Source organism: Primulina huaijiensis, chromosome 17 (genome assembly GCF_012295235.1).
Source record: "Primulina huaijiensis isolate GDHJ02 chromosome 17, ASM1229523v2, whole genome shotgun sequence".
Classification (NCBI taxonomy): domain Eukaryota; kingdom Viridiplantae; phylum Streptophyta; class Magnoliopsida; order Lamiales; family Gesneriaceae; genus Primulina; species Primulina huaijiensis.
This window is the reverse complement of record NC_133322.1, coordinates 1,177,169-1,299,267: the sequence shown is the minus strand read 5'-3', so window position 1 is coordinate 1,299,267 and position 122,099 is coordinate 1,177,169. Positions and strand designations below refer to the sequence as shown.

General features: G+C 36.0%; 23 protein-coding genes and 2 pseudogenes across 40 annotated transcripts in view; 9 read left to right on the top strand and 16 right to left on the bottom strand.

Moving 5' to 3' along the window:
* Positions 1–1,464: 1,464 nt before the first annotated feature.
* Positions 1,465–4,318, bottom strand: LOC140962264 (UV-stimulated scaffold protein A homolog). Its single transcript, XM_073421113.1, has 2 exons — positions 4,027–4,318; positions 1,465–3,496 (listed from the first exon to the last, which is right to left on the bottom strand). Exons 1-2 carry the CDS (start codon positions 4,210–4,212, stop codon positions 1,715–1,717), a joined length of 1,968 nt encoding a protein of 655 aa, XP_073277214.1. The 5' UTR covers positions 4,213–4,318; the 3' UTR covers positions 1,465–1,714.
* A 1,791-nt stretch (positions 4,319–6,109) lies between these two features.
* Positions 6,110–10,895, top strand: LOC140962781 (exportin-2-like). The gene is made up of 2 exons (XM_073421784.1): positions 6,110–9,480; positions 10,375–10,895. The coding sequence occupies exon 1, from the start codon at positions 6,363–6,365 to the stop codon at positions 8,952–8,954; it is 2,592 nt and encodes an 863-aa protein (XP_073277885.1). The 5' UTR covers positions 6,110–6,362; the 3' UTR covers positions 8,955–9,480; positions 10,375–10,895.
* Positions 10,896–11,308: 413 nt separating this feature from the next.
* On the bottom strand, positions 11,309–27,249 carry LOC140962895 (uncharacterized). 4 transcript variants are annotated; one of them, XM_073421971.1, is made up of 17 exons: positions 26,750–27,247; positions 23,393–26,056; positions 22,369–22,804; positions 20,277–20,505; positions 19,342–19,506; positions 18,531–18,803; positions 18,177–18,422; positions 17,018–17,410; positions 15,551–16,930; positions 15,409–15,465; positions 14,268–14,696; positions 13,498–13,721; positions 12,923–13,056; positions 12,251–12,508; positions 11,987–12,165; positions 11,750–11,880; positions 11,309–11,661 (listed from the first exon to the last, which is right to left on the bottom strand). In XM_073421971.1, exons 1-16 carry the CDS (start codon positions 27,207–27,209, stop codon positions 11,782–11,784), a joined length of 7,626 nt encoding a protein of 2,541 aa, XP_073278072.1. In that variant the 5' UTR covers positions 27,210–27,247; the 3' UTR covers positions 11,309–11,661; positions 11,750–11,781. The 4 variants fall into 4 exon arrangements, 3 of the variants coding, with proteins under 3 accessions (XP_073278072.1, XP_073278071.1, XP_073278073.1); XR_012172631.1 differs by having other exon boundaries at positions 11,309–11,880; positions 12,274–12,508; positions 26,750–27,249; XM_073421970.1 differs by having other exon boundaries at positions 11,309–11,880.
* Positions 27,250–29,177: 1,928 nt separating this feature from the next.
* On the bottom strand, positions 29,178–31,260 carry LOC140963372 (pyridoxine/pyridoxamine 5'-phosphate oxidase 2-like). Of its 4 annotated transcripts, none has more exons than XM_073422667.1 (7): positions 31,067–31,260; positions 30,906–30,955; positions 30,753–30,810; positions 30,007–30,039; positions 29,778–29,873; positions 29,515–29,709; positions 29,178–29,450 (listed from the first exon to the last, which is right to left on the bottom strand). In XM_073422667.1, the coding sequence occupies exons 1-7, from the start codon at positions 31,160–31,162 to the stop codon at positions 29,340–29,342; spliced, it is 639 nt and encodes a 212-aa protein (XP_073278768.1). In that variant the 5' UTR covers positions 31,163–31,260; the 3' UTR covers positions 29,178–29,339. The 4 variants fall into 4 exon arrangements, with proteins under 4 accessions (XP_073278768.1, XP_073278770.1, XP_073278769.1 ...); XM_073422669.1 differs by having other exon boundaries at positions 29,186–29,450; positions 29,515–29,685; XM_073422668.1 differs by having other exon boundaries at positions 29,188–29,441.
* A 712-nt stretch (positions 31,261–31,972) lies between these two features.
* Positions 31,973–33,748, bottom strand: LOC140962389 (uncharacterized). Its single transcript, XM_073421257.1, has 3 exons — positions 33,488–33,748; positions 32,491–32,639; positions 31,973–32,390 (listed from the first exon to the last, which is right to left on the bottom strand). Exons 1-3 carry the CDS (start codon positions 33,671–33,673, stop codon positions 32,252–32,254), a joined length of 474 nt encoding a protein of 157 aa, XP_073277358.1. The 5' UTR covers positions 33,674–33,748; the 3' UTR covers positions 31,973–32,251.
* Positions 33,749–35,092: 1,344 nt separating this feature from the next.
* Positions 35,093–37,812, bottom strand: LOC140962475 (probable phytol kinase 3, chloroplastic; annotated as a pseudogene).
* Positions 37,813–41,195: 3,383 nt separating this feature from the next.
* Positions 41,196–42,209, bottom strand: LOC140963237 (uncharacterized). The gene is made up of 4 exons (XM_073422525.1): positions 42,094–42,209; positions 41,913–41,970; positions 41,766–41,825; positions 41,196–41,669 (listed from the first exon to the last, which is right to left on the bottom strand). The coding sequence occupies exons 1-4, from the start codon at positions 42,207–42,209 to the stop codon at positions 41,196–41,198; spliced, it is 708 nt and encodes a 235-aa protein (XP_073278626.1).
* A 2,372-nt stretch (positions 42,210–44,581) lies between these two features.
* Positions 44,582–46,323, bottom strand: LOC140962705 (ribonucleoside-diphosphate reductase small chain-like). The gene has a single exon (XM_073421664.1). It carries the CDS (start codon positions 45,777–45,779, stop codon positions 44,790–44,792), a length of 990 nt encoding a protein of 329 aa, XP_073277765.1. The 5' UTR covers positions 45,780–46,323; the 3' UTR covers positions 44,582–44,789.
* A 392-nt stretch (positions 46,324–46,715) lies between these two features.
* LOC140962703 (SWI/SNF complex component SNF12 homolog) lies at positions 46,716–49,649 on the bottom strand. Of its 3 annotated transcripts, none has more exons than XM_073421663.1 (4): positions 49,536–49,602; positions 49,375–49,437; positions 47,458–48,998; positions 46,716–47,195 (listed from the first exon to the last, which is right to left on the bottom strand). In XM_073421663.1, the coding sequence occupies exons 3-4, from the start codon at positions 48,984–48,986 to the stop codon at positions 47,129–47,131; spliced, it is 1,596 nt and encodes a 531-aa protein (XP_073277764.1). In that variant the 5' UTR covers positions 48,987–48,998; positions 49,375–49,437; positions 49,536–49,602; the 3' UTR covers positions 46,716–47,128. The 3 variants fall into 3 exon arrangements, with proteins under 3 accessions (XP_073277764.1, XP_073277762.1, XP_073277763.1); XM_073421661.1 differs by lacking the exon at positions 49,375–49,437 and adding an exon at positions 49,096–49,173 and having other exon boundaries at positions 49,536–49,558; XM_073421662.1 differs by lacking the exon at positions 49,375–49,437 and having other exon boundaries at positions 49,536–49,649.
* A 3,638-nt stretch (positions 49,650–53,287) lies between these two features.
* LOC140963060 (triacylglycerol lipase 2) lies at positions 53,288–55,957 on the bottom strand. Of its 2 annotated transcripts, none has more exons than XM_073422279.1 (9): positions 55,582–55,957; positions 55,378–55,494; positions 54,681–54,821; positions 54,491–54,601; positions 54,282–54,425; positions 54,146–54,186; positions 53,966–54,045; positions 53,782–53,844; positions 53,288–53,701 (listed from the first exon to the last, which is right to left on the bottom strand). In XM_073422279.1, the coding sequence occupies exons 1-9, from the start codon at positions 55,765–55,767 to the stop codon at positions 53,388–53,390; spliced, it is 1,197 nt and encodes a 398-aa protein (XP_073278380.1). In that variant the 5' UTR covers positions 55,768–55,957; the 3' UTR covers positions 53,288–53,387. The 2 variants fall into 2 exon arrangements, with proteins under 2 accessions (XP_073278380.1, XP_073278379.1); XM_073422278.1 differs by having other exon boundaries at positions 53,293–53,701; positions 53,782–53,877; positions 55,582–55,952.
* A 310-nt stretch (positions 55,958–56,267) lies between these two features.
* Positions 56,268–58,837, top strand: LOC140963059 (transcription termination factor MTERF5, chloroplastic-like). The gene is made up of 4 exons (XM_073422277.1): positions 56,268–56,542; positions 57,126–57,175; positions 57,277–57,492; positions 57,579–58,837. The coding sequence occupies exons 1-4, from the start codon at positions 56,472–56,474 to the stop codon at positions 58,691–58,693; spliced, it is 1,452 nt and encodes a 483-aa protein (XP_073278378.1). The 5' UTR covers positions 56,268–56,471; the 3' UTR covers positions 58,694–58,837.
* Positions 58,838–59,758: 921 nt separating this feature from the next.
* LOC140963063 (glyceraldehyde-3-phosphate dehydrogenase, cytosolic-like) lies at positions 59,759–62,835 on the bottom strand. The gene is made up of 11 exons (XM_073422282.1): positions 62,675–62,835; positions 62,461–62,561; positions 62,043–62,173; positions 61,884–61,983; positions 61,562–61,708; positions 61,414–61,474; positions 61,065–61,162; positions 60,652–60,794; positions 60,459–60,542; positions 60,079–60,168; positions 59,759–59,987 (listed from the first exon to the last, which is right to left on the bottom strand). Exons 1-11 carry the CDS (start codon positions 62,700–62,702, stop codon positions 59,942–59,944), a joined length of 1,029 nt encoding a protein of 342 aa, XP_073278383.1. The 5' UTR covers positions 62,703–62,835; the 3' UTR covers positions 59,759–59,941.
* Positions 62,836–64,356: 1,521 nt separating this feature from the next.
* LOC140963236 (uncharacterized) lies at positions 64,357–72,700 on the top strand. The gene is made up of 7 exons (XM_073422524.1): positions 64,357–66,595; positions 68,375–68,731; positions 69,438–70,169; positions 71,035–71,256; positions 71,351–71,545; positions 71,674–71,867; positions 72,310–72,700. Exons 1-7 carry the CDS (start codon positions 65,381–65,383, stop codon positions 72,473–72,475), a joined length of 3,081 nt encoding a protein of 1,026 aa, XP_073278625.1. The 5' UTR covers positions 64,357–65,380; the 3' UTR covers positions 72,476–72,700.
* Positions 72,701–73,322: 622 nt separating this feature from the next.
* On the top strand, positions 73,323–75,292 carry LOC140963156 (uncharacterized). 2 transcript variants are annotated; one of them, XM_073422415.1, is made up of 4 exons: positions 73,323–73,555; positions 74,225–74,332; positions 74,581–74,640; positions 74,736–75,292. In XM_073422415.1, the coding sequence occupies exons 1-4, from the start codon at positions 73,460–73,462 to the stop codon at positions 74,745–74,747; spliced, it is 276 nt and encodes a 91-aa protein (XP_073278516.1). In that variant the 5' UTR covers positions 73,323–73,459; the 3' UTR covers positions 74,748–75,292. The 2 variants fall into 2 exon arrangements, with proteins under 2 accessions (XP_073278516.1, XP_073278515.1); XM_073422414.1 differs by having other exon boundaries at positions 73,327–73,555; positions 74,581–74,645.
* A 306-nt stretch (positions 75,293–75,598) lies between these two features.
* Positions 75,599–77,816, top strand: LOC140963061 (uncharacterized). Its single transcript, XM_073422280.1, has 3 exons — positions 75,599–76,182; positions 76,657–76,831; positions 77,056–77,816. Exons 1-3 carry the CDS (start codon positions 75,754–75,756, stop codon positions 77,439–77,441), a joined length of 990 nt encoding a protein of 329 aa, XP_073278381.1. The 5' UTR covers positions 75,599–75,753; the 3' UTR covers positions 77,442–77,816.
* A 1,141-nt stretch (positions 77,817–78,957) lies between these two features.
* LOC140962562 (very-long-chain 3-oxoacyl-CoA reductase 1-like) lies at positions 78,958–81,188 on the top strand (annotated as a pseudogene).
* Positions 81,189–83,182: 1,994 nt separating this feature from the next.
* LOC140962849 (28 kDa ribonucleoprotein, chloroplastic-like) lies at positions 83,183–86,103 on the bottom strand. The gene is made up of 4 exons (XM_073421886.1): positions 85,656–86,103; positions 84,608–84,709; positions 83,587–83,871; positions 83,183–83,348 (listed from the first exon to the last, which is right to left on the bottom strand). Exons 1-4 carry the CDS (start codon positions 86,025–86,027, stop codon positions 83,286–83,288), a joined length of 822 nt encoding a protein of 273 aa, XP_073277987.1. The 5' UTR covers positions 86,028–86,103; the 3' UTR covers positions 83,183–83,285.
* Positions 86,104–87,683: 1,580 nt separating this feature from the next.
* On the top strand, positions 87,684–90,117 carry LOC140962850 (ras-related protein RABB1b-like). 2 transcript variants are annotated; one of them, XM_073421887.1, is made up of 6 exons: positions 87,684–87,861; positions 88,013–88,152; positions 88,802–88,884; positions 89,061–89,265; positions 89,382–89,450; positions 89,850–90,117. In XM_073421887.1, the coding sequence occupies exons 1-6, from the start codon at positions 87,816–87,818 to the stop codon at positions 89,940–89,942; spliced, it is 636 nt and encodes a 211-aa protein (XP_073277988.1). In that variant the 5' UTR covers positions 87,684–87,815; the 3' UTR covers positions 89,943–90,117. The 2 variants fall into 2 exon arrangements, with proteins under 2 accessions (XP_073277988.1, XP_073277989.1); XM_073421888.1 differs by having other exon boundaries at positions 87,716–87,838.
* Positions 90,118–91,347: 1,230 nt separating this feature from the next.
* Positions 91,348–95,405, top strand: LOC140963497 (uridine kinase-like protein 5). 3 transcript variants are annotated; one of them, XM_073422846.1, is made up of 14 exons: positions 91,348–91,535; positions 91,688–91,779; positions 92,011–92,080; positions 92,194–92,309; positions 92,768–92,864; positions 93,043–93,122; positions 93,586–93,780; positions 93,925–94,008; positions 94,092–94,152; positions 94,326–94,386; positions 94,644–94,737; positions 94,822–94,894; positions 95,078–95,160; positions 95,248–95,405. In XM_073422846.1, the coding sequence occupies exons 1-14, from the start codon at positions 91,448–91,450 to the stop codon at positions 95,389–95,391; spliced, it is 1,338 nt and encodes a 445-aa protein (XP_073278947.1). In that variant the 5' UTR covers positions 91,348–91,447; the 3' UTR covers positions 95,392–95,405. The 3 variants fall into 3 exon arrangements, with proteins under 3 accessions (XP_073278947.1, XP_073278946.1, XP_073278945.1); XM_073422845.1 differs by having other exon boundaries at positions 92,179–92,309; XM_073422844.1 differs by having other exon boundaries at positions 94,644–94,894.
* A 197-nt stretch (positions 95,406–95,602) lies between these two features.
* On the bottom strand, positions 95,603–97,603 carry LOC140963498 (uncharacterized). Its single transcript, XM_073422847.1, has 5 exons — positions 97,314–97,603; positions 96,867–96,964; positions 96,435–96,746; positions 96,065–96,113; positions 95,603–95,966 (listed from the first exon to the last, which is right to left on the bottom strand). Exons 1-5 carry the CDS (start codon positions 97,565–97,567, stop codon positions 95,888–95,890), a joined length of 792 nt encoding a protein of 263 aa, XP_073278948.1. The 5' UTR covers positions 97,568–97,603; the 3' UTR covers positions 95,603–95,887.
* Positions 97,604–99,875: 2,272 nt separating this feature from the next.
* On the bottom strand, positions 99,876–102,733 carry LOC140963185 (SUPPRESSOR OF GAMMA RESPONSE 1-like). The gene is made up of 5 exons (XM_073422471.1): positions 102,356–102,733; positions 101,527–101,659; positions 101,178–101,364; positions 100,229–100,974; positions 99,876–100,127 (listed from the first exon to the last, which is right to left on the bottom strand). The coding sequence occupies exons 1-5, from the start codon at positions 102,361–102,363 to the stop codon at positions 100,080–100,082; spliced, it is 1,122 nt and encodes a 373-aa protein (XP_073278572.1). The 5' UTR covers positions 102,364–102,733; the 3' UTR covers positions 99,876–100,079.
* Positions 102,734–103,877: 1,144 nt separating this feature from the next.
* LOC140963435 (putative glucose-6-phosphate 1-epimerase) lies at positions 103,878–106,680 on the bottom strand. 4 transcript variants are annotated; one of them, XM_073422765.1, is made up of 9 exons: positions 106,549–106,680; positions 105,994–106,140; positions 105,741–105,815; positions 105,573–105,632; positions 105,335–105,492; positions 104,971–105,102; positions 104,663–104,765; positions 104,420–104,519; positions 103,878–104,315 (listed from the first exon to the last, which is right to left on the bottom strand). In XM_073422765.1, exons 2-9 carry the CDS (start codon positions 106,069–106,071, stop codon positions 104,101–104,103), a joined length of 921 nt encoding a protein of 306 aa, XP_073278866.1. In that variant the 5' UTR covers positions 106,072–106,140; positions 106,549–106,680; the 3' UTR covers positions 103,878–104,100. The 4 variants fall into 4 exon arrangements, with proteins under 4 accessions (XP_073278866.1, XP_073278864.1, XP_073278867.1 ...); XM_073422763.1 differs by having other exon boundaries at positions 106,496–106,670; XM_073422766.1 differs by having other exon boundaries at positions 105,573–105,629; positions 106,496–106,664.
* A 1,231-nt stretch (positions 106,681–107,911) lies between these two features.
* Positions 107,912–113,142, top strand: LOC140962912 (GPI transamidase component gaa1). 2 transcript variants are annotated; one of them, XM_073421998.1, is made up of 7 exons: positions 107,912–108,019; positions 108,103–108,331; positions 108,426–108,517; positions 109,312–109,411; positions 110,652–111,507; positions 111,763–111,887; positions 112,084–113,142. In XM_073421998.1, exons 2-7 carry the CDS (start codon positions 108,243–108,245, stop codon positions 112,946–112,948), a joined length of 2,127 nt encoding a protein of 708 aa, XP_073278099.1. In that variant the 5' UTR covers positions 107,912–108,019; positions 108,103–108,242; the 3' UTR covers positions 112,949–113,142. The 2 variants fall into 2 exon arrangements, with proteins under 2 accessions (XP_073278099.1, XP_073278100.1); XM_073421999.1 differs by having other exon boundaries at positions 107,956–108,331.
* A 5,465-nt stretch (positions 113,143–118,607) lies between these two features.
* Positions 118,608–119,864, bottom strand: LOC140962296 (peroxidase 31-like). The gene has a single exon (XM_073421152.1). It carries the CDS (start codon positions 119,786–119,788, stop codon positions 118,802–118,804), a length of 987 nt encoding a protein of 328 aa, XP_073277253.1. The 5' UTR covers positions 119,789–119,864; the 3' UTR covers positions 118,608–118,801.
* A 1,647-nt stretch (positions 119,865–121,511) lies between these two features.
* Positions 121,512–122,099, bottom strand: part of LOC140963049 (uncharacterized) — a 2,035-nt gene continuing 1,447 nt past the window's right edge. Inside the window, exon 4 of the mRNA XM_073422262.1 lies at positions 121,512–121,785. Within this exon, the coding sequence (XP_073278363.1) occupies positions 121,660–121,785 (126 nt within the window). The 3' untranslated portion in view covers positions 121,512–121,659. The remainder of the gene's footprint in view (positions 121,786–122,099) is intronic.

The window sequence follows — 122,099 nt, the reverse complement described above, 5'->3', positions numbered from 1 at the left end:
TTCGATTGGGAAATGGTTGTCTGTGGGTTACAGAATGATCCAAAGATGAGCGATGCACTTCTTGCCATTTTAACCGAAGATCCGAAGCTGAGTGGTGAATCACGATTGCTGGTTTTTGGTTCGCGTTACGTCATTTTGATTCTGCCATAAGCTCCATAACACCATCGCAACAGTCTCCAATTCCACTTGTGAAATAGAGGGTACCAGAAAGCCCCCTCCAAGCCGATACGATTGGCAATGGATGTTAAACACCAAACACTACGAGCCACTAGGCAGGACACTAGAGCGTGAAGTGCGTCCTCTGGATCGTTATAACAAAGCGGACACCACTCAGGTACCTCAACGCTACGGCGTTGCAGAGCTGACAATGTAAGTAAACAGACCGAAAGATTAGGCTGTAGGCTACAAGAAATTACGACACTTGGTATTGTGAGGATTTTGAGATGAACCATGAAACAGTTGTAGAGCTCTGTAACCATTTTTAACAGAATATATGTCCTTCTCTTCTTCACTCCACATCCAAGAATCTTCGCAAATCCTCCGACTCAACGGGATAGAAAAAATGAGGTGTTGGTACCTCTCATTAAACAGTTATTAGATTAGAGAGACATTCCAAGGGCCACCCTCAGCTGATCGCAGATAGGAGACAGTAGCAAACTGAAGATCCGGGGCACCCACACTTTCTCCACAAACAGATTAATAGGATTAGGAAGCCAAAGGATCTTCCCATATCTTGGTCCGAATCCCTATTCCAACGCGCCTCCGGAGTCCTCGACGAATAAGGTCTTGGTAGGACAAAATACTTCTCCACACAAAGATTGGGTTGGATCCAATCCGAGCATCTAAAAACGTACCACGAGGGATGTATCGAGCTTGCAGAACTCGAGAGACTAAAGAATGAGGAGAAGTACGAATTTTGAATTTTAAAAGTTATTTATTATTATTATTTTTTTATATTTGGGTAAATAAAATGTATTTTTATAGTTTTTTTTTATAAATCTTGGTTAAATAAATTTTGTGTTTTAATTTTTATAATACAATTTATTTTAATAGAATTCATATGTATTGCATTTGGAGAAACTGTAACTAATTTTCTTGGAATTATATTTGACAGTATTTAATTGTATGGAAATCGCTTCTTTTTTTCTTTTTAGGAATGGGAAATCGCTTCAGATTGTAATAAAAAAAATGGAATAGATATTTGACAGTATTTAATTAAGTTATGAACACATTGGTTGAGTTAATTTTTATATAATACTTTTATTAATTTGGTACAAAAAATTCGTGTGTTACTAATTACAAATGCGATGCAGTTTGTTTGCTTCATTTAATTAACAAAGAAGTTCAATCATTGCACACTGCTGCACAACAGAGTTCAAGGTAGCACATGCACTTTCAAAGAATGTTGAACATTCAATAACGTCAAATAAAATTACAGCAATAAAACAAAGAAAAAGCGTGAAATAAGACCAACCTCAACCAAGTGTATGAATGTACAATATGTAGCAATTAAAAGTTGATGTACAAATTTTGAAGTAAGTTTGTTGAACTGAAGAAGTTACTGACTTCTGCACCGTTTCTAACTATTCCAAGTGGTAAAAACGCACCTCAAACTTCTCAAGGCGACAAAATAGTTGAGGCACGCCGTTAAAAAACTTTTTGATCATATACATTAGCAAATAGAAAGAATAAAAAAACACGACTGAACCTTGATCTACCACTGATTTGGAAAAGCCTCCCGACGGTTGGCGTCCTCTGATTCGGTCAACTGTCTTATCGTGCTTTCTCTTGCTCGAGTGTTTAATAGCCTCTGACCTAATCTATCTTTAGCAGTATCTTTGTTTTTCAGCATTGATGCAAGTGTTTGTTTCTTGATTCTAGCTGAAGATTTAGCAACATTCCGAATTTCCGTGTCTTCTCCAACATGAGAGGATCTGGAAGTTGAAGCAATTGCTGCATCTCGAAGAACAGCTTCATTGTGTGCCCGGACTTCTGCAAGCTTTGCTCTCTTCAAAGCCTGCTTATCTGATTGTCTCTTCTTCGCTTCTTCTCTCTCTCTTTCCTTAACATTCTGCACAGCTTGCTTTAGTAGCTGCTCCGCTTTATCACTGTCCACATGCGGCCTCATTTCTACCGAATGATTCTGGCAATCTGTCCCTTCTACTATGGAGCTTTCACTAATCGGATTTCCTTCATCATCCCTAAGGATGATGAGTCCATGAAATGGACAAGCTCTCAAGTCTCTTCTTTGACAAAGTTGGCCATTTCGTAATGGTGCCCTACATGGTTGGATTTCAACAGGCTCTTCTTTATAAACAGATGCTCGCACATTAAGTTCAGCTATTTTATCTGCTGGTATAACTGCATCATAGTCTACCTTACCCCAGTGACCTTCAAGATCCAATCCCCTATGATTAGCCAAAACATCCCGGTTTGATCCCCAGTTATCCAGGAAAGAACCCCAGGTAATGACTGGGGCTTCAGCCAAGAGTTTACCTCGGGCAGTGTTTGACTCGCTTTGACTGTTGTCACGACTATCTATGATGTTTTTGTTAGACACTATATTATGGCGTTCTATGCCTTTTACATTATCAGCGGTTGATGCAACAGGGAAATAGTTGCCTTCGGAACTATTAGAAACAGAGTACCCTTTCTCAAATGTTTTCAAAGTACCATCTTCCCGCATATCTTCTTCTTCCGTATTTGCCATATTAGGAAGTGCACAACCTGATTCTTCACATTTATCCTTAGTCGATCGAATGAGATTTCTAATATCTATAAATTCCTTTATAGTAGAATCCCTGAACCTATTATCTGCCACGTCCACCCTTATAAGGACAGAGAGCCATTCTTGTATTTCAGCTAGATGCTTAGTCACCAAAACCTTATAAAGTTCTCTCAGGGCATCAAAAACGATTTTATTTTCACTATTCTGCTGAATCTTTTCCCCCTCTCTCATAGAATCATGACGTATCTGCCGTAATTCTGAGTTATGGAACTCTTCGATTTCTTCACCATCTACGATAGCAAATGGAAGATCATCATCCTCCGTTTTAAGAATATCTAAGCATTCACCAATCTCATCGACTGTTGATTGTATTTCCTCTTTAATCGAAGACATACTAGTCTTCAAGGATTCAAATTTTTTCAGCAATATCTCTTTTGTTCTCATCTCCCTTTCTTTCCTCTCTAGCTGAATCCGAGCTGCATTGGCTCGCAGATTAGGAAATTGAAATCCAAGGGTGTTCTTGAGATAGTCGAACCCCAACCTGAGCTGTCTGTAATGGATGCCAAATGTGACATTCCAATTTTCTAAAAACTCGATAGCCTTTGAGCGCAGAACAGACGCAACAGAAGAAGGTGCAGGTAGAGGTAAATTCCTTCGAAATCCAATACTCAAGCTGAGTAACTGATCTAGATTCTCGACCATAAGAGTTCTAAAAAGTTTGGACCGCATGAAAAGCTCGTCTATTATGAGAAGTGCGAGATATCTTACCTATACAACATAAAAATAATCCAATTTTCATCAAAATATCTTCATAAAGGAGCATCGATGATTTTCTGAGCGTCAACAAAAATTGGGTAAAATACTTTCAAATAAATAATTCCCGGGATCAGCATCTCATCGCTTATATATATATATATATATATAGTTTTGATATCTTGCACACCTACCGTGCACACCTATGTGAGCACCGATGAGGTGTCACTCACCTATTGGATGTGATGAAATATAGAAAAATTGGGCATCGAATGGGTGAATGACTGTGATCACATGGGTGTAGGTGTGCAGGATATCGAATCTATATATATGACAAGTTATATCATATGTTAACATACGATAGTTTCATTTACTTCAACACCATTCAGTAGAAAATAAAAAACGAGAATAAAACGGTGGAATTACCAGTTAAAGCTATGCTATTTGCTAATAATATTGAGCTTTTCGTTAAGAAATTTTGAAGAATTGGAACGTCATAGTTTCCATGCTCCTGCTCGTTGACGAGACTATATTAGACGAGGTACCTGAGAATGGTCACGTTTCATGAGCGATAATAGGGTTTGGGCGGCATATCGGAGCTCAGAATCGGATGACCGGACCGAGGATTTGATGGCCTTGAGAAGTCGGGGATCAACATCTGCCGCCGTGGAGTTGGTGGCCCTCTCAATTAACCGAACCACCGCCGCCCTTTCCGTTTCTTCTTCCTCCATGATCTCTTGTCGTTTATCTGGGTTGTTTTGCGGTTATCTGCTTGTATTGCAGAAATGGGCTCAGAGTCAACGAACGGATCCTTGGTCTCCACTCTATTGATTGACCTTGCAAGAAGGCGGTTACAGGGAGTTGGGCCAATGGAGAAGATTATAGGAGATGGGCTACACCTTCAAGCCCATACCGAGGCCCAAGGAAAGTATTATCTAAGCTACGTCATGAAATAATAATTATAAAGTTATTATTACTGCGAGAGAGAAATTTGTACATTTTTTCTTAAGTGGAAATCCATAAACGTCATTTTTTTTATGTATATTGATTGAATTTCTGAATTAGTGCAATAACCTACAAATTACTATAGTCTAATAAATCACACTGAACAATGTAATATTTGTTATTGCTAGCTTGTCAACATAAGAATACGGATAGACATGTTCTTAAAAAAAAAAAAAAAACTCAAAACTCCATGAAATAGGTTACTCATCAACTCAAATGAGGATTACAATAGTCCATAATTATGTCACTAATATAATTAAAAATTATATTAGAAATATCAAAACAAGCATGATGAAAAGTAATCTTAACCAGCCCAAATGCAAATTGATTTTATCGAATCGAGGCTTATAATCGGGAGATTTTACAAGATTTTATTTTTAAATACTCGTATAATATCATGGTCTTTTTGTTACAAGATATTTATGAGGATTTCTCCAATTTTGTTGTCTCAACACTCACTTACTATGGAAAAAGCTATTGTGATGTAGTAGTTTATGTTATGAACATGTATATCCACCATGATAATATGACTTGAGGAACTCTGATAATGCTGCAATAGACATGGGGTTGGAAAAGATGCTTTGAGGACAATTAGGATTTGATTCATTCTCAGACCCAACCTTCTCTAATGCAACATCAGGTAAGAAATCCGTAGGCAAGAAACTCAAACAAATCACTGAAATTGAAGATTGTATCGTTTACGTCATGAACAACTTAAGTGACATGACAAAGATTAGCACATAATATCTCTAAAAATTTGGATATGATCGTCGTGCAACTAAAGACGTGTTTGATGCTCTGAGTATAATATTCAATGATAACAGTATATGAGAGTCTTTTGTAGCTCACAAGTTAGTGGAGAATCCAAAAAAATTTAATTTTTTTTAATCCAAAAAAGTTTTAAGTTTTGAAATTTGGAGTATATAAAATCACCAAAATAAAAGTTTATCATGGTAGAGTATTTTGTCATAATTGCATGATTAGAAACATCTGACATCTTTCTGAACTAAAATTGCAAGGTTATATTAAACAATTCCTCATTTACAACAGAAAAAAAACCATTATAATATTGAATTATTGATTATGTTATATATAACTGAGTAAATAATTTTTTATATAAAAAAATGATAACATAATTCAACGAGTTAAAATAGTGTAAATTAATTATGCATAATATTTCCCACCAATGTATTATATTTTATCTTTTGGTATATTAAGTATTTAAATTTTGAATTTTATTAAGTAACTTTTAATTTTCGATTATTTTGATCTGATTTTTTGATTTTCGCATCGAACACATGTACAAACCAAATATTATTGATATGATATAAAAAATCGCATATATGTTTGACACATCATCAGTATTTTCATATATCAAATCAAAACTATGACAAAATAGAATTAAAAGTTTAAAAAATAAAATTTACAGCACCTAAACCAAACTTCAAATTCTTAGATGACTGAAAATGGTCAAAATAAACAAGTGAACGAGAGTTAATAATAAAAATAAAAATAAAAAAATAGTTTAGTATGAAGATGGGCTATAGGCCCAATAAAGTGAAGTAATATTTTGCTATAAATTTATTTGACATATTGATCGCCTTCCCCCGCATAAGGCTCTCCCCTACCTGTATGCTGTAGCTAGCTCTCTTTGTTCAAATTCTCTCTGCGTCTGCGAATCGATTTTCAGCTCTCAATTTCAGGTATTTTGTCTGCGAATATATATACGCTCGATTCGTATCCACTTAGCTATCATTTATTTCTTCTTAGACATCGATTTCGTTCGAGAATTCGTAATTTTTTTTGGCTTACCCATTCAAAATATTGTATCAACTCTAGACCATTTTAGCTAGGAGCCGAGAGCGTGAGGTTGAAAATGGACTGGAACCCAGAAACAATGCAATTTCTCTCACAGTGTTTCCTCAACACCCTGTCCCCGATGCCTGAACCTCGTCGCCTGGCGGAGAAGGCTTTGGCGGAGGCTGTTGATAGGCCTGACTATGGCCTTGCCGTGCTTCGTCTCGTCGCCACGCCATCTGTCGATGAGCAGATCCGGCAAGCTGCTGCTGTGAACTTCAAGAACCACCTTAAAGCTTGTTGGACCTCGCAAGCTGTTGATCCATCCGGGGACCAAACCCCAGTCGTACCTGACCAGGAAAAGGATCAGATTAAATCCTTGATAGTCAGTTTGATGGTTAATGCCTCCCCGAAAATTCAGGCGCAGTTAAGTGAAGCCCTTACTATTATTGGGAAACACGATTTTCCTAAAGCGTGGCCGACTTTATTACCTGAGCTCGTGGCGACTTTGGATAAGTTGAGCCAGGGGAAGGACTATGCTTCGGTTAATGGGGTTTTGACCTCTATTAACTCATTGTTTAAGAAATTCAGGTACCAGTTTAAGACCAACGAGTTGTTGCTTGATTTAAAGTACTGTCTTGATAATTTTGCGAAACCGTTGTTGGAAGTGTTTAAAAGGACTGCAAGTTTTATAGAAGAAGCCATTTCTTCTGGGGCTGCAAATGCAAGTTCGCTGAAGCCATACATAGAATCTCAGAGGTTGTGCTGTAGGATTTTCTTTTCGATGAATTTTATGGAGTTGCCAGAGTTTTTCGAGGACCATATGGATGAGTGGATGACTGAGTTCTTGAAGTATTTGACCACAAAATACAACGTGTTAGAAGATAGTGGTCCAGATGGGCTCGCGTTGGTTGATGACTTGCGAGCTGCTGTGTGCGAGAATATTAGTTTGTATATGGAGAAAGAGGAAGACTTATTTCAGAAATATTTGAGTGGGTTTGCGGAGGCAGTATGGGGACTTTTGGTAGCCACGTCAAATTCTTCTAGTAGGGAAAGGCTGACTGTGACCGCTATTAAGTTTTTGACCACGGTTAGCACTAGTGTTCATCATACTCTATTCGGAAGGGACGATATTTTGCAACAGATTTGTCAGAGTATTGTGATTCCGAATGTGATGTTGAGGGATGAGGATGAAGAACTGTTTGAAATGAATTATGTGGAATACATAAGGAGGGATATGGAAGGGAGTGACCGTGGCACAAGGAGGAGGATTGCCTGTGAACTGCTGAAGGGGATTGCCTTGAATTACAAGGAGAAGGTCACTGAAAAGGTTTCCGAGCAGGTGCAATCTCTTTTGGCTTCATTTGCGCAAAACCCAGCGTCAAATTGGAAACACAAAGATTGTGCAATATATTTGGTTGTCTCCCTTGCCACGAAGAAAGCTGGTGGTACTTCTGTCTCCACTGATCTTGTGGATGTCCAGAGTTTTTTTGGATCTGTAATTGTACCAGAGCTGCAAAGTCAGGAAGTGGATGGGTTTCCCATGTTAAAGGCTGGTGCATTGAAATTCTTCACCATGTTTAGATTTCAGATTTCCAAACATGTTGCCCTTGCATTGCTACCTGATGTTGTTCGATTTCTTGGCTCGGAATCAAATGTGGTCCACTCATATGCTTCCTGCTGCATTGAGAAGCTTTTGCTGGTCGAAGATGAGGGAGGAAAGGCAAGATATTCAGGTGAAGATATCAGTCCATTTCTGCTTGCATTGATGACAAATCTTTTCAGTGACTTGCAGAAGCCAGAATCTGAAGAGAATCAGTATGTGATGAAGTGTATCATGAGGGTTCTTGGAGTCGCTATTGTTTCTCGTGAGGTTGCTTTACCATGCATCAATGGTTTGACAATAATACTGAACAGGGTCTGTGAGAACCCTAAAAATCCAGTCTTCAACCACTATCTGTTTGAATCAGTGGCTCTTCTTATTAGACGTGCCTGTGAGCGGGACCCATCACTCATTTCTATTTTAGAAACAAGTCTACTTCCTACCCTGCAAATGATATTATCCAGAGATGTCAGCGAGTTCTTCCCTTATGCATTCCAGCTCCTTGCTCAGCTTGTTGACTTGAATCTAGCCCCATTGCCAGGTAATTATATGGAGATTTTTGCAATCCTCCTTTTACCTGAATCGTGGAAAAAATCTGCAAATGTTCCAGCAGTGGTTCGTTTGCTCCAAGCTTTCCTTAGAAAGGCACCCAATGAACTAAACCAACAGGGAAGCTTATCTAGTGTCCTTGGGATTTTTAACACATTAGTTTCAACTCCTAGTACTGATGAACAAGGATTTTATGTGCTCAACACTGTGGTAGAGAACCTTGGATTTGATGTCATCTCGCCATACATAAGCCACATATGGGTTGCTTTGTTTAAACGTCTGCAGTATAATAGAACAGTGAAGTTTGTGAAGTCTCTTGTTATATTTATGTCACTTTTCCTAGTGAAGCATGGTTCACAGAACCTTGCCGTCTCAATGAATGCTGTTCAACCGGATGTATTTCGTACAATTTTAGAGCAGTTTTGGATACCAAATCTCAAGCTTATCACGGGTTCCTCGGAGCTTAAATTAACTTCAGTGGTTTCAGTTAGACTTCTGAGTGAATCTTTGGCAGCATAAGATTTTAAGCTTTGGGGAAAAATGCTTGACAGCATAGTTACTCTTCTTTCAAGACCAGAGCAGGAGAGAGTGGAAGAGGACCCTGAAGTTCCAGACTTCGGTGATAGTGTTGGTTATAATACCACATTCGTTCAACTTCATAATTCTGGGAGGAAAGAAGATGACCCTCTTCCAGAAATCAAGGATCCGAAACAATTTTTGGTGGCCACCCTGGCAAATCTTTCAGCTCGCTCCCCTGGAACATACCCCCAAATCATTAACGAAAATCTAGAACCTGCAAATCAAGCTGCACTTTTTCAACTTTGCAGCTCCTATAGTGTGACAATAGTCTGAGACAGGAGTCTTCTTTTGGTGAGTTGTAAGCATTTTACTTGCACTTATCAGGTTACATTTGTCATTTATTCAAAACTGTAATACTTGGCATTGGTGAAGATCGTTTACATTTGATCAGCTCATATAAATAATAACATTGTAAGCTCTGGGATTCAGCAGACTTGGAGAAGGCATTTTTTACTTCTTTACTCTGGTAACTTTAACTATCTTTATTTCCAAGATGCTTGCCAGGCTTTTTTTGTATTATATGTTCCAAACATCTCTGTGATTCATACTGTTTCCCCTGTATTTCTTTTTGATTGGACTTCCCTGCTTGATCATTCGAAGCATATATTTTTATAGATGATATGAAGCATGTAAAGAATATTAAAACTGAGTGTATTTTGCCGTTTCTATAAATTTTGAGTGACATACTGTTTAAAGTGGGGTTCATATGAAATATTTATTGAAAGTAACAGTTTATAATAGTTTGTCAAATAGATTATAAATGTTTATTATAGTGTTTTTTCTCCATCTCCAGGGTGCATTTTAAGCAAGGTATATGATATCAAAATTTTTTACGAAAGAAAAGGAATAATGTTTTCTCCTGTACCATAATTGTTGGTTTCTGAGACATATTTGTCGGTGCTAATAATTTGATACCGTTGGCAGGATATGCAACATTTTTACTTCATTTGTTGTAAACTATGTGTAATCTTAGAAATTGGTAAATGTCTTGGACTATTGGCTGCTGCAGTGGGTCCTACTCATAATATCTAATTAAATTTAACATTTAAGAATCAGATCTATTGATAATGATATAAGCTGTAAATAATTTGTTGCTGCTGCTGTTATACATAGTTTTAACCTGTTTTGTTCTTGTTTTAATTGCATCTTATATTTTTATGTTTTTTATGTTGTGCTAAATATGTATTAAATGCCCCCTGAATCTGCTTGCTTTGGGGTGCTCACATGTTTGGTGGAGAAAATTGGTGCTTACATCAATTTTATCTTGTTTGAACTCTTTCTAACCACATTCGGCTTGTTTTCCTGATGTTAGCTACGTTTGCAGTTTTTGTGTCTGAATTAATCAGTTTTCCTTTTTCAGGAGTTGTGTTTTACTGATGGCAACACCGTGGTTTCTGGCCATAGTCCACTGTTTATGCAGACTTTCACTGCGCTTGCTTGAGATGAAATGGGCAGATAAATATATACCATTTAAGCTTGCTACTTATCAGTCGTGCTCACATTTTCCCACAATGCTGTTTTATGTGGTCATATTGAGTGGACAGTATGACTGAATGTCTAATCTGGTGGCACTTCATATGAATTTGGTCGGGAAACTGCCTGTCTTTTGAGCTTAAACATGCTTCTGCGGCTTTTTCTTTCATTCATTTTTTTTTTGGCTCTTCTTCTTCGCGCATTGTATGTTTTTCAGTCAAATTTGTTCGTTGTTAAGCAACTTGAGTCTTTAAGAATGTGTTTTCGGACTCAAGTTTTGAACTTTTTTTTCTTGCCGAAGATGTAAGCCAAAGTTATATTTTTCAGCATCAATCATGTAGTTGTGAAGGTTTGAAGGCGGATAAAAACCCAACTTTCATAATTGCCAAAGTAGAATTAATCTACGAATGTGTTTATTGTGCTCAACCAGTTTCATATATGATACTATGTTAAGCTAACAATCAATAAGTTTAACTAATTATTTGGTTAATTAATCATTTTGAGATTGTTATCCCAAATTTGACGACAATTAATTGCTTTGCCACCAGTACGTACGAGATGCGGAGATGGGCATCACGAGTTTCACCGATAAAATCACTCTGTTACACTTGTCAATTCGGCTGAGGGGCATCAGACGTCCCTCCAACTGACAGAAGAAGACGGATTCGATCCTGCTTCAATACATTCGGTCCTGAGATAATTTAACAGATACTACTGCTACGAGCCACTAAATACTTTCTAAATTTTAAAGAATATATATTGGCTATGTTTACGGATGGGGGTTTGCATGCACAAATAGAGATGAATTTCACTTGACGGGATTAAGAAAAGTATGCCAACGTATTGTATTATTCACAAAGAGCTAACATCTTCACCAACAAAAGCTTTAAACTTGTTATCAACATCACTTGAATAAAATAATTACAATTCTGCAAGCGTAATACATTAAAACTTCATAAACATTAAATTTCAAAATATTCAGAGTCACTACTACTAAGCAGTAAGGAGGCATCTAAACGCTGTACATAATTTCTAAGCTGCTGTCTTGACAAACTTTTGAAGATCTAAGGCGGCATCTAAACGCTGTGCATAATTTCTAAGCTACTGTCTTGACAAACTTTTGAAGATCTTTTCAGTTCCAGACTGAAGATGCCGAGTTTCTCCATTCAAGGCTCTACGCAAAGGATGTTTTTAAGAATATTGAAAAATCAGGGTACGATAAATAACAAGAGAAACAGAATTTGCAGCTCACGGGTTCTCACCAATGTAAGATTACCATAAACGGAATTTGATCTCATGTGCGGAAATTATGAAACCTGATAAATTTTACTAAACCATCTCCACCACATGAAAGAAAACCTTGTGGAACAACCTGAATATCTGTAACAGCAGCCTGTACAATGGATTTGTTGGGGAGGGGGGGGGGGGGGGGGGGGGGGGTTGTCAAATGTACAAAGAAAATGGCTTTTTTATTGAAATTAACTGCTTCAAGAAATTACCCTAACAACTTCGCCGAAACCACGGGAGCTTGGTTGCAGAAAGGTGTGCCTTTCATGCAATCTCGGCCAATGAAACACCAACTTGGCCATCTTGGCATCCCAAAGTTTTACATCCCCGTCCTTGCTTCCAGTTAAGAAAAAACTGGTATTTGGAATCGTGGTGATTTTAGTTACACTCCCTTCAAGACATATAAAAGGAACATCAGTATACAGAGCATTTTTTTGTTGTCAACTATTTGTTCAACAGTACACATTATACAGTACCGGAGTGGGCCTTTGGTATATACCAGAGCATTCCATTCCTATTCTGATCCCCGGTTTTGTTCTGCATATAGCCTGAGGATGAAGCATTTATGTTGTGTTCACCAGTGTCGAAGTGCTTGTGCCTCTTTGTCTTTCCAGTAGCTATGTACCGGAAGTCATGAAGGCCCACATCACCTTCTTTTCCGCCCGTCAAAATGAGAGGTGAAATAGACCCACTACCAATGTCATTGTCAAACACTGAAAGAGAGCGAGCACCACCTAGAACATGGGAGATGACTACAGATTTTTAACCAAAAATCATGAAAAGAACTTGCAGGGTTGCAGTGGAATATGAACCCATACATATCCATATGTATGTGATTTTGTACGGAATAGAACAAATTTTTTTTTAAAAAAAAAATTTACTTCAAAAACATAGAATCACGTATCAGAAAAAGATTCTATATTACTTAACATCTTCACTTGTAAATTGCCTCAAACTGAGATTATTGTTATTACCCAAGATGTCATTAGCACCATATCAATTTCCTTATCAACAATGAGGACCAATTATGCAATTTTCCAACCGGCACTTTCGGACATTCTTCCACCTCTATATCTAATGAAGGCGAGCAATTTTAAAATTTAACAGATCACAAAAATGATTCTCTCAAAATCTTCTTGGAAACAAACCTTCATGACACATAATGGAAGCTTGAGAAGTGGCAGGAGGAGCGAGTGTGTCCCAAACTACCACATTAACACCATTGGAGCTATATCCAGAAGCTGCAATAATTGATCCACTAGCAGTAACATAAGTAACATCCCTGCATATTCATTGACCAACATTAAACAAATCTACAGGATACAAAATTCAGACTGGCAAGCTGTTGAAAGGCACAAGAAATATCGGCTCCAACTCTCTAGAAAGAAAAACATCGAAAAAGTACGAAATTGAACGAAGGGCAAGAACTATTTCTCTATCAACCTAAAATTCACACCTCCAGCAACTAGAAAGCAAGCAATGAGTTTAACTTTGTGAATATTCAATATTGTTGATGGTGGGGCAAAGCAGAGAGGGACATGGGAAAACTGCTCTAAGGACTTCAGAAGTTCACAGTAAAAGGTATAAAAATATAGAACAAACTAAAATTCTCGATTACTGGTTCAACTCAATACTGAAAGAGGGATAAAGAATCAATAATTGACAGGCTACTAACTAAACTCAAATTGGTCTGAAGCTTAATTCCATGAAATCGATCACATACGAGGTATGATTGCTAAAGCAGGCAGACGATTCTGTTGGCCGGATATTGCTCTGCCCTCCAACTTCAAGCTGCCATGTGCATACAGTGCCGTCTAATGCAGCAGTTGCAAATCGATGCCCACAGTTGTCAAACCGCACGGCTGAAACTGAGGCGAGAGCATACGGAGGAGGGACATTTGCAGCTGGAAGAACTCCATATGTAGCGATAGCTCTTTCCTCACCAAACTGCAGTTAAGAGATTCTTGTGTCAACTTCTGTTTATGGAAGCAAACTAATAGCAACTTTAGCCAATGGAAACCAGATTGTCCAACTGAAAAATTACTTTGGTAAGTGGTAAATCGACATATGACACAATGGTAAATCGACATATGACACAATGAACCCTATCAACCAGTTGAAGCTTAGATCAACTATATCTTTCCGGCACACTAGCTTTTAAAATAAAAAGGATTCTTTTAATTGCTTAAGGACCAAAGGTTCATCTCGGATACAAGAGGAGAACAAATGGAGCAAAAGCCTGATAAATTTAGAAAAGAGAGAACGGATTCTCGTAATAAACGCATCAACTAAACTATAAAAAAACTTAATACCAAAAAAACAATCAACTTAATATGTCAAGGCAGGGGTATACACATCACATTTTTCCAGAAATCAAACAAATATTCTTGCTTAACCAAGACCAAAAAATATCCTTGAAACAACTATTATAATAACAACACTGAAAGTGCTGAAAGTAGACAAAGCCGAGGTCTACTGTATAAATTTTCATACCTCCCACAGGTATATGTGAGTATTGCTAGAGCCAACCATGAAGAAGGGCCTAGAAGGATGAGATGCCAACGCCCTGGACCTGACATTGTCAACAGTTGCAGGAGGATCCACAAACTCATCAAAACCATCTTGGACCCCCCAGCCAAGGCCAGATGCTCCTACACCAGCATAACCAGGAATTCCAAACGCTCCACCACCAGTTAAATCCCAGCCTGCTCTAGGCACAGCAGCTGCACCAATGGTAGCTCCACCTAACCCTAGATGTGTGTCCTTCGTACTCCCCAGACCCACGCCAGGAGAAACACATGTCGGAACCGGGGTAGACTCAGATCCGGCCCACCCATTATGTGGCCAATCAGCTTCCTCCCAGAGAGAGTCTGATTTATCCATATGAAGCAATCCATCTTCCCAGTTGAAAAACATGATTCCCTAAAAATATGAGCCTGTCATCAATAAACTATCGAAATTGCTTCATCTTAACAAGAAAAAGGGATTGGACGCATTTCTATAATACTAAACTAGATATGCTGTTTTCTCGATTCATGAATATCTCAAATTCTATAAAAAAAGAATTCCTATTAGAACATACAAATATCACCAAATAAGATAACTGACACAAAACACAAACACAAACACCTCCATCCATATTCAGAAGAAATGCTTAGTTAGCGTTGAACCAACAAGTGATTATATTATCAACGAATTAAGTTGGTCAAGTTTCACAGGTCAAAAGTCAAAAACCTAACATGGAATGCAGACTGATAAATGATTCGTAGCATGCTCTCTAGTCTCTTCTTGAAAAGATAAGAACTTTTGGGTCAGATAAGACAAAGATTTTCTCATAATTAAATCATAGGACTTGTAAATACAAAAGTAACAAAATAGTCAAATGCTGCATGGTCCTTCTGCTTGATGCTAAAACTTCAGCTCTTAAAACCACCAATCTGGACTACCTTTTGCTCCAAGTCTCTATTAATCAATAGAATATAACAAATATATTGATTTTTAAAATATAAGAAAAGGTAAAATCAAACGGGGCCAACTTTATATCTGTGTGCATTAACAAATAAATCTTTCATGAGATTGTCATGACATTTTACCACTACAGCAACACAAATAGAATGAAGGGAAGAAATCCCACCTTTCTATTGCTGGCAACTGCACCTTGGCAATTATCAACAGAGTTAATGCACAAAGCCTGGTCAGATACTGTAATGGATCAGAATACCTTGATGCTAAATCAGAAATTTTATTTATGGAAGATAATAGTAATTAATAAGTACCTCTAAAAGTTCCCCGTTTCTCTTGTATATTTCTTTAGGATTGTGGAAAGGCATAGTTTTCTTCATGTCAAACATATCATTTCCCCCAAAACTTTTGAAAGGGTGATCATCTGGGGACAGACAAGCAAGAGGTGATCCAACAGCATGAGTAGGGCTGTCAAGTCTATCTTTTTTGAAAGAAGTTTCCTCAGATTCATACTCTCTTGAGATGTTTATATAAGTTTCGCCCCATCCACCAAAAGATTTTTGTTTAACATACGGTAGCCAATTGCAATATTCTTGCTCAAAAGCTCCATGAGTTATTCTTCGATCAGCACAAATAAGCCATAATTTCTTCAAAGCTGATAGCTCACTACCACTGTCCAGAAATTCTGTATTTTCTAGACTTTTATTGTTGTATTTATCTCCGAGTTCTGGCAGAGGGAAACCATTTTCTAAATATGAGAGGATGAGTTTGTTTGGTAAGTCGACTTCCTGAAGAAGGTTTACCACAAATTGCCTCGAACAATAAAAAGAAACACCTGCTTTCGTGAGCTTTAGAAATTCAACTAAAGTACTCGACACTAATCCCATTTCCAGTGGTAAATTTTTGCAATCGGGTATGGACAAAGACGGGGTGGGGGAAGGGCATACACCATCGAGAATTACGGGCAATGTGTTAAGCTGATGTTCCAAAAACTTAACCATGTGTACCCACAGAGAACCACTCATAAGCTCCCAGCTCTTGGCTTCTGGAGCTGATGGCACACTTCCTACATTCTGTTCTTGCTTACGTCCATCTATCTCAACATAGGTTGGTAATTGAACATAAGTTGACTCATGAGTAAGTTTCTCCACAATCTCACTAAGAAGTGCATTGAGGTCCTCTACTGTAAGCTCATTAGACACATTCCCTCTCATTAATGGGGTTAAAATAGGTCTAACAATAACAAGAAGAGCATTGAGATTCCTGTGAAGCCAAGCTGATGAAAAAAATACATGGTACTTGACCAAAGCTAGAATATGAAAAAGCATCATCTCAAATTCTTTGGTGTAGGGTCTAAGAATCAACCTAAGCATGGCTGTTAAACACCCAAATGACCATGTAATCCCTTGGTTGGAAAAACCCCAAGCAGCAAGCCAACAAAACCTGGCTTCACAAGCAATGCTGTCGTTATCCAAATATGAAGAGTGATGGCAGTTTACACAAGAGAAAAGAACATATTTTGCAAAAATGCAGGAAAATTCCTCAGCGGCTTTCAATAGAAGATCAGACGGAATAGGATGCGAGAACAATTTGTTAGCATGGCACTTGTCATCAGATTGAACTTTCAGCATATATTCATGCAATATATTGTTTCCAATAAACTCTAGGCCTTTATGGTGAAAAAACAACGTAGCCTGCGAGATACAGAACATAAGAAAATATTGGATAATTGAACACAAAAGTTAGTAACACAACAAACTACTATCATCAACAACAATTACCATGAAAATTAAATGAAGAGGAATCAAAAAGAACTTCTGCTGAAAACACGCAATAGCTGCAGTCAAATTGCTGTGAAATTCGTTCAATGACTTTTCAAATTCTTGATCCACAGGGTTGTAGTTCGTGAACATCCCAAAAGATGCAGTCTCAATATCTGCAGAACTTGGATGTTCTGTCAACAAGTTTGACAGGTACTGCATGGCCAAATTTAGCTTAGAATGAGACATAATCTGGTGTGACGTCTCTTTGGATATCCAGTTCAAGAAATGTTTATCTGCGGGTGGTTTCAGCATTTCAACAAGAACATTGTGACCCGGACTCTGCATTGTACTCCCTTGCCCTAGACTGCCAAAGAAGCTAATAGAAGACGAATGGCATTCCAAAGCTTCAAGCTAATCAGAAAGCGAAACAAGTAATCATTAGATATTGAACATAAGCCATCCATATCATAGAGGTATACAAGAACTTGGTAGAGTTGAGGATTAGGGTGTCATAATTCCTGTCATTTGCCGAGCATTACTTAGCACCCATTAAATTATCTCAGATGGTTCCAAGTGAGCGTTAAACTACAAAAGTTTGAATGACAAAAGGGGAACTATGATAGAAGGTAGCATAATCACTCCATTTTTCAAATAAATAGCATTAACGAGACAATTTTCAAAAGATTGTATTCATAAATAACAAACTATTAGTAACTTTTGAAGTGAAACATACTAATTCAATCAGTGCATCAACTATAAAATAAAGTCATTCATAAGGGAAAGATGAGCAAAAAGAAAGACTGATCAAATAGTTTCAGATACAATTTCAGTATATAATACACTGGTGTTACATGAATCTAGCTTATTTACCACCATAGAGATTCCAGTAAATGAGAAATGATTATTAAAATTCTCTGATCTTCCAAAAACAAGGAAAGTTTCAAATAAAGAAATGAATGAACTTGACACTCACTGGAGCAGAGACCACTAGATAATACAATTTAGCATCTTACACATGCCTCTACAAGTACATGCACAAGTCACAAGGCAAGTATTGCACAAATAAAAAGCCTAAACTTAATTTAAAAAACTACCAACAAATTTGTACCATCAAGTGAAATATAAAGTGTTTAGTCAAGTAATTATAATTCAGAAAACGACGACAAGACTCACTTACAGGTAGCCCACATCTACTCAAGGACGTCACATTCATCAGTACAGCCCACTGACTTAACACAGCAGCTCGGTACTCCCCAATAGCATTTTTCATGACAGTCTTGGTAGCCAACATCATGCAATACTGACTGATACTTGGATCCAGAAATGGTGCATGCAAAGACGAAAGAATGGAGCTATTTGACTCTGAACTCATTTCAACACCAAGTATTCTCAAGAAGGACTGGGAATGATTCCCCAACACCCACTGTTCATCAAAAATGAATGAAATGAGTGGCATGCTAATAATAATGGAGATGAATCTACCAAGGGGGACATCAGTTTTTACGGAGTTAAGAATATCATAACTCACTACCTCTAGAAAACTTGCCATCCAATTGTTGTCTTTGCTTAGTGCAGATGGAAGGAGAAACTTTGAAATAAGATTGTGCTCTGAAGGCCCACCATAACCCTCAATAAGGCGACAAATTACAAGAGCAAGCTGCTCATCCCCTAGGTTTTTAGCACAGACAGTAACAGCTGAAGAATGATCCCCTCCAAGCAGAAAGAAAGCTACAGCAAGCTCTAGCTGATGCTTTCCCATTAGTACATATGCATTTTTTAGAGCAGCAGCCTTATTATTATCCTCCTGAAAATTAAGAGTTCAGCAAAACAAAATTAATGAAAAAATCAAATTAGCAACAATCAAAAGAATTGTGATTATAGCAGCAGAATTAAACAAGTGACTAGAAAATGTCAATTCTAGGAAATACCAAAAAACACAGTTCGAGGTCAGATTCCATAAGAGAAGGAAATTCCGTACGACATCCAAGGAATGCATAAACATATAAGCTATTCCTTAGGTTGTTCAGGGAAGTGGGATCTAAGTGACTGCTTGGCTGATAAACCATATGTAAATTAAAAATTTTTGATTCAGTGTTACGACAAGAGACAATGTTATGTCACTTATAGGCTAACTAAAGCGAAATATGTAAATTCCTATATGCTTGAGAGATGAGCATTTAACATTCATCTCTCCTACATACTCTTTTATTGACTTTTTACAACAATAATTTAACAATTGCATAGGGTTGTGTTTAGCAATTCCACTAATAGAGAATACTATTTCAATTTATTTATTCAAAGCCAGTCATCAAAATGGACAAATACAAATGACTTATGAGCACCTGAAAATTTCTCAACAGAAATGTGGCCAATGGCTTGTCTTTATCGTCTTTGCTTATTCTGAACAGGCCAGCCAAAACTTGAATCCTGTTTAAAGCTATGTACAGGAGTGAACATGCCTTGGGATCTTTGTTTCTCATGTACTGCTGTCTAGCCAGTCGTTCCATCTGCAATCAGACATAAAGTTACTTAAAATAGGGATTAGATATCTTATACTCATATCCAACTATATCTTAACTTAAACACATAAAAACCAGGATATAGACATAATACATTATGATGAAAAATGAATATCGGTAGGGACATCCACAGGTGTATAACCTGTGTGTGTGCTATGAAGACAGCTGATTAACAGTGTACCACTCCAATTATCAAGTTGACGTAAACGGAGGACAAAAGACCATAAAATCTACATGTAAACTCTAGCCTATGTACCACAAAACATACAAATTCTCTTCAAAGTTTTCCTTCTCCAGCAATTCAACTCCTTTTCTATACATATTAGGTTTGTTTGCAAATTCTTGGACAGTATTCAACAAAACAAAAAACCAGCAGGGAAAATAGTTCCTTCTAAGGGGAAAAAAGGTAGAAAACTCTGTGTTTGATCTGGGATTTGAAGTGTGGAAGAAAAGGCTCAGCATTGATATCTCATAATACAGAAGCCAAAATATAGCTCACAAAACTCATAAAACTTATCATAGGATGGAGAAAGTAGCAAAGGAAAAGCTGAAGACGGTTAGGCAAAAGTCAAAATGAAGTGGAACTAGAAAGGAAAAGGATCTTTATTGTCTTAATTTCACCATTTTCATCCCAGAAACAACAAACAAATGAAATCAACTTGTACTACAGCAAAAAACAGAGTGATCATTCAAGAGTTTAAGAGCTTAGGAAAGAAAATACAAATTTCGTGTATTTGCACGTTTGGTCTCTTGAGTACCTTCAAACGCAATTGTGCCACATTCGAGTACCAAAACCCAACACCTATACTGCGCATTTCTTCCCAAGATGGCTCAGCCGATAAAAGAGAGTTGAACAAATTTTCATGACAATCTGAATGGAAAGCCCATCCAATCAGTTCAGAAGAAATATCTAGTTCTTCCACCAAAGGCAACCTATTGAATCTTCGCGAAAAAAATAATCGTTGAAACCTAACTGCAACCCAAAACCTTCAAAGTAGAATGTTGGAAAATCAATAAAATTCACTGCGAAGAATTTATAGTCTATAACAAAGTAAAAGAATAAAAAGTGCAAAATAAGAAGCACCACAAGGTCCACAACACAAAAATTATGGTAATCAGCTGCTCAGCCTTAAGGTAATAAGCTAATTTCGGAGTGTGAAACTATCACGAACCAACAAGCGGATCCAGGTCACACCCAGAGCCAAATGGATTGAGTTTATCAAAGGTTTACCCATGCGTGTTTCAGTCAGAAAGACTGAAGTCTGGCGTTTATTTATTTTTTATCTTGTTTTGGTTTCAAATTTTAAATAAAGGCATGTGGATATGCACATGATAGGATTAGGTTGGTTTGTTTCAAATTTTGTTTTATCCTTTTAGCAGTTTTGAATCTGTCTTTGCTTTCGGGCATTCAACTTTTGTTTGGATCTCTATCCCTTCTTCCACTTTAACCAGGACCAATTTAGTCATGTTGTCATGTTCCAATTGAACACTTTTTCAGAGAATGATTGGTCCGTCAGAAAAGAAATAGGAGGGGATGGATCAAAGATTAGACCGTGCAAAGTAGAAATACTTTTTCTACAATAAAGGAACAAATTACTCAAAAGGATCTTCTGATCAACACAGAGATCATCTCTTAGTTGTAAGTTAATGGCATTCTCCTCAATCAAGCGGTTCTCCAAGGTTTAGGAGATGAGACGTTTGGTGTATTTATTTTGGCTTCAATGAATAAAGAACCATCTAAATAATTTCTAAACAAAGTGTTACAAGATAGTGAGGTTCTGTCAAACGAGCCTCGATCACATTCATTACACAATAGGTCGAAGCGGATGGAAGTTGAACAAGAAGAAGCACCAACTGGAAGAATACAATTTTGTAGTGGTCAGACTCATTACTCGATCCTTCGCAAAAGCACATGACAGAAACCTACAAAGGAATCAAACAAAAGTTTCTGTTTTACAACATTAGTTTATAGTGAAAGGACTGGATCAGAAAGTTTCTGGTTTTCAATACATGCACCTGGACGAATCCTTAAAATCCTAGCAAGCCAACATCAGAACAATAATCTGATAATTTAAATAAGTTAAATTCATATGCATAACCAAAATAGAAGAACCAAGAGGATAGAAAATTTCACATTTTGTATTTAATCAGATAATTGCAATTTTGGTATGGTGTTGATGGTTACACTTCATTTATTTAGATAATCACATGGCTTTAAAAAGTTTAAGCACTTCAGGTGTTGTGTCCGTGAACATCATGTCAGATGCAATGACTACGGCTTAAACACAAACATAACAAAATAACGAAGTACACCAGCTCCGAAGAAGAAAACCATGGTTAAGTCAGTGATTTAGATTTTCTAAAACGAGTCACACCAACATGTAATTATAAAAACTTTACTAAACAGATGTACATTGCCACTTGATGCAGGGAAACACCAGTAAACATAGAGTTGACTATGACAGCAGACAGCTTTATTAGGAGGTGTTCATCCAGTTAGCAAGGGTACTAAAAAAGGACGACGAGTGAGGGGTCCATGGTTGATCAAATTTAAATATTGACTAAGAGCTCAAATCCCAGAACTTAGCAGAACAGCATCAGAGCACGAGATTGAATCGTGTCCAAATTCATCTTTTCCAGATTTGGTCTGGTCCATGATAATTTTAATTTATTCACCAGATTAACAAACCCAATGCTATCATCTCATAGCTTTTATGGGCCAAATCTAACGTACCCACCCCTTAAACAAATTGACAGCCATCAAGCAAGGCAAAAACCTTTTTACAAGACATCATCCCCCAAATTGGAAAGAATCCAAAACCCTAGGTGGTAGACAAAAATCAAAAGTACCTTCTACCAGGTTCATCTAGACTTCCATAAGCCGAAGTGGAGTGTGGATCACTAACTTCTTGAAGGAGATCGACTAACGAAATAGCCTGCATCATTTCAATATTTGTCATGCATCCAGCACGGTGCAACCAATTAAGAGCTTCAATGAAGCCTACAAATTCAGATCTTTGAGAAGATGAAGTCAATCCAATATGGGGATCATTATGACCCCAACCAGAGGTAAACTGAGATAATCCTATCCGTGGTTGTGAACTACTCCACTGAAATAGATTATCATTTGAACTTGAAGTGGGGAGCCCTTCCAGATAATTTGACAATGGGAGTGGTGAAATCACATTGCGTGGCACTTTAGTGCCATATCTTGTTTTAGATGATCCATTGGAAGCAATGTCTTTGACCAGATGACGCAAAGCTACAGATGCACGTTTGAAGTTACCTGGAGGCAAATTATAGAACTATTAAATTAAACCTTATAATCCATAACAATACAGAAGATTTTGTCAGCTTTAATAAAAATTTGGGGGTATTTCAGGTTTCATTTCTAGCCGACCTTCTCCATTTCCAAACACTGAAACTAAGCATTAACATTTTCTTCTCCCAAAATAATTTTACCCATCGATATAGTCATTATTTTCAATTTAACTTGTCATATTTCCTAAGCATACTCTACAATTTTATTTTATTCCCATCCAACAAACTATAATTTTCAATTATAAAACTACTCATGTAGCATTCGACGATTTATATATCTATGATGAGGCATTAACAGCTCAACATATTTTTACTTGACATACATCTACAATAAAAAAAAAACTAAAATATACATCACAGTCTCCAATACTTTTTCTTGAAATATTTCCAAAAATCTTCCAGAAACATAGAAAACAAAACATAACCCTAGTGTTCTGCAAAACGCTCCTTGTTCTTATTTGATCAAGCATTCAAATCTATCGAGTCACAAAATTATTAAACCAAAGTTCATGAAAATATAGCCAATATTCCATAGTCCAAAACCCAAAATTACCTGAAGCGATATTGATCAAAAGTGTCTCAGGATGATATAAAGGCAGGGATCCTCCCATATTTTCTGCTATTTCTGACATGCTCCAGAACCAAATCTTAGTTAAAATGTCATGCATTTGTTCACAGTTTTGAACATATGACTTTGGATCATCTCTCATATTCACCTCAGAAGAGAACTGATACTGTCCATTGATCTTCATTGATGGTTCTTTCGAATCAGTAAAGGTTGTTGAAAGCATTAGTTTACGGATGCCGCCATTGCAACAAAAAGGACCATCCTGGCAGAACTTTGGGCAACACTTGGACAGAAAATCCTCATCAGCTAACAATAAAAACTGACTAAAAATGCTAAAATACTTGTCGTGAACAACAATGATTGTCCCTCTAGGACCCCAGAGGAAGTTGTGAATAGCAGGGCTAGCACTATGCACTGCGATACAATGCCAAATGTTTTTCTCCATGGGTTTCCCAGATTTCAAAAAATTCTGATGTCCGCAGCGTCTAAGCGCATATACTCGCACTTCAGATTGCAAGCATACCCCTAGTAATAACTGGCCGTTTCCCATCATCAACCAACTTAATGCAACGACCTCTCCATCGAGACATAATTTATCTTCTAGCAGGAAGATACCTGCATTATGCACATGCATGCATTCCCATATACAAAGTATACTAGAGCAATTTTGTTGATCACTTGGAGAAGCTGTTGCTATCTTTTGACAACAAGGGCTAGGAGTAAGGGCTGTGATTGAACCTTGGCCTGAAGAAAGAACACCTACAAGATCCCAGTTTGCACCAGAGCTCGAGGATCGAGTTGGCAAGCTCCTCCACAGCTTTAAACTGCCATTCAAGCAACCAGTTATCATGTGATAAGCATAGCAGCGGCCGCCCCTTCCACTATCAGAACTTAGCTTCTGTTCCAAAGATACAATTAAGTCATTGGGGCAGGCCACGGAATAGCTTGTAACTTGGTCATCATCATGAGGAGCAGGAATGACTGAGGAGCATGGTTCAACTGAGACAATGTATTTTTTACCAGCAAAATCAGATTCAAATATCTGCAAACGGTCATCACAAAAGCAACATGAACCATTATAGTGTATGGTTATTTCCCACGATAGAGCCTGAAATCTATCCATCCATAGTGCAACAAGCAGAAACTTACAAGAGCTAACAGTTTCATCGCAATTAGGAGGTAAAGGAATCGAGCATATTCTACTCACCCTTTGTTGGTGACCACAAGCCCCAAATGGAATAGAACATAGCTTATGAAAAGAAAGATTATGTTCATCACCTTTTGAAGTCTGAAGGATAAAGCAGTCGATACCATCAGAATGCCCCAGTAGAAGAGCTCGGTCCTCACTCAGAATAGTCGGGGCCCAACACAAGCAAGTGTAATTAGGAGAATGAGAGCATCCAGAAAACAAAATTTTTCCGTAGAGTTTCCATGAGGGAGTTGATGTTGGCAAACCAATGTGACTACTGAAAAAGGTTGAAAATGACCAAAAAAGAAGCATCCCATGTCTATCTAAAGAAGCGGCTAGTTCAACACCTGAAATGGACGGGTGAACTGCAATTTGCAAAATTTTTCCAGTGTGGCCATCAGCTTTCATAATTCCTTTACTTTGAGACGGCATATGATTCTCAGTATTGTATCCATTGGCAGATTTACCTTCTCTAGTTGGTCTTTGAAAGTATAATTGTATCCAGGTAAAAGAATTGCAAGGTGATAACTGGACCAAAGAGCAAGTAACTGGTGGACCACAAACCAGATTTCTCATCATAAAGACCTTGCGAACTAATACTTGACTTGTTTCCATTTCAGAACTGACTAACTCTTGTTTCTTCCATAAAGTAATCCTTGGGAATCTCACTGGAGCAAAATGATCAAGACAATGTACCGCCCATAGAGTTGTTGCTCGATCAGGACCCAAGCCAATTAACCACTCACACCTACTGGCATCGTCATACTGTGAATCATTTAAACATGAATAGCAAGCTTCATCATAAAGGAGTTTTATGCTTTCAACTTCCGTTGCCCAAAATACAAATATATCGGAGCCCAAAGAACCATTAAGAGTTTGATAAACCTCAATCACACCAATGACACAAAAAGACAACCTCGGTGATCTATGGTCATTACTATCCTTTCCAGCTCTTCTAATCCTCCCAGCATCAATTTCACTCCATAACCTAACAGCGCCATCTAAACTGCAAGTTAGAAGCACTGACCTCGGTGCATGTACAACATGTCTACTCAATGGTTTTCCTGTTGATGGCCTCCATTGTATCATCCCAACAGGCATTGGATGATGCAACTCAGCTTGCATATATTTGGAACGTCCATCACCTTGACAAATTAAAACCGAATTGTTTGCCAGAGAACCATAATTTCTTGCTTCATTGGTCAGAGATGATGCAACTCCACTGTTCAGTCCGCATGGTGCTGTTGCTGATAATCCTTGAAGCGACCAAGTGGTAGATATCAGCGTTTGAGGCACTTTGGGTCTAAATTTCCAAGCTATTTCCCAGGATTTCACATTCCTTCTCCAGAACATCACTTCAATACCTACTGAAATGATTCCATCCCCAGACCCCGTCCATTGGATGGCCTCCACCTTCGTTGTTTGAGAAAGAACTGCAGTCTGACTCCAACAAAAAGAACCTGAATATCAGTCAAGAGATTCATATTTGATTGAGAGAAAGAGGAGTTAGCAGGAATTTCATGTGCACAAAGTTTTACAAAACACTATGATATTTGTCCTTGCATTTGGTTATGGTGTTGGGTAAACGGTGTGTTTAATGAAATCCATAATAGTGTCCTGTGTCCGTCGATATCAAGAAAGTTATAAAATCCCCACCAATCACACTCACATTGGTGCATTAACCAAACTTTGTAGATCCTCACATTTGAAACACTGTATTCCACAATCTAGGTTATCAAAGTTATGCACGTTAGTTTCTTCGATTCTCCAGATTCATTAACATTTAAATCATTGTTTACAGCTAACTTCCATTCCAACTTTGAAATCATATTTGGCAGCCTGAAATTGATATCCTAAAAGTAAGCAGGTATGTACAATCAGTTAGAAACTTGAAGCAAGCACCTGCCTCAAATAGATACTTCTACGCGATGCATCGCTTTTTACCTTCGCCCGTATCTTGTAATTTCGTTATTTTGGTTCAGCAAAGCTTGGTCCACAATCAACTCACCAAATCCTATATCTTGTGTTAAACATTATAAATCGCCAGCAAGCATCCATAAAATTTAAATTTCGCAACAAGTTTCAGCCGATACTCCAACATACAGATCCAGCGAGAAAAAAAAAAGACAATTACTGAACGAGTTGAAACTTACTGCTCGAAGTGTCATCTGAATTATATGAGAACAACTGGATACATTCATCTATAGCCGCCCCAAGTTCACCAACACAAGGCTCTGCAGGCGACCACGAGACGGCCGAGACGCAAACGTCGCTACCACGGCTTCGCGATAGCTCGAGAACTTGCCGGAAAACAGGACCAATCTTCGCTTCGGCCTGAGACGAAGGATTTGGGAAGTGAGAAATTACAAGAAGAGATGAAGCCCCATAGACAATCCATGAGTATCCAGCGAAGTCCAACAGCCAGTCGATCACATGTTCAGATCCGTGTTTGGGACGGGACGGGGCAGGAGGAACGATCTCCGATTTGATCAATTTGAGAGGAAGATACGAGGCGATGTCCGCCGCAGCGGGAGATTTGGAAGTAACCTCCGGCATTTTCCCGGCGGACGAGATTTGACTGGAGCTTGGATGGAAGGACTGGTGATGCTCCATTTCTAGAGCGATTAACTAAATTTCAGCAAAATTTGTAGCGCTTTATGCCTCTTTTTTTTTTTTTTTTTTTTTTTTTTTTTCCGGTTCTTTGTGTTATTATTATTGCAAAAAAAATTAATAAATACCTATGAACCGATTTTATATTTAATTAATTAATATACTTGATGTGAAATGTCAATAAGTTGCAAAAATTATGTTGAATATGAAATAAAATTGGCAACCAGATGAAAATTAAAAACACTAAAACAATTAAATAAATGAATCAGAAATTCGATCCAAGAACATCATTAAATAATTATGAATACATAAATATGTTAAAATTAAATAAGACAAATATGAAATAGTAAGATAAAAATAAGTACCCCACGATGATGTAAGAAGACCAAATAGTTATTGTTGAGATTACTTAAAAATAATGATTTATCAGTATTAAGATAACAAAATATATCTTAAATTTGAAATTATTTAATGGTGGAAAAGGTTTAACTTATTTGAAAATATAAACTTCAATTATTATATGTGTTGATTATAACAATTCTTGTATTACTTCAATTTTGAATTTAATTTTTTATATATAAATTCAAATGTAATTTATGGATTTTATTTTTCGATTTTTTTTATTTAAATTGAAACTGAACTCCATTGAAAATATAAATTACTTTTAAATTTTTGATTGATTATATCAATTCATTTAATTTTAGTTAAATTTTGTCATATTATGACATATTTAGTTGTTAATATAAACTATATAAATAGTTCGGTCTGATATGCATCACATTCATACGATCAGTTTTCTATCAAAATAAAAAGACTCTAATGTTCGATGTAATCTAGTGGCAAATCGTTCAAACAACATAAATTTCAGTTTAAAATGTATCTTCCATGATTAAGATATTATTAATGTTTTTCCATACATTTTATTTTTCTGATTAAAGAGTAATATTTTTTTTAAAAAAAATATTTTATAATGCATCAAGTATCCAAATGACTCAATTGTTGCGTTATGCTCCGATTTGGTGCAGGGAATTGAATATATGGCTATCCCAATTGAAATTCAGGCCATCTTCTTTTTCGCTTGAAGGTGTGCAAGGCAGATGATTAAACCAGAGCATGACGGCAAGGAACTGATTGAGCTGCTGTAAACAAATTCAATGTCATTCCTGAATCTATTCCAGATTGGGTATTCGAATTTATGCCATTGAGAGGAGGTTATTTAATTGGCAATGCAAGTCCAGCTCGCATGGACTTCAGGTGGCTCTTAGTAGGAAACTACATTGCTATTTTGAGCTCTTTAGCAACACCTGAACATGCTACTGCAATAATGGAATTGATTGAGGAACTCTGGAAGGACATGGATGGAGGATCGTAACCGGATAACCAAAGAACACAAGATGGAGTTACCACAATGGTGGATCTTGGCCAGGTACTAGTATGATATATTTGCATCAGTTGTCACTAGTTACCCTTTTACAAACCTGGTGTTTGGTTGGTATCATGGCCATGGACGATTTAATGAAATATTCAGCGTCGCAATTGCTTCACAAAGGCAAATTTCACAAGAGTTACTTGCTTCCATGCAACTTATTATCATATTCGGAGAATTCTGCATTTAGACTATTTTTTCATGGCATTGTGATTAAAAGAGTGAAAAAGAAGTGGTAGGCTGCGAGCTAATGAAGAGTTGGTGATTGGGTTTTGTTTTTTGTAGTTCTTCTGTGGTTACTGACAGCAGCAAACAGTAAAACTGGAAGACCTCAAATTGCAAAGAGAGCAATAGAGTTGGTATGCGACAGCTAACTGCTGCTTATGCATCCCAAATATTTCTTAGTTTTGAATTTTTTTTGTTGTGTTTACTGCTGCTTTCTAGTTGTCCTGAAAATATGTTGTCTTGAAACACTTATAAAAACATAAGAAATGAGAGGAGTCTGTCAACAGAAAATTCTGAATATCTTTTTTAGGCCAACCCTAATTTGTTTATGTATTTATTTATTTGAAAGATTATAGAGTCAATTAATCAAGGGCAAGATCCGAGGAATTGATTATTAATAAAGGTCACATGTTATATTTTATTCTTGGAACAAATTAGTTTTCATTGGAAGTCGACATATTACTATTGCAAACACCAATGCCTCAAGGATCGACTTTTTCCACACTCCAATGCGTCTCTCCACTACCATCCTGCCCTGCTGTAAATATCAACCTCTCGTTGCTCTTCAAATTTAAATAGTCAACCTGTAAAAACTTCAAATGATATGTTCAGGTTAACCAATTCAGATTGAAGTGTAATGACACGTAGGAATCTTACCTGGCCGGGGTTCAGAACGAGTAGGCAAAATACACCAACAGGACTCATAGAAGAATCCAGTGTAGGCGTTTCTGTTGGCTGTTGTTCACTCGCAAAAAGAATACGTGGTGCGGGCGCCAAATACTGCATTCTCGATTTAAGAGAGCAGGCAAACCAAGACCTCTCTCTTTGCTTCGCGTACAAATTAAAGGGAAACTATACTCATTATTGGTTATTGTTATGAGTAACAAGGGGGCACAACAAAAAAAAGGCCACGGAGTCACCTGAAGTTTAACTGGATCAGAATTTGTTCCGTCTATGACATCTACTTGCCCACCAATCCGGAATTGCTCCCAAGTGTTCGTGAAATACCAACAAATCTGAACTATCACAAAGTACGAACAAGGACAAGTGAATCAAAAGAACTATTTGAAATGCAAAAGCATTGAAGCTCTCTGGTCCATTTAACACCGACTGCAAATTTGTCGCTAAAAAAATAAAATATTTTTATACCTCAGCAAATGGACAGTGCTTGAGATCATCAATCTGCAATGTGCATGTAAATTCCAGAAATTTAACAGAAAATTACTTGCAGGTAAAATATAGTCAACACGAAGAAAATATTAATTTGCATGCAAACATTTAAATGTAAGAAGTTAAAACCTAGTTCTTCTGTCTTTTAACAAAACTGTTACCAAAGATCAGGAAACATAGGCTCAAAATTAAACATGCATTTGCCAGTTGGCCACTGGCTTACTGCATAACAAATTCTCAGAAAATAAGCACACGTGCGAAGACTGAGTTAATGATTTCAAACTATGGGTGTTCGTTATGCCACGGTATTTGACAAAAGCAAATTTTGATATGAGGAGTCGAAAAATAGTTTTATATCCTTCAAAAAAGGGCATGAAAACTGGTGGAAAACTACGTTCACATGGCAGCATTTCCATTCATTGATTTGGATTTGAAAAAGAATTCAAAGTGAAATGATTCCAAAACAATTTGAAATAGCATCCTTGGTAAGGAATTTCAAACGCTTCAAACATTTAGGCTTTCAAATATTCAATTTCGTTCTTGTTGCCACGCTCGATCAATTGAGGTAATAAATTTCAAATTCACGAACCTCAAATCCTCACATAAACTAAGCAACCCCAAAAAGGATTAAGCAAAACAAAGATCAAACGTTGCATTGCAAACAAAACCAAATGAACAGTTAGTGCCAATAAAAGGGGGATGGAAACTAAAAAAACGAAAAAGACCTTGCGAGTGCGAGAATCGGTGTTGATTTGAATCTTATGGCCGTCATCTTGGAATCCCCTGAATATCATTAAAAACCCAGAATTCACAAAGACAACTAAAGAATATATGATCAAATCAAAGAAAATACATATCATTGAGCTGCAGAAACCAACCTGAATACAACAGTGCGATTGGAGGGTCTGCCGTTAGATGCTACAGTAGCCTGCATTCGAAATGGTCCAAAAGATTAAAAATACGGAGACAATTTTGGAAGAAACGATGAGCAATAAACGTGATATTCAAACACGAGAGATAATTGTATATGTGGGTTTACAATCTGCAAGTAAGAAGAGTGGTTGAGGTGGGAATTGGATTGAATTGAGTTGAGAAGGAGCTGCTTCCATGACGCCGCCACCGATGGACTCCCCATTTGCTGTCACGGCTTGCAGCAGCTCACTATCTTCCCGACGAGTTCATCAATGCCATTGGTTAGGTACTCGGTCGTAAGCCTTTACAACACTGGTTGTACGGATAAAACTCATTGCAGTTAATTCATTTTAATAAATCTAACAATAATTAATTTAGTGAATAATTTGGTTCTATTAAATCAAATATTAGTTTTTGTCTTGAAAATCTAACGTAGTTTGATTTTGTTAATTTTCAAAAACAAACTCGTATAACTAAATATACAAACAAGTTCAATTTTCTTCTTGAAAACCCAAAAAAAAAAATGAAAAAAAAAGAAAAAAAGAGTTCAATTTTGCTCGTTTAATTATCAATTAGTTGAGTAAGTCTTTTGTAAGACGTTCTCACGAATCTTTATCTATGAAATGGGTCTAACTCTACCGATATTCACAATAAAAAGTAATACTCTTACCATAAAAAGTAATATTTTTTCATGAATAACCAAAATAAGATATTCTTCTCACAAAATACAACTCGTGATACATTCACGTACAAGTTTTTGCCCAATTAGTTATACACGCATCACGCATGTAGTTTGTTAATTTACTTTGAAATACTATTTAATACGACTAGTTATATTTTTTTACCCAAAACTTCGCATGTCAATTATTCGGAAAAAAAGAATTTAATGCTCACTTTTTAATATTATTTTTAAAAATTGGATCGAAACGCACATCATTAGGTTAAAATCAAGCAAGAATTAATTAAAAAAACAAAATATTAATTCAAACCACCAAGCTCAATGATATTAATTTATATATACTTTACACGTATGTGAATAATAATATAACATCCTTCAATCAACCCTTTATGATACAATGTCCAACCACCTTCAGCACTGAGATTATGTGCTAAAAACTATAAAGTAAGCACAAGAATGCAAAGATATACTTTAAACAAAATTTACTGTATAACATTAGTCATGCTATATACGAATGGTACCACAAGTACACCTCTTGATGTCCAACTTCTATACAGAGGGATATGACCAACCATATCTGCAAATACCATATAGACCGAGGCAGAGGGTTGAATTTGACGAAGAATATCAAACTCAATAATCTCCATTAATTCCAAAGATTCGAACTTTGTGCATATTCGGAAACTTGGCAATAACCATAACAAGTACTGCAAGTGTGTTCAATGATAGCATAGGGTGCCGGTAGTCAGTTGTATGCGAAGCAATCAAGTAGCTGCAAGTAAAACAAAAGGGGAAGTAATCTATGAATGCATACTAGTTAACTAATTTCAGGTGATGAGTTATATCGGTAAAGGAATAGATGGAGGGCTTACAGAACGAGAGGGACAACCGTGAGGAACTTTCTATTGCGAGTGAGCTGCTTCCCATTATCAATCTGCTCCCACCAAGTTAAACCATTGTAAATTCCCTGGTCCTCAGCAAAAGGAGTCCCCTTTTTCCAATGGAAGAAGTGGTAAGTCACCTGCAATTAAAAGCATATATGCACTGCTAAGTTAATCTGATTAGATTAATGTAAGCTTTACCCAAGTTTCACATTGACAATACTGTTTATAACAAACTTTTTAAATATCACCCCATAAAACAACTATCTGATGAAACTATAACACAATTAACACACCAACAGTTTGTGTTAACAGCATGACACCGTGATATGAATTATCTGGAACGAGTTTCCCTTTAATGTGATATTGAACAGGTTGAAAGACAGATTTTCCCAGATTATAGTTGTTTAACAAAATAAAATGGAACAAGCCCGAACTTCTGAATTCAAAAGTCAAAATGAAGGAGAGAATCAACGGATGAAGGATAAAAAGAAAGCATATTTCAAGGAGCCATTTAACAGCTGCAAAAACATATAATACTTTTCAATCCTAGGCAGCATCAAATTAGGAGCATAAACAAGCTGAGTTAGCAACAAACATATTTCAGAGCTCAAGCACAAATCAAACGCATATAATGTCATGTAAACCCCGACTCAAAACGAAACACACCAAATCAAAGCTTGTGGTCGAACCTTTCTTGGTTTCCGACAACAGGTTCGTCAAGTCTACACTCGCAAGCTTTAGATGATTGATCTTATTTTTTAAAAATATCAAAACTCATAATCATACACAAATAGCTGGGAAGGATCTAATTATCGATCGAACCCAATATTCAACATAAGAGAACAGAAACATCAATAATCCCCCAATAGGCAAGCACACATCAAATCAGGATTAAATATACTCGCGACATCATCAGAATACTCAAAATCTAAAAGCTCCTAATACCGGATTAACTGAATAAATTGCAATAAATACATAGACTTACAATGAAATGACCGAGATTAACAATCGTCCAGGCGATTCCGGGGGTACAATTGAAGATCGAGAAAAATAGGAACCAGAAGAAGAAGAGTATGAGAATATAAGAGGTCCAGACACCGGGGTACGTGAACCACTCGGTGTTCCGATTCATATCCGGCGGCGGCACCCACTTCACGTAGAGATTCTTCATCTTCCCCTAACCTCTCTGGTTGAGGTCGTGAATGTCTCTGTTTTTGTCGCTACTCCGTATATATAAATAAACTCGACTCAGTTTCGCACAGAAATTAAAATAAACAAATATAAATAAGTGATTAATTTCAGTTTATCCATTTCAAACATGTTTAATTAATAACTGCAGAATAAATAATTAGATCATTTTACACATAAAATAAAATAAACAAACGGATAGTCATTCACATTTTATCAATAAATGTAGAAGGAAGCAGTTTTTTGTTTTTAAATTTTTAAAAATAAATAATTAGATCATTTTACACATAAAATAAAATAAACAAACGGATAGTCATTCACATTATCAATAAACGTAGAAGGAAGCAGTTTTTTGTTTTTAAATTTTTTTAAAAAAAAGTTATTAAAATTTTAAATTGAAATAATAGGAACAAATTACGGGAAAAAAAAAACATTACTTACGAAAATTTATTTACTATACGAGATTCTAACATTATGTTTTTTGCCAAAGGGTATTATGGATAAAATGAAAAATAATACTTTTAGGCTGCGTTTGGTTCAAGGATAAAATAAACTAATGATTATTATGTAAATGATAGAGAAAATGATTGTCGTATAAATGTAATATATGGTGTAAAATAATATTATGTTTGGTAAGATTTTTAAGTGTAGAATAATTTTGAATTTTTTGTTGAAAGGACAAAATTGCTCCTTTCTTCTTTTTTTCTTCTTCCACTCCGGCGGCGGCGGTCCGACGACCGATCCGACAGCCGAGGTGGCGGCGGCGACGGCTGCGGTCCGACGGTCCGGCGGCCGAGGTGGTTCAACAGCGGTGAAGATGGAAAGGTAAAATTGGAAAAAGAGTAGGAATAGAGGAACGATTAATAATCCTACGGAAAAGGAGGTATTATTTAATCACACCTAATACAACCTAATCATTTATAGGAGGGATTGAGTTGGTTAAATAAAATTCATACCAAACGCAGGATAAAGTATGATAAAATAATCTATCCTACTTAATCACACAAACCAAACGCAGCCTTAGTATAAATTTAATATTTTTTCATGAATCAGATCATGTTAAAAATCCGTCTCATAAAATTGACCACCTCATGAGAATTTTTGTGTTTTATAAATAAACACACTTTAAAAATGAGCAATTCAATATAAAATGGTAAGATTAAGCATTTGACCACTCCTTCGATAGTATCATATTCGTAGAACACTTGCCTGCAAATGTTTCGTACTTCAGAGTCGAATAAGTTTAATTAAAAATCAATCAAGATAACATTTAACAAAATAACTTTTGTTCGACGATGATTATGAAATATTATGATCAAATATACTTCTGTGAAATGACATAAGATGAAAGGGAGATTGCTCGGAAAACTTAATCTAACATAGTTTATAGAGTTTCCGAATATGAACTGGTTAAACTCAATGATGCATTGAAGAATAGGACACAGTATCCATGATCAATGAGTCAATTTTACTGCTAGAGCCAAACAAGTTAATAACCACCACCAACTTAAATTACAAGATAATACAAATCTGCAAACAACACAGAAAAATACTCATTAATTTGAGCAGCAGTATGAATGTATGATGCCTGAACTCAGAATGGTCCATCCAATGGTCAATCAGCTATATTCGATCCATATCTTACGTTACATAACATTTAACCTTATAGAACAAAAGGTCCGACCAAGAAGGATGCGAGGGGAACAGTCAGATTGTCATCAACCTTGGTGCTCAGTGGATGGGATTCGACGAGCAGAAACAAGGGACACGATCAAGAACCCGAGAATCATCTCCGTGCTTTCTTGAACGTATCCAAAGGAGGAGAAATAGAACATGAATCTGTTTTGAAGTTTCCATCAGCAAAAATTCCAACAAGTTTTGACTAATATTACGGGCACCAGAGGCAATGTGTGTTACCCGATGGAGGCCAAGAAACCAGCAGTTGCCATAACGACAGTACCAAGATTGTTTTGTTGCTGTTGTAAGGAAGTTTCTGACATCCAAAATGCCTCCCCACAATATCTGCCATACCTAAAAGGAGATGTGAAGGAGTTCAAGACTTTGATATGTATAGAGTTCAATACCTTGGGGTGGGGTGGGGGGAGGGTGTGCCTGCGGAAACCAGGCAACATAGAGAATCCCAAATATGACTAAGCAGAAAAAATACATATACAGATATGGTACGAAAAACTATACCATCTCCAGCACAGAGGTTACAGATTGATGCAATTGCTATAGGAGAAGTTCTCCAGGACATAAAACATGCCCATGTAATCGTGGAAGCATAGTACAACGGTCCCTTAATGAGTTCCCTAAAATAGCAAACAAGCCATTTTTAGTAAAGAATCCCCCAAACAGGATTCTATTATCACAGAAAGGAAGAAAAGAAATTTGGCCAGGGCAAGTGCTTCCTCCTAAACCAACAAAACATATTGGTACAATAACAGTTCACTTTTCGCTTGTTCAAGTTAGGGGAAAGTTGCATTAAAAAAAAAGTAAGGGGAAGGTTGAAGAGAACTCTAGCTTCCATAATTAACTGTGCAAGCATGCCTCTCAGATACAGAAAGATCTTACTAAATTAAGTCTGGATGGAGAAGCTTTTTCAGAAAAACATTTTTCTAAAAGAAACGAAAATAGTTTTTTGCTAAAAATGAAAAGAAATGGGAAGTGTTATTTGCTAAAAATAAAAATATAATTTTCACTACGAGATCCAAACATAAAACTGCTTCTGTTTCGCTTAAAGAAAATTTGCCAGATAATATCTTTGTTAACTCAATGACTTCAGCATCCAAACTCACCCTCAATCCACAGAACCATCATTGCTGAAATTCATGCAATGAACTTGCAAAAATTTCATGATTAATTTATTTTCAGCCCAAACACACACACGCACGCACGCACCATCGCAGCCGAAAAAGTCTTACGAAATCAACCCGAAGTATTACAATGGGAAGTATAAAATGAATCCAATCCAAGACAGGCCTAATAAGCGAGGGCAAGGTGGCAATCCCTTGAAGGAAAAAAATAAAACAAAAAAGATCAAATTTTATGCATATTTTCCTAAAACACAAGCCTAAATTACCTCTTAGCCCTGCTCGTCCTTCATGATCCATTTTTCGGTCCGCCTTGAATTCTATTTCCATAGTACATACCTGTGGTCCCCAAATCTGCTCATTGACTTGACAGTTTTATCATCTTTCCATATTCCAGTCCCAAAAGAAGCATCTTAATGATATTGACTCCAGGAATAAGAGCTGCTAAAACTGCTCCCTTAGCATCATAACTGTCAAAAATTACTACAACCTCATAAATATAACATCACCATACCAGGATCAACAAAGAAATTTTCTTTCTTTATAAACTCAAAATTCACCTGAACATGGGCCAGCAAAGCATGAAAACTAATCCAACAGTTACGTGTACAATCTTCCTATTTAAATTCTAAAAAAAATATGAATCAATAATAAATCAGAGTTGAGTAAAAGGGAATAAAGTTATAAAGAGATGCTCCACATCAGAATCAAGGTTTTGCAGTATTATCGATTCCGACATGTTTTCTTGGCACGATATAAATCTATTGCTAGTTTTTTTCCCCCTTTGCGGTATCCCCGGTGCTTGCTTAATGTGTTGAGTATCAAATCATTATTTGGGACCTATGAATTTTAGTTTTCAGGTAAATGAGTTTAGAAACATCTCTAAAGCAGAAGATAAACAAATATAGATACTCTTCAATGAAATCTTAGAACAAGAAACTGGAACAACGCGACACCATCTCAGACAGAAAACCCATATCCCCAGATCATTTCACTAAAAAAAAATTTGTTTCCCTCCAATATTATACGAAGAAAAAAATTGAAAAAAATGGACCAAGGAGAGCACAAGAGTGGAGTCGACCTGGTCAAAGATCCCTCTTTTCGCTGTTTCATCCCATAGTCTAAGTAAAGACAAAGCTACCCCGCCGGCCAACACGGTGGCGATGACGTCGTTGCAGAGCGTATTATCGGAAAACATGGCGGAATGCGAAGAAATCGGACATAATGAGCTATATATATATCAGAGAAGAGGAAGGAAGATAATGTTAAGAATTCACGCAAAAAAAAAAATTTCTGCAAATGGCCACGATTTTTTTATAAATGAAAATCCGTATAAAACAATAAAATTATGATATGTGATTGAGTAGTGATTGTTTTAAATCATAAAATTTTGATTATAAAATCAGTATAATTTTATTAACATCAATATTTGTTACATTGGATATTCAAAATCTGAAATAGTTGATATTATATACAATATATTAATATTATGTTTAAATTATAAAATTTTGATTACAAAATTAGTATAATTTTATTAACATCAATATTTGTTATATTGGATATTCAAAATCTTAAATAGTTGATATTATACAATATATTAATATTATGTTTTCAATATTATGTTTAAAAATCATAAAATTTTGATTATAAAATCAGTATAATATTATTAACATCAATATTTGTTATATCGGATTTTCAAAATCTCAAATAGTTGATATTATATACAATATATTAATATTATGTTTAAATCATAAATTTTTTATTATAAAATTAGTATAATTTTATTAACATCAATATTTGTTATATTGGATATTCAAAATCTTAAATAGTTGATATTATACAATATATTAATATTATGTTTTCAATATTATGTTTAAATCATAAAATTTTGATTATAAAATTAATATAATTTTATTAACATCAATATTTGTTATATTGGATATTCAAAATCTTAAATAGTTGATATTATACAATATATTAATATTATGTTTTCAATATTATGTTTAAATCATTAAATATTGATTAAAAAATCAATATAATTTTATTAACATCAATATTTGTTATATTGGATATTCAAAATCTCAAATAGTTGATATTATATACAATATATTAATATTATGTTTAAATCATAAAATTTTGATTATAAAATTAGTATAGTTTTATTAACATAAATATTTGTTATATTGGATATTCAAAATCTTAAATAGTTGATATTATACGATATATTAATATTATGTTTCCAATATTATGTTTAAATCATAAAATTTTGATTATAAAATCAATATAATTTTATTAACATCAATATTTGTTATACTGGATATTCAAAATCTGAAATAGTTGATATTATATACAATATATTAATAGGTATTCATATATCACATATTAATATTATATTTTCAATATTTTATGTTAATTTTTTTTCAAGAAAGAATATGATAAGGAGCAAAAATATTTTTTTAGTCAAGTAATGTAAACACATTTTTTCTGATAGAGCCTCACTGCAAATCCAAATTTAAATTCAGAGATTTAAAGACAATTTACCTACTAGCAATCTTGCTTTGTTTGGAAAAAGTAATTGAATATGGTTTAAAAAAGGACAAAGCGTTGCCTCTCGGAATAATTTGAAATTTTTAAAGGTTTGAAAATATTTATGGGTTTTTTTATATTTTTTAAAACACTTTTTCAAAGATAAATTTGTAAGTTTGATTGTGCTTAAAATATAATACAATAATTATTCTATATATATATTATATATAGTAATATATTAGATAATTTTCGTATGTAATCCTATTTACAAGATTCCTACACTGTCCCGAATAAGCTTACTAAAATAAAAAAAATTATTGCAATATTGATGCTAGTAAAAACTATAAAAGAGGATGCAACAGATAAATATTTTTTTGTTATTTATAAAAATAAGATCCTAAAATATGTTTAGCTAATGTCTAATAAAATATAAGATTATGTCTCTTCAAAAAAATACGATAATTGAGTCTTTATTCTTCAATGTTTATGTAACTGGAAAAAATTTGAGGAGTATATCTTTATAATTCTAATGATTTTTAGAGGGAAAAAAATGGATCTACTTAGTTCTCGCCCTAAGGTCATTTCCAACCCAAATCCTTTATTTTTCATCATCTATCCTTTAAAATAGAGATACTTGATCACTATTTTTAAAAACCTTCTTCAACCCATATCCTCTAAAAATGTTACAAAATACTTCATTACTTTTTTTTTTTTCATTTTCAAAAACACACATATAATTATATAATTACATAATATATTATATAACCGAACTTATTTAACATTAAAAATAATTAATTAAATGATTTGAAATATAATAATATAAAATGAAACAAAACAAATACATAAAAATACAAAAAACTATTTTGTAATTTTTATGATGACATTTCAGTGAATCTATAAAATCTCCATATTAATCAATTGGAGATTGCATTTGAAATTGGATACCAACCCATTAATCAATTGGAGATTGCATTTGAAATTGGATACCAACCCATACTCTATTTTGGAGATTTCCTCTAAAATAAAAATAGCTTAGAGCATCTCCAACCCATCTCTATTTTGAAGGAAATCTCTAAAATAGAGTATGGGTTGGTGCGCCAACCCAACTCCAAATGCAATCTCCATTTTGGAGATTGTAATAGTGATCCTCTATTTTTAGAGGACCACTATTCATTTGAAGATCAATATAGAGATTCCACCAAATTACTGAAATGTCATTATAACAATTGCAATATAGTCCTTTTGAAAAAAAAATTTAGAAAATATCACTGATTTCGATCGACTGGTGGCTTGAAGAATAGAAGATCGACTAACACACAAACTTGATCGACTCACACACCCACACTTAAGTCGACCAAAGCATGTGCTTTGGTACATGCTTTGGTCGACCAACCAAAGCATGGGCTTTGGTCGACGAACCAAAGACATGCTTTGGTCTTGTTGGTCGACCAAAGTACATGCTTTGGTCGACCAACCAAAGACATGCTTTGGTCATGTTGGTCGACCAAAGCACATGCATGGGCTTTGGTCGACGAACCAAAGACATGCTTTGGTCTTGTTGGTCGACCAAAGTACATGCTTTGGTCGACCAACCAAAGACATGCTTTGGTCATGTTGGTCGACCAAAGCACATGCATGGGCTTTGGTCGACGAACCAAAGACATGCTTTGGTCTTGTTGGTCGACCAAAGTACATGCTTTGGTCGACCAACCAAAGACATGCTTTGGTCATGTTGGTCGACCAAAGCACATGTGCTTTGGTCGACCAAAGCATACCATCATGCTTTGGTCGACCAACCAAAGCATGGTCGACCAAAGCAAGATGTTTTGGTATCTTGCTTTGGTCGACCAAGATAAAGTTTGGAAGTGGGTCGGTTTGTTAATCAAACGTTGTTTTAATTTTTTAATGAATTAATTATAATTTATTATTTATAATATTTACCAAATGGAACTAGTGAACAATTTAATGACAAAGAAATACATAACACAATTTATTACAAACACTTATTATCGACTTCATTTAAATTGATAAACATGTGATATTTTTAGACATAAAAACGTAGACAATACTAAAATTTACATATCACCAACAATAAAAAAAAACACACACACACACACAACAATAAACATAAACATATTTTTAGTTCATTGCAATCATGAGAGTAAATTAGTACGGTGGAAAGTCGGACTCGGATGGTGAAGTTCCTCCGAGGAACTCCCCAAACAGTGTAGAAGTCCCGTCAGAGCCATCCCCCGTCTCCATTCTTTTCTGCCAAATTTTTTGTTGTTCTTTTATCAAGTATGCACGGACTGATTCATCAACGCACATAGGGTTCATCCTTAGTATTTTATTTTCTTCTTTAAAAGCCATTATCGCATTCCTTTGTTTTTCAATATCAATGAGCTGTTGTCGATGTACCTCAGCATTCTCCATCACAGCCACCATTTTCTCAGTACATTTGGCCATGGTGGAGATGTCCTTCAAGTGTTCTTCAGTAGCTTTTCTTTTGGCTTTGGGCTTTTTTATGCCAATTGGACGCTGATAACTCCCTCCTGATGGATCTTCATCCAGGTTTATAGCAAACCCAGATAGCCCTGGAGAATCGGGTGTCGGTGATTCGGTGTTGGGAGAATAGTCAGACTGTGATGAGTCGATACTCACGTGGTTTGGTATGAAATTAGGTAAAATAGCGTTTGATGACCTAAACTACTCTTGGTCCTTAAGCAAAGACCATACATGATCCAACCGCCAAGTCGACCCAGCTGATTGCTTAAATAAGGCTTTTGCTTGATCCAACTATAATAAGGTATAAATTGTATCTTAGTCACATAAAGTAAAAAAGATAGTTTCACATAAATATAATGAAAAAAATTAATTACTCACAATGTCTTTCTCAGAAGCACCACTTGGACGGCTAAGTTCCACCTGGCTAACACATGAACTAAAGTTTTGGACAATCTTGTTTATGTTGAATCAGCGACATTGGAGGGCTTTAGTAGTTCGAGGCTCTGTTGAGTTACCAACGAGTTGTTCGTTGTATGTAGCTGCCACTCGTGACCATAACCTATCGCGTGATTGGTTTATACCAATTATTGGATTTTGAGAGACATCAAGATAAGCCATCACGAGTAGTTTGTCCTCCTCGATTGAGAAGGCAGCACCACGTTTAGATGAAGTCATTTGACTGTGAATAATTATTCAATTTGTAGGAGTGGTCTCAATGCTTCGTATGATGCTTCAATTTATAGCCAAAACAGTTTGATAAGAAATCTGGATCAACGGTCTCAATTAAAATTAAATCTGATCTAACGGTAGAAATTTAAATTAATTTGATTGATCTAACAAATACACAACCCGTGACAACTGCAAAAAATATAGACAAGAGTTGACAAATGAGTTGTCTCTGATTGTGACTAGACACCACGTGACAACATGCATTATATAAATTAGACAACCCCCATTGTCAATTGGCTTTATTGAAATACACAACCCGTGACAAAAAAAAATGAGTTGGCTTTTATTCCATATAATATTAAAAATAAATTAAAATATCTAACATAACTAAACTAACAAGTGTCACCACTTATTTACAGACCAGTGACTTCTTGTTAATTTACTCAATTTGCTCAAAAATGAATTTTCATGAAGGAGGTCCTTCAAGTTTTTCTTTCTATGCGGCCTCGTCTTCATCTGACGACGAAGATCAACCTAGTGCCAACATACAGAATGAGTTGAATCGCATTGTCGAACAACAAATGGTTTTAAGCCAACTCATAAACAGTGCTACCGTTGTCTCCAATTACTTCCAAGAAAGTGATAATTTGCACCGACAAGGCTCGATCACTGGCCATGTTGTGATTAATCGAGACAGATTAGCTGCCGAACAACGCTTGTACAATGACTATTTTTCTGAGTCTCCAATGTACAATGAATCAATGTTCAAGAGACGTTTTCGAATGTCTCGTTGGCTATTCTTGCGAATTATGGAATCCGTTCAACAACATGACAATTACTTCGTACAGAAAGTAGATGCGTTGGAGAGGCACGGGTGGTGCCCATACAAGAAGATAACATCTGCAATGAGTATCTTAGCATACGGTATGGCGGCAGATTCAACGGACGAATATATTAAAATCGGGGAGTCCACTGCGATTGAAAGTTTAAAAAGATTTTGTCGGGCTGTGGTGGAGGTTTTTGGTGACTGGTATCTTCGGTCTCCAAATGCTGAGGACATTGAAAGGATTCTCCTTATTGGAAAACAACGTGGATTCCCGGGGATGCTAGGAAGCTTAGATTGTATGCATTGGAAGTGGAAAAACCGTCCAACAGGTTGGGCTGGACAATATGTTGGTCGTAGAGGAAAACCAACCATCATTTTGGAGGCCGTAGCAGATTACGAGTTGTGGATATGGCATTCATATTTTGGTTTGCCAGGTTCAAACAATGACATTAATGTGTTATCAAAATCTCATCTCTTTGCTAATTTCGCCAATGGTGCAGCTCCCCCTGCTAACTATGTCATACAAGGAACAGAATACACCATGGGCTACTACCTAGCAGATGGTATATATCCAAGGTAGGCTACAATGGTGAAAACAATTCACACTCCACAAGGTCCAAAGAAGAAATATTTTGCAGCACGACAAGAAAGTAGTAGAAAAGATGTTGAACGAGCATGTGGAGTATTGCAATCAAAGTGGGCGATAATCACTGGACCTGCACGAGCTTGGAGCAAACAAGTGTTGCATGATATCATGACAACGTGCCAGTCACAGATTATCGCGAGGCACCCATCCCAGATGTTGAAATGGCACATGATGAGCATGTCCGATTTCAAGAGTTTCTTGCACGCCATCGTAAAATAAAAGATAAATCGGCTCACTATGCACTCCGAGATGCTCTTATTGACCATTTGTGGGAGGAGTACAGTAATTCGGAATATTAGTATTTTTAATAGTCAATTTGTGTGTTGTTCTTTAAATCATGTGTCGTTTATGTTTGTCTTCAATTATATTTTATGTATGTTTGATGAATGTTGTCTTTTGTTTGCAATTTGATGACAAAATAAATGTATTGTTTTAAATAAAGTTTTCGAATACACATGTAGTTGTGTTATGTTTAGCGAATTAATTAAGTTTAGTTAAATAATATATTATGAAATTAATTAATTATATATATATGTGTGTATTTGAAAATGAAATAAATTAGAGAAATGAAATATTTGGTAATATTTAAAAGATATGGGTTGAAAATGAAATAAATTAAAAAAATAGAGTATTTCTTAATATTTAAAGAAAATGGGTTGAAAATGAAATAAATTAAAGAAATAGAATATTTCGTAATATTTAGAGGATATAGGTTGGAGAATGTTTTTAAAAATAGAGATCATGAATCTCTATTTTAGAGGATAGAGAATGAAAAATAGAGGATATGGGTTGGAGATGGCCTTAGAGCGGCTCTGAAATAAGCAATCAATAACCCATAATTACAAAATAAATAAAGTAATCAGATCCATGGATGCTGATAGAACGAACAATATATCACAGAAACATTAAATTTTAAAACTTATTTTTTGTGGTCTATAGGGATATAATGATCTATGTACTTCATTCATTCTCTGTATCCAAGACAAGAACAACTATGTAATGGTTACACCGGCTATCCTACGCCGAATACATAAAGATTAGACCTTTAACAAAGTCATTAACCTGAAACTCTCGACCGTGAGGGGGATTGCAGATCCCAATGAAGAACTCCGAATCAGAAATCTTCATCGAGTTTGAAGACGTGGGTCTCTCCATTGCCATTCAAACTCGACATTACCGAAGCTTTCTGGTACTCCCCGACCCTCTTCTCGAAGAAATTTGTCTTACCCTGCAGACTGATCAGTTCCATCCAATCAAACGGGTTCGGCACTCCGTAAAGCTTGTTGTATCCCAGAGCGATCAGCAATCTATCGGCCACAAACTCGATGTATTGACTCATCAGCATCTCGTTCATCCCCACCAACGCGCAAGGAAGAGCATCACAGACGAATTCCCTCTCTATGTCAACCGCATCCCTCACAAGGCCCTTCACTTTATCCTCACTAGGCTTCATTCTCTGCAAACCGTACAGCATGCACGCGAAGTCACAGTGCAGACCCTCGTCTCTCGAGATTAACTCGTTTGAAAAAGTTAATCCCGGCATAAGACCGCGTTTTTTCAACCAAAATATAGCACAGAAGCTTCCGGAGAAGAATATTCCTTCAACACAAGCAAAGGCGATTAAACGCTCCGCAAAAGTTTCGGAGCCATCGATCCAGCGTAGAGCCCACTTGGCCTTCTTCTCCACACAAGGGACAGTGTCAATAGCTCGGAAGAGGCGATTCTTCTCAGCCGAATCCTTTATATAAGTCTCGAGCAGAAGACTATACATTTCTGAGTGGATGTTCTCAATAGCAATCTGGAATCCATAAAACGCACGCGCTTCGGAAACCTGAACTTCTTTCATGAACCTTCCAGCTAAATTCTCCAAAACAATGCCATCAGATGCAGCAAAGAATGCCAAAACATGTTTGATAAAATGCTTCTCATCGGCAGTAAGGGCGTTCCAATGGGCGAGGTCCTGCGACAAATCAACCTCCTCGGCTGTCCAAAAGGAAGCTTCGGCCTTCTTGTACATTTCCCAGATCTGAGGGTACTCGATGGGGAACATGCAGAAGCGGTCTGGGTTCGGAGCGAGGAGCGGTTCTTCCGGGATCGATGGCATTTTCAGGATGCTGCTGTTTGTATTCAGATCAGGGAAGAGGGAAATGGTTGCTTGTGAGGAAGAAAGAATTCGTGGTGGACATTAAATAAGGATGGGATTTTTGAAAACGTACAGAGCGCCGGAATTTGAAATTTTAAGCTAAAATTTTGGCGCCTGCGGGACGACTGTTATTGTGCAAGGACCTTAAATATGGGTGGCGCATTTGTTAAACTATTCAACCTAACAATTTAATTGCAATAGCAAATAATTGAATTATAATAATGACTAGGGAAGGAAAGAAACCCAAGAGAGGGAGAAGGGTGAAATATGGAAAAAGCTAATCTTTGGAGCGTACAGAGGAAGATTCAAGGTTATTTGAACTACTTTCAACTTTCAAGCCGGCGCCATTCATAAAATTCAAATTGGCTTGAACAAAGGAACCCAAAAATGGTTCCCAACCAACTTGCCTAATTGTCTCATCGTCGAAGCAAGAAGCAACAGCGAGTCTGATAGGCCAGAAGCCGCAGAGCCCAACACAGACCTGCTTGAGTATCCATTCTTAACTAGATTTAACATGACGTAAAAATTATCTGCCATCCACGTTTGGATTAGCCACTTTTTTACGTTTACTATTTGTTTCAAATAAACTTTAAACATCAAGAGTAAAAAAATTATTAAAATTTTCATAAATAAATAAATATTTTTAGAAGAAACTCTTTCAAAATTTTATTAGGTTATTGGATTCCACCCGTTGCCCCGAATAAGAAACAAATCCACTCAACAATAGATAGAGGGGTACATTGACAAAAGAACCCATCTTGTTAGCCAACGAATTGCAAAAGAAATGGCAAGAGACACCGGGAACACAAAACCTTTTTTTTTGTCTAATAATTTGTTAAGCTAAGCATTAGGCCATCAGCGATCAGTCTAAATTCAGTGTAAAACAACACAACACGGTACAAAGCAAGCCAATCAACTACACATAGCATAACATTAACACCCATCGTTCATGCAAAGTCGAACCTGAATATATATTTAACAACGAAAAAACAGTAACATGTATGTCGTATTTTCAAGGGCAAACTCATCCATGCATCTCAGCAGATAACAGCTCGAGGTCAAGGTCGCCATTTGTAAAACTAATCTCGAGTGTAATTATCTCATTCCAGATGATGTCTACACCACCCATGTCATGTTTTCAGCAGCATTAAAACTACCGAGGATTATTCAAGTACTTCACTATAGATGCAAGTAACTTTCAAGTCCACAGAGCCTTTTCGTCAAAAGATCACTCGTAATAAGACCTGACAAGCAAATTAGCTACCAAATGCACTAGTTTCTAGCCGTCCTTGGAATTAATTCATCCCAGTTCAAGTGTTTGCGGGGATGTCTGCTGGTGGCTTTCGGTTCAAGTACCGAATAACAGCATCTTCAACCCTGTCAAAGTTGCAAAAGATTTCATTTCTCATCCAATCTCATAAATTACAAGTATAAATGAATACTTTGGCCTCAAAAATGATAAAGAGATCATATTGTCTTTTGTAACGAGTAAAGTTATTCAGGTAGATCATGCTTACAAATAGTCACAGCAGTGGAAACTGCATAAGTTTCTTAGGCCATTTGTCAGATGCAAGAAACACAAAGCGATGAATTATAGGCTTATAGCAGTAAACAAGAACACAATATGATATTCACATACCAAGGTTGGCTGTAGAAATCTGATCCACGCTCTTTTTCTGCATTGCGACTTGCTTCACCAGTAACAAGCTTAAGATCCCTGTTTTGAGAATCAATAAGTGTATTAATAAACTCAATTGGAGACTGGCTAAATCCAAGAAAAAATGCCCGTCTTCGCCGGTGCTCATGGATCTTTCTTATAGCAGCACAAATTGCTTCATCACAGCCATCAATCTCTTTGGTTTTTTCGGTATTGGCTAATAAAGCATGCAATTCTCTCTGAATTGGGAAGGGTACGTCAACTAGTACATCGTAACATGCAGTCCCAACAGGAGTATTTCCTGACAGTTTTATCCTGTGCTCTAAATGTATGGGCTGTGGAGGAAAAAGGTGCTGAGTAATTCTTTGCGCAACTGTAGTGAACTTGACCCTGGTTTCGCCAAATACTTTCTGAAGGGGCGGATCACAATTGAAAGAAGATGGGTCACCTGGGCACTGCAATTTTCTAGCCTTAACATAGTGCCAGACAGCAGCCATTATTCTTGCACGCGTATCAACCTCAATACCTAAGACATCAACAAGTGCTGGTGCTAGCTTATACTTCTCAGGCACGTAATTTATCTCTAGCCGTATGCTCACAGTAAATTCTTGGTCCCCTTTCCTTTTGACCTCGAAGCCTTCGTGAGGAGCAGGTGATCTGGCACTGTCCCATATGATTAAATGATTGTCAGGATATAGTTTCTGGTCTAATGTAATAGTAACTCTTTTGAAAAATGAAGAGAACTTTGGATTCAAAGGGCTTGGTTGCATGAGGGCAGCTTGTTCGGGATCCATTCCCTCCTCCACAATCCTCCCTACTATTTTAAGGGTCCACGTAGGTGGCTCCGCATTTGGCTTCTTAGGAATTGTGCGAATCTGATTGGCGTAAGTGTTAAATACATAAATACGGAGCATTTTCTGAATGCAGGGAGGGGTCTTGAGAGCCTCTTGGATATCAATTTTCTTCCTTGTCAAAGCAGCATCCACACGAGACTCGAACTCCAAGAGTTGCGTGTAAAGAGCCGACTCAGGTAAAATGGCCGCAACTCTTTCTTGTAACTGTTTCTCAGGGAGCTTCTGCTTTTTCTTGCGAGCGGCGGCGGCTGCAACATCCATTGGCCTCATTGGAGAGGCCGAGTAAGTAGGGGGGGAGAAGGTTGGCCGCACAGGTGGTTTTTGGGAAAACCACTTGGCACCGGCATTTCCCGCTCCGGAAATAGAAGGCGATGGTGAGCCCATGTTTGAAACCCCTCCAGCATGAGCCTGGCTAAATGCAAGGCCCTGAGCAGCTTGCAACTGGGCTTGGAATTGTGCGTGAGCTGCTTGAGCCTGAGCCTTCGACTGAGCCTGAGCAATGGCTTGGATCTGAGTTGCAGAAAGCTGGGACAGCTGAAACTGACCCGGAAAGCCTGGACCTACTTGCTGCTGACCAGATGGATTAACCGGAAAAGAATTCATAAAGGGAGGTGAAGCTCCAACAGTCTTTGGTGGGTTACCGCTATTTGCTGACATAGCTAGCTGTATCTGAAAAATCAAACCAAGGAAACCACTTCTTTTAACTGACATCACCAGAAGTTTAAAACTAAAGATTTAAGGAAAAAAGAAAGAACAAGAAACTAACTTCATCCATATGAAAACATTATGGGTGATAAATGAAAGGATAAACTTGCAGGACATGATCAAGCTGAAGCTCGACCGCCTACAATTATGGAATTTTTTAACCAGAAACATACAAAAAATCTCTATGAGTAATTGAAATTGTTAAGATTATTTTTAAAATTCGCATTTAAACAAAACCCTAAACCCAAATATGTAGCAGAGTAAATTGCACGTAAAATAACGAGGAATCAAATGTGGAAAAGAGAGCGATACAAAAATTACAGAAGCCAAGAATGCTTACGACCTAAAAATACTCTACATTCGAATTGAAACAGCTACCTTTATCACGACAATTATGCAGAAACTACCTATAAAAAAAATCCAGAAATGAAACAGATTTGGAGCTGAAGCAGAAATTATACGATTAGAACAGTTTAGATCCAGATTTGAGAACAATCTTACAAAGTTAAATTGAGATGGGATGAGTAGCCACCCGTTGCCGCTGGCTGCCTCCGCAACTCAGAATGCTCAAGTTCACACTTACAGTGGGGTCAAATTGGAAAAGCACGCCCGATATAAAGGTTTTTTAATTAAATAATAATATTAAAAAAAAACAACCAAAATATCAAAAAAAAAAATTTTTTATTTAATTAGCCTTTTAAAACAAATAATTTAATTATATTTTTAATGAATATTTAAAGAAATTTTTTTAATGTACTGTTCTATTTATTTTAGAATTTGTTTCATATTTTATTTCAGGAAAATAAGATCATATTGTATTTGGAGGAAAAATGAACTTGCAATTTATTAATTTAAGGAAATAACAAAAAAATAATATTTGAAAAATTAAGGAGTTAGGCGAACCACGTTTTTGTGACTAAGGTATTAATTTAATATCACTCATTTTAAACTAATAAGATAGATGGATAAAATATTAAACTTATTATTCTTATTATTTTTCAATGTATGTTTTTATTAAAACTGTCAAACAGATCGATTCATGTCGAGTCGGGTTGTTCCGCCAAAACCCGCCTCTTACATGTTAGGATATTGAGATAGTGGTAATTAGGAGTTGGGATAGTCACATAATATTTTTTTAAAATACTAATCTAAGTTGTGGGAGGACTCGAACTCGAGTCATTATAAGAGGAAACAAGATGAGACCATTGGAATTAAAGAATGTAAAGTGTAAATCTAGGCATCTATTAAAATTACCAAATATAGTTTCTCTAAAATGTTTACCGATTAGTAAAGATTATATATATTAGGATATAAGTGTATTTTTTATTTAGACTTCACCAAATTAATTGAAAAATAATTAGTATGGGGTGTAGATTTTTAATCAAATAGTAAGATGTAGTATCATAATTTATCATTTTCTTTTGGAGAATTTCACGGTTATGAGGAAATTATAATTCTAGTAATGTAAATTGTTATATTTCAAGTTTTTAATGTTTAGTTTTCATCTAAATAAATTTTTTTTAGAACATTTTCCGGCAAAAACACACACAAAAAATGTCAATTTACAAAATAAAACATATTACAAGATGAAAACTAAAAAAATTCTAATTTACAAGACTAAAATTGTATTTTTTTTTTGTTAAATAGAAAAGATAGAAACGGATAAAATAACATCAAAATTCATTCAAATTGTCTTTTTATTTTATGGTTACATTTTTGTTTTATAGTATAACAAATACAATATAGATAGTGGCGGAAGAAATATGAATAACTTGCATCTAATTTTCACAATAGAAATGCTCAAATTGGATAATAGCCCTTGGATTCGGTTACTTTTCCACGAGTATGTACATATAAATATATATATATATATTAATAAATTCAAAATCTCTCCAAATCATATATCGCATTTTGATATAAATTAATCAAGAAACGCTTTACGTTCAAGAAATATCCATCCATCCTATCAAAGTCCTCCAAGAATAGAAATGGGAAAAGGAATCGAGACTGCATTGAAGGTTTCATATATCATTTTCAACCTAGCGTCAACTGCAGTAGCGGCAACCAACATCTCCGACTGGTGGAGGATGTATGATAGTTGGACTGAATCAACCACGAGTGATATGAAGGAGAACTCATGTGCACCTGCTCAAAACGAGGGCCCATAAAATGTAGCAACCACGAGAGCTATAACAGAGAACACACACACCCGTTCAAAACAATGTCTCAAGGGCAAAAAATTAATTAACGAGGTGGGTGCAAATACATTTTTGGTACAAAATATAAGTCTTTTCTTCTAAAACTCAATCCATCCAAACAATCTATAGAACATAAAAATCAGGAAACAAGGATACAAATTTCAATTTCTCATTTTCTTCTTTTTGAAAAAACAAACAAAATAGTATATGAAAAATTTACTTCGATATATAATTATCATGATAACCTAAAAACTGTTTTGCAGCACTAGTCAATTGCTGATGTTCTGAACAACATCAGCAATTAGGATATTGGAAGGAATATCCACTCTATTTATACTAGTGGTTTTCGACCATGAACTATTAAGATCTATTCGATCTAACACTGGAGATCACATTTCCTGAATGTTTCACCATCTACACAAGTCTAGAGACTTCTCTGTACACAATTCTTATACGTAGAAGAGAATTCTAGATAATTCTAAGTATTAAAAATGTAAAGATTCTAGGTGTCACCGAGCTTTCACAAGGCATCATACTTAGAAATTTCCGGAATGCGCATGAAGGTACCGGTTCGTGACAAAACACTTTCACCGATTGGTGGGAGGAAAGGAGTCACACGACAAGGGAGAACGGCTGCCCACCATCGGAAAAGAAATAGAGGGTGACTAGTGCCTAAGTAGACTTGTCAAATTGGGTTAGGCCCGTCGGGTCGGCCCGCCACGCTTTAAAAATTGAATGGGTTGGATTGGTAAAATAGCAGCCTGTTTGGAGGGTGATCAAATGGGTTGAGCCCGTTTGGGTTGCGGGTCAAGATGGGTTGAGCCCAAACGCCCGCCAAATTATGATAAAATTTTATATTTTTAAGTTTTATATAAAAATTGGAATAAGTTTCATTTGCCTCCATGTCTTAGAATAAATATATTGATAATTTACTCTTAGAACAAATATATATAAAGAAAATAAAAAGAGAGAAATTTACAAATATACATACAGAAAACAAAAAGGAAGAAATTCCTGTAAATTTTATTCATGAATCTTAAAATAATTTTTAAGCATAATAGTTATTTGTGAACCCAAGAGCGGTTTCGTTTGAAGTCCGACGAGTTGCATTGAAATTTTGTGAACTATGTGTATTGTTGAAGGCATTATATTTTTTAATTATGTGTATTGTTGAAGACATAATATTTTTTAAAATTTACAACCATCTCTTTACTCGACTTTATGTTCTCTTCCATGTCTCGATCTTCATGTTTGGTTTAAACACTTTACTTTTTTTGGATTATGTTGTATGCTTTTTTAATGTCTTATTTCAATATTTTTAAGTATTTTATGAAACTATTTGACTGAAATATATTTTTCTTCTATGTTTACTGTGATATTGTTTATCATTTTTTGCTTAAAAAAAATAAGCGGGTCGGCCCGCCTAACCCGCGGCCCAAGATGGGTTGGGCTGGGTTGACCATTTAGAGGCCCGCCGAAATGGCAGGCTGGCCCACCCCGCCAACCCGTTTTCACATGTCTATGCCTAAGGGTGGACTACTGCACCGTATCAAAAAAATTACAATATTAAAAATATTTATATTGATACCGTATCGAATTTCAGTATGTATAATTAGCATATCTATTATACTGAAATATTGTGGTATACCAAGATTTTGGTACGATGTCGGTATATACCGTTTTATATCGAAAAAATACATTGCATTTTTTAAATTAGTATATTTTTAATTTAAATATATTATTTCTATTTCGATATATAACAAAAATTTTCAAATTTCATATTGTTACCGTAATAAAAATTTCGATATCGATATCATAATGCACCAAATTTTGGGTATTTTTCGGTATGGTAACCTCGATATTTTTTCCCACCATACAGTAGTGCCCTTGTGCTAGACAAGACGTATTTGAAATTATTTATCTTTTTTTTTTTTTACGTTTTCAGTCGATGACTTATAGTTTATTTGACACAAAAAAGTCTTGTACATCGAGTTTAAATTTCAATTGTAACAAAATTTTCTCACACTAAAAAAATTCATATTTTTCAATTTTGGGATGAAACATAGAGTTGGAGCAATTACAAAAACACTTGATATATATAAAATATCGTTTGAACAATGTAAAATACAGATGACAGCACATCATATTTAAAAAATTATTGATTTCTAAAAAACGACATGACCCGATTAAAAATCAAATCTTTGGCTGTAACACCCAATACAAAATCGACATGAGCATAATTCTTGACGTATTGAACCTGCAGCGACTTGTCCAATTTCATTGCATCGAGCAAATCTTCCACATCCTGAACATCCGATAACGCATCTCGTCCTCCATAGCTCAGCAAGAGAGGGATATCCCCAGAAATCTTGGACAAGTCGTAAACGGGTGGGTCGGGTGCACCGTAATGTTCTATATTCAGCTGAGTACTTCCGTAGTCATATTTGGACAGTTTTGCATCTCGCACAGCTGCATCAGTAAGTGTATTGTCCTTTGATCAATCACTTAAAACTAAACATGGGATAAGACAATATATACGTACGACTTACTTTGGGACAAGTGGATCAGGTTCTTTGTTGAAGTAGATTGGGGTTCATTCTTGAGGGCTATATCTATGGTTGATTTATTCAGGCAGCAATTATTTCCTTTACATATGATTAGAAAATGACAAAAAGTAATTACTAAGATCAATTTCTTCTTAAAAAATTAAATAAATATTGTTTGTGCATATACCCGTGAGTGCTGTTAACAGGTCATAGCAATTTACTTCCGGATTGTCACATAGAGTTTTCATAAACATTTCCTCTTGTACCCTGCGGTTTAATTGGGAAGAAAAAGAAAATCAAGCACGTTCACAAGATTTTTCTTATTTTTGAACTTTTATATGGGATGCTGATATAAAATGAGACGAACCCTTTGGGATTGAACTCCGACAAGCCCAAGATCGATACCGCCTGCCGGCAGAAAATCATAAGGCACAATGTATCCATCCCTTATATATACATATATCAAAAAATGATATTTCGTGTGAAATTTTCTGATCGCTTACTTCACCAACGAAGGCTTTGGCTGCTACAACACCGAGGGCTGTGGTCATGTGACTTAAGTATGCAATCGGGCTTAACAGTGCTGCTGATTTTATCCTATCACTCAGCCTTCCCTCCGAAAATGCCGCCAATGCCACCAAAGTCCCCTGTCCATCAATTATTTAGTCACATATTGTCATAGTTTAGACAAAACCAACAGTTGATAGATTACCAATGAATGGCCAACGTAGTGAATTTTCTGAGCAGTTTGGTTGAAAACCAAGTCCGCAACAGTCGATAAATCGTGAATCACCAACTCGTCCCATGTCCAATTCCAATATTCCTGTCTCAGTTTCAAAAAATGATTTTGCAATCCTCGAATATTTCGAAGGATAAGTGGCAATGAAACACAATTTGAATACCTGCTTGGCGGGATCAAGGGTGAGATGCCGACGACTATATCTGGTTCCTCTTGTATTTGAAATCCAGACATCGAATCCGTTATCAACCAAAATCAGCGGCAGTGCCTCGTCGGGTGAATTCAGCAACCATGACATACCATCCTGTAAATATTGTTTTCTACCACTTGAATTGTCTATTTAGTCTCTCATCATATATAATCAACTTCATTGTGAAATATATGTGAAATTTTAAAATATTCTAGATATTTCATGGCAATAAGTGCATATTGCACTATTAGAATATTTTAATATGGCAAATTTTTGTTAACTTAGAGGTGTCAAACTGTATTAGGTTCGTCGGATTGGTCTGTTCTGTCATATAAAATAGGTGGATTGAGTTGACAATTTCTCAAACGCATCAAAACCGTCGGACGGTCTAATGGTGGTTTGCGGCAAGTCCAATCGCCAAATTACACAAGCCTCGGGTTGGTATGCCCCACCCCACCCAGCTTAATTGTGAGTAGGTTGTGGGCCGTCCCATCCCGATGACCGTTTTCACACCTTTAGTTAGACTACGTACTTTATATTATCTAAGTTGTGAACGTTGATAGATTATGAATAATGCAGAGTTCAAAAGAAATAGTTAATTGGATGAAAAAGTAAGTCTTGACACATTACTCCTCGGAGGAAGGCTGTAACAAATAAAATGAATCCATACCACGATTACTCCATGTTGAAGAAGAACCGGTGGCCGGTCTGAACCGCCGCCTCTTCCACCAGCCCGGCCCTCAGGAATCCTTTGAACGCTTAGTATGTATCCATCATCAGTTATCGCCTGAAAAAGGTTACAAAAATGTCGTTTTTCAAATTCGTTTCAAAATAAAAATATATATGCAAATGAATGGATCCCAGTCATCATCACCTCAAATTCTTGACACTTGTAACCAAGTGAGTTGATTGCGGCGGCACACAAAGCTTCCGGTGGCTGCCCAAAACCCAGTGGAAGACTTCGGCCGGAGAATGCCTGACGAGGGAGGTGTGCTAACATCAGCAAAAAGTAACCGGAGACAGCCAAATTGAGCAGGAAATTATGGCCGTTCGAAGCCATTTGATTGCTTAATGATTTTTCTTACGAGGAGCAATGTATGCCAGTTTGCTTCTGGGACTCACTCAAGGATTCATGAGATTTATACGTGTGGGTGTGTGCAATGTGTTGCTGGGATACATGACTCGAGAATTGCGATTTGTGTTCTTTTTAAGGCAAAATGAATCGAGATCCTAGTACTTAGGTATATTACTAGTATTGTTAATGAAGATTGCAAAATTATCTTATCCACATGATTATAAATTTATCCCAAATTAGTCTGCCTGGTAAACACCTGTAATCTGAGGAACCAGTAAAAGTGGACAAAAACATCATAGATCAATAATATGAATATATTGTAACTCTGTTTTGTATACACATGGACCGTGGGCAGAGCTTGAATCTATTACTTAATAATCGGGATAATAATATTTTGATCTCGAATATCTACCATCTAAATGATTTAGCCATTATGACTTTCGCATTCTCATCTATTATAAACTAAAAATTTGAGTTCAAAATTGTTTGCAAATTAACGACGGAACCGCATGCTTTCACCTCTCATTAGATACGAAAGTTCAACTAATGACTTAAATCCCAATTTACAGGACTTGTGGTCACGAGTGCAGTAAAGGGTAAGCACCCGAAAGCCAAAGCCCCTTTCAGTTTCTTCTCCACTCAAATTTTTTCACTGTCAAATTCCCAAATTTTTACCCTTTCGCCAAACAATGAAAGCCTTTGCTCTTTCTAGGTCCTCAGGACACCCGTTTCTCTCAAGAACAACCTTTCTCCGCTCAAGGTGCAGTCTTTGCTTCCCTCTAACACATTTATGGGTTATTGTTTTTTGGGTTGTGAATATTTGGTAATTTCAAAGAACGGAGCAGGGTTTTGTTTTGTTTTTTTGCTCAGTGTAGATTCTTGATACAACGTAACTTCAAGTTCCCATTTTTTTTTGGGCTTTTCTGTGTCAGTAATCCTGTGGATGGGTTGATGCAAAGTTGTGGAAATGGTCTGGGTTTGCACCCCTTTTCCCCTTTCTTTTGTGGTTGTTTATGTTTTGCACTATAGTGGCTGTCGATAGTAGAACCTGTTGCACACCTTCTGTTTGATATGAATACCAGCAAGATGAAGAAGATAAACAAAGAACTAAACTTTTGAAGTGTTACTCTCTGGGCAACTTGGGTGAGCACGACCTTAATTAGAATTATATCTCCATGGATTCAAAAAAATCAGCTATAATTAAGTGGAATGGTCTCGCCGATTTTAGCGTAGGCTTTGCAACACTGTTATAAAGTAAAATAGTTCAATTGTACAATTTGAGCATCCTATAGCTACCTATCCTAGATTGGTGACATCCATTTAACCATCTTTATCACCTGCAGGACTCAAGCCCTGGTTCCTCAAAAGTTTTTCTTTTCTCGAGCAAAATACTGTAAGATCTTATTATCATTATTGGCATCCTCCATAAAGTTGCATGCAGATATTCACCTTTTCTTTGTAATATAACATTGTGGAATCTCTTTTGGTTGGAAGCTGAATCTGGGTTAGATGGATCATTTAGAGCAAGGGTTGTGCCTCAAACCTTGTTAGCAGCCGAAAAGGAAGAAGCAAAGGCTGTATTGAGCTTATTCTTGAAGAAACTAGGTTTAAGCAGTGTGCTGGCAGCAAGAACCATAAACAAGTCGGATGGTTTTATTGATCACCTGCTGTCGCAGCTTCACTCCGTTCACAAGTCTCGCTACTTAGTGGGTTCGGTTTCTTATTTCTGGTTCTCTCTAAACACTCTTGAAACTTATTGTTTTGTTTTGTTAAGGCTTTTTATATTCCTGCTTCAGGTCGGGAACTCACAACTCTTGAGATCAGGGACGCTCTTAACCCGTACCTTGAGACACTCCTTGAGGAGTATGGATCAATTTTGGTAGATTTTGTTGAAAGCTTTCCCAACCATCCATCTCCTGTAAAGAAAAATACTAAAGAAATTGTTCAGAAACAACCATTGGTAGAAACTTCTGCTACATCTATTTCTACTCTCAACTCTAAGAAGTTAAAAGCCCTGGCTCGAGTTAGTGACATTAGCCCAACAGGGAAGCTTCCTCCGCACATTGTCTACCTTTTAGAGCTTGGTATGGAACTTGAAGCAATTAGAGAAGTTACACGCAAATTCCCAGCATTCGCTTACTATAGTTTGGACGGGAAAATCAAGCCTGTCATTGAATTTCTTCTCGATCTAGGCGTGCCAAAAGTAGACATCCCAGGCATCCTGAGTAAAAGACCTCAACTGTGTGGAATTAGCCTCACAGGAAATTTGATTCCCACCATGGAATATCTCGAGGAGCTTGGTGTTGATAAGAAGCAATGGGCAAAAGTAATATACCGCTTCCCTCCGCTTCTCACCTACAGCAGATCAAAACTTAAATCAACTGTGGATTTTCTTTATGAGAAGGGCCTCTCTGCTGAGAATGTAGGTAAGATTATTACTCGCTGCCCGAATATTATAAGTTATAGTGTGCAGGAAAAGTTACGCCCCGCGGCCGAGTATTTCGAGTCTTTGGAGGTTAATGTCGCACTTCTTCTCCAACGATCTCCTCAAACATTTGGTCTCAGCATTGAGGCTAATTTGAAGCCCATGACTCAATTTTTCTTGGACAGAGGATATAGTTTGGGGGATGTCACGACAATGATATCGCGATATGGGACGTTGTATACTTTTAGCTTGTCGGATAACGTGACACCAAAGTGGGACTTTTTTCTGACCATGGTGTATCCAAAGTCTGAACTAATCAAATTTCCGCAGTATTTCGGCTACAGTTTAGAAGATAGGATCAAACCTAGGTATGAGATTATGAGGAAACACAGCATCAAGCTGCTTCTGAATCAAATGTTGTCTCTGTCGGAACAGGACTACCATACACTCTTGAAGAAAAAAATGCAGAAAATGGTTGGTGAGTAGGCTTTTTCTGCATGTGAGTTAGTTGTCTGATGGATACTACATATGAAAAACTTTATTCATAGTATACGTGAGATGGTGAGTTTTTGTGTTATAATATGCTTGGTTGAAAATTTTATGGTTTATTACACTTCAATATTTTGTGAACTGAGTTCTATTATGCAAATGTTTGAGCTATGTTAGAAATTCATGTTTGAACTCGCAGTTCGATAATTTAGAATGCGAATCAAATATTATTTCAATCGGACGAAAAAAATTTGTGTGCAGCCTCGATTCATTTGCAACGCATATCAGATCACAATCTTTTCAAACAAAACGTCGTAAAGTAACTTACCTTGGTGCACGATCATTCAGTATCTGGTACGTAATCATCGGTAATTAACTGGCAATGATTCGAATTCATGTTTACCATATATCTGCAATAAAGAAAGATATGTGTTAAAGTCTATAGCAAATTAGCAAGTGAGTGCTCTTTGTAAAGGTGAGTGATATAATCAATCTAGATCAAAGTCTTTGAACTCGTATTGATTTCGTAAATTATGATATCGTTGAATTTACATATTTAGTTTAAGCGTTTTTATAATTCTCAAAACACCTTTGACCATCCAACTTTATATATCATATTTTTCATATATTTTGTTTTTTCTCTTATAATTTCAAATTTAAAAAATTAATAACTTTCATTTTAAATTCTTTTGGGAAAAACTAATTCATTTTTTAATTTTTCTATGAAACATATGTATCATGTATGTCACGATCCATTAATATATAAATTTTGTAGTATTTGAAATTAGTTTTCTTCGCTAAAATTCTTGTAAGCTGGTTATGAGACGAATATTTTATTTAAGTCACCAATAAAAAATTTTATTTTTTTTATTGTTAACATTGACAAAATTTACTATTTTTGTGAATAAAGATTCATGAAAACGACTCACAATATACTATCTTAGTCTTAGGATAAGAGATACCAAGGATATGTTGAACTCAGCCCGATCACCGTTTGGACTCACCGCGTCCTCCAAGGTTGAAATACCAAATAAACCACAAATTAGAACCACAATTAAAAGCCTAAAACAATCTCACACTCAAATAGCTAAATAGATCATGTTCAACAAATGTTAACACGGGAAAAAAGAAACAAAAAATGGCAAGTCCCTCATAAACTCAATTATTCCGAAACATAACTCCTCTGTATCTGATCAAAATGGAGTGATGTAGAAAATCAATGTGGAAAACCTCCTCCAAACAGGCTCAAGCAGACTTTGCCATGTGCCGAACCAAGTCAATCACACGGTTGCTGTGACAGTGTAGTACATTAGTATTGCATCCAACATATAGTCCAAAGTTAGAATAAACGGGGGAAAATATCTTTTCTTCATGATATGTACCTGTAACCCCATTCGTTGTCATACCAAGAGACAACTTTCACGAAGTTTCCGTTAAGGGCGATTCCGGCCTTGGCATCAAATATGCTGGACCTATTCCGAATCCAATTCATAACGTATGTGGCAGTGTCATATAACAAATAGAGGGGTGAAAAGATTAAAGACTTCAGAAAAATATGCACCTACTTGGGGAAATAACCAAGGGAAAGGGTGAGTAAATAAAATAGTCAATTTTACGAGAGAAGAAACAAGACAACGACGAGTTTCTAGGAAATTAAGACCTTGTAGGCTTAACTTCAAACAACGTTGCTAAAGGCTAAAAAGAAACTGATAAATCATTAGCTAAACAAGCAACAAGAAGGAAGTAAATCCCGAGTCCTTACCTACAATCACCAACAAAGTCAGTGGACACCACATCATCTTCTGTGTATCCCAGGATACCCTTCAATTTGCCCTCAGACTCCTCCCTATAAAACAGTTAAATCGCCCGTGTATATCAAATATTCAGTAAATGGAATGAAGCCTCCTTTACAAATCATTGAGGAATTTGGTTTCACAAGATTGAAGGATCATTACTTGATAGCGGCTTTAATTTCATCATAGGAGGCTGCTTTTTCGAGCCTTGCAGTTAGGTCAACCACTGAAACATCAACAGTTGGAACACGGAAAGCCATTCCGGTAAGCTTCCCATTCAGGGCAGGAAGTACTTTCCCAACGGCCTGTGCACATAAATGAAATAAAGAATATTGCATAATGTAAAACCGACCAATAAGTATTAAGGAACATTACACCAGGTGGACAAAGATTATCATCACATTCAAGTATTCATACAGGTGTGAGTGCGTACAACTGCTGAAACATGTACCTTAGTTTTGCGGCAAACGGTATTTGCATTTTATTCAAATTGGCCAAATATGGAATACCGAACTTTCCAGTTCGAAGATGATCCCATCAATTACATTATGTAAATAGTAATTCATAACACGTACCTTTGCAGCTCCAGTACTACTAGGAATAATATTGAATGAAGCAGCTCTTCCACCTCTCCAGTCCTTCATTGACGGACCATCAACAGTCTTCTGTGTTGCTGAAGACCATAGGACAGAGTGACAGACATCGTCAATGGCCATTTCAATCCATGTAAAAAGGCCAAGTTCATGCCATAAGGAAGCAATAACTCCTCATGTAGCATACAGTATTATATTTCCTGATGGATCCAAAATATGTTTCCTTTTATCGAAAGACGTATGCTGTACACGGGATGTGTTTTATTCCATTGTAGCACAGTTTCATCAGTCATGTTAAAAGTAAGAAAACTCCAGGAATAGATATGCTTACCCGTAATTGAGTGGACAGTTGTCATCAGCCCCTCAACAATGCCAAACTTATCATTAAGAACCTGTGGCATAAGAATACAATACATTTGATATACATAAGGAAGTTATTACTGCATAATTTTAGCTGGATAATTAAGTTAAGAATAGACCTTAGCTAGTGGGGCAAGACAGTTGGTAGTGCAGCTAGCATTAGAAACAATGTCAATATCTTGTTTGTATTCTTTCTCATTGACACCCACAACGAACATGGGAGCATCCTTACTTGGGGCGGAAATTACCACTTTCTTGGCACCTCCCTGATAGTCAGATAAGAGAACCAAAAACAGTTCAAATAATAGTCTACATTATAAGTACTCTGTGACCCAAATGAAGACGAAACATGGCGTGTTTGTTGAATAAATCAAAATGTGGGAAATTAGACTACCTTGGACTATGGTAACTCCAAAATAATGATTATGTTACGAGGCAAACCTTCAAATGAGCAGCAGCCTTGTCCTTATCAGTGAAAACACCTGTGGACTCCACAACATATTCGGCTCCAGCTTCACCCCATGGGATTTCCTCTGGGTTTCTATTCGTAAAAAAAAGTACGTAGTATAAAAGATGCTAAAAATTATACCGACTGCTAACGAGTGAGATGAGTAACTCTCACCAAAGACAGCCACTGGCTTGTCACCAAAGAGAAGGGTCTTTGAATCCTTGACGGTGAGTTCATGCTTTTTCCATTGACCATGAACACTGTCGTATTTGAACATATATGTCTACATGCCAAAAAAGCCAATGGTGGTCAAATAGCATATACAAACAACATTTGGCGAAACAAAACTTCAATCGTACTTTTCCCTCAACAAGAACAAATCTATTGGCAACAAAGGAACCAATAGTAAAAAATAGCCAACATTTACATGCATTTCCTAACTTCGGATAGACAAACACAGCATGCATTTTTACATGTACGTTGGGTAGCAAGCAGAGTAAGGCATCAATCACGATTATAAAGCCACAAAAGATAGAGAATGAATATTTCCCCCCAAAAAAAGGACAATACCATGTAATCTGTGGTAATAAATGGATCATTAACAGCTACAAGCTCAACGTCATCACTCTGCAGCGCAACTCTAGCCACCAATCGTCCAATCCTTCCAAATCCTACAAAAAAAACACCAAATCACATCACATGGTGTTAAAAAAATCTTACAGGAAAAATGGAGTAACCTATATTTCCTTCTACAAATTTAACAAAAACAGAATTTTAACAGTACCATTGATTCCAATCTTTATTTTGGCCATGATGAATGCGAGATCTAGAGCACAAAAACGGGGAAAAAAAGAGTTCGTAGGAGTAGAGAGTATAATAGTTAAACGGCTTTTGAGATCGCAAATGTAGAATGGTGGGCAAACGAGATCGTTATCTAGAAGTGTGAGGCGTTACACTCGATGATGAAATTTGGTGGGTTCATTCCACATGCTGGAACGACGACCTCGGAGTGCAGGGGGAAACGGTCGCCACGTGGGCATTGGCGATTTTATGGAAAAAAAATATTCAAAATGTTCTAATAATTTTTGTGCATTTTGTGTTGTGATTCTATAATTATTCCATTTTAGATTTGGTTTTGTGAGTTGACTTATATTTTGGGTTCTGGGCTTATTTTGTTGGATTGCTGATATTACATTAAAAAATGTTAACATTACGTCGAAAAATATTGACGTAATCGACATTATTAAATAAAAAATAATTAAAAAAACAGAAAAAAAACCAACTTACATAACAAAAAAATCGAAATTGAATACTTATAAAACTAAAATACAAATAAACAAACTTTCATGACTATTATACATGTTTTATTCATTTATTCACTTTTCTTTTCTTTTTAAAATCAAATTCACTTTCTTTTTAGAATTAATTGGGAGTTATATCATCTTAATTTCTTTAAACAAATCTTCCACCACCATTGTATATACATAAAATAAAAAAAAAATACTATTCCTAGCAATCCATGAGATGATTCACATACATAGAATTTTAATATAATAAATTATTTTTCAAAAATCTTAAAGTTATTATTTGGATTTTGGAATGAGCTTTGATCACTCAAATATAACGACATTTCTAATATCAGTGTCTAAATTTGTGGATAACACAAAGCCATAAACTCATGACTCAATTGCTGACGTATTAATTATTCAAAGAAAACAAAATTTTGGATGTACATTTCAATTTCATGACATGGACAAACCAATTATATTTAGAGAGTATTTAGAGGAATTGCTACCGAGCACTTCAAATTTCATAATTCAATATCTTTTCAAAGTTTTAAGATGAATTAATTTGATCATCCAAAAATCATACTTTAAGGAGTCATTTGTTTGTTGCAAATGATAAGCATTAGTTGATTACACATCGTTGTTTCATTCAACATCTCAGTCAAGTTTTATAGATTTGACTCATTATGAAATCAGTATATTAATTCATCGTCTCTATAACGTCCGGCTTTTATCATCTCATTCTATCAATTAAACAATGTCTAAAAATCGATAATAAGTGTATAATCTATTTTATTTTATTAAAGTTGAGGACATGATAGTAACCACTTAGAAAGGATACCAACTTTTGCTTCCAACTTTATTCTTATATGATATTAATATTACACTGTTGTTTTTTTGTTTTTTAAATTTCAACACACACTTTTATTTTTATTTTTTTTATTTCAACAATTCAAATATCAATTTAGTACTTTCATAATTTGTCAAATTTCAATTTAATCCATCGATAATGATAAAAAAGACTGTACACACGCGATGCGTGTACAGAGTAACTAGTATTCAGTTAATTATGTCAGGAGAATTAAACATCCTACAAGTGATTGAACAAGTATGACTGAATTAAATAAAATCAATTCACGCAACCAAACGGCACGCAATTATCTCGTTTTTACTCGTTACCCAACCCCGTTACTTTTGCTTGCTCTCCCTTTCTGTGCAGCCCATTTGCGGGGCCAATGTTCAGATTTCAATCACTGACCCAACTCACAAAAGACTCATTCTCTTTTTTTAGCCTCCCTTTGCTTTTCTGTTGCTTTATTTTTCTATCAAAATAATGTGCGTGCATCCATAATCCATAGTTTTTACAGTCCTGTTTTTCATAGTTGTACGTGTGAAGTTTGAAACGGAGGTGCGTGGGTGGTTATACTGTTTCGGGGTGTGTGTGTTAATGCTTTGATAGGTACTTTTTGATTGGCGAGTTCTGATGAAGAATGTCAACTGGGTTTTCAAGATCACGCCCAGATCTTGACGCTTTCTGATATGGTTGGATAGTTGGGAATCTTGGGAAATTTTGGGAGAAAGGGGAAATTTGAGGTGAGCTCTAATCTCGTGACCTTTCTTTGATTTATTTTTGAGGCGTTTGTAAGTCAAAGTTGCAGGATTTCCCTACATATTATCTTTAGGGTAAATATTTTAGCTATGTCTTCAATATGAATCTATTTTCCGCATCTGGGCTGTAAACTAGTTGGTATAAAATTTACATGAAATTATGTTCAAGTATCAGCGTACCTTCTTTTCAGATGGATGGATTTTGTGCAATACGTATCTCCTTTAAAGGGTTTGGTGATTTGGTGATTTTTTTGCTCGTGCTTCAAAATTTGATATAGAACCTGGCTTGTGTTGCGTGGGCTTAGCTTGTATCAATTCGGTTTATGCTTTCTTTTATGTCCCTTCTATTCTCACAGATGAGATGCCCTTAGCTGGTAACAGCAGAAGCACAAAGATCCTGCGTGTTTACTTTTGGTGGTGGGGAAGATAGCCTCATAGGTGCCTGCATCCTTGATAAAAAGGATATAGTAAATGAAATTGGTTTAATGATCCGTTTCCTGAATGTAATATATGTTTTTCTTATTCGGTATATTAGCATTTTAGTTGAATTGTAACAAATTGAGCTTACTTGAAGAGGGTTGCATTTACTTTAAGGTATGATTAAAAATATTCTCAATAGACTTCCACGAAAACAAGGCAAGTTAGCTGAGAATCGGGATGGAGGATCCTCTACTTCATCTTCAAATGCTTATGCTTCTTCCAGAAGCAATCATGCTGCAGGTTCGCGGTCAGGTAATTCAAATGCTACATTTTTTCAAGGGACCAACTCAACTTCAAATTCTGGTCTAGTTTCTGGAAGTAAACTATACGACTCACTGCATACAAAGGTAAATGGAACCGGCGGGGCTGTGCCATATGAAGCACTTCCTAGTTTTAGGGATGTACAAAATGCAGAGAAGCAAAACTTGTTTATTAAAAAGTTGAATTTGTGTTGTGTTCTATTTGACTTCACTGAACCTGCTAAAAATTTGAAAGAAAAAGACATCAAGCGGCAGACATTGGCAGAGATTGTTGATTATGTGACTTCGCCCAATGGGAAGTTTAGTGAAACAGTTATGCAAGAGATCATGAAAATGGTATCCATAAATTTGTTTCGGACACTATCTACTCAGTATCATGAAAACAAAGTTTTAGAGGCCTTTGATGTGGAAGACGAGGAGCCCTTAATGGATCCTGCATGGCCCCATTTGCAGCTCGTCTATGAATTTCTTCTCAGATTTGTGGCTTCACCAGAAACAGATGCAAAGCTGGCTAAGCGCTACATTGATCACTCCTTTGTTTTAAGGTTACTGGATCTATTTGATTCAGAAGATCCCAGAGAAAGGGAATACCTAAAAACCGTCATGCACCGGGTATATGGGAAGTTCATGGTGCATCGTCCATTCATAAGGAAATCAATTAATAATATATTCTACTGTTTTATTTTTGAAACGGAGAAGTATAATGGCATCGCACAAATGTTAGAAATTTTGGGCAGCATTATAAATGGATTTGCATTGCCTTTGAAAGAAGAACACAAACTTTTCCTTGTTCGGGTGTTAATTCCTCTTCACAAGCCAAAGTGCATACCAATGTATCATCAGCAGCTGTCTTACTGCATCACACAGTTTGTGGAAAAGGACTGCAAACTTGCTGATACTGTCATACGAGGCCTGTTGAAATATTGGCCGATCACAAACAGTTCAAAGGAGGTTATGTTCTTGGGTGAACTAGAGGAAGTATTGGAAGCTACTCAACCTCCAGAGTTCCAGCGATGTATGGTTCCATTGTTTCGGCAGATTGGTCAATGCTTGAGCAGCTTACATTTTCAGGTTAGCCAGAAAATCTCATAACCTTTTATTTCCATTCACTGCTTACTACTTACTATGACATGTTGGTTTTAAGACCATGATAATCTGCTACCTCAAGGGCCTCAGTTGATTTTTGGCATATTAATTATGCTCAAGTCGCATTTTGTCAATAGATGCACGAGGGTGTGTTTCGCTATTGTAATACTTATTTTATGCTGATATTCCGTGAAGCATTAATTGGATGTTCTTGGTTTAAATGGAGTAGTAGATACATTGTTTTCGATCTATTGGTTTTATTCCCATTCATGGACTACAACTTACCACATGTCGGTTTGCGGCCATTATTCTCCATTATATCTAGTCTGACGTCTAAAGGATCCATAGTGTTTTTATGTAACAGCTCTAGTTCCATCACGGAGCCCATCTTGTTAAATGGGTTTTAACTAATGTAAATATATGCTGTGAGGCATTGTTTGGATGAATTTTGACCATGGGATGGTTAATGCTTGGTTTTTTATATTTTCCTTTTATTAAGTATTAAGCTTCCTGGTCTGTCTTGTAATTTTTTTGAACTGTCTATTATCCAAGACATAAACCAATGAGGACTAGTTCTGGTTGATTAATCTGAGGTTCTGAATTTCGAGGCTTTGAGTCCGAGCACTGGCTTTTTTCTGTAGCAATAGCACTTCTTCTACCTCTGTGAGGCCATTTTCTTGTTAATTAATGTGTCATTCACTCATTCCTTATCTTAAGTTCTACCGATTGCCTTTTTTCAAATTCATGTTTAATTGATTTAGGAATTCCTATCACAATGGGAACATTCACTAAAGACTTGTTTGAGGTCAAGTTGTTTATTACCAACTTCATACGACTATGGGTTTAGTGATATATGATGAACTTTTTTATTCTGTAAAGACTCTGATCTTTCATCTTCTTCGGCATGGAATGCTTTAAACGGGCACGAAGAGAATAAACTTTGCTGGTAGTTTGAGACCTGTACTTGGGATCGAGAAGTTTTATTGTACTACATGGTGGAACTACAATTGAAGTAGGTGTTTTAAGGGTAGCAAAATCTAATAGTATAGTATTCTGAAAATGAACATGAGAACAGACATGTAGTCATTCGTGGTTGTCAAGGATGCTTACTAGCAAGTGGCCAAATTAGTCTTCATTGGAGAAGCGTCAGTAGGAGGGAATCTCTAACATTTGTTTCAATGTAAAACAAGAAAAGGACTCAAAAAAAGCTGCTGCAAAATAACATAAGACAGTTAAAAAAACTATGACTTTGTCACTCTGCATCATTTGTTAGAGTATCCGGTAAGAGAATTCTTAGAACAGCAGCCTAATGTTTCAATCATTTACAGAGATCTGTGTGGCAAGGGGGAAAATTCTCGAAAATTTGTGGTTAATTCAGGTCTGTTCCACTGGAGAACCTCAATGAGGTTGGATTGTATCAAGTGTTTTATTCCTTTTCGTCCTTTTGTGCGTATTTCTGAATTATTTAGGACAGGGTCCCTGTCTCTTTTGGGATTTTGATATGTTTTCAACGGTGCCCTCTCTTGTTTCATGATCTTCATCTGTCAAATTATAATGTCACTGAATTTGGCTTTTTGTTTTTTAAGTTTAAAAAAAAAAAAAACAGTTTGGCTCACATTTAGTTTTGTTTTGGCTGTACATCTGTGTGAAACATGCCGCAAGTACTCGATCAATGTAGAGAAGATATATTACCAAATATTAGCAGAAGATTTAAAAGCTACTCCTCCATTAGGAATCAAGCTGATTGGATTATTTATATTGCAGGTGGCGGAAAGGGCTCTATTTTTATGGAACAATGATCATATTGAGAACCTGATCAAACAAAATCGTCAAGTAATACTTCCGATAATCTTCCCTTCCTTGGAGAAGAATTCAAGAAGCCACTGGAACCAGGCAGTGCAGAGCTTGACACTAAATGTCCGCAAACTCTTCTCTGATGTGGATCCGGAACTCTTCGATGAGTGTTTACTGAAATTCCAAGAAGATGAAGCAAGGGAAGAAGAGACTAAGTTAAAACGTGTAGCAGTGTGGAAACGCATGGAAGAAATATCTGCTGTAAAAGCTTCATCTAATGAAGCCGTGCTTGTTCCTCGCAGGACAAACGCTAAAACACCATCTGGATAGAGACCGTACGAGTTCTTGCTGTGGCTCAACTTTCTTGTGCGTATTTCTGACCAAGAATGGCTATCATGGAATCAAAGCTGAATTGACGACCCTGGAATTGAGTATTTTCTTTATTGTTTATCGGCTTATGCATCCCTTTGAAGGACACGACACGGGGTATGATCATTCGCGGGCTAATGCAGTTACAGGATCATGCATATGGAACTTTGGGGGATAAACAAGATTAGGTGGTAGCCTGTAGGGTCGTGATTTTTTTTTTAGTGAACTGGCATTTTCTTTGCTAGTTTTCAAGAATTCTGTTTTTACTGGTTTATGTAGCTGTTTTTGAACTGGGCTTTTGATTTGTGTACTCTAATCTGCAATTATAAATATAAGGATATAATGTATCTCATTATACACGGAAAGGAACGATCTTTCTCTATTTTTTGGTTTTTTTATATGTTTATAAGCTTAGGTTTTTTGTTTAAAAATTTAAAGTACCATCCTCTGAAGTAGAACGTTTCGGCTCCAAAATCATTCATTACCCCCTGCAGATACTTTCTGTGGTGGCGCGTTGCTATGTTTATTAATTTTCTTCTTGCTGGACTTGTAAATGATTCGGGTTATTGTGAGAATCTCACTTGTAAATGGGCTCAAGCCCAATAAAAATCCCTAAGTTGGGTCAAAGTCCAATAACTGTTGCAACTAAATAATTTATCCAAAGCCTATGGCAAGTCTGTACTTCACACGAAGACCAGCAATCGAAACTTTCCATTTTCTAATCACCGTCATGACAATCGCTTCGATTTCTTTCCGCCAAAAACTGCCGCCTGTCATTTCCGCCGCCATCGTCCGCTCACACCGCTACATTTTTACCAGCTCTGTAGTCGCGCGCCAGCAGCAGAACCCTAGCAGTGTCAGAAGGCCTCAACAGCAGCAACAGCCTCAAAGGAGCCTCCTTAAGGCTCGAGAAACCTTGAAGAAGCAATTCTCTTCTCTCGCTCCGGTTCTTTCGCCTAATGACACGCCTACGCTCTCTGAGAATCAAGCGATAGGCACTGTCGCTTCGTCGCAAGCCAATTTCATGCGAGTTGTTGTCGACTCGCTGCATTTGGAATCTTCGAGAAATGAAAATTCTGCGAGCTCCGGTGTGGAACTTCTGTGTTACGTGAAAGCGCTGTTGAAGAAGATAAAGAGGAGAGTGCTGGTAGGCGATCAGGTTTTGGTCGGGTCGATTGATTGGGTGGATAGGAGAGGAATGATTGAGAACGTTTTTGAGCGGAAGAGCGAGATTTTCGATCCTCCTGTGGCGAATATTGATCATTTTCTGGTGCTATTTTCTTTGGATGAACCGAAGCTCGAGCCGTTCACGCTTACTAGGTTTCTTGTGGAGGCCGAGTCTACTGGACTTCCACTCACTATTGCATTAAATAAAATAGAGCTTGTGGACGAAGAGGTACGACATTCATTTGCTTGAGCAGTTCTTTACGCCATTTACTTTCTATAAGACTAATAAAAATGCATTACTGCTCGCGTCACTCAATCACCGCCGCAACACCAAAATTCCGGCTCAGATATAGGAAGACAAGTGAATAGACATGACACAGATTGTAAAAGAATACCTGAGCTCTTGGCAGTTGGCACACTCGGGAAACACTATGTTAAAACTTATGAGATTAATTTCCATTAAACTGGTACTAAAACCATTAACATTCTCAAACTTCAGTAAACATTGTTTCGAGATTACGCACGTGAAAAAAAAAAACAGACAAGTCTGTCAACAAAGCAAAGGAAATGCCTCTCTGTTGCTGATGCGAAGAGTTTTTATGTCAACTAGTTTTCTGCAGAGTACAAACTTGACTATATCCCATTATAATTGCAAGCTCTGTCAAAAACTCTTCCCATCAGTAACAATTTCCTTTTTCTTTTAAATTATCTGTTGATGCGCCAGCTATTCTTGCAGATTATGCTTGTAGTGATGCTTCATGTTAAATTTGATCTACTTAGACTCTTGTTTTATGTCCACGCTGTTCAGATGAATACGTTAGATGGTGTTTGGCTGCCCTTTCAACTCGACTAAACTCAAGTTTTGAGAAATAATTTTGAGATTATTTTGTTTGGATCTTTTTATGAAACAATCCTTGAGCTCTTGAACTCCAGAGCCCAAGCAACTTAAGTTTTTCCTTTCAGACCTTCACATCTTCGTCTGTTGTATATTAGCTAGCCTGATACTATTACATGCAATGTTATAAGTAAAGATTTTTGTTCTGATTTTTCCTTGTAATAACTAAATTAACTTTTTTGATGTTTTATTTTTGAAGATGTTATCTGAGTGGAAAACCCGGCTTCGTAGTTGGGGCTATGAACCAGTTCTTTGTAGCGTTGATAAAAAACAAGGTCTCGATACTCTGCAATTCATCCTGAGAGACCAAATGTCTGTTATTGTTGGTCCCAGCGGAGTTGGTAAATCTAGTTTGATCAATGCGTTAAGAGGCAATCAGACTTGTTTTCGGGCTGCTGACGATGATAATTGGTTAGAACCTGTAGGTTTGCAATTTCTCACATATATATGTAGTCTGTTTGTTTTTTGTCAGCCAACTGATAAATAACTCTTCCCCTCCTAAATCAACTATTCAGATTTTAGGCAGCAAGTGGCTTGAAGAGCAGCGTGTTGGGGAGGTGTCAACGAGAAGTGGAAGAGGAAAGCATACTACTCGGAACGTCTCTTTACTTCCGTTATCTGGAGGAGGATATCTCGCTGACACTCCTGGATTTAACCAGCCAAGTTTGATGAAAGTAACAGCACAGTCCCTCGCACTTCATTTCCCAGAGGTTTCTACTGCTGACTATGCTTCCGTTATCTAATTGTTTTTTGTTATCTATTTTTAGCTCGATCAGGCGAGCAGTATTATATATGTGATATTTAAACTCGAGTAAGTGTTCAAATGACATTTCTTCAGATCCAGAAAATTCTAGTAGGCAATGGTCCTGGCAAGTGTTCATTCAGCAATTGCCTACATATAGGTGAACCTGGATGTTTGGTGAAAGGGGACTGGGAAAGATATCCATACTATCTTCAATTGCTCGATGAGATTAAAATCAGAGAAGAGTTTCAACTTAGGACCATCGGAACTAAAAGAGAAGGTGATGTTAGGTATGCTTGGCTTTAAGATGTGCCATGATTACTTTCATATATAATTGACCTTTATTGCAATCCTACAAATAACTTGGCCGTTAAGAGGGGTACTTACTGATACCGATTATTTTATTTGGATGCATGTTTGTGTGAAACATTCGAACCTTATTTCTTTTTAAAAGCTTTTAACTGACTGTAGATGATCGGATTTGAGTATATTCTTGAGCCTTTGCTTTGTTGACAAACTAGTCTGTTGTTTTTATTTCACGAGTGTAATTTCGAAGCAATTGTTACTGAAGTTCGAGAATGTGAACAGTTTTAGTACAATTTTAATGGAAATTAATCTCATAGTTTTTAACATAGTGTTTCCCGAGCGTGCCAAGAGCTCAGGTTATTCTTTTATTTTCCGTGTCATGTCTATTTACTTCTCTTCCTATATCTGAGCTGGAACTTGGTTCAGGTTCAAGGTGGGAGGATTAGGTATTAAGCAAGCGGAACCCAGATTGGAACCTAAGAAGCACAGGAGACAATCTCGCAAGAAGCTGAATCAGTCATTACTAGATGAGTTGGATGAGCTTGATGATGACGATGATGACAGTGATGAAACTCCTATGCTCGGGATGTGAGGGGAAAAATCGATAAATATTGTATAAATGATACATAAGCACGGTAAATAGTCACTTCTTCTCCGTTTCCCTTTGGGCAACACTTCACTACTTTTCACAACGGGGGCTTTAAACAATGTCCAAACTGTGTATTTTTTAGTGGAAGCTAACACAAAGTAGAATCATGAATGTTGTCAAATATTGGAATGTAGTGTACTTTGAAAGTAAACAATTTTCTCGATTAAAGACTTTAAGAATTTAAAACTATTTTTTCGTTTGTTTTTGTAGCAGACCGCTCTGTCAATCTGTTTTTCACCTAAACTTGAATCCATCTTCCTTCTCATGACATTGTCGGTCTTGTTTTTGTAAATAAATATGGTCCTACTAATTGTGTCATTCATTAAAAACTCCAGAATCAGATTCCACAATTTGTTCTAATATAAAAAAATGTAGTTCAACTTTGGTAATTCTATAGGTAGACACAAAAAAATATTTACATAAAAACTACTAGGTTTTCACTTCGTTTGAATCGATTTAAATTTTCTATGATTTATTGTATAATTTTGTGAATTAACTTGAATAAATATGTTGATTTCATGGTTTTTTTTACAATCGAGTATCTGCTTTTTGTTAAAAAAATCCCTTCAATCGGCTATAGAAAGCTCGTTTGCATGATTATAAATTTATATGTCACTTTAAATAAAACCCATTTTTATTATATTAATTTGTAATTTTTTATTCAGGGTTATTCCGGGTATTTGAACAAATTTACAAATAGGATCTTTCTTTTATCAACTTAGTTATCTATCAAACCCGACAATTCTATTCTTCCGCTATCTAATTGAATGCGATAAAATAATGGACTTTCCTGTCCAAGTATAGCCCATATCATTTTAAGCCCAAATCTAATTGTTAAGCGGCCCAAACATCAATCTTGGCCTTGTACTTCGATTCGAGAGAAGATGCGATTGTTCGAAGGACTGGAGGGAGACAAATCAAAGAATAATGAAGAGGATAATAGAGGGTGGAATTCGAAGTCTAAACACTGTAACGGAATCTCTCCCGCGCCTCACCAAATTCTCTCTTCACGCCCCGAAAACTGTAAGTTCCATGGCGCTGATTGCATCTGTTATTACTATGCTAATTTTTTTTTTATTTTTTACTTTTGAGGATTTGATTAGATCATGTTACTTATTATTGCATATAACTGAGAAATTGGATAGATGGAGGAGAACGGAGGTGATGGTGCTGTTATTTTCTCAATTATTTGTGAAGGGAATTTGAAGAAATGGAAAAAATCGACAAAATATTGTAAAACTGAGAAATTGGATGGAGAAACTGTAATTTGATGGGGGAAGTCAAAGGAATGGAAACAATGAAATGGAATAATTGGAGCATTAGGACCTTGATTGATTACCATGACGTTGATACAGTTGTTTTTCAATTATAGAAATAGATTGATGATTTTGGACAAGATAGAGGAAGTATAGACCATTTCGACATATCTATACTATTATATTAAATTTGAGATACTCCCTCACTATTTTTTATAATTATATTTTGATCCTCATTTAAATATAAATCAAATGAATTATAAAAAATATTATACAAGCACGCAACGAGTGCGTCGACGCACTAGTATATTTTATATTTGGTTATCGTCTCAACAAATGGTTCGTGGCTACGTGCTGTTTTTTTTAAACTTTTTTGGTATCTCTTATGTATGGCCATTACATAGATAAATTTAAGTTAGTTGTGACCTTGTATCAGGTAAAGGTGGAATATAACAATGGCAGTGCATATATTTTGTCAGCTGAGTATTTGAGAATATATAGCCCGGCTGTTGACAGTAAGATCAGAACAATTGGGGTTGAAAAGGTACTGAACTCAGATGAATATTATTCTGCATAATTAGATTAGTCTACTGCAAGATATCCAGCTCATGTACTAAGAACTCTAAAAGATGAAATTAATGAGATGGGAAGTACTAACTTCATCATCATTCAATAATTTATACTTGTCTTGGAGATATTCCCTTTTCAAGGATGATGTTGTTTGAATTAGAACTTCTCACTATTTGTTGCTTTATTGTTTCAAAGTTATAACGAAAACTTGAATTGAATCAGGTTATATCTGGAAGGAGTCATGTGGGAATCATGTCAGCAGAACCTATTGGAAACTATGGGGTGAGGTATAATTCTGCCAGAAATCATGGGATCAAGTTCTGGAAACATTATCTGTTGATTTAATCAAGACTTTACCTTTTTTGCGATTGATACAGATTAGTCTTTGATGACCTGCATAAAACGGGCATTTTTACATGGGATTACTTTTATCATCTCGGTAGCTGTAAGTTCGCTCTCATGAGAAATTACATCAGAACTCTAAAAAGGCATGGACTTAGCAGGGATCCACCACGGAAGAAGTGATTTTGTCGTCTTCAAATAGAGTTGTATGCTTGTATGAAGATGAATCTGCACTTACTTTGTCATACTTTTGGATCTGTAAGATGGACGAAACATGGGGCCGCCTGTGTTGTTGGTGAACTTGGAATGGTCTTTGGATTTGGAGGGGACGTCGGTAAATATTCCTGCAGTTGGGGTTGGTTTGAGCATGTTCATGTACGTCGATTGGTCGCGGTGGCAGTACTCAGCCGATGTGTCCAAACCATACCGTGCAGGAGTGTTGCTTCAAACGGACCTTGATATTATTCTCCTATTCAACTATGGAGTAATAATTTATTTATCATTAAACTTATTACTTATATTAATAATTTGTAAAATGTTGATGAAAAAATTATGATTTGGTACATCATTAAAATAAAATATTAGAATCCAATTATAATATCAATGCATCGAAAATATTTATTATAATTTAATAATTATAATAAACTCGTATCTTTTTAGACCAATAAAAAAACTTGTGGTAAACTGAAAACTATGTAGTATAATACATTTATTTCAATAATTATTTGGGGAATAATATGGGTCAAATATTTTTTCGGAAAAAATAATTCTCTTAGTTGTAGTAGTAAAAAAAATTTTAGTTTAGGATCTTTATTAAAGATAAATTTTATACAAGATTATTGTGAAATATTTAACAAACGAGGTTATTTTTAATATTAATTAAATTCCCAAGCACCGTGGGTTAGAAACCTCGGCCCTTTTATTTACGGGCCTGCACCTGTGAATTTGGATCTAAGAAATTTGGACTCGGGTCGGACCCTTCACTCCCAAAGTTATCCAGGTTATTCAGACAAACATAGCTCCCGATTCCCATTTAACTCTTCCTCGATACAAATGGCGTCAGCGGTGATCAGGAAAACCCTAAACCCCACCATCCTCAAGGTTCCGATCTCTACCCTCCGCCGACTCAGCGGCGTCTCCGTTGCGGCCGGAGATCCTGAACCGTCCCCATCCTTCACCTTTTCTTCTGAAGACCCGAAATCCGCCGCAGCTACAGATAACAATGACCATCTGTTCCTCAAAATCTCCCCCAGAGCGACGTCGTCTAAATCATCCTCATCCGTGACGATGCCCACGTCATTCATGACCGGTTCGATAGTGGGCAAACGATTCTACAAAGAAGTGACCACCAGAGAAGCTGACGATGGCAACGGATGGACCGTAATGCTAGACTACAGGACTCTCAAATCCCCTTCAAAGAGACCTCTGAAATGCCCTACTTTAGCTCTTGCGAAAGCCATTGCTCTTGAATGGGACTATCAGGTTCCCCCTTGACTATGTTTTTTAGTCGATACCGTGTAATGTATTTATATGATCTAAGCTTCCTCATTGATGGGTTATGATGAATCCGTTATTATGAAATTTTTCTGTTCTTCTATGGATGACTCGCATTCAGGAGCGGTTTAAAAAATTTATGCATAAAAATAAAAAATTTAAGATTTGGAGGCGATAGCTCCATTTTCTCCCTCTATTCGGTTATTTGCATTTTTAAGAAATCATTCAATTCTGTTGATATGGTTTTCCTGCGATTTCTGTTATTTATTTTTCTATCTGCTCATGTGTCGATTTCAATATGAATTGATGCGAACAAATTTTTTTGGTAGTGCTTTTTTGTGTGACTAGCTATCCTGTATCTCAATTCTTTTGTGCCTTGCAGTTTATAGCTACATTTAACTAAATTGAATTCGTGTTTTAAGAGACGAGTAGACCAAATGATGAAATTTTTCCAATTTGTAGCTGGCAGATGGAATTAGACCCTTTACAATGCCTCTGATGAAACTTGCATGTACTGCATTAGAAAGAGTTCCTATCACTCGGCCGAAGATTATTGAAAATTTGATGAAGAAATTCAATCAAGATCTGGTTTTTTGTCGAGCTCCTGGAGATGATCCTTTAACGAGTGATCTCCTGGGTATTCACAGTTATATTTCAAGCGGTGCCGCTTCTCTTTAAATGCCTCATGTCATTCCATGTTAAATAGCTTGGAGAATTTTTCCTGCAAACACACTGTCAGTACTAACATGTAAAACCTTTCATTGCTCAAGTAAAATTCATATGCGTGAAGAAAGCATTTTTCTGTATTTTGGGGTTTCATCTAGTATGTTTTGATTACCAATTTATATTTATTAATTGCAGATCGCCAAGTGGAAAAACTAGATCCTTTACTTAGGTGGCTGGAGTTGGAATTTGGCTTTAAGCCCGTTACTTACACCAGTTTTTTTGGTGGCAAGCAAGAGGAGGGTCTTGTTAATGCCATTGAGAACCTTCTTCAAAAGACCGATAACTCTGAGCTGGCTGCAATTGATGCACTTGCTGCATCTGCACATTCATTGATCATTGCAATTGGAATTTTTCGTGGCAAGTTGAACATTGAGCAGGCTATTGAGTTGATTCGGCTGGAGGAAGATTTACAGGTTGATAAATGGGGTATGGTTGAAGGCGGACACGATGTTGATGTTACTGATCTTAGAGTTCAAGTCTCATCGGCTACTGTGTTTCTGGGGCTTTCAAGGAAACATTAGTTTCCTGTCTCTTTTCAACTTTGATAAGGTAAATTACTCGACAATAAGCCAGCTCATTTCATGCCATACCTTTTCTTCCGGGGTGATATAATTGATAAACATGGCAATTTATATTCGTGCAAACTGTCATATAACATTGCTCTTCTGAAGAAAAATAAGCAGAAGCTGAACTTCATCGGTGGACCCAAGACGTATTGTTTTACATCGTATGTCCCATTTTTCGCTGCTTCTGGTAGTTTCTCTCATCCCCTATTTCATTTGTTGTAGAAGTTAGAAACATGGGTGTAGGAGAATACCAACATAATTTTTGTAATGTTTGGTTTTGCTTTTGTGGTGTTTGTGGAGAATGCTTCTCGGTAACATGTTTCCATAGAATGAATTGAGTAATGTCATCAGGTGACGACCCTAGTTTAACCTCAGCAGTTCCATAGAGTTGTGCTCTATCTCCATCTCACGCCTTGTTGCCTGAAATTTGCTTCTAAATACTTGGTTCACACCACCACTATCCTAACGTATTTTTGCAAAACTAAATATTTATCGAAACGCCATAAACTAGTCATGATGAAAGTGAGTTTTCACGTACTAGAACATACTAATTTGGTTTAGAAAGATGGTTTAATTCGTAGTGTAAGTTTCTTCAAGTCCGACACTCTCGATTGTAATACAGGCACTTTGATTTAATGTTACTAAGATCACCTCAAAAGCTATTGCGACAACACATAAATTTTTACTAAATATAATGTGTATTTAATGTATTATGGATTACAACTCTATACATATATATTGAAGAGAAACGAAAATTTAATTTATAGCTGTCCGAATTGGATTGTTCAATTCGACTTGAAGCATGTGATACCATAATTAACACAAGATAAATATCGAAAAATTAGGGATTTCATTAATTATGCTGGGAAATTATTTTTTTTTTCAATTACAAATTTATTTAAATATTCAATTATATTCACAAACAACTTTTTTATTCAAAAACATATTGTGGTTGTTGTTGGATATAATAATTTTATATGTCATTTGAATGTGGCGTTTGAATTGTTGTATAATTTAAAAGATTTGAGATATTATAAAGTTTTTGGCAAAACAATAATTATCAATATCGCATCTTCGATTCATATTGATGATGATTGTAAGGATTATAATTATTATGAGCAAATGATCATGAATCATTTTCGTGTGAACATGATCAAATAATATATGTAGTTTTTATTATTATTTTACTTCATAAATAACTTTATATATAGTACATCGATTTCAATTATGTTTGACTCTGATTCAATTTATGAGTCCAATATATGTATGTATGTATGTATGTATGTTTTGTTATGTTATATATTAACTGTGTTCATATCTGTATCGAAGTAATATAGGATGAAATATATATAAAAAAAATTATATATTCAATATATGATTGTCAATGTTGACATAAATTGACATGATTCAACTATGTTTGATTGTGGTTGACGTGCTGAAATTCAGCTCATTCTCTTCGACAAACTCTTGAATACCCAATTTGTTTTCTCCGAACCATAATTATCATATAGCCTCAATCATTTCTACCATTCCTCACTCACTAATGGCGGACTGCACCCTAGAGCAGCTCAAATCTAACTATCGATTCTTTATCCATTCTGAAGCGCTTACTATCCATCCTCAGCTGCTTCTACATCTATTTCCTCCGACCCGGAAAGAATCTGGAGAAATATGGATCATGGGCTGTGGTCACTGGCCCTACGGACGGTATAGGCAAAGCCTTCGCTTTTCAGCTGGCTAGAAAAGGGCTGAATCTGGTTCTCGTGGGCCGGAGCCCGGATAAGCTGAAGGAGGTTTCGGATTTCATTGTATCCAAATACGGGTCGACCCAGATCAAGACTGTGGTCGTGGATTTCTCCGGGGATTCACAGGACGGCGTTGGGAGGATCAAGGAGGTGATTGAGGGGTTAGATGTTGGAATTTTGATTAACAACGTTGGAATCTCTTATCCTTTCGCGAGGTTCTTTCATGAAGTGGATGAAAAGTTGATGAATGATTTGATTAGGATTAATGTCGAGGGTACTACAAGAGTGACTCAGGCTGTTTTGCCGGGGATGGTTAAGAGGAAAAGGGGAGCTATTTTGAATATGGGATCTGGTGCTGCTGTTGTCATTCCTTCTTATCCTCTCTATTCTGTTTATGCTGCCACTAAAACGTGACCATTTTCTGTCAAGTCTTTTGTTTTTAATCTTTTTTTTTAATGCTTTTGTTTTGTGGATCCAATATATGTGTGGTTGAACGGAATGGAACAGAAAGAGCTGCCGTTCTTGTAGGGGAACGTTTGTTTTGATTCCATAGTTTCACGTGGTAAAGACTTTATTTACGATTGCTGCTGCAAACACGAAATTATTTGGCTGCATTGCAAGTCCAATTAAGAACCTGAGAATTTCCTGACGAGTTAATCTGAACTTGGAGTAAAGATTTTTGGATTCAAGTTATTATAGGGCTGGATATGACTGATCTAAACTGTTGATGGTTCATGGTGGGTTTACATATTTCAAGGAAAGCTCACAGTGGAAAATCAGATTTTATTTGTTATGTATATTTGAATTGTATTGGCAAGTTGTGTCATGGGTGATATCCTTTTTTAACAGTAGTTATAATCGGATGAAATGAGTTCATTCTCTTTATAATGATAATTCTGATGAGATCGGTTGGTGTCTATCTGTTATATCGATCGGTTCTCAAGATGGCTTCACGTCGAATACGAGGATAAGGGAATTGATGTGCAGTGTCAGGTACATTCTGCTTCCAGATCAAGTTTATGCCATTGATATCCTTATCATCTGGTTTCTTTAGGATTTATTTTTTTTCTGCAGCCTGCATTTCGTTGAATTGTTAATGTTTCTTTCAAAAAAGTAATCTTCTGTCAAGTATATAAAATGACAAACTGTTCTAGTCCTGCATCTGAGGGTAGTACATTTGATGGATTAACTTCAAGCCGATCTTCTATCTAAGCACAGCTTTGGACTTTATCGGCTTCAAAAGTTTGTCTCGATCATTTGCGACGGAATTCCTGTGATGTTCTTCTTGTTCTTCGAGTCAAGTATCCTTAGATGTCTCAAAATTTTCCATGCTCTACAACATTGATGCACAATATTTCTATTCATTTCACCTCTATCACATTAATTGCATATAAAAATCAGTTGCTTGGTTATAAAACCGCTGCATTTGTCTCCAAATGTAGGTACCTTTGTTTGTGGCTACAAAAATGACATCGATCAGAAGATCTTCCTTTATTGTTGCATCAACAGATGGTTATGCACATGCTGCTTTGCGTCAGATAGGCTACGAACCTCGATCTGCCCCTTACTGGCCGCACAATCTTCTGTGGTTTTTGGTGCATTGTTTTCCAGAGAAGTTAGTAGATTCTTGGCTTCTGAAGAGATGTCTTAAGATAATGAAGAAAGGATATCTCAAGCAGTCGATGAAGGAGGAATAGAATCCATATGTGTTGGCCATCCTCTGTTATCAACTTTTTGCAGTTCTTTCTGATTACGGAACCTGAGAATTAAAATTAGAAACACTTCCATGTATTCTGTGTATTATATTAGTCTCGTTCGTGTGAAGACTTCTGGGTTTGGTTGTAAGTTCATGCGGGATTTTCGAATTAACCTGTCTTGAATGGAGGAAAGACTGAAGGGATCAATGTTGTAAGAATCAAGATTGATCATTTCATGCTCCATTATTGTGTTTGTATATAGTGGCAAAATATTTCGATTATTTAAATTAATTATTTTTATTGAACTCTATTGGACTATTGGAGCCTTGAGCATTAAAATACAAAGTCAGATCCCAGATACCACAAGGACAAAATTAGGGGGCATGATATTTGCCAAATTGTTCGGATATATTTATGATTGTATATTTTCATCATTTAAAAATATATTTCGTTTAATCTTCCATAGATTTTAATTGTGTTTTTCTAAAGACGTGAGAACCTTCGATCAATTATCTTTTGGTATGCACTGAGTGAGTGAATCTCCAAACTGACGCAGTAACTTGCAAATCATGTTAGCCAGGTAAACCGTACTAGGTAAGCCCTGTAAGACAAACTCGCTAGAAAAGATATTGATAGATATAACTAAACTCCTAATCATTAGTCAAACGCTCACATACTCCATTAACTCAATCTTAACGACTTCATTATGTTTCTTAATTCCACATTTTAGTAGAGATGTATCATTTCCGATCAAATCACATTAATCCATCAAACTAATTGAATTCTAAATTTTGATTCGACATATCTAATAATCATTATTAATTTTTAGAAATAAATAAATAGTTTTGAATGAATAAAATGCTCCGCAAATTTTTTTTATTACTCTATATTTGACTATGAGAGTGATCATCTGAAAAAAATTTAGTTGAAAAATTAGAATGATTAGTATTTCAATCTCAACAAATATCAAGAAATTTTATGTTCCTTAAGACAACCACCCTGGAATTCGAGCTGATGTAAGAATTAAACTAATACATCCTCTGTCAAGTAATGAGCAGTAAAGAGAAGGACATTTAATTTAACAGCACAAAGAAGTAAATGGCAAGGATCGACAGATTAGTAAAATACCATATTCTACAGGATATCATGACAGCTCAACTTCAGAATATAATAGAATTAAAATTAACTAAAATAAAAGAAAGAAGAAAATAATAGAGTTGAATAAAATATTTAACGAATAAAAACATTTATGCATCCAGGGATTTGTAGTAATCTGTCATCCTTGTCATACTATAATATAATTTCCTTACTGTTTGAGTTTACAAAGCTGACGTCTTTGGAGTGAGATGATTTACGGGTTTCTACGCATGTACGGCTCACTTGTCATAATGAAAAAGCAACTTCTTTGCAAACGGATCATTGCACCTTCTGACAAGGATAAACAGAAGTTAGAAAGTACTGAGTTCGGTCATTTCGTAACATACTTTTTTACCTCACATACAAGAGAAGAACAAATTGTGTTCAAATGGGTTTGTTCTTCTGTAGTCTATTGCCTCGATGAGTTGATGCATCAAACTATACATGGTATATGTTCTGTAGATTGTACACACAATCATTGTCATGTGAAAATGTTTGATCGGAATATGAACATGTAGCAAACATTTTATTTTACGAATTAATGACAGGAGCTTTAACTTGTGTCCGAGATTTTGGTACTGGCGCTCAAATTCTGGCGATCCAGTATCCTGTTCAGCTCGTAACTTTATGCTTGAAACCCATTTTTATTTTCCGTCTTCTCTTTCTGGCTTTCTTGTTTGAGCATGCATGGATCCCATGCTCATGACTTTTCAAAGATGGGAGTTTTGGGCTAACGTAAACCAAAAAATCCATTGAGGGAGCGCAAGGGAACAAGACTTCATAATTCAAGGCGATGCATACGAGTTTTACAAAAAAAGTATAGATGAAATATGAAAGAAATCTGTAGCCTCCCATGCCTGCCCGTGGGTTCACGCTATTTTTGAGACCGGACTCCTCCACTAGGCATCCTGCCAAATGTGCCAATAGTCCTAAAAATGCTGGCTAATGAAAATTTTAGGGATGAGAATTTTTTGACATCCGTTGTTAGGAGTCGAGCATAGAAGTTTAGGATATCAAGACGGGTCTTAGTTGCATATTTCGCAAAATCTTTAGCTCACACTTTATGTAATTAAAAAAACATATAAAACCGTCAGATTGCAGCATTGTTTTTTTCAAAAACGAATTGGGGGTAAAAGGGGTTTAAAATCTCAAGTCTCGTAAGGTGTTTAATTGAACCAAGAATCACAAATTATGTACCAACCAACTGTAAAGTATTTGAATCAGAAGGAGCGTCTGGGCCTTTCTTCAGCAATATTCACTCTAATTGCCCTGCCTCCCAAACTCTGCATCGCAGAAGTACATTCGGCCAAGTTAGAATCTTAAAATTTCACAAGACATGATCTTGTCAATTACAATTTGATTCTTTCTAGGTGACCTAATCTGAGTTATGCAAAACAGAATAGAACCCTGAAATTTAATCAAGCACGGTATAATGGGACTGCTAATCTTAGCCAAAAATATTTTTCAAACTTCAATTTGAAAGCAAATTTAAAGTCATAAATGTGAAAACATAGCAATTACCTGTCCATCTAGAGCAGCTATGGCGTCGTTGAGTTCTGTCTCAGTTGACATCGTCACAAAACCAAATCCACGCGATCGACCAGTCTCTCGATCAAACACCACACGAGCATCAACCACTTTTCCATGTTCACTAAACACCTCCTCCAACTTAGCATTATCCACTTGCCATGGCAAGTTACCAACATACATTCTGAATGAAGCACGCTCCACAAGTCTAGCACTCCTTTCGGGCTGTGAACCTCTAGGAGCAGCCTTATTTACGGTTAGAAGTCTTCCATTTATATCCTAAAGCATAACAGGATCCAATATCACTTTAAATGAAGCATTTCTAGAAATTGACACCAAACTGACTACATAAAAACTCATATACAATGAGAAGGGTATAGAAGTAGAACTCATCAAAGAATCAAATATATGAAGTTCAAAGTGTGATTCGATGAAAAAAACTTTTTAAAAAATTCTTTTATATTAAAAGAAGCACTTTTTAAGTAGTTTTTTATTGATATCTGGGAGAGTTTCTAAGGCTTTTATTAAGTGCTTAAAAGAAATAGTAATTACAGATTTTATAGAGAAGCACAAAATAGAGATACTTGTGTATCTACTTCAATCTCTTTTAAAAAATATTATATTGTTTTCTAACTACCACAATCAAATATCGAAGTGATCCAAATGTGCCTATATTTCCAAACCCACTTTAAAATTTATCTCAACAGGGAATTAAACCAAAACGAGTATTCCAGTTTCAGGAAGCCACTAGGTGAATGTTGAATGGATCAAAAAATCATACAGAAACAAGTACTTGAGAAATACTTGAATTCTTGGGGCTAATGATCAATGACAGAAAACTCAAAAGACCTGAAATTTTTCCATGAATATGTAACCCATTACCAGGAGCCTAAACTAAAGCAGGATGCTACAAAAGTGAGCAAGTTGTCAAGTTCATATGCACCACCGGTCCACCATGGCGAATCTTTGTGGAAATTAGGAAAACATAATGAATCGATAGCAATAAAAAACTTACATAACCATTGAACAATTCGACAGCCTTTTCAGCTTCTTCCACCGAACTCATAGTCACAAATCCAAATCCTCGACTTTGATCTGTCTGCCTATTATAAATAACCTACCATGACATAAACTTATAAGGGCACATTTGATTTTTTCATAATACACAAAAGGTTCACTTCCATAACCATAGGAAAACATGAGAAAGATAACATCTTTAAGCACGCTAATACTTCTAATAAATTTTACAACCTCTATCCTGTTTTCTAGCTATTGTTATTGCAACTCAATTTTACTGTCACATTAGAAAGAAATACAGCGAGGATTAAGCCCACAAGTGGCCAAGAGTTCAAGATTCCAAATCGGTTTTCTTGCCACAAGAGTTCATATTTCTTGGAATGAACCCACAAACAGCATGCTATGGTCTGAGGGGCAATTTCACAAAGTAGAAGAAAAGCGAGAACTGGATTTTTAGAAAAATTAAATATCAATTTTTTTGTTTTTAATCAAGGGATGTCTATGATAGGTTCACCGACGCACAATTTAACTCAAAAAAATAGGTAAATTGCACATACACCCCGATGTCTTATTGACAATCTACTACCCGCTTGAAAAAATTAATACGCTAAACATCCTATGTTTTAAATTGGTAGCTATGAAGCCCATTATTTTTTTTGGTGCAAGCATTCTTTCCATCAAACATAACATTACCCCGGAATTAGAGTTTTCAAAGTCGACAATGGTATTCTCAGTACAACAAAAACATAAATGTTTTATTGCACGTCGAGATTTCAAATATTTTTACGAAGTAAATATGAAATTTGTCGGTAGCATTTCAGCCATCAATTTAAAACCATTAACAGATTTTAGCTCATCCATTTTTCACGTGTGGTTTTAGCATCCTGGAGATGATTGAATGGTGCTTTTGTAGGTTCAGAACATCATTAACGGGAACAATGCAACAGGAATGGAACTACATAGTAAGACAATGCCTAGTAAAAAATAAGAAAATTCACAGCAATTCTAAAGAAACAACCAGGCCACGAAATGCAGAATCTTTATACCTCAGAGATCTCCACAACCCCAGCTCGATTAAACATCTGAGCCAATTTTTCACTGTCAACGTCATAAGGCAGATTCCCGACGAAGAGCTTAGCCTCCTCAGAAGGCTCGGGGTAAGAATCCTCCTCCAAACCTCCGCCATCACTTTCCACGCTCTGCTCCTCCTCCTCTTGTTGAGCCCAGTCTGAAGTCTGCGCAACTAATGGAACAATCTTTGAAAGCGAAATCCTGGATTTGAGTGAAGCCCATGTCGTGGAATTGTGGATTTGCCTGAGAGAGAGTGGTGGGGTGGACGTGGTGAGTTGAATTCTAGGGGCAGTGGTGGCACCGCAGCATTCTAGCAATTTCAGATGAGGGGCATTTGCTGACGTCATCGTCACTGGGGCGGAGTTAGAAAAGGCAAACTGGCAGATAAGAAATTTCGAACCGCGATCAATAATCGCCAGGAAAATGGGAGCTCTCTCTCGGAGTCGAGTCGAGTCGGGTCGGATCCGAAAATCCTACCGTCCCTGCAGTCCCTTGCCCCGACGGCGTCGATTGTAGGTGGACATTTGGGCTACATTTAAAAAAACCTCACTAGCAGATCCAATCACAAGAATAGCCCAAATTTAGTATCTCAACAACCCAAATATTTATGTTTGACATATTCTATGAAAAGAAATGAAAATTTTTAATAGTGTATGATTATTTTGTAAGAATTTAACATAAATAAATAAAGCAAAGTTGAGTATCTTGTGATATCCAATTTTGATTTTTTTTTTATAAATCATAAATAAAGTTGACAAAAAATTGTGTGAGACGGTCTTACATGTCATATTTTGTGAGACGGATCTCTTATTTGGGTCATTCATGAAAAAATATTATTTTTTTATGCTAAGAGTATTACTTTTTATTGTGAATATCGATAGAGTTGACCCGTCTCACAGATAAAGATTTGTGAGACCGTATCACAAGAGACCTACCCACTTTATTGTTTGCAAACGGAAACATTTATTTCCACTACATTATAAATTCAACGATGTACTAAGTTTGTATACCTTATAAAACTAACTAGGTAAGTTCTCAAACTAAGTCGTTGGTGTCTTATGCATTTAGTTGACCTAGTGGGTTACAAACCACATATGGACCCATTTAACTTGACTGTCCCTTATCTAAAACAAGGTTTCAAAACGTTTTTTTTTTTTTTTTGGTCATATAAAATCCAAGCAATTTGCAAACATAAGTTTTATCTTCTGCATCCCCCAAAAAAGTTTAATAAGAAAGCACTTCAAATTTTCGTTAAATAAACTCATCCTTAAACGACAACCATCAAAGTTATAGTCCTCTCATCTCGGACTATAAGATAAATAAGAACTTGACAACATGATGATATATATTAGGTTTGAATCATGCATTGTTGATATGAATTTGACTGGGTATTGCGAGTTAACTTTTGGAAGTAGTTTCAAAAAACGTTGTTGTTTCAGTCATACAGTGTTAGAGGTGGTTGAAGATGCAAAATCAATAGTGTTTGAACGATTAACGAGATTTAGAGTAGCGTTTCGTGGATTTATGGTAATCAATCAAGAAGTGTCTAAGATGAGTTTTTCATGAAGATTGTCAAATACGAGTTCTTTGAAGATTTGATTGAGATCAATTATTTATTTGTGTTATTTGTTACTAAACCATGTGATTTAGAAGTGAATAAATGTTGCTTGTTTCAAAGATTAAAGATCAGGTTAAAGAATCTTTTGTATTCATTGAATCGAGGTCTAATTCGTGTTTGCTTTTCATGCATAACCGGATTTACATCATTTGGTATTAGAGCCTTTGGCTTGCTCTGATTAATCATTTGATAATCAAGAACAAGATTTTGAAACAATTACATTATCATGTTTTATCTATCAAATTTTCTTCCTCTATTGTTTGTGTTATTCGTTTTTTTGTGTCGATATGTCTCAAATATTTAGATTTATGTGAATATATCACACGACTACATGAGACATAATTTTAATTTATCGCATAATTGTGTTTATCAAANTTTATTTAATATTAATATTGGTGTATGTATATACAGGCGTGGCGTGCGTAGCTTTCCGTCAGTTCCATCCAACGCAGAGTTACAGAACTCTTCTTCATCGGCAACATCCCAACGCACTAATTGACGACGTCGTATCAAAAGAATGTCGTACGACTATCTCTTCAAGTACATAATCATCGGAGACACTGGCAAGCCAACTGTTTTTTTTAATTCTAACTTTCTCAAGCACCTGTCGGATACTGGAAACTTTTGTGTGGAAACCCTAGAAACTTGTTGTTTTAACCTTAAGAGCTAATTGATGTATACGAATTTGTTTTGAATCGACGAATAATGTTGTAGGAGTGGGGAAATCGTGTTTGCTCTTGCAATTTACGGACAAGAGGTTTCAACCCGTGCATGATCTCACAATCGGAGTTGAATTTGGGGCTCGTATGGTGACAATTGATGGAAGGCCGATCAAACTTCAGATTTGGGATACTGTAATTCTTTGTGAATTTCTGTTTATATACTTGTTTTGTTGATTTTGGTGTTTTATCGTGTTGATACTGATATTAGAATCGATTGCTTTTTTGTGATGTTCCTGAGGTTTCTTAACGGTGGTTAAATCTGATTAAGAAGTGCCAAGTCTTTGCACTTTTTTGTTGTTTCCTTGCACGAAGTTGTTACCAGTTCGTTTGTTGGGACTTCTGGTGCGTGATATTTTCTTTTTTAAAAATGATTAAATTAAGTGAATTTTAAAATGATCCTAGTTAATTATGTTCATCCAATATTTGTTTCATGTAAGTCTATATTCAATAGGATGAAGCATCATGTGCAACCGAAACATTCGAGCCACTTGCATCCCCAATCTAGTAATCTGGTCCTTTTGTTCTTTTGCCGAAACATTTGAGCCACTTGCATCCCCGATCTAGTAAATTAAGTGAATTTTAAAATGATCCTTTTGAATTATTTTTTGCTAATTCAAGTTTTTGCTCATAATCAGATTCTCTTATAGCCGAAATCTAACATAAATTTACCAATTTCGTTCATTTGTTGTGTTTAGCATCCTTTTGACAATGAATTACAGCTTCTTCCAAATGAAATTTCTTGTTTTATGACATGTGATTGAAGATCTTTTCCTTCTCCCAGGCTGGCCAAGAATCCTTTAGATCCATCACTAGATCTTATTACCGAGGAGCAGCTGGTGCACTTCTGGTTTATGACATCACCAGGTATCATATTTTTCCCACAGACTGATCTTTTGCTTGCGTCAAGCTCAAGACAATGTATGTGATGCTTACAAATGTGCAGGGATTTGACTTTGCTTTGTGTACACTCTTGGGTTCAAATCTTTTACTTTATTAGTGAGTCTTTTTGTCTGATGTTGAGAATCTGTTCCAATGTCTAGGAGAGAGACATTTAATCATCTTGCAAGCTGGCTGGAAGATGCTCGGCAGCATGCGAACCCAAATATGACAATCATGCTTGTAGGAAATAAAAGTGATCTTGTGAACCGAAGAGCTATTAGCAAAGAGGAGGGAGAACAGTTTGCGAAAGAAAATGGACTTTTGTTCTTGGAAGCATCTGCAAGAACAGCACAAAACGTGGAGGAGGTGCTATTTTGAGCAATGTCCAATTTAATTATCTGTGTTTGTTAATTGGACACCTACTTTGTATAGGAAATTTTCTCTCACATTTTTACCTATGTCATGTTTGTGCTGCATCACAGGCATTTACAAAGACTGCATCAAAGATACTTCAGAAGATCCAGGAAGGTGTCTTCGATGTATCTAATGAGGTAAGGGCACAAACATATATGCTACCTTAAATGATGTAATCACACAAGCCGGCACAGCCGTATTGACAGTACTTGATGGTACCCCTTGTTTCAAGCTGCTAAAAGATTTTAGGTCGCTATCGTCTGTTTAACTTGCAGGATAAATCATCATTTTTACACAACTATTAATTAATGCATGGGCAGAATTTTCAATTTATTGATGGAATTGTAGTAGTCTTATGGTTTATGTTGTAACAGGATACACATGTTGACGAACTACCTTTCTTAAGTATGTAATTACCAGTATGAACTCAATATTATCATATCATGAAATGCATTTTGTGTGACTTAGATAGTTGGCCTTTATACTTGTTTTTTGGGAAATCTATCTAAGATTAAACATTTGAGGTGAAATTGCAGTCATCTGGCATCAAGATTGGGTATGGGCGGCCCCAAGGTCCAGCAGGAGGGAGAGATGGAACAGTTGCTCAAAGGGGTGGATGTTGCAATTGATCATTGTAGACAGACTAATATAGAATTGTGGATTCGTGTGTTGTGCATTTGTAATCAGCTATGTTGAACTTCTGTTGTATTCATACTCACAGTGCTAGAAATTTGTATGAATTGCAACATATAATGGATTTACTTCCGTGCTATATGTGATATAGATAAATGTTACCCATTTTCACATCATGCTGGCAATGGTTTTCTTGATCTTACGCTTGTAGAGTAGGGACGTGTGCTTTGTTTTTTTTTTTTTTAAATAAATTTATGGATAACGCACTTGAAAAAGTTATGATGTCAAAGAAATGCCAAGGTTTTTCATGGATCGAAATTTGATGTAAAATTTTATTCATTATCCTCATATTCTCATGTTATATCACATATGGAGCTATACACAATACTCGTATTAGTTTTTTGTAAAGTGAGGCGCGATATCAAGAAATTCTTAGGCAGAAAGGTGAGCAAATTAACAGCTAGACAAGCCATGAAAATGATAAATCTTCAGACATGCCAGAGTGGGACTATTAGCTCAATCGTTAATCCAAGGTCCTTCATACGTAGGGAGTGTTTGGAAAAGTTTTTCAAAAACATTTCTTGGCTTTTAGTTGGTTGGAAGTACTTGGGGTGTTTGCGGCTATCAGCTTCTACTTCAACTTCTATTATTATTAATCAAAAACTAAAAGCAAGTCTGAGATGTTTCTTTCTGATTTTTATTTTTTTGTCAATAGTTTAAAATTACAATTTAATATTTATATATTAAAAAAATTTATCATATTAAAAAAATGTTCTCAATTTTTATAAATATTTTTGAGATTTTTTAATTATTAAATTTTATTTATATAAGAGTTTTTAAGAGTTTGGAATGGAATTCATAAAATTCTAATAATATTTTATTACAAACATTAATTTTTAAAAATATATAATGCATTTAAATAATTTCATTTCGATAAAATTTTATTTTATATATTTTGTGCATTTATACAATTTTTTTCATTTGTTTTATTTTATTTTATTAATCTTATATAAAGTTTCACGCATTCATGTTATAAAAAAAATCAATTTTGATACAAAATATTCAAAATATAATAATAATTTTCTCCAAACACTTAATTTTTAGCTTGTATTAATTTTAGACATTTATTTCTAAACACATCCTACTTATGTATCTCACTCACTTCAAAATAATTTTTTAAAAAAATCATTTTAAAATAAACAAAATTCTCTTAAACCTGTCAGCATCGAATTAAAGAGAGTATATGGGCTCACTTTTCGCTTTGGCCCGGATGGTTATTAATGGGCTTTGTCCAATACAGCCCATGAACCAAAGCACGTGTTCATAAACCCGATCTTCCCGCGAATCCTTCCATCCGTGATCATAAAATCCCGCAACGAAGAACAATTCTTCAACATGGTACATTGATCACATTCACTCATTCGATTCCCTTTACTGTTAGCGTATTCGTTTCTCTTTCTTAAATGTCATGCCAATGATTATTTCGATTAATTTGTAGAAGATGGAGTCTGAATGTATTTCCCCGCTGGGGAATAGCTCGGGGAATCACCTTTCCGTTCAAGTTCCACTCAAATTCCCATTTATAATTGGTAATTGTTTACATGTTCAGCTGTTTCGATGCATGAAATATTTACTCCAGCTCTAGAAAGCTTTTTTTTAGGTTGATTAATTGTTTGGAATTAATCGTTTTTTGCATATGATGCTGTAAAATAAGTTGAAGTTTGGTTTGATATATATGAAGGTGTTGCGGGAGGGACTGCATCAGGCAAAACTACTGTTTGCGATAAGATTATATCGCAACTCCATGATCAAAGGGTTGTTCTTGTCAATCAAGTAACTCCTTATACTGGTTCCATATTGATTAATTCTGGATTATTATGCTAAAGATACTTGAAATTTATGTTGTGTTGATTGCATTAGGGGTTAGAATATTATTTAGAAAGGAAAATCCTCGAAAAGACTAATGTTTTCCAAGTTGCAAACCTTTGCATTTTCATTTTCAGTTTCCTTTAGCTTGTTCAATTATGGATTGGACTACAAATTGTTGCGTGATATGTGTTTCAGGATGCATTTTATCGCTCATTGAGTAATGAGCAGTTAGAGAAGGTTCATGAGTACAACTTTGACCATCCTGGTAAGCATAAACGAACTTTTGAAATGTATAAAAGACAAATGCTACAAATATAGGAGATCAATGCTTATTTATATATTTCTAATACATAATAACCGTAGGAAGTTGCTTTTTAGATGCCTTCGACACAGAACTTTTGCTTTCATGCATGAAAACTCTAAGACATGGAAGAGCAGTCAGCATCCCAAATTATGATTTCAAGAGTCACAAAAGCACTGAGCCATCTCGCTTGGTACACTTCCAAGTTTTTTTTTCAAAAAAATACATGTTGCTTATATTACAAAATTAGTCTTTTAAGTGAGAAGCACAGAAGCTTTTGGATATGCTCATTCAACCTTAAAGGCAAGTAATTGCAACTCTACCCTCTTCACATAACTGTATATATTCAATTGGCTTGTGCTGTATAACATCCATAATCCATCAAGAACCTAGAAGCAGAACATTACTCTACTTTTCAGAACATATTACATGCCATGATATGGAGTTCAAATTTGTATTAGCAACAAGTTTTATTTCACTGATCTCTCTCTGGAAGGCCCAGTACTTGTTCCAGTGTTTCTACATCGGCGCCCCCACATTAGTTCTCACGACACTAATTTTAGGGCTTGAGCGATGATCTGGACATCTTAGAATAAGATCTGGTGCGACACTATTTTTTTTCTAGTAATTAGTTTTACTGAATTTTTGTAGGTCAACCCCTCTGATGTCATAATTTTGGAAGGAATCCTAGTTCTTCAAGATTTTCATGTACGTGACCTTATGAACATGAAGATCTTTGTTGACACAGGTTTCTTGCTTTGAGCTTTATTCCTCTTATCCATTGTAATTTTTGGGTTATTTATTTCTCTGTGTTACGTCCATAAGAAGTGAATTTGAAATTAATTAAACTAGTGTCTGAATGATATAAGGATTTGAACTTGATGATTCACAGTTCTATGATAGTTACTAAAATTTTAGTGCTGCAGACTCTGATTTGCGGCTTGCAAGGAGGATACAACGTGACACTGTTAAGAGGGGCAGAAATATTGAGAATGTTCTTGACCAAGTTAGTATTGCAATGTTGTCATCACATCATTTTGGCACCTTTCATCTGTTGCTTAGGAATTGTATTCTAAGCTCACTTTATCTGTAGTAAATATAACTGCACTTAGAATAACAAATTGCAGTGACAGATTAGTCGAACCACTTGACTTATGGAAGTGTAGAACATGAAGCAAACTGACTAAAGATAGAAAGAAAGTAATATATGGACTTCTATGGCTGTCCTAACTTATCTCTATCATTAAATATGGGGAGGACTAGAGGTGATCTAAATTCATTTAACTGCAGTATCCATAATTTTTAAAGGCTAACTAGTTTTCCAGATGACCAGAACAGACATTGACCAGAACAGACATTATTGCTCAATCATTCTCTTATGCATGTAAAGGATGTGAACATCATATGTCATCATTCATTGCTTGGCATTTATGCTTGATCTTCTGTTATCAGTATTGTGTGATTTGCAGTATGCTAAATTCGTGAAGCCTAGTTTTGAGGAATTCATACTTCCATCCAAGAAACACGCCGATGTCATAATTCCCCGTGGAGCGGATAATGATGTCGCCATTGACCTGATAGTACAGCATATTCGTACAAAGCTTGGTCAACATGATCTCTGCAAAATATATCCAAATATATTTGTTATACATTCAACATTTCAGGTAACTTATATCTTGTTTAGGATCTTGTGATGAGCTTCTGTAGCAATGTATACATTCAATCTCGAGTTCTTGAAATAGTAACAGGAGTAAACTTATTTGAATCCATTTTTTTTCTTTCTTTCTTTCTTTTTTTCTTCTCTGTAGATACGAGGGATGCACACGCTAGTACGTGACACAAAAACCACTAAGCATGACTTTGTTTTTTATGCTGATCGACTCATTCGCTTGGTATGTCTGTTTACTGAAACTTTTGTAGCATGTTTTTCTATGGTCATGTTAAAGAATATGTGTGTGTTTTATTTATATTGTAGGTTGTAGAGCATGGTCTCGGTCACCTTCCCTTCACTGAAAAACAGATAATCACCCCTACAGGTGATAAATCCCATTGCTTCATTTGCTTTCGTTGTGAGTGAGGGTCTCTACAATTAACTTGGTGTGAAGGGTTTCATCTATGAACTCCAATCTTTCATTGAGACACTAGTCAATATTTTCCATTGGATGGGGATCTTTAAAGAAAGCATTCTTCCTCTTCCAACCACTTGCAGGATCTGTCTATACAGGAGTTGTTTTCTGCAAAAGATTATGTGGCGTTTCGGTCATTAGAAGGTAATTATCCCCTTGGTTTGAAATCAAGAAATGACCATTTAATCTACTCTATTTCTATACTTAACTTTAAGGTAGAATAAGGTCGTAAATCGAAAACTCCGAAGTTTTACAAGACAGCTTCAATATCATTACCAAATAATGGTCATTCATGTCAAATTGATATTCGGAGGTTAACATTAGATTTAGAATATCCCCTTTCTTCTTCTGTGTGCACATTTGTGTTTCTGGTGCTCATGCCTTCGAATTTTCTCGATCAGTGGGGAGAGTATGGAAAACGCACTAAGAGCGTGCTGCAAGGGAATCAAAATTGGAAAAATCTTGATCCATGGAGAGGGTAAAAAAGGGCGACAGGTTTGTAAATGCAACCAACGGAATGTAGTTTGTTTCACACCGATCTTCACCTATTTAAACTTAGTTTTTTTCCAATCATTGCAGTTGGTTTATGAGAAGTTACCATCAGATATTGCAAGTCGCCATGTGTTACTGCTCGATCCAGTTCTTGCCTCAGGTTCGACATGCAGATGCCCAGTAAATAAATGCTCAAGTTTGCTTACTTACATTGGATAACATTAATTGCTCATGAATCCTCTTAATAATGTAAAGTACAAATGATGAGTTGAAATATGACACCATATATCTATAATCTATAAATATCCCAAAAGCCTTGTTTAATCCCCTTGTTCTTTGTTAGGAAATTCCGCAGTAAAAGCAATTTCTGTGTTACTTGGAAAGGGGGTTGCAGAATCCAATATTATTTTCTTGAATCTTATTGCGGTGAGTTAACTTAGCAATTTGTTATATTATTGAGTTCCAGAATTCACATTTTTATTTGATTTATGATTGAACAATTCAAAAATTCAGGCCCCCGAAGGAATTCACGCTGTTTGTCAGAAATTTCCAAGACTGAAAATAGTGACATCCGAGATAGATGCCTCACTTAACAAAGACATGCGTGTGATTCCCGGCATGGGCGAATTCGGGGATCGTTACTTTGGAACTGGTTGAACTCCGGCAATAAATCTCGATGTCACGCGGAAAAGAATCAGTGGATACACAAAAAGCATCTTCCAAATTTAAAATTGTAACTCAAAACATAGCAAGGACAAGAAAAGTAGGAGTAAATTTTGATATTTTAATTTAACAAAATGTTATAATTTAACCCGATCTCATCTGCTAATTACCCACTCTTGAGAAAATAAAATAACAATAGAATTTTTAGCAACCATTTTTGGTATTTTAGTTTAATGAATATCCATTCAGAGAATGATCATTGTACCAAAAAAAACACCAATTTGGGGAAATCAATAGCTTTAACAATAAATCCAAAGCAAACCCATAAAACAAAAAAAAAAAAAAACTGCGCTGACAATGCTGAATTTCCTTCTGGTTTACTACTTTTTCCACTATCAAAACTTGCAATGTGGATTTCTGGAAAGGTATACTTTCAATTGTAAGGGTCGAAATTTCTTCACCGGGATTTGGAGCTCATTGCCTACATTATTTATGATTGAGCGAGCTTCTTTTTCTTCTTCCTTGAGGCAAAGCTACTAGGTCCGATTTCTAGGGACATTCGTTTGGTCCTGAAGAGATAAAACCAAGGTTTAATAAGGCATAACAAAAGTTATCTCAAATTCCGACATAAATTTAAAACAAAAGTGTAGTTAAATATCGAACATACCGTTTGGATAGCTCCCCGGCTTCGTAATTAGCCTCTTCGGCTACAGCATCTGTTCCATACAATAATTTCATCATATACCAGAGATGTAATCAATTCATGTACAGAAATGTTATCAGAACCACATATCCAAATATCACACAAAGATTTACTGTTACTGTGTTCTATGAGTGCGAGGAAAAACGACCATGAAACTTTCTGGAACCTAAATATTGTCTGTAGCAGAATATGACTCTCAAGCTTTAGCTATCGACAGTCATTAAATTTCAAAAGACAAACTAGGCAAAGGGATCAACTTGCAACAGAGCCCCAAAAACCAAAGCAAGAAGCTGTCGACAACTCGACATGATTAAGATTAGTTTGGAACACATACCTTCGTCTCCAGCACCATCTTCACTTTCCAAACCAGAACCCCATCGATCTCCCCCATCATCGTTATCCCATCTGTTCCCCACAGGAGGTATCCAAAAGTCGATATCTTCTACTGAATCACTCTCTTTTCCTATAGAATCTCTTATTTCAGAGATCTTTTCATCAGCAATTTCCTCTGATTCCTTAGTTTTCTTCTTCTTTTCATTCTTCTTCTTCAACTTACCATCTTCATTCTTTTTTTTCTTCTCCTTTTTTTCCTCCTCAAGCTTCCCCTTCGTCCCATTTTGCATTTCTTTTTCAACCTCCTTCTTCTCTGCGAACACGTTAATGCACAAATCAAGCATAAAAATCAAACCTTTAAACATATTCTCTGCTTAAAGAGAATGTTCGTAACTCGCTTAAGCCTTTAAGCAAAACGGCAAATCAGACAAACCTAACATGCTGAGGAAACGCTTTCCACTTATATGCTTCCATATATGCTCCTCCGATTTGTTGATGGTAACTCCAGTTAGTTTGCAGATCAGCTTCGATCTGCAACATCATAAAACCAAATGCAACACTTTATGGTGTGTTTGGATGGTGAAAGAAATTACACGCTTTGATAAAATATATCAAAATAACTATATTCAAATCCCCGTGGAAGTGTGTTTGGATTCCTAATTCCATAACCAAACTCATAGAACAAAATCCCCAGAAGAGCTATAAGCGTGATTCTATTTTCAGTTCTATGAATTCAAGTCCCTGCTAATAGCACCATTCAATTAGAATGTAAAATATGTTCCTTGAAATTTAAACCAAACACAAATTCTATGCAATCACAATCCACAAACACTCACAATTTCAAATCAAACAGCCTAAGAATACAACGAGTAAGAATTACCGAGCAGCTGGGTCCTGGCGGAACATGTTGACAGGGGGCTTCTTACGGGAGATGGCGGAGTCGATAAGGCCCAGACGGCAGTGCTTGGACAGGGCGTAAGAGTCCCTGGAATGAGCTGGCAGCTCGTGACCAGTCTCAACGCATTTAAGCCGACCATTTTCGAGCGGCTGGAAGGTCGGCGAGCCGAGTAAATTGAACCCTTCCTTCTGCTCGGAGGTGGTGGTAGGGTTTGCCGCTGCTTTCTTCTTCCCCATACTCAGAAAATAAATTTAATTTAACCTCAAAAAACAAAAATCGAGCAGTAATATGGGTGGGTTTTCAATTTTTTAATTGAATTAAATAATAAAATAAATTTAGAATGGGTTATGGGCCGGGGTTTCAGCCCATCCCATGGTTTTAATTGTTCGAGGAATCGGGTTTTCAAACCCCGGCCCATTAGATTTATTATAATATCTTTTTTTTAAATAAAAGGCAAATAATATTCATAAATAATAATAATTATAATAATAAATAATTTGAAATAAATTAACTATAAATAATAGGAATATAATGTTAAAAAAAATTAGTTGGCAAAAATTATTTTTCAAAACAGAAGTAATCTGTTGTCGCACTCGTAATTATGTAATAAAGATCACAAAAATACACCATATATTTTAAATGAAAATTTATGCAAAAAATTGCACGTGGATTATCCAAGTTTGGAATGAGATATCGAGCTCGAGACTTAATTATAACAAATTATTCGCTCTTCTTTCGTTGAGCTTCTATTGAATCGAGAAATAAAATAAGTTTGATGGATCATCTATTTTATATATTGAAGCAGGAACTATCAAATTCTAATTTAATAACAAACATGTTAGAATTTTTAATTATTTTTCAATTTTCAAGTTGTCTTCCCTCGTTTGCTTGGTGATCCCTCTCATTTTTATGCTTGATTTTAATAATATAGTTTTTGCAATTTTGAATTTAATCTTAATAGATGACATTTGATTTTACTGTTTTCTTTATCTTGAATGATGTTAAATTGGTTGGTTTAAATGGAGTTTTATTTTGGTGTGAACATTTGTCTGTAACGAATGATTGAAAAATATAAGATAAAATTTCTAAGAGAATTTTTATGTAGAGCTCTTGTAATTTGAAGGTATTCATGTTCAGCTTAAAGTTTTCACATTACTGAAATAGAATTATACGGATTTGTAACTGATCATATGAGCTAACGATTGGAATGAACAAAAAATAATATTTTTAAATTTTGGGATTTTATTTTACGAATTTATTATATGTTTCAAGTTTTTTTTTTACAAAGAAAAAGTTTATACTATTTTCATTTTAATTTCAAAATCTGTTGTAATATGTACATGATTTTGAATCCAAACGTAAAACAATCATTGATAGGAGATGATTCAGATTGAATATAAGTTATTTTTTAATTCCAAAAATTCTTTATATTTTTTATACGTACTAGTTTTATTAGTATCTTGATTATGATACTATTCCCACAATTCCAACTTTATAGCAACCATAAAACAAGTTTTTTTTAGGGACATAACTCTTCAATACGCTTTCTCGAGACAAAATTTGACCACTTGATGAAAAATTTCTCGCTACGACCCTGCATATGATTATATTTTAAAGTGGAATTATTTACCAAAATCAATGACCTGTGTAACTGATAGATATATAAAACTCGTGAAGGAGCATGGCAGAAGTTGATACTCATGACGTTGTTCACCTTTCAACAAATTAACTTGGTAGTTTTACCAATGCATACAAATCAACAAAACTGTAGCCATAGGATCTACATTAAATCATGACAATTTAATTGTAATTATGATGTAGGACCGAGTGTTTACTGTTTTATTAAAAGTTATAACTAGTGGTAATGGTGTAACTCAAATCTTTTAAACCGCACAGCAGCTCAAGCACCATAGTTCGATCGCTCCACCAATCAGGGACAATTATTGCACTCAACAATCTCCCTCCCAATAATTGCACTCCTTGCAATCAATGGGAATCGAACCCGTGATCTTGGCTTTGATATCAATTGTAGGACCGAGTGCTTACCTCTTTACCAAAAGCTATAGCTAGTGGTAATAGTGCAACTCAAATCTTTTAAATCGCACAACAGCTCAAGCACCACGGTTCGATCGTTCCACCAAGCAGGGACAATTATTGCACTCAACATATGATATATAAATGTTAAAATATTTTCAAAATAATCTAAGCACAATTGTGGTATATCGATATCACTGATTGAAATATATATGCCATAAAATAAAAGGTTATATAAGAGGATAATTTTTCCATAAAATATTGAGAAATTTTCCGTGAAAATGCTGCCATGTCTCATATTACACCTGTAGATGATTTTAGTTGTAAAAACATTACATTATGAATATAACGAAAATTTAACATATGTATAATTTGGTCATTTTAGTACAAGACAAGTTATTACTTGGTCTCGATTCTACCATCAACTCGAATCTGGTTTGAATTCACTCGGCCGACTATTTACTTAACCGTTTGCCTGCAAATTAGTCATGAATATATCTAAATTATCCTGTAATTTTAGAAAGTAATTAAGACATGATCGGCAATTATTGCATCACATTCTAAGCAGAGTACATTTTTCTTAATAATTTTTTTTAATTAATCCTTTTTCTCCTTCCATTTGTTGAATGTAGCTTCGGCAATGATCATTAAGAACACAAAATTGTCAATCTCATGGCCATCCATGCAAGTGCTCAGACTCATGTTTGTCTATAGTTATCTCAGCCAATCAAACAGACCGTCTTGTGAGGCAAACAGTAAATCCTGCAGAATGCGAAAACATGCCAAGATTATAGAATTTCCACGAAACAAACCTAAGGAAACATGTAAACAACTCGAGTTGGAAGGATATATTAAGAGTTTACCGAGAGATGGAAGTCTAGTGGAGCATCGAGTTCTAAGTTGTAAAGATCAGTAAATCCGTTGGAAGCATTGACATGTTGCTGGCGTACATCAGTAATGTTGCTACAATCTTGAGTTAACAAGGCTTCATTGTTTGGTCTTGTATCACCGGGAATTGCATTAGAATCCATCATATTAATCCATAAATGGGAGTCCACTCCACCCAAGTCAAAAGCTTGTGATTCTCCAGCCAAGCAAGTGGCATACTCGGAGTGATCATCATCCAACTGAGATGGTTCTTCAAGATTCTCTGCTGAAGTTTTCTGTGGCCGAGGAGGATCAGGAGCACATATCTTCGGAGTCCTCAGAACAACCTGAACGGTCCCCAAGTCAGATTCTTCAATTACCAAGTATGTTTTTTCAATGTTTCCAGTCTCCTTCTGTTGCTGATAGAAAATTTTAGAAACCACATATTCGCCATCTCTCTCATCTTCTTCATCCCCTATATGGTATTGATGCATGATCCAGTTACATTTGTCAGGCTTGGATCCCTTTTCCGATGTTCCATAAAGAACCATGATTTTCTTGAAACCTTTCAGCACTACATTTTTCATCACAAGCTTGGTCTTACCAGTTTTGTGCCACCGAACACAGCCCTTTGCCGTGCTATCTTTTGCAAGAATTATTCTCCTGCGCTTCCGCTTACCACTAGCATATGCATTGATGATTCTATGAAAGAAATATACACTGCTTCCATCTGCTTTGGCACCTGTAACAATTCAAAATTATCATTTGCAAATTGTGTTGTGAAAAAAAAAAGTTTTCCCAACAATTTCTTTAAATTTTCATGCCATATTTATGTTTGTTGATCTTAATTATGACGATCTCTATTATTGATGAACCCATGGAGCATTGCAGAGAAAAGAGACAATACTACATGTTTATCTACAAGTTAATTATGAGCCAACTCACCAGGTAGATTTTCGGGGTGTGTGTAGCATACACCTTCATCACCTTCCAGAGTCGGAATAAATTCGTCGATAAACTCGTGCGGTTCCGAAACCCCAACCCCACATTTTGCAGCCAAATGTCCCAACAGCTCGACATCAGATGGATCGAACTTCACACCAGCAGGAAGCCCAGGCCAGTCTTCGGAAACCTGAACTAGGTTATATAAATGTTTGTATCACAAGAATCTTACTTGAATATATGCAATTTGAATAGTTGCAAACTTGCAATGATAACTTTTAAGTACATATATCAAACTGGAGAGGAGTTTATTCGATGGTTGAATACTCAAAAACAAGAAAATTGAGCTTACTTCAGTATTATCGATTTGGTACTGGCAATTTGGGCACTCCATCTTTACGCCACAGTCTTTGATCTGATTTCCTGCAGGCAGACCAGCATTTTTCACCTTTTTAGCAAGCCCTCTACCGTCAATAAGCCAATCCCTGTATCATTGAGGTATGCATTAGGCCAAACTAAACTAAAGAACAACTTCTCAACCAAAGAAGCGAAGCATTTACAATCCCTCAAACTTCAACATGAAAGTGAAGCATGACTCTTCAAAATTGACAACACCCACGGAGAACAAACGAAACAAGACACTGAACTTGATACTGAATGAGAGCAAGATAAAGTTCCAAGTATGATTTGTTTAAAGTCTGAAACTTGACGTACAAAATTTTCGTCTTAATTTATGAATTGAGCCTGCGTGCTATGACATATGCTGATATGCATATATAATAATATATTCATCAAGAACTCAGTGTAACTTCACTTAAAACTAAAACCCTCGTGCCCAGATATCAAACTGCACCAGCTAATTCTTGGTTTGAATGATTCACCTCACACTACAAGCTTTGGAAATCAACCCAAATCAAAGAAAAAATAGTAAAACTTATATTAAACATCGAAAAGGGTCTTCTTAAATTATACTAACTGGACGTGCATGTAAATAAATTCATACATCGCTGCAGATTAATTCAATCATGACTTGGAATCTTTCCCACCACTAATTACAGTCAAGTTCAAAATCCATTCGTCTTCCAAGATTATGTTTTTTCCTATTTATCATCCATCAAATTAAATTATTAATGGAAAAATGAATCTCATCGATCAACAAAGATCGATTTTTTATCGTATACCTGGCCATGATTCAGAACAGATAAGCACCAGAAAAAACTAAAAATGCATTCCAAGTAGCGAGGAGAGTGTCGAATACGTTCCCTAGCTTTAATTTTCTCCACTCAGCTAAGTAATGAGCGGGAAGTTCCAGCTGCGATAGGCTCGAAATTTCGGAGATGAGGCTCGGTGGACTGGTTGAGCATGTTTTATAGACCATAACGCGTTTTAAATAGGGCCCACGGTTGACCGAAGCTGACTCCGAGCCTCTCTGTCTGTAACCGAAGCTTTCTTCTTGTAAGAAGCTAGATTATGTGGGGGCCGTAGAAAACTTGCCCTCCAAGTTATTAGTGGAAACTGCAGGCAGACCCTCGTAATTTCATGAGTGTTAATTCGGGGGGTCAGATCGAAAGTGTTAAAAAAGTGTTCAAAGGAACTCGGTTTGAACTTGAACCAATCTGAAAACTATAAACCCAAACTCGAACTCGACTCAACCCAATTTTTTTTTTTAACTTTTTAAAAAAAGTAAACAAAAATTCAAAAACATAACGTTTTAATTTAAACACATAATAACAAAACATCTTTTACATATGATTTAAATTTAAAAATATAATTATAAAAAATTAAAATTATATTTACTAAATCGAATAAATAATTATTTTTTAATGTATAAAATAAATATTAAATGATGAAAATTTATGATATAAATATACAATAATTTTTTCAAACATAAAATATATAAAAATGTAGACAATATTTATTAATTATATATTTTTTAAAAAATTAAAATTTTCGTGTCAATCCGGACCTGATTACTTTTTGTCAAATATCATATTCAACCCGATCAAACCCTATCTGACCGAACCCGAAAAACCTCCCATCCAAACCTAATTTTTTTGAGGTCGAATTGAAACATCAAGTTCTATTTTGACAAGAATTATAATTCTTATTAGTTTTTGTGTTGTTTCAAAGAATTATATTTCAATTTTATTTGAATCAAATTTTATCTTTTTTTTCAATTTTAGTGATATTAAATGACGGCGATGCTAACAAAAATAATTAATTAAATTCATTAAGAAGAACCCAACAAAATTATTGTTAACTATTAGATATGTCAGTTTAGTTAAAAGAAAAAATATATCAAATAGTAGAAGTCTTTTAAATTATAAAAGCCATGACAATGAAAGAAATATTGGTTACTTGGATATCAAGCATAATAAAAAGGGGAGAAAACCCACGAATTTTACGAGGTAATTATAGTGTACTAAATATTTTATAAAATATCTAGAATAATGTGAAATCTCGATTATTGTTTATTGAGAAAACAAACACAAAATTGGAGAACATGTCTAAAATATAAGTTACGCTTACTCAGTGTTCATTATGGGAATGAACAAACAAAACAGATAAATAATAGAATCATTATTCATATTGGAATTTGCTCCCTGATATATTAGTCGCTAAACCATTCACCCACATCAAACAAGATTTTGGGAGATATAACATCAAAATTCAAAAAAAGTTTTTGAAAAAAACACGAGTTCCTACTGCAATTACTGATAATTATTGTTACTAATATTCGTTATAACAAAACAAAAGACGGAGGCGACTCCTTGAACAACATGAAAAAAACATTCCCAATCATACCCCTAAATTTTGCAATGTGCAAAGCAATAAATTATCGTTTGCACAAGAAAAGGTGAAATCACATTCTAGCCGACGCAGAGTACTAAGATACGAAGAACCTCAAACTGCATTATACCTTTATTCAGCTGGAGCCAAGAACTCTTCGTGGATCCAGCTGACCGCTGCAATAACTTGACAAGACAGTCGACAACTCTTGTCGACCCTTCCATTCTTCAAAAGGTTTCAAAACAATAGGAGCTTCTATGGCCGCGGAATTCACACATAACATTGTGTTGTAATCCTCATCACCAAAATCGGGGAGAGCCTTCGCTTTTTTGTCCCAAGGGTTCCATACAACTGTGCATAATGAACATCTTTTACAATGGTGTGTTGGAACTGAAGCAAAATCTTCAGAGTGTGACAAATGAAGTACAAATAAAATTAGTCACAAATGAGGAAACCTGCATCTGGCATGCCATCTTTGCGAAGGACAAGGGTTCTTTTCTTCTCGTGATCTATTACGGCTATCTTAGTTGGTGTGCTCAAATACACCCGGTCAATCTATAAAATGACACAAAAGATGCAAACTAAGTGGAAACGTTTCCTTTTTGTAAGTTTGAAATTTAAGTTCAGACAGGGCGGGTGTTAAAAAAAAATGTACTGAACTAATAATTAGATGCAAAAGGTGATATGAAACAAGTTACCTCGCCATCAAAGGTAATTGCATCTGCCTGCTCAGTGAATCTCTCCTTTTGTAGTAAGTTATCAAAGTAGTCAAGTGTCTCCAAGCCCTCAACGCGCACTTCACTGCAAATCAAACAGCATCATGCAACCTATCTAAAATGGTAGTAAAGTATCTAGCAAATTAAGATTTAAAAAGGAAATGGAAAAATCAAATTTCTCACCAACATGATATAAAATGTGCCACTGAGACATGGACCCACTAGACCAAAAATCAACAAAAGATAAAGAAAATAGCAAAAAGATAGCTAGCGAAGGTAACGAGGCAAACCTGATATCAGATACTGACAGGTAATTGCATAACACAAATGTAAAGGAGAAAGGCTTGTTATCAGTATTTCGCACGCGAGGTATCATGGTGAGCTTGCCAGCAGTTAGAGAGATGCGCAAACGCAACTCAAATCTGTAAAAAGAATCAGAACTAGATTGGAATCTTTTAATATTGTAGTATAATATAGATTATATTCCAAACCATTTCGTAATTTAAATTGACTTTATAAACTACCCAAGAACTCAACTTTTAAACTACATAAACTGAACAAATATATAATGGAATTAGTCGTAATATTTTTTATCTTATGTGCATTAGGTGTCATTATTTACAAATAGAGGTGTCACGTCATTTGAATCTTTACCTGTGCAGCCAGATCTTCAGATCATCTTCTGTGGATTCCAGCATAAGATCCACAGTTGAATGATTGTTGGCAGGGGGCAAAGGTGAAGGAGAACTGTCCAGTGACCACAATCGAGTGCTTGCAAATCCATGTTGCTCCATGGAAGTAGAGTTGGTAAACTAAAAAGTGCACACACAACATAAGAATACAAAACAACTCAAAATGGTCCAGCCGATTTTACAAGGTTGTTGGGGTTCACCTGTGGAAAGTTTATGTGTATACCACCCCTGATGGCTTTAGAAGACCTCCGCGCAGCCTGCTAAACAGAATAAAATCAAATGTGCAACATTACAGCTTTTAATTTAATTCATGATCACGAAAGAATATATCTTGCTTGCTCAGATCAGATAATAAATAATAGGTTTACCTTGCTGCTTATGAAGATCATCTCTTCCCTTCGTTCATTCTTCCAAGAAACAACCTGGCCCCCATGCAAAAGCACCTGCAGCAATATGTTATTTAAATTTATTCCTAATCCTCGTCTAGAATTCTGTACATCGATCAAAATTAAAAGTAAGGTGAGCAGTGTGACCAAGACAATTCCTCGGTGAAATGATCCACAACAGCGATCGAACTGCAGGGAAACCGTAAAATAGCCACAAAATTGAAAGATTGCGAACCTCGGCACTCGAACCAGAGGGCTCCGACAAAATAATCCTCGGCGATCCGTCGCCGTCCTGAACAATATTCACCGGCATCTTACTTTTTCTCGATCTCTCTCTCAAATTGCTCACAATTGGGCGTCCTTTTCCTTTCCTCCACTCCAGCTACACAAAAAAAAAACAAACCCGAAAATCAAACCAGAATGAGTAAAATCACGGAAATTAATTCGCGGACAGGGTACACAAATCACAAAAAAAAAACATACCGTAAACGCAATGTAAGCAAATAATAGATGCAATTTGTACAACAAAGACTACATCGTTCATTAAAGGGGGGAAAAACAAATGACAAATGAAGTCGATCATACTTTTGGAGTTAAAAAATGACGATTAAACGATCAATCTATTAAAATATCAGCTTCGATTGTGATTAACAAACCACAATCGATCGTCGAGATCATGACAGTTTGCAATTTATACAGTATTGCAGCATACGTTCCAACGATTAAAAAATTCTTACAACAATGGAATCGGAGTCGATTTCATCCAAAGCAGAGAGAATCAAAACGCTACCCTTTTGAAGTCATTGGATTCGAAGGGGAGAATGGCGTCGTTTTCTGTTTGAGATTGGGCCTCCGGTGTCGCAACTCTTGAATTTATTTTGGATTTGGGCCTCTAGTTGTCGTCCTTCGATGGTGGGATTTGATTGGTTTGATTTGATTTGATGGACGTCGTGCATGTATTTTTTCTAGGGCATGGAATCAACGAAGAATAAATTTTATTTGAGTAGGTTTTTTGTGAGACGGTCTTACGAATTTTTATCTGTGAGATGTGTCAACCCTATCGATATTCACAATAAAAGTAATATTCTTACCATAAAAAATAATACTTTTCATGGATGATCCAAATAAGAGATCCGTCTCACCAAATACGACCCGTGAGATCGTCTCACACAAATTTTTGCCATTTTATTTAGTAAATAAATTTTATATTGAATCATGATTGTTTAAAAGAATCTTCATTAGCTGTAAAGTCGGAGCTAGGAAATTGATTCAATTTAGGTAATAATATATTATAATTAATAAATAAAAAATATAAATTTTCTCTTAATCATCCAACCGAATAGTCATTTGTTCAAATCAGCTTCAGTTAATCTATTTCTTCACACTTCATATTGATTGACTTGCTGAAATCTCTGTCGACAAGAAGAAAGTTTCAGTATTATTAACACAATCGAAACAATCCAAACAAAAGTTATTCACTCCCTCTAAATTTATAATCTCAACCTCGCCACTCCATAAAAATTAATGATATTCAATATAAATTTTTGTGATATTCGAACTTGATTTTAAAAACTTTATAAAAATCTAAAAATATTCAAAATATCAACAGACTTTTAACAACTTCATAAAATTCTATTAATTACAAAAATTAAAACATAAAATATAATTATAAAATGTCGAAAATTAATTTTGAATCAACATAAATATTTATATGAATATTTGATTCAAATCACATACTCACTTTCATGTTTATTAAAAATAATATTATTTATATTTATATAAACACTAGTTAATTAATTCTTTTTATCATCCATACTTTTAGAAAACATATATTTTTTCTCTGTCATCAATAGTTTAAAATCAAAATCATTATTATTATTCATTTTCTTTTTGAATTACAACCAGAAAACGTCGTAAAATTTAAAATTATATATGTTCAAATTTAAATAAAAAATTATTATACTACACAAAAAATTATAATATTTTATTAACTCATAAATTGAAAATAAAAATGATAATTTTTAATAAGTAAAATTTAATTTTTTTTATTATTTTATATAACATTTGATATTAAATTATTTTTTATAAATGGAGATGAATTTAATTCCACAAAATATAGTTTGAAATCTATTTATTAAAACCAAATCAATCCAGACGCAACTAAACATAATTATATTTATTTTTATTTTCAATGGAAACTAAAACCCAGGCACAGTGGCAGCTTCGTCGAAACCCTGCTCGCTGATCTGCACAAATCTCCGGTCTGTTTTATCCAATATTCTGTAATTGCTCTTCCAGTTCGGTTTTTGTTTTTGTACTGAAGAGATTGCTCTGTTTTGATTAGTGCCTGATTTCTTCGTAATTCAACAACCACCCGCGCCATATCCAGTGGACGAGCCGAGATTTGTTCAAGGGTGTATATAACGGTCGCGATCACCGTCTTACAGCATCACGGGGAGCTCGTCCACAATCTCGAGAGCTGCAATGGCTGGAAATGAGGGTCCCGTCGAACAAAAGTCCCGACCCATTATCCGCATTGGCCTCTTTCTCATCTCGCACAGTGTTTTGGTTAGGTAATTCAGCTGTTTGTTCACAAATTGTTGGAATCACGAATCCTTTAAAGTCTTTCTCATTGACCGAAATGTAAATTAATGATGTTGATTACAGTGTGTTGTGCTGCACTGCTGGAATCGTAACTCTCCTTCTTTTGCCGCTTCTCGCCATCAACACCCATGTATCGGAAAATGCCCTGATGCCTGGTCCGATTCATCTCCCCTTTCTTATTTTTTTGCTGCCCCGGTATAATACTCTGAGTTAGCAGGTTGATCAGAGTGGCAGGAGTATTATTTTTTGGTGAATTTGCCGACCTTTCATCATTTATTATGTGTTATCTTGCAATTTGAGTACTAGACCACAAGGGATATCTCTTAGTTAGTGTGATTAGTTTCTTGCTTGGTGGACACAAGTGTGTGAACCTCGTTTTACAGTGTGTTTTGAAGTTTTCCATGGTAGTATCAGATTTTCTTCTTCTAGTGACAGGATCTTCTATGTCTGGCTTGCAGAACTCTTGATTTGTCATATTGCATCATTTGGTATCATGTTCTAAATTATTTTATATTGACAAAAGCAGAGAGTCCACAGTAATCTAGTTGGTCTAGGTGTCAATCTACTCTGGGAATCTGAACGACTGAACCATGGTGTGAAATCACACAATAAGTATGATTTTTTTTTTCAATTGAGGAAGACCCCTCCCATTTTCCCGTTGGGTCTGTTGAGGGCAATGTATCTAGAAGGTCCATGTGTCAAGAAGAAGGTCTATAAATTGAAAATCAATTGGCCTTTTTTGATTTGATACTTTCTAGTTTCTGCTTAATGTTAGGATATTGGGTTTGGCTAGGGTGGGATAGCGATGAAGTTATTGAAAGCTAATACCTTATAGTAAAGGTTAATATCTTATTGTTGGTCATATTATTTGGTAGCAGAATACTATGACTTTAACCTCCTTCAAGGGTTTGAATGACTATCTAACCATGTTTTGAACTTCACTTTGCAGGTTCTGGCAGTCCTATGCTCTCGAATGATGACGCTTCAGAAGGGCAGAGATTTTTGAACAAGCTTTTAAGTTTTAATTCAAAGACTGTGAGCACAGGAATGTAGGTATCTTCGTTGTATTTAATCTCCTTAACAGGCTTAAGCTATTGCTCCATTTAAATAATTACTTAATCAGAGTGCACTTCCACAGTCCTACTTAACATTTTATGTTCTATTCGAGTTTCTTTACCATCTAAAACTACTGACTAGGAATAATTACCGACTTCAGAGATTATTTTGCATCATTCCCCTTCTTCAGCTTAAACCTTGACTATTTAGACCTTTTCTACTGATACCTCCTGAATCCATCGTTCTCTATGCAGTGACTAAAGGTGGATTTCTTTTAGCATATCATGCATCAGGGCGTTTACTCATAATTTAACCAACTATAACGATTGCTTTTAAAATTGCACGTACAAGTTTGTGCAAACATGTATGATATTAGAAAACAGCTTGAAGGACTCTCGTGGCTTCCCACAGTCCTACTTAACATTTTATGTTCTATTCGAGTTTCTTTACCATCTAAAACTACTGACTAGGAATAATTACCGACTTCAGAGATTATTTTGCATCATTCCCCTTCTTCAGCTTAAACCTTGACTATTTAGACCTTTTCTACTGATACCTCCTGAATCCATCGTTCTCTATGCAGTGACTAAAGGTGGATTTCTTTTAGCATATCATGCATCAGGGCGTTTACTCATAATTTAACCAACTATAACGATTGCTTTTAAAATTGCACGTACAAGTTTGTGCAAACATGTATGATATTAGAAAACAGCTTGAAGGACTCTCGTGGCTTCCCACAGTCCTACTTAACATTTTATGTTCTATTCGAGTTTCTTTACCATCTAAAACTACTGACTAGGAATAATTACCGACTTCAGAGATTATTTTGCATCATTCCCCTTCTTCAGCTTAAACCTTGACTATTTAGACCTTTTCTACTGATACCTCCTGAATCCATCGTTCTCTATGCAGTGACTAAAGGTGGATTTCTTTTAGCATATCATGCATCAGGGCGTTTACTCATAATTTAACCAACTATAACGATTGCTTTTAAAATTGCACGTACAAGTTTGTGCAAACATGTATGATATTAGAAAACAGCTTGAAGGACTCTCGTGGCTTCTTTAGTTTCTCTTTCATCAGCATTTACCTAGTTGCTTTATCTCTAGTCTTGATGGAAAATGCTTGATCTTACATGTAAAGAACAAAAGGCATCTGGTCCTTCTCCCCTCTCATCATTTAACATTTCTGCCATCGTATTTTCACCCAAACTAAGTGTCTTCTGTTTCTCAGTGAAATTCCAGAGGTGATAGCAGAGCATATCTTGGAATTGGGTGGTGAAGCTAACTATCACAAGTTTCATCCCCTACTCAACAAATTTCATCCACTACAGTTCTTCTTGGGTCCTGATGCAGACATTGTAGAAGGGAACCACAGTTGTTCATCTTATGGGGTCAATACAATTGGAATAATAAGGGCCCCACGTGGTGATGGGAAGGAAGCTATTGTATTAGTCACACCTTATAATTCCGTCAAGATAACTACCGGCGAAGCCTTATCGCTTGGAGTTGCGTACTCCGTATTTTCTCTGCTTTCTCGTGTTACTTGGCTTGCTAAGGATATTATATGGCTTGCCGCAGATTCAAAACACGGTGAGTATTCTGCTGTTGCTGCATGGCTGAGAGACTATAACACACTTTCGATTGGTGACTTGAAGCTGTATTCAGAAATGTGTGATGGCTGTATTCTGCCTTCTGAGAAAAAGACTCAAACTGCAGGAGAAGTAACATCTAAGGGCTTTCGACGTGCTGGCACAATGGCAGCTGCACTTGTGATTAAGGTTGCTGATAGCAGCAAAGAATTTGAGAAGGATGTTCTCAAAATATATGCTGAAGCGTCCAATGGGCAGATGCCAAATCTAGACCTCATTAATATCGTCAACTACTTGGCTGTTCATGGACAAAGTTTACATGTAAGGGTGGAGAAGATTTGGTCATTGCTTGATTCTTGGTGGCTAAACGGTATCGGAGAACTATTTGGGTTGCTAGGAAAAGTGGCTAAAAACTTAAATCCCCAGTGGAAATTTGGGATCCCTGCTGCAGATTATGTTGAAGGTGCTGCAACTTTAGCGAGTTCCCTCTATAACCAGGTAATCATGTCAATGTTCCTGGACAAATTATTCTGTGGAAAACCCAGCCATTTCGTTATAACACTAAAAAAAGGATCGACCACACCTTTTCTTATTTGTTCCATAATCCGTGAAGTAAAGGGTTGGGTTCTTGGTTTGCACATTAGAACTATTTTCTTTACAATGTGAAAAGCTTATATCAGTTATTTGCGGCATTATTTCAATATTTTCATGCTTTGACATTTGTTATGATCTTCTTTTATTTTTTTTTATCAGGCATTAGGTGTTCCCACTGGCCCTCACGGGGCTTTTCGTGATTTTCAAGTTGATGCGATTACTATGGAGATCTCACCTAAGTTTTCTTCGAGTCACAGAGTTATGTTCCTTTTGCGTGTAGGCAGGTCAGTGAAAATTGCTGGAAAATGTTATTTCTTCGAATTTTCTTACACTGAACGAGGCACAAGTTTCTTAGTCAAGAGTTTTCTGTATAGCAGTATAGGAACGAGATAAGTGTCAATTTAATAACCCATACTGTTGCTTCTAAATGGTCAATTCTTATTGCTCTATCATAACATAATTATAGTTTTCATTTTGCAGGTTGGTCGAGGGGGTTATACGATCTGTAAATAATCTCCTTGAGAAGTTCCACCATTCCTGTTTTCTGTATCTCTTAACGTCTCCAAGTAGGTTCGTCTCAGTGGGTGTCTACATGATTGCCTTTGCACTGCTTATTGCACCCTTTCCATTGGTTGCTGCATCTCTTTTCTCCGATGTCAGCAAACCGAAGCTTGGAAAATATGATGCTCCATTTAAACCAGATCCTGCTGATGAACATGCCTCGACTTTCACATCATGGAAATGGCTTTACGCTGCTAAAACAGTTCTCATCGTCCACTTGTGGAGTACCATCGTAACATTATTCCCTTATTTTATCTACCAAATTTCTAATTCCTCATCATCAATCAACCTTCTAATATTGATCATTCTCTCCACACTCAGCCTCTTCTTCATATATGCCATACTCGAATCTTTTACATTTCTGAGTGCAAGTCGCCCCCAAAGAGCAGAATGGGCTCTCCTTAAATCAGTTACCATTGCAGCTGCTTTCATTGGACTTTGTCTTATGTCAGTTGTAAATTTTGCAACAGCAGAAATTGGAGCGCTGCTATTGGCTCCCTTGTGTTTGACCATTGCACCCTTGAAGCTTGATTTAAAGGCAAATACCATAAAGGCTTTAGCTCGGGGATCTTGTAACATACTGTTGTTGTTTGTTGGGTTTCCTCCAACAATGTTTCTATTGTCTAAAGGCGCTTTAGCGGGTTTTGATCATGTAAAATTTGGCGATTTCTGGGATTGGGCAGAGTCCCTTTGGGCATGGAACAGTGCTACATATATCTATATATGCATGGTTCATCTTCCCTGCTGGGTACTGTGTATTCACACTTTAATGCATCACTGTTAGTGATCTTCAAACTTTTAGGAAGTTTGTTATGTGGGTTCGCATGATATTGGGAACAGTCAGCATTTATGCTGCTTCGGGCTCTGCTTTCAATTTGGCTTGTAAACTTATTCTACTCCGGTTCTTAGATACATTTGTTCGACTTTTCTAGCTTTTCTAACTTTGCGAATGGGGATCACAGAAGTATTGAAACAGTTGATCTTATAGTCATTGTCATATGAATGTCTTCTTAATGCTTGGGTTGAACTAACTCCTCCATTTATGGATATCAGGGAGAAAAACATTACTTAAGTGGTTAGATTTTTAGATTATTTTTGTCGCATGAAGATTGCTTTGTACAACATAGTTTATGGTAGTTGGTTCATGATTTAGAGGCAGTTGTCATTTAGTCATGCTTTACTCTTTTACACAATTTCTGCATTTTTTCAGTGTTGAATCTTTTGGTCTTCATTGTTTTTTTTTTTTTTTTTTTTTTTTTTATTTTTTTNTGCCAGAATGTGCTCTTTTATGACTTTAAGACTGTCATCTATTTGAGGAAGTTATACTCACCATGTTCTCTGTCTAATCTGACTTTCAAGATAGTCCGAAGGGACATATTAGGTGCCTTTTCTTGTTTAGTATATATTTCTCATTTTCTTTCCCTTGTTCGTTCAGCAATCAGAGGTACTCAGATTTTGCATGATCTTCGTTGGTGGTATATATGTTTTCTTGCTATATGATATTCTTTGAACTATGTAATCTTATGTATTGATGTGTATTCCACTTCACACGACTAGTCTGCAATTCCAATTATCATGTCCAGTTCCGGTCCTCAACATCCCAAATAAATTTGAAGGCGAGGCCGACGGAATTTGTTGGCTGTCGTATAGAATGGATGAAATGTCGTGTTCGGAAATTAACCAGATGCGTTGAATTGCAAAAGGAAATCGTTCCCGTGGTGGAGTAGTACATGGCTTTAGCATGCATTAAGTCATTATTTTGTAAACGCGAGGTAAAACTAACAATTCCGTAAACCAACTTGTATAAATATAGTTAATTCGAGGAGGAAAATCTTGAGTACATCTTAAATTTTTATTTTTTAGATTAGATAATTACAGTTATTTATCCTTCGAATCATAATCATAAATATGTTTAGATATATATATTCAACCACTTAAAAATTAATACACGTGCAAGAACATATGCCTGAACTAGAGTATATAAATTTAATCCTCAAAAAATAATTTAATTATTATTCATATAATTCTCCATCTGTGTATCGATCTAGTCTACCTCGATATTCACAACTGGTGAGCAACGCATGTCCAAACCCCACCTTCAATTTCTCAACCAACTTGTAAATAATAATGTTGCAAAATAAAAGTTGATAGCAATTTAACTCCTAATACAGTAATACGTAACTCTTTCTAATTACAACCACTCCTCATTTGGCAAGAGAACGTCAACAATCAACTTAGCGACCATCTACATTATTTCAAGTGAAAACCCTCCACTTATATGTGGAAAAAAAAGTGTTTGAAATATACTTCAAATAGTATATATAGCTCGCGTCCTGACTAGCTAGCTACCCGATCAAGCTAAGGTGCGAAGCGCCCTTGGCAATAGCTCGGGAACTAGGTCGACGAGCGATGTCGCCCTAGGACATCAACTATGAGAAGCATGTTAATTAAGAGTTGGACAACCATATTGTTTGGGTTTCTAATGATCTGAATAGGTGAATATATGCAAGCAAATATGTACCAGCCGAATCAGGTGTTGTGTTAGGGCATTTGAGATGACAGATCCATCCACGCCAATTAATATAACCCAATAAGGTTTTATAAATGTCGAATGATGACGTACGTGCATGCTAGATCTTATATCTATTTTTCTTTTTATTTTAATATATCAGTCAAAATAACTTGAAGATTTTTTTGGAAAAAATTAAAGAATGCACGAAAAGCATTGCAACCGGTCTTCTGCTTTTCTTGCTGACAATTATTATTATTATATATATATATATATACTAGTTCTCACCCTCATTCAACGCCACAAACCCTAAAGTGATAATAATTCATCATTGTAAGTCATGTTCTTCACCTCTGTACCGCCACCACCTCCTCCACCAGAACCACCACCTAAACTTCTTCAAAACACCCATCATTGTACCCATACCCACGCTGCATCTGTCTCAAATCTAATTACACCATCCAAGAATAAAAGGAGCAAAAAAGAGTCAGAACATGGGCATGCGCCACCAATAAGTAATCATCATTGATGTCAAGAACAGAAGAAAGAAAGGTGAAGAAAAGTGAAAAAAGAACATGGGTCTCAACTTTCTTGAAAAAATATAAAAGGGTTTCACCTCTCTTTGCTTTTTTATTCAAGAGTCCGATCGATCCCAAAAATATGAGTGACTTTTCTTCTTCTTTCGCTGTTTCTTCAACGGGGAATCAAGCATAATGGTCCGATCGATTAACTACCAGATCAAGCTAGCAACTTTTTCTTCTTGCTTGCTGGAGGCTGTCTTGTTTTCTTTACTCTACTGAAAAGGTTATTAACTACACCGATCCGGGGAAAAAAGCAACTCAAATGGTAAACAACTATGCATGATTTTATTGGGTGTGGAGATAGTAGAGGGTGTGAATTATGTCTGTTGTGCTGATCATATTAGGGTGCTCATCATATTGATTAGGGTATTTTTTTTAAAAAAAAATACAAGAAGACAGAAGCTGTGATCAATTACTAATATTGTACTACTGCTGCTGCAGATGTGTGTTGTTCTACCATGAATGAGCAGAAACCTTTGTTTTTCCTAGCTTGTTTTGATGCTCTTAATGGCCACAGATCTATATTTTTCCTTTAACATTGAACAAGTTGTGTTCAAGTAAACAAAAAGGGTTTGAAATTTAGACTATTGGAGAACATTTACTTACTGAATCAGGGTCTAATTCTTCTAGCTAGAGTTACTTATATTATTTGGCCAATCTGAGGGTAAATCCTGATAACTATTCGGAGATATTCCATACACCAGCTACTGACATGTTGTATAATATTGATTTTTATATGGGATTTATGTATATTTTAATAAATTTTGTGATGCATGTTGTACCAAAATTTGAATAGATCTCAAACTCCATCTCGAGGATGTGTTGAGTTTCTTGATAAAGAAATCTGGAGGATTTTATTTGAGATGCATGTGATTTTTTTATCATTCAAATTTTTGGTGTACATATATTTGACAGCAATAATATAATCAATAATATACATGTACAGTTCAATTAATTTCTTTAAATTCAAATAATTCAATATCCTTAGAATTGATGTGATGAAACATCCATCGATTTGTGTCCTTTGTCAATAACATTAATTTGGTAAATTGTACATGTAATGATTAAATGGCTCCGTGTGTCTACTTTTTGGCTAACTTTGCGTAATCCAAAATATATATTTTTCAAAAGCTGAAATTTTTCATGATTATGAAATTCAGGCAAACCACTCATTCATTTCATGCATGCACCTCCGCACTTTTTGCTCGTCTTTTTCCTCAAAATCAGTTTGTTCCGGATCCTTGTTTTTTTGTGATCAAAATTAAATATTTTTATAGATTCTGATATATATCTTGATCAATTGAGTATGTACATATTAAAAAATCATTATAGAATGTGATTTCTGGAAATATTGTAAATTCTATAGATTTTTGCATATAATTTTTGTTGGGTTTTTAGGTGATTATTCCCTCTTTTGGGTGGAATCCGAATCTTGATCCAAGTTTTTGTGTTTGTTTGGTGTATTTTCTGTTCAAGTTTTTGGAACTCTTACCATACAATATCTTCTTCTTTTGAAGGAAAACAATCAATCTTTCATGTTACGATAGACATCTAACATGATGTTAAGTGCAATTCATTATAAGGTGTTATAATTATATGTGTAGTAATTAAGTCAGCCATGGGTATTTTTAAATTAAGCTAATTATAACATCTAGTGAGATCCTTTAAACATTATAATATTACACTAAATTAAGTAGGTCTCTCGTGAAATTGTTTCACAAGAAAAGTAATTATTCATAACTCAGGTTGGGTATGATACCTGTCTCGTAAAATTGACATGTGATATCGTTACATACGAGTTTATGTGATAATTAATATATAATGTAAGAATATTGTTTAAATATCGATCCTTGAATCATTGTTACTTTTTATTTTGTCACTCTTATTCACTTGATTTGTTTTCTGAATATTTTGATTTTTTTCCTTTTTATTTATAATAATATTCTTCAAAATTAATTTTAACATAATATTAGAATGTATAAACTATTAAAATATGTAATAAGTTTATAAAATTATTTTAATTTTAATTTTTTTTACAAGAGTAACTTACTAACTTAAGAACAGTCTGTTCGGTCATCCACCTCTAGGCACCAATGATTTGGGCTGGACATGTTCGTCTCGGAACTCGAGCATTAGGCTTAAATTAGGCTAGGCTGAAACTCTAATTTTCAGTCCAAATCTTTCTTCCTGATTTTATTGTAGGGATTGGGCTGGGCTTTTAAAACAATGAGAAATGATGCTGGAGCTTATTTTAATTGTTTCCACGCTTTTAGTCGATGAAATATTTAGAAATCACAAAAGTTGATAAGCGTTTAAAATAAATTTTTACAAATACAACTTTAATATATTATAAATCTTAGTGCTTGAAAGCAAGAAAATCCATATTGTTGGACTTTTATTCCAACTTCCCTGGTAGGTAATATAATCCATTTATCGAGACCAGGCTTGTAGTCCAGTGGTCTCACCTCCGGCTGGAATAGCCGGTTTCTCCGGGTTCGATCCCCCTCTCCGTGAGTTGTAAGTAATAATAATAATAATAATAATCCATTTCTCATATAGCTCCTTTTCAATTAATCAAATAAACATTTGGTCGATGGATTGGTTCTAAGCTTTGATACGCAATTGCTCCTTCACTTGAACTCATAAGTCAGCCACGAAGATTCTTCATCATCATACACGAGTTTAATTGTATCTCGAAAAACAACAAAGCTTGAGTTATCTTGTTTGAATTTTCCTGCGTTTGACTTAATCGGACTTAAATTATAATCTTAATCATTATTTAATATTATCAGTATATATCCATGTAGTGTACGTAGTGGCGTAACGCGTAAATTATTACAACCTAAAAGTTGTCTTTCCATGCATGTGTGCCAATGCAAAATGAGTTGGCATTTGATGCAAATGCCAAAACACAGACCAAATCCCGACCCCTTTGGTTTCTTTTTCCATTGGGGCAAAATATCATAACATGGAAAACGGCAAAGAATGCAAATGAGTGCTATCTTTTCAAAGAATGGCAATTTTAAGATCCCAAGTCGGATTTATTCGACAACTTTTTTTTTGTCTGCTATCGTTTTCAGGTCATGACGGTTCCAAGGGACGAGTCCGAAATTAAGGAGCGACTCAATATATTAGGAATTGATGTCAAAACAAACAGTCAAGAAATTGAATCCAACAACGACCTGAAATTTCGTCACTTGTCTGTCTCCACATGCAAAATCCAACACTAAAGACGAGTGTTTATTAAACAATTGAAGTTCTCTAAGTATCAAATCATAAAAAAACTAGCACTTAATTAATGAAGCCAGACAAGAAAAACAGAATCAGACAGATCTACATCAGAAGACGAGATAGGAAAACAAAGCAACTTCTGTAGACTTGGATTCTTGGGTAATCTTGTATACAAACATTAATATAAATCTATGAACTGTATAACAAAAATAGCAACAATTTCCTCTTTTAATTGGGGAAAAAAAATAGCCTTGAAACACTTAATTCAACACGATAAAAGAAGGGGGAAAAACTTTCAGTTCTTGAAGTGTAAGTATTAATTGTTAAAAGCGTCACACCTGCGCCTAACCTCGCCGTTTCTTCCAGTCTTGACTCCGTACACACTCATCTTCTGTATTGCACTCACAAATGCCTCAAAGAATGCATTTTGATCTCTGGAATACAGCTCAACGTAGCCTCTAGTCCTCGGATCTGAGCTCAGGGAGTGGTCCGTTGACATTAGACCCAAACCCTTTTGCACGTTGCTGTAGTACACGTTGTCGAATTTATTGGGAGTCATTATATCGTTGAACACCGATAATGTCGGGTTTTTCTCGTAATCTGCGCAGGCATTTCTCAGTAACTTGGCGAAATTGTAGTTGTAAGAAGGGTCAGATTCCATCGTTCTGCTGTAGTTGTACAGAATGGAGCTGAACTCTTTGCAGTGAGAAAATCCGATGGTGTGGGCTCCGGATAACGCCACCATTTCTTGGATCGAAAATTTCTTGGACTGGAAAAGCTGGATTATCTGATCCATGGACATTGTGGGTCTTGGCAGATTTCCCTCCACATAGTCGGATTTAGAAGTTAGCGAATCCTTCCGGCCTAACTTGACAGTGTAAAAGGGTCCACCCATCATGACGACCAGATTCCGAGCGGATACGGCGAGAATATCAGCGCAGGAGACGACGCCTGGGCAGGAGAGCTCGAGGGCAGACTTGGCCCGCACAACAACGTCGAATCCGTCGCCAGGGAGAGAGAGGTTGATATCAGCTTCACGCTCGGCTTTGTTGAATGGGGTGGACGAGATGAGGACGGAGGCGTCGCATCCGGTGACGAAGCAGTCGTGGAAGAATACCCGGAGAGTGGCGGCGGCGGTGGTGGGGGAGGTGATCTGCTTGTTGGTGGTGGTTTCTTCCATGATTTGGTCGAACTTGGGGCACGTTTGGGAGTAGTAGGTGGTGGAGAGGAGAGGTATGGAGTGTGAAGGGATGAGGCAAAGTGTTGTGAGCGAGAGCAGCAGCACAAGCATAATGGAAGCCATTAATGCTTCTCTGTGTTTGCTTAGTCTGATAATTAGAGAATTTGGAGCTAAGGGCAAGGAGGGCTTTTCACATCGGGATTGGGTGAGACGGATTCACACGCGCCACCAATCACGGGTTGTGGGCTGTCCAACATGGACTCGGGCTACGCGGTAATATTTATCAGACAGACGGCTTAATTTAACCAAACGAACTTTGCATGAACTAAAGACAAAGTATCCATCGATGCAATGCATTATTCGTTCCGACACAAATTAAACACTAACGAAATCGAAGCAACAACAAACTTAATTTAAAGGGTTTTGGAAAATATAATATATGATTATTATATATTTAATTTCTTCGAGGGCATTTGACGATTTTGCCACGGATGACAACTCCAATATCCCAGTTGTTGCAGGAGTGCTTTGATCCATCAGGCACACACTTGAACTTTGCGCAGCAGACAGTGAATGCTTTCATGCAACACTTTCTCGGTCTCATGTCCCTGCAATGTTCTTCACACTTTGCCACACAAACTGTACGTGTTACAAAAACTATTATGGATTAGATATTCTTTGAAAATTATGTCTGATAAAAAAATTATTATTATTATTATTATTATTATTATTATCGTTTGTTTCCTCTTTTTTTTCTTTTCTTTTATGGCGAAAATTCTCTGACATCCATACAATGTGTGTGATGGAAGACTGGCGGATGCATTGGTGCCTTCGTTGGAGGTGCCTTCATTGGGGGATGAACCGGAGCCTTCTTTGGAGCTGGAGCCTTTGCCCGGGCATGAGCTGGTGCCTTTGCCGGCGCTTTTGAACGACAACGACTACTACTACGCGATTGCAAATGCAAATATATAGAGGACTAGTGAGCAAGCCGAATAATGTGGATCGGAAAACATTCAAACGTTAACAGTAATTTCATGAACTAGGGAGTTTTGGATGGGACCTATGCATGAACGTGGAGATGTGTATTAAGAAGAAGAAAGGATGTATATATAGATGGGAGCTATGCATGAACGTGGGCTTGATTTCCCGAAGTTTACAGCACCAGATAGATTTTTTTTTATAAAAAAATAAAAGGTTTCACCAGATAGAATTTAGTGGAAACATGGGAATGCAACAAACATAAAAGTTGACCTCACATGGCTCTATGAAGTGTTCATTAATTTAATAATAATTTTCCCTTCATTGGAGAACGTCTATTTGCTATATTTGCACATTTGTGACGAACAACACAGTTTAAGCATCGTCAAAAAATGCGAGATTTCTGCACTTTTCAATATTGCATCAAATAACACACTTTCAAACATTGCTGTCCCTTTGTGTATTGGAAGTGGTGATAGCCCAATCCCCGACCCGCCTCCCCCACATATCACCCTGACGAAAATAATTATGTAAACCTTCTTCGGAAGTCGTACCTCTTTATTTATTTATTTATGAATTTGATATGCTTTTAAATGGTGAAATTTCTCCACGATTACCATTTTAGCTAAGTTGAGATCCCATTTTTGTTTTCTAAAAAAACACATTTTTGGGCAAAAATATGAGAGAGCTCCCATTTAAGATGTTAGTAACCAAAGGTGCTTGCGTTTCAACAAAATCAAGAAAATTGTTAAGCAACAATGGGTTTTGTACAGAAATAAAAAATACAGACAAACTAAAAGTATCTATCAATCAAACTTTGTGCACCGAAAACAATAGGGCGACAAGAAAACCTACGAAGCCAACCCAGTTTTACAGATGATGAATAATTTCCACTGATAGTTTTTTTCTTTTTTGAAAGAAATGTCCACTGATAGTCAAGAATACACTTTGTCAGGAACCAGAATTTCGAAATTTGGTGAGTTGAAAGCAAAAATAAGTGTCAAGGAGTAGAAGATCTAGTTGAAATCCTCTTCATCCTGGAAGCTCAAATTCAATGTTTGTAACTTGAAGCCTGAGCCTTGTATTATCTCAACCAAATTTGACGCCACGCCGGTTGCTTGTACTATTGTTTGCTTGGTTAACTACAGATGGCAGAAAACATGAGCTATAATGGCGTTGAGCTACAGTTTAAACGAGATAATTTCCACCATAACATTGATGCACAGCTAGAAGTTCGGCAAACATGGAAAGAAAAACCATATCACGGGTATATTGTATATTTTTGGTGTCTCAGGCCCACCACACAATGATTTAAACCATCACATTCATATCATAATTGATGATCAGATTTCGGTAAACAGCCATTTACCATAAAATTTGTCTCCTCAGGATAATGCATCAGTAGTCTGTACTATATATTATGCTGGACCTCTATAACATATGGTTTATTTGGCTT

Bases quoted from the DNA above. Each gene is read 5' to 3' on its own strand.
- LOC140962912 (XM_073421998.1), top strand. From the start codon at position 108,243: ATGGCTGGAAATGAGGGTCCCGTCGAACAAAAGTCCCGACCCATTATC. The intron at 108,518-109,311 runs GTCCGATTCATC...TTCACTTTGCAG, and splicing joins GGAAAATGCCCTGATGCCTG to GTTCTGGCAGTCCTATGCTC. The intron at 111,508-111,762 runs GTAATCATGTCA...TTTTTTTATCAG, and splicing joins CGAGTTCCCTCTATAACCAG to GCATTAGGTGTTCCCACTGG.
- LOC140963185 (XM_073422471.1), bottom strand. The intron at 100,975-101,177 runs GTGAGTTGGCTC...GAATTGTTACAG, and splicing joins ACACCCCGAAAATCTACCTG to GTGCCAAAGCAGATGGAAGC. The intron at 100,128-100,228 runs GTAAACTCTTAA...CGCATTCTGCAG, and splicing joins CACTAGACTTCCATCTCTCG to GATTTACTGTTTGCCTCACA.
- LOC140962849 (XM_073421886.1), bottom strand. From the start codon at position 86,027: ATGACGTCAGCAAATGCCCCTCATCTGAAATTGCTAGAATGCTGCGGT. The intron at 84,710-85,655 runs GTATAAAGATTC...ATGTCATGGTAG, and splicing joins GGGTTGTGGAGATCTCTGAG to GTTATTTATAATAGGCAGAC. The intron at 83,872-84,607 runs GTAAGTTTTTTA...GTTATGCTTTAG, and splicing joins TCGAATTGTTCAATGGTTAT to GATATAAATGGAAGACTTCT.
- LOC140962296 (XM_073421152.1), bottom strand. From the start codon at position 119,788: ATGGCTTCCATTATGCTTGTGCTGCTGCTCTCGCTCACAACACTTTGC.
- LOC140963498 (XM_073422847.1), bottom strand. From the start codon at position 97,567: ATGGGGAAGAAGAAAGCAGCGGCAAACCCTACCACCACCTCCGAGCAG. The intron at 96,965-97,313 runs GTAATTCTTACT...ATGATGTTGCAG, and splicing joins CGCCAGGACCCAGCTGCTCG to ATCGAAGCTGATCTGCAAAC. The intron at 96,747-96,866 runs GTTTGTCTGATT...ACGTGTTCGCAG, and splicing joins GCGTTTCCTCAGCATGTTAG to AGAAGAAGGAGGTTGAAAAA.
- LOC140962389 (XM_073421257.1), bottom strand. From the start codon at position 33,673: ATGAAGAATCTCTACGTGAAGTGGGTGCCGCCGCCGGATATGAATCGG. The intron at 32,640-33,487 runs GTAAGTCTATGT...TTTTAATTGCAG, and splicing joins TTAATCTCGGTCATTTCATT to GTGACTTACCACTTCTTCCA. The intron at 32,391-32,490 runs GTAAGCCCTCCA...TTTTACTTGCAG, and splicing joins ACGGTTGTCCCTCTCGTTCT to CTACTTGATTGCTTCGCATA.
- LOC140962895 (XM_073421970.1), bottom strand. From the start codon at position 27,209: ATGGAGCATCACCAGTCCTTCCATCCAAGCTCCAGTCAAATCTCGTCC. The intron at 26,057-26,749 runs GTAAGTTTCAAC...ACTGATATTCAG, and splicing joins TTCAGATGACACTTCGAGCA to GTTCTTTTTGTTGGAGTCAG. The intron at 12,509-12,922 runs GTTTGTTTCCAA...CCCATGTTCTAG, and splicing joins TTCCATTATGTGTCATGAAG to GTGGTGCTCGCTCTCTTTCA.
- LOC140963435 (XM_073422765.1), bottom strand. From the start codon at position 106,071: ATGCCGGTGAATATTGTTCAGGACGGCGACGGATCGCCGAGGATTATT. The intron at 105,816-105,993 runs GTTCGCAATCTT...ATATTGCTGCAG, and splicing joins CCTCTGGTTCGAGTGCCGAG to GTGCTTTTGCATGGGGGCCA. The intron at 104,520-104,662 runs GTAACTTGTTTC...GTCATTTTATAG, and splicing joins CAATTACCTTTGATGGCGAG to ATTGACCGGGTGTATTTGAG.
- LOC140962705 (XM_073421664.1), bottom strand. From the start codon at position 45,779: ATGCCATCGATCCCGGAAGAACCGCTCCTCGCTCCGAACCCAGACCGC.
- LOC140962781 (XM_073421784.1), top strand. From the start codon at position 6,363: ATGGACTGGAACCCAGAAACAATGCAATTTCTCTCACAGTGTTTCCTC.
- LOC140962703 (XM_073421661.1), bottom strand. The intron at 47,196-47,457 runs GTATGTGAATAT...CAACTTTGACAG, and splicing joins GATTTCTACAGCCAACCTTG to GGTTGAAGATGCTGTTATTC.
- LOC140963063 (XM_073422282.1), bottom strand. From the start codon at position 62,702: ATGGCCAAAATAAAGATTGGAATCAATG. The intron at 61,984-62,042 runs GTTAGCAGTCGG...TTTTACGAATAG, and splicing joins GAGAGTTACTCATCTCACTC to AAACCCAGAGGAAATCCCAT. The intron at 60,795-61,064 runs GTACGTGTTATG...TTATGTGCACAG, and splicing joins GTAGTACTGGAGCTGCAAAG to GCCGTTGGGAAAGTACTTCC.
- LOC140963497 (XM_073422844.1), top strand. From the start codon at position 91,448: ATGGAGTCTGAATGTATTTCCCCGCTGGGGAATAGCTCGGGGAATCAC. The intron at 91,536-91,687 runs GTAATTGTTTAC...ATATATATGAAG, and splicing joins CAAATTCCCATTTATAATTG to GTGTTGCGGGAGGGACTGCA. The intron at 91,780-92,010 runs GTAACTCCTTAT...TATGTGTTTCAG, and splicing joins GGGTTGTTCTTGTCAATCAA to GATGCATTTTATCGCTCATT.
- LOC140963372 (XM_073422667.1), bottom strand. From the start codon at position 31,162: ATGGGGAGTCCATCGGTGGCGGCGTCATGGAAGCAGCTCCTTCTCAAC. The intron at 30,956-31,066 runs GTAAACCCACAT...TTTCGAATGCAG, and splicing joins ACTCTTCTTACTTGCAGATT to GCTACTGTAGCATCTAACGG. The intron at 30,040-30,752 runs GTCTTTTTCGTT...TGCACATTGCAG, and splicing joins CCGATTCTCGCACTCGCAAG to ATTGATGATCTCAAGCACTG.
- LOC140963061 (XM_073422280.1), top strand. From the start codon at position 75,754: ATGGCGTCAGCGGTGATCAGGAAAACCCTAAACCCCACCATCCTCAAG. The intron at 76,183-76,656 runs GTTCCCCCTTGA...TCCAATTTGTAG, and splicing joins CTCTTGAATGGGACTATCAG to CTGGCAGATGGAATTAGACC. The intron at 76,832-77,055 runs GTATTCACAGTT...TATTAATTGCAG, and splicing joins TTTAACGAGTGATCTCCTGG to ATCGCCAAGTGGAAAAACTA.
- LOC140963156 (XM_073422414.1), top strand. From the start codon at position 73,460: ATGAAGAGGATAATAGAGGGTGGAATTCGAAGTCTAAACACTGTAACG. The intron at 73,556-74,224 runs GTAAGTTCCATG...ACCTTGTATCAG, and splicing joins CTCTTCACGCCCCGAAAACT to GTAAAGGTGGAATATAACAA. The intron at 74,646-74,735 runs GTATAATTCTGC...CGATTGATACAG, and splicing joins ATTGGAAACTATGGGGTGAG to ATTAGTCTTTGATGACCTGC.
- LOC140963237 (XM_073422525.1), bottom strand. From the start codon at position 42,209: ATGACTTCATCTAAACGTGGTGCTGCCTTCTCAATCGAGGAGGACAAA. The intron at 41,971-42,093 runs GTTATGGTCACG...CCAAAACTTTAG, and splicing joins ATAAACCAATCACGCGATAG to TTCATGTGTTAGCCAGGTGG. The intron at 41,826-41,912 runs GTGAGTAATTAA...ACCTTATTATAG, and splicing joins GTGCTTCTGAGAAAGACATT to TTGGATCAAGCAAAAGCCTT.
- LOC140963059 (XM_073422277.1), top strand. From the start codon at position 56,472: ATGAAAGCCTTTGCTCTTTCTAGGTCCTCAGGACACCCGTTTCTCTCA. The intron at 57,176-57,276 runs GTAAGATCTTAT...TTTGGTTGGAAG, and splicing joins CTTTTCTCGAGCAAAATACT to CTGAATCTGGGTTAGATGGA. The intron at 57,493-57,578 runs GTTCGGTTTCTT...TTCCTGCTTCAG, and splicing joins CAAGTCTCGCTACTTAGTGG to GTCGGGAACTCACAACTCTT.
- LOC140963060 (XM_073422278.1), bottom strand. From the start codon at position 55,767: ATGGCTTCGAACGGCCATAATTTCCTGCTCAATTTGGCTGTCTCCGGT. The intron at 54,602-54,680 runs GTATTCAAATTG...AAACTGAGACAG, and splicing joins CCCTTGATCCCGCCAAGCAG to GAATATTGGAATTGGACATG. The intron at 54,046-54,145 runs GTTCGTCTCATT...ATTAAACCGCAG, and splicing joins TCGGAGTTCAATCCCAAAGG to GGTACAAGAGGAAATGTTTA.
- LOC140962264 (XM_073421113.1), bottom strand. From the start codon at position 4,212: ATGGAGGAAGAAGAAACGGAAAGGGCGGCGGTGGTTCGGTTAATTGAG. The intron at 3,497-4,026 runs GTACCTCGTCTA...TATGTTGTATAG, and splicing joins TGAAACGTGACCATTCTCAG to GTAAGATATCTCGCACTTCT.
- LOC140962850 (XM_073421887.1), top strand. From the start codon at position 87,816: ATGTCGTACGACTATCTCTTCAAGTACATAATCATCGGAGACACTG. The intron at 88,153-88,801 runs GTAATTCTTTGT...TCCTTCTCCCAG, and splicing joins AACTTCAGATTTGGGATACT to GCTGGCCAAGAATCCTTTAG. The intron at 89,451-89,849 runs GTAAGGGCACAA...GTGAAATTGCAG, and splicing joins TCTTCGATGTATCTAATGAG to TCATCTGGCATCAAGATTGG.
- LOC140963236 (XM_073422524.1), top strand. From the start codon at position 65,381: ATGATTAAAAATATTCTCAATAGACTTCCACGAAAACAAGGCAAGTTA. The intron at 68,732-69,437 runs TAGAGACCGTAC...ATTTATCCAAAG, and splicing joins ACGCTAAAACACCATCTGGA to CCTATGGCAAGTCTGTACTT. The intron at 70,170-71,034 runs GTACGACATTCA...TTATTTTTGAAG, and splicing joins TAGAGCTTGTGGACGAAGAG to ATGTTATCTGAGTGGAAAAC.